This window comes from Mytilus trossulus, chromosome 4 (genome assembly GCF_036588685.1).
Source record: "Mytilus trossulus isolate FHL-02 chromosome 4, PNRI_Mtr1.1.1.hap1, whole genome shotgun sequence".
NCBI lineage: Eukaryota > Metazoa > Mollusca > Bivalvia > Mytilida > Mytilidae > Mytilus > Mytilus trossulus.
In genome coordinates, this window is record NC_086376.1 from 33,053,337 (window position 1) to 33,197,515 (window position 144,179).

A 144,179-nucleotide genomic window follows, 5' to 3' on the forward strand; every position below is an offset into this window, starting at 1 on the left:
AGATAAGTTGGTCACCAAAACTTGCCAATGCCGTTAGTAAATCCAAAAAGGCATTCTTCCTCTGGAAAAAAGCAGGATCTCCCCCTTCAAAAGATAACATCTATAGTATACACAGGCTTGATTCTAAACGGTTAGTAAGATCAATACAAAGACAACAAAGTGCTGACAAAAGAAATCAGCTACATGAAGAAATTATGAAAGCTTCCGATAGAGACAATGAACTATTCTTCAGGTTAATAAAAACCCAAAGATCATCTTCCTCCCAATTCACTCATACGCTGCAAACTCCAGATAAAGAAGCTTCTACGCCGGATGATATAAATGAACTCTTTAAAGAACATTTTGCAAATTTAGCTAAAACAAAAGACAATCCGTCCTTTGATAAAGAACATGACAACCTGGTCAAATTAGACGCAGAAACAATTGTAAAATTATGCGAAAATGATGACATAACTGTTCAACCGGTTACCTCTTCTGAAATTTCAAAACTTATTTCACAATTAAAAAAGCGGAAGTCTGGAGATGTAGACGGTCTTACTTCAGAACATCTTATATACGGAGGTATAGCTCTAATTGACTACCTGACAACCCTGATCAATAACATTTTCTATACAAAACATGTACCTGCTGCCATAAAAAAGGGACTCTTAACTCCAGTCCACAAAAAAGACAAGGATCCAACAATTCCATCGAATTATAGAGGAATAACTGTAATCTCTATCATATGCAAAGTTTTAGAACTCTGCTTAAGAGTTAGAATCGAAGGTACCTTAAATAAGCAACAAAATAGACTACAGAAAGGTTTCACAAAAGGCGCTTCCTCAATTAACATTGCTCTTTTGATCACCGAGGCAATAAATGAAGCAAAGGATAATAATGAAAAACTAATTTTAATTACTCTGGATGCAGAAAAAGCGTTTGATGTGGTAGATCACATACATCTTTTCTGGAAACTTTATCACCAAGGAATTACAGGCCCTACCTGGTTACTGATCAGAGAGTTGTATAATAATACATCAACCCAAGTAAAATCTCAAGGATGTATCTCGCAGGCCTTCACAAACGAACAAGGAGTAAAGCAGGGAGGTATTTTATCTGCCAACTTTTATAAATCATACAACAAGAATATCCTAGATACACTTGAAGCTACAAATATTGGATTTAAGATCGGAACCAATTACTTAGGTTGTCCAACTTGTGCAGACGATATTATGCTATGTGCAACTTCTGAACAGGATGCTTCAACTCAACTCCGTATAATTGAAAGCTGTACAAAGAATGATAGAGTAAAAATCAATAGTAAAAAGACGGAAATTTTACTGATCAACAAAAAGAGCAAAGAATTTAACCTTGAACTTTTCAACGAGAAAATCAGCGAAAAACAAACCATAAAACATCTGGGTATTGAAAGACAAGACCGAAATTCCCCAAATGTAGTCAACAGAATATCCACTGCTAGAGCTACCATGTATTCTCTCATGGGAGCAGGCTTACATGGAATAAATGGAGTAAATCCGTTGATTTCATATAAACTGTGGAGAACATTTGTCATACCAATAAAATTGAGAATGGAAATGGGGAATGTGTCAAAGAGACAACAACCCGACCAAAATAAAAAAACACAACAGCAGAAGGTCACCAACAGGTCTTCAATGTAGCGAGAAATTCCCGCACCCGAAGGCGTCCTTCAGCTGGCCCCTAAACAAATATATACTAGTTCAGTGATAATGAACGCCATACTAATTTCCAAATTGTACACAAGAAACTAAAATTTAAATAATACAAGACTAACAAAGGCCAGAGGCTCCTGACTTGGGACAGGCGCAAAAATGCGGCGGGGTTAAACATGTTTGTGAGATCTCAACCCTCCCCCTATACCTCTAACCAGTGTAGAAAAGTAAAAGCATAACAATACGCACATTAAAATTCAGTTCAAGAGAAGTCCGAGTCTGATGTCAGAAGATGTAACCAAAGAAAATAAACAAAATGACAATAATACATAAATAACAACAGACTACTAGCAGTTAACCGACATGCCAGCTCCAGACTTCAATTAAACTGACTGAAAGATTATGATTTCATCATACGATGATTTCATCACAAGAATGCTATATGGTTTTGAAATTTTGAATTTTAACAAGGCTGATATTTTGAAATTAGAGAATTTCCAGAAAAAGACATTTAAACATCTGCTTTCTCTGCCACAAAGAACTGCAGATGCTGCAATATATATTTTGCTTGGAGCAGAAGCCATTGAACAACTCATCCACAAGGCAATTATTTCTCTATTCCTTAGAATTTCAAAAGATACAAATTCCATTGAATACAAAATAGGAATCAGACAATTAGCAACAAAAGATGATAACTCTAACAGCTGGTATATCAAAGTGGATCATATTCTCAAGTCATATGGATTGCCCTCTGCGCATGAGATAGTCTTAAATCCAAACAAAAACTGGAAAAGATTGACCCACGATATGATAGACTCAACATGGAAAACAAAATGGTCTGAGATAGCTAAAACGAAATCATCATTAAATCATATGGAAATAAGCAAATGGAATTTCCGAAATCCTAATAAGTGTTGGAGCAGTGTCAGAGACAACAAGAGAGATGTTGCTAAAGGCATAATTAAATCCAGAATACTCACTGGAACGTATAAAACTCAAAGTATAAACAACCGCTTTGATTCAACAAAATCTCCACAGTGCAAACTTTGTACAGAAGAAACAGAAGACTATAAACATTTTCTTATGAGCTGCAAAAGCCTTAACTCAGTCAGGAAAATTCACCATATTAGACTCAAAAATTTGTTGATAGAAAATCAAATCAACTACAATAACATCATTAAATCTGATGACGATCTACTCCAATTGTTAATTGACAGTTCCACTAACCTTCGGATACCAAAAGCTCAATTAGGAGATATAGAAAGAATCTGCAAAGACTGGGTATTTGCATTACACACCAAGAGAGCTGAATTATTGTGAAATATACATAACAATTACACTCTGCATATTATGTAAGAGTTCTGGAATTCAGTGAAGGATAATGAACAATAGTACTCGACTCCCTACTGATGAACATCACATCATCTAAAATTTAGCTAGTATCGGTCATGAGAATGGGTATAAATATTGACTTATCGTCATGATTATTAATGACATATATGATTGTTCCATTCCAACCATATAAAATTCAATAAACAGAGAATTAAATCTGTTGCTAGACGATAATGTTAAATTTTAAATCTAATATGAGCCTCAACGTTATAAGTAAAAAAAAAAATTATAATACATGTTAAAATAAATCTACAACATGAATTAATGGTTTTTTAGATTTTATATAAACATATAATGAGGAACCTCGTTTGATAAACTTTTTTATCATCACTGCCATAGATGAACAACCATAAACATATTTTTATCTTTTAATAATTGGACTCCTATATTCTTATTAACTTTAGGTTTTATCCATTTTTTAAATTTTAAATCTAAATAGTGTTTTAATCTTGAGACAGTATGCTATGTACAGTGTAAATACAAGTTTTTTTACCTTTTATCCTTATTATTTGTTTTACTAAATCTAAGTACATATTAAAGCCTAACAATTTTATTTATTATTTATTTTATAAATAACTACGCATTTTAAAAAATTAACCTAAAACTAGGATATTTTTAATGCGGTGACCCTGCAAATAGGGTGGACTTCCGAAGAAGAAGAAGAAGATGCCCAATCGCACTATCACTTTCTATGTTTAGTTGGCCGAAATTTTGGTCAAAGCTTTAATTTGGCATTAAACTTAGAAAGATAATATTATAGGGAACATATGTACTTAGTTTCAAGTTGATATGACTTCAACTTCATCAAAAACTACCTCGACAGACAGACGAACGAACGGATGCACAGACCAGACAACATAATGGTCATAAAAATAATCATCTATTTGCATGATGTAGAAGTTATATAGTGGCTTCTCAAATTTAAAAAGTATGCAAATATAGTATTATCCATTTACTTCACATTTTGCTATTTAGTGGAATAATTCATGGTTCAATGACTTGGAAGCATATAATAGACAGGATTGTGGAATAATGATACTCAGAATGATAGAACAGGAAATGATGCCAAATTCACAAAGGGTATTTAGTGGTGTTTTAGATCTTTGTTTTGTGGTGTTTTGAGTAGTGCAGTAGGGTCTTTAATTTCCGTTTTTGTTTCTTCAAACCTTTTGGTAATTTCTATCTTTATCTGTATTTTATATAATAGTTAGTTGCAATCACATTTCACAAGGAAGTAAACAGTAAAATATTTTCTGTATGACAGTTCGTCTTTGCTGGTAACCTTAATCATGGTTTGTTTTTATTGTTAAGAAGTTTTGTCTTTTTTTCTACTAAGTTAGATCTCTCAGTAGTATAGATGTTGTTGCATTCAATTTTCAAAAAAGTATACTTTTACTATCCATAATTCATTTTGTAAAGACAAAAATAAAAACAAAACTTATTATATACTAGAACCATTTAATCACTGATTTAACAATGTCCTAAACCCGTCTAGGATATTCTGGACAAGGACACATCTCACTTTGTGGGCATTCTGGAACACATTCCCGTTGTGATAGAGATCGTTCTTGTATACATGAATATAAAGAGAAAATGAGTGATAATATTGCCAGTAATGCCACACAGAATAAGGCCACCGATGAGAGATCGTGCTCCTTAGTGTCGTCATCTTTTCTCTCTTTCCCACGTTGACTCTGATCACTTTTAGTTGGTAGCTCAATGCGGTATTTTTCTGAATCCGCCATCATCATGGGTTCATCTAAAATAATGACAGTATGAAGGTTGTAAAAGTTATTTACTTGATACATTGATGAAATAATTGCCAAAATCTAATTCTGCAAAACATAATAGGATGTTTGAAATATACCATTCGATAATCTAATTGAATTCAGCATTTTTAAATCTTGACAAAATAATGTAATAAGTTTCTGCCCAGTTTTTTTGTATCATCTCAAATATCTAAGTCTCAGTTTTTAATGGCATTCAGCAAATACCTCATCGCTATTTAGTCCATTCCAGGGAAAAAAAGTCATTTATACAACTCCCTGTTTAGGTCACCGGCCGAAAAATGGGGGTCATCAGTAGTGAGCTGAGGGAGAAAAAACTTTAGAAAGTGATCAAGAAACTTTGATATAGTATGATCCACTTTTTTCGAAATTAAAATTGAAGTAAAAAAATATTTTGTTTGAAGTATTTACGGTAGTTTAAAGTTTAAGTCTCATTAAAAAGTATCGATTCATGCGTGGGGAATTGTTTAAACAGGGTCCCATAATGAGATAGCCTGAACTGGATGAAAAAGTTTGTGTAAATTTAGAACTTATCCGGAATGGAATAAATAGCGATAAGGTGTAGTGGATTTATTTCTGTAAAAAAAATCTATCTACTCTTATTTTCTAAAGGAAGCAACACTAAAACATTTTTCATTTTTGACCTGATATATAAAAAAGAAGTATTTCTTCTAAAATTTACCTTGGTCTATCGATCTTTTACTTCTAAAACTAAGACTGCAACTGGACTGGAAAAGAAATATCAACTTCTTAACCATGTATTTCATGTATAAAACAGTATATAGAAACACCTGCTGAACTGCAACATTTTGATTCAAATGGAGTTGAAATGTAATCGGTGCAAACATCTTTACGATGAGTATATCTTACAACCCTGTTTATTGCTGTATATATCCTCTTGAACTTTAAAGATAAAATATATAAGATTTACAGGGGATTTTTTTTAACAATGTAATAAGAGAAAAAAAATGTGTATAGGAACAATCAAACGCGACAGCTTTTAAATGACTTATACGTCCAAAGGTCCCTGATGTACACATGTCCATATCGTCAATGTCGACACGATATCGAAAAACTGAAAATCAAAAATACTGAACTCGGAGGACAATATAAAACGGAAAGTTCCTAATAAAATGGCAAAATCAAATGACAAAACATCAAACGAATACACAACTGTCATATTCCCGACTTGGTACAGGCATTCTCAAATGTAGAAATGTTTAAATAGTCCGTTTTTATTAATGTTGTAATTTTTTGTCCAAATCATAGCTTGCGCCCTTTAATTAGAAAGTACGTATTTTTGGGAGATAAGTCGGATAAAAGTTAGTCACCCCATCACAGGTATTATTACATGTGGTACTCACCCCATCACAAGTATTATTACATGTGGTACACATCCAATCACAAGTATTATTACATGTGGTACTCACCTCACCACACATAGCCAGAAATTAGTAATGGTTTTGCTAATTAACATTCATAATATGTAAATGAGAATTGTACCACGTGATAGCAGTTTGAACTGGACTTGCTTGATAGGCTTGATATCATTAAAATCTTTAAAACACGGATATTATAAGTTGCCCGTCACAGAGTCCTCATTTACAATCAGTTTGATATTTCCGTAAAGTTGTCAGGCGGTCAAAATCAAAACAATGAACGCGAATTCAGTGAATTTTCGGTGCTTTCGTGAGTTTATTCTTCTTGAAATAGTGACATTTTAATTTTACGTGGGAACCTAGAGTTCAACGACTACACATACAAGTTTTGGACTTGCTTATTCTTTGGAAATTCAAGTTTCAAATTTCAACCCGGCAACCTATTTTTGTAAAGACCTTGTAAGCCAATTTTCAACACGAAGTTTGCAAATTTGACGTTTCAGCCATTTTAGCCTGTATTTTATACTGCAATGTTAAAGGCCTCTCGCTTCGAATTTTAAAATAGCTCAGGAACCTGTATTTTTGCAACAACAGTCATTATGTTTCGTTTAAATGGTGTATATTGTTGTGTACATTCATTTTCTGCCCCGGCAACCTGTCTATCACTTAAATTAAAATCAAAAAAGACATTTTTTTCAAAATTTCCTATCATTTTAATGTAATTTACGTGACCCGTATCCGATTATTATAGTATAATATTCAAATAAGCAAAGTGGCGTTGATTTCTGGATATGAGGTGTTATTACATGTGGCACTCGCCCCATCACAGGTATTATTACATGTGGTACTCACCCCATCACAATTTATTACATGTGGTACTCACCCCATCACAGGAATTATTACATGTGGTACACACCCCATCACAGGAATTATTACAAGTGGTACTCACCCCATCACAGGTATTATTACATGTGGTACTCACCCCATCACAGTTATTATTACATGTGGTACTCACCCCATCACAGTTATTATTACATGTGGTACACACCCCATCACAGTTATTATTACATGTGGTACTCACCCCATCACAGGTATTATTACATGTGGTACTCGCCCCATCACAGGTATTATTACATGTGGTACTCACCCCATCACAGGAATTATTACAAGTGGTACTCACCCCATCACAGGAATTATTACATGTGGTACTCACCCCATCACAGGAATTATTACATGTGGTACTCACCCCATAACCCCATCACAGTTATTACATGTGGTACTCACCCCACGACAGGTATTATTACATGTGGTACTCACCCCACGACAGGTATTATTACATGTGGTACTCACCCCATCACAGGTATTATTACATGTGGTACTCACCCCATCACAGGTATTATTACATGTGGTACTCACCCCATCACAGGTATTATTACATGTGGTACTCACCCCATCACAGGTATTATTACATGTGGTACTCACCCCATCACAGGTATTATTACATGTGGTAAATGAACAGCTGTATTTTACAGCAGTGTTGGCGGAGTCAGTTTCAATAAGCTTGAACACTTTGAAATATGGACTTTTAGCTGTTGTTCCAGAAACTGTAAAACCTGCTGATTTCTTAAATACAATGCCATCACCACACCTATAGAAAGAAATATTTCATGTATTTCTTATCATCATATAATAGTTTTCCGTCAATTCATCACGCCCCCCCCCCAAAAAAAAAAACCAAACAAAACAAACCCAACGGATTTCCGTACCATTGCTTCATAAAATTTTGAAAATGATAAATAAAGGCAAATGCTTGTTAAGAATTTTAAGTGTAATTTAAGATTTAAATCATCAAATGAATTGCATGCCCTGTCATGAAATTTGAGACTGTTTGAGAGGCATATGAGGGATATTCTCTAACATAAGCAGGGATAATCTTCCAATTACAAACTGGTTCATTAAAAATCACTTACCCTGCATTTAATATCTTGTATGATTTTGAACTATCGCTGTTTCTTGCATAACAGTCGTAAGGTGTTAATCCCTGTTCACTACCTACAAGTGGATTAAAAAGGGGTTTATATCCCAATTTCATTTTGCTGTTCACAACCTTCACGTATTAGTAATTTACAAAATCTATTAATAAGCAGAAAATGAAGAGCATGCACTTTTAAATGAACAATAATTAGTCCATAGTACACAGATGCTCCACTCACAATTTCAAGTTGATTGGTCTTTCAATTTCATAAAAAACACTCCTGACCAAAATATTAACTTTTAAAGCTCGACAGCGGACGGGCGAACAGACTAAAAAAAAACATAATATACCCGCCGCATTTTTGCGCCTGTCCCAAAACAGAAGCCTCTGGCCTTTGTTAATCGTATGATTTTTATTTTTAGTTTCTTTTCTATATTTGGGAGTTATAGTTTGCCGTCCAATTTCACTGAACTAATATATATTGTTTTAGGGGTCAGCTGAAGCACGCCTCCGAATGCCTTTTTTTCTCGTTGCATTGGAGACCCATTGGTGAATGCCTTCGGCTGTTATTTTCTCTTTGATCAGATTGATGTCTCCGACACATTCCCCATTCCCATTCTCAATTTTATAATGCACCTATGTGGGACATCAAAATGGATACAACCTAAAACTGAGACATAATTATGATGAATCAATCACTTTCCTTATTTGAAGTTTTCTACATTACCACCACTAATTGACAAATCCAAGTAAATTTCTCAACTTACCACCACTAATTGACAAATCCAAGTAAATTGCTCAACTTACCACCAGTAATTGACAAATCCAAGTAAATTGCTCAACTTAACACCAGTAATTGACAAATCCAAGTAAATTGCTCAACTTACCACCAGTAATTGACAAATCCAAGTAAATTGCTCAACTTACCACCAGTAATTGACAAATCCAAGTAAATTGCTGAACTTACCACCAGTAATTGACAAATCCAAGTAAATTGCTCAACTTACCACCAGTAATTGACAAATCCAAGTAAATTGCTCAACTTAACACCAGTAATTGACAAATCCAAGTAAATTGCTCAACTTACCACCAGTAATTGACAAATCCAAGTAAATTGCTCAACTTACCACCAGTAATTGACAAATCCAAGTAAATTGCTCAACTTACCACCAGTAATTGACAAATCCAAGTAAATTTTCTTTCCCATAGATACTTTAGTAGCATTTATGTCTTCTCCCAAAACATTCTTTAGTGTCAAGGTCGAACTACCAACATACTCAGCACCAAGTGTATGTACTAAGCCATCCGTTATCACAATTCGACTAGAAGAAAAAGTAAGGACAATGTACGATAAGACACGTTTTTGCCCCCCCCCCCCCTCCCTATTTTCTCATTTTTCAAATTGTGTTTTTGAAAGCGACTTTTTACTTTAAAATATTCCTAAATGCTTGAAGTTTGTTAGGATGAAATTTCGAAACCACTAATTTTAGCAACTGGGTGAAGTGAAAGGGGGTTAACTTTCGTTATTATTCAAATATTGTTATTATTCACTTTTAAGGTGTTTTGTACAACATTTTTTTTTAGTTTTTTAGTGCCTGCGCCAACGTGACCAAGGATTTTTTTCATTCCAATGTCATTAGCACTGTTTTAGCTGTCTCTGGGTCACGTAGGCATATCCTAAGTAATAAATTTTAAGAAACAATGACCAAAAATCGTTTTTTCTCCTTCTTTTGGCGTTTTAAGTGCCCTTTAACCCCCATCAGTTCACTCATTTTGTAAAATTAATGTTTTGAAGTTCAGCCAAACAAACTTCAAACCTAAATGAACATTTTAACGTGATAGCTTTCCACAACAGAATTTCAAAAATAAGAAAATAGGGGGGCTAAAAACGGACCTCATCGTACCTGGTCATTTCATCATATTGTACGATGGATGGACACTATGTAGTCAAACAGATATAAAACGACCGGTTTACATGGTATATTTATGTAACAGTGGATTGCTATACAATATGCAAAGTTTGGGGTGGAAAGTATTTCTAGATGTATTCTACGATATGAAAATTTATTTAAAATCCGTAAAGAAATTTAAGACAAACACTTATAAAACTGTTTGACGACGTTGTTAATTTCACGTGCACCCTTTGATTCTAGCGAATCATAGATTATCGTTGTTCATCTCGACGAGATCTATAATTGTCGTTCATCATCTCAAGATATTTTTTTCGCTAGAGCCAGTATGGCCAAAGCGGGAAAAGCAATGAGTTGAGATGACCAATGATAAGTGCTTTACCACTAGTTTACCAGTGATGAGGTTGTTATATTCATAAATGCGTACGCCTGTAATAGTTTTTATCGTTATTTTTCATGCGAAGATTTGTTTAAAACTTCAGTTTCCTGTATTGTCCTGCATTCAGTTGTGAAAAATTTCATTTCCATCCAAACCGGTCTTGAGCACAGACTATTCATTTCCAAAATCCCTTCCCCCTAGAAAATCAAATGGTTAATATCTTACTTGTCATCAATCTTTTTGTTTCCTAGAGTCCCTAAAGCATCTCCATTGGTAGTACATGTTATAGTGTAGGTTTCATAATCTTCCATCAATGTGGCGTTCCCGAATCCCCAGAATACTTCTATCTCAACGACATAAAGTTCAGATTCTTGAGCGGGATGCTGTAGAAATTATATATTCACCATTTACAACAAATGCATGTTAGCCAATTGGATTGTCAAATGTACCCGTTTTCTACGTTTAGCTTAGTTAAGGCTACGATGTTGAGCACGCCCATTTTCTACGTTAAGCTTAGTTACGGCTACGATGTTGAGCACGCCCGTTTTCTACGTTTAGCTTAATTGCGGCTACGATGTTGAGCATGCCCGTTTTCTACGTTTAGCTTAGTTATGGCTACAATGTTGAGCACGCCCGTTTTCTACGTTTAGCTTAGTTGCGGCTACGATGTTGAGCACGCCCGTTTTCTACGTTTAGCTTAGTTGCGGCTACGATGTTGAGCACGCCAGTTTTCTACGTTTAGCTTAGTTACTGCTACGATGTTGAGCACACCCGTTTTCTACGTTTAGGTTAATTGCGGCTACGATGTTGAGCACGCCTGTTTTCTACGTTTAGCTTAGTTATGGCTACAATGTTGAGCACGCCAGTTTTCTACGTTTAGCTTAGTTGCGGCTACGATGTTCAGCATGCCCGTTTTCTACGTTTAGCTTAGTTGCGGCTACGATGTTGAGCACGCCCGTTTTCTACGTTTAGCTTAGTTAAGGCTACGATGTTGAGCACGCCAGTTTTCTACGTTAAGCTTAGTTACTGCTACGATGTTGAGCACGCCCATTTTCTACGTTTAGCTTAGTTACGGCTACGATGTTGAGCACACCAGTTTTCTACGTTTAGCTTAGTTACGGCTAGGATGTTGAGCACGCCCGTTTTCTACGTTTAGCTTAGTTACGGCTACGATGTTGAGCACGCCCGTTTTCTACGTTTAGCTTAGTTGGGGCTACGATGTTGAGCACGCCCATTTTCTACGTTTATCTTAGTTACGGCTACGATGTTGAGCACGCCCATTTTCTACGTTTAGCTTAGTTACGGCTACGATGTTGAGCACGCCAGTTTTCTACGTTTAGCTTAGTTGCGGCTACGATGTTGAGCACGCCCGTTTTCTACGTTTAGCTTAGTTATGGCTACGATGTTGAGCACACCAGTTTTCTACGTTTAGCTTAGTTGCGGCTACGATGTAGAGCATGCCCGTTTTATATGTTTAGCTTAGTTACGGCTACGATGTTGAGCAAGCTATGTTGTTGAGCACGCTGTGTTTCTAAGTTTAGCTTAGTTAGGGCTATGATGATAAGCACACTGTTTCTACGTTTAGCTTAGTTGCGGCTACGATGTTGAGGTCACGCACATTTCATTCCAATGACCATCTCCGATAATTAATTTAACAATCGAAAATATTAATTCAATTGAAAAATTATGCAACCATATACTCGTATTACATATATATAAGTACGTCTGAGTCAGTGACAACTCTACAACAGATGTATCCATTGGATCGCCATCAATGATGGTGATACATGGCTGTGTACATAATGCATATACAACTCGTCTAAACATCAACCCAACAATGTTAGATCTGTAAATTTGCTTTCGCAAATTTTTGGCTCGTATTACATATATATATATATATATATTTTTATTAAATATCCATCATTTTGGTTGGCGGAAAAAAAGTCATGTATATGTGGTGTTTAAAAAAAAATACAAAAATACATGAAACATCAATAACTGCACGAGCTTTTAATGGCAACGTAAGAACAGTATTAAGGGTGTGTGAATTAAAAAAAGAAATTTGGGATGAGTTCAATATCTATGTAGCAGGCTAGTCTACAGTTACACGTTCAATAGTCAAAAGTTTACGTAGCACTACGTCGCTGCTACGATATTGAACTTGGCCCTGGTTAAAGCCACTATTTGGGCCTAAAATAAAATTTCATTTGTTTGGCATTGCCGCCCGACCCACTGAAAATCTTGCCGCCTGAATAATTTTATTAGTGTTTTAAAATTTGTATTTTTTTTATTTAAAAAATCGGAAAATTTCCGGAATTTTGATCATATCCGCGGAGTTGGTTTCCAGACTTTACTTATTTCAAATCATGATCTTTGAAGTGCTTGTTGTACACTGTAGTCAGAATAAGCTCTTGAATGACATAGATTAGAAACTAGAGGCTCTAAAGAGCCTGTGTCGCTCACCTTGGTCTATGTGAATATTAAACAAAGGAAACAGATTGAAAATTGACTACAAAGGTCAATAACTCCTACAGGGGTCAATTGACCATTTCGTTCATGTTGACTTATTTGTAGATCTTACTTTGCTGAAAATTATTGCTGTTTATAGTTTACCTATATCTATAATAATATTCAATATAATAACCAAAAACAGCAAAATGTCCTTAAAATTACAAATTCAGGGGCCGCAACCCAAAAACAGGTTGTCCAATTCATCTGAAAATTTCAGGGCAGATAGATCTTGACCTGATTAACAATTTTACTTCATGTCAGATTTTCTCTAAATTATTTGGTTTTTGAGTTATAAGCCAAAAACTGCATTTTACCCCTATTTTCTATTTTTAGCCGTGGCGGCCATCTTGGTTTGATGGCCAGGTCACCGGACACATTTTTTAAACAAGAAACCCCAAAGATGATTGTGGCCAAGTTTGGATCAATTTGGCACAGCAGTTTCAGAGAAGATTTTAGTAAAAGATATATAAAATTTACGAAAAATGGTTGAAAATTGACTTTAAAGGGCAATAACTCCTAAAGAGGTCAACTGACCATTTTGGTCATGTTGTCTTATTTGTAAATCTGACCTTGCTGAACATTATTGCTGTGTACAGTTTACCTATATCTATAATAATATTCAATATAATAACCAAAAACAGCAAAATTTCCTTAAAATTACCAATTCAGGGGCTGCAACCCAAAAACAGGTTGTCCAATTCATCTGAAAATTTCAGGGCAGATAGATCTTCACCTGATTAACAATTTTACCCAATGTCAGATTTGCTCTAAATGCTTAGGTTTTTGAGTTATAAGCCAAAAACTGCATTTTACCCCTATGTTCTATTTATAGCCATGGCGGTCATCTTGGTTAGTTGGCGGGGTCAACGGACACAATTTTTAAACTAGATACCCCAATGCTGATTGTGGCCAAGGCGTCCCAGAAAAAAAATTAAAATAGCCTTGCCAGAGGCAGACGTCATAATTATTTGGACTACCCCTAATGCTCCATTCAAGGGAGAGGAGTGTTTTATTAAAACATAAGATTTTCACCTAATCTTTACATGGAACATGGATTGATGTTCTGAAAGGCCTTGTAGAGAACTCAAATGTCGTCTTTGGTTAAGCAGACAGTGTCACTATAATTTGTTGGTGTCTGCTTTGCATCCTCACTTCATGGGATAGAAGCTTTTCACCAAGACATGACAGAACAAACATCTGTAGCTTTAACCCTTGAAGGATCTCTTGAATATGTGAAATCTATCATGTTTCTTGAACCAGATAACAAAGCATGTTGCCATGTAAATTCCAAAACAATGCATTCTTTGACCTATAAATTATTTACTTTTACAAATTGCGACTTGGATGGAGAGTTGTCTTGTTTGCACTCATACCACATCTTCTTATATCTTTTCAAAATGATGCCTTGGCTTGATGGCTGAAAGGTGTACCTGCATGCACAGTTGCCTGAAGATTCATAATTATAGGGGAAATAAAATATTTTTACTAATAGTATTAATTATTATATAGAATACTTAGTACTAAAAATATTTTATTTCCCATTTTTTCGCTATAATTATAATTAATACTACTAAAAGTATTCTATTTCCCATTTTTTTGCTCCAATTATGAAATCTTCAGGTGACTGTGCTGCATGAAAGCACCAAAGCTAAAAAACCAATACATGTATGGTCCACGATTTACAGGTTTATAGACAATAGTTTTGTACCTGTAGAGGTTAGCCTGGTACAAAACATACATATTTTAAAGACTAGCCTCTTGTGTGTATCACAAACTAAAAATCAAACCCCTCTTTTCTTAACATGAATAAGATAATTCTTAAAACAAAAAAGATATCTGACAGCAACATATTTATAAATATTGTCTGGCATTCATGTCTGTTCTTGTGCCAACCTTCTAAATTTGTAATATTTTTCTATCCTCAAAAGCTGATCAGGGGCTGCAGTGGCTTTGATTGTTTTCTAGTTCGACAAAATTTACATTTATCAATGCTAGTCTATCACCTCTAGGTATAAGTTTGCAACCACAAAATTAAGGTTAGATTGTTAAGACATTTATGATAAGGTTCCTCTGTGCACTACGCTTTCATCCACTAATAAACCGATTGTCATGAACTTGCCCATATGGTGTAGAAAGGTAATTTTAAATACCATCAAACAAGCAAACAATGAATCGAAGCTTACATCACTTATTTGTACAGGGAGCTGTAGTGGTCGAACTGATTAAAATATGACAAGTTTACCAAAGTGAAGGCATCTTCAAGATGTGACATTAAGCCTCTGTTCAATAGACAGTCCCACAATTAAGATTCAATTTTCATGTCTAACGATGTTATATGGTTAATAATTTCAGTTCCCTACCACAGATCTGTTTCTGCTGGGTACTTTGGTTTACACCTCCAAAAACACTGAACATCTGACATGAAATTACCCATATGTTGAAGAATGTGACATTAACCCCTATCAAAGAAACCATCAGTTTGTACACACAACTGCAAAATGGTGCACTGCTTTTGGCTGTGATCTAGAGTCAAAATGATTATGATTGCAATATATAGTTTTTAAATGTAATAAAAAAAAAAAAATCCCTACCTACCTACCCAACTGCTGATGGGGTTAGCAATGCCAAACAAACAATTTTTTAAGGGTGGCCTTGTGACAAGATTTTGCGAAGGAGTTTAATGTTTGCTATACCAGGGCCCGTATGCATAAAGCTACTTAAGTTAAGATTTTCCTTAGTAAACACTCAAGTTAAGGAAACACCGCCCTTTTTATCTAAGTGGTATGCATAAAAAATCTTAACTAAGTATTTCCTATGTAAAATCTTAGTTGCTTTAAGTCACGCCTACAAAACTTAAGTCAGTGGTTTGCATAAAACTCCTTATACTAAGGAAACGCCTTAGATAATACTTAAGTCTAAGGTACCTATAGAGCTACCTTAAATTTTCAAAAATAATTAAAAATCAGTCGAAAATATGCGTTTTTTGCAGAACATTGAAAGGTTATCTGCAATTTAAGTGATTTATAACTTTATCAGTAATAAAATACTAATTATTCGTTTATTTATTGCTAAATATTAACGATCATCGCGATTTCCTTCACATCACGTAAAACAATCAAGAGATAACAGTGGGTAAATATATTTTACTGTTTCCCAATCTCGTAATTGTGTATACTGAAAAGTACTCAGTTTTTACACTCGTGTAATTCATGGTATTCTATTTTTCTAATGCTTTCTCTGTACGTGAACGTTTTTTTTTAATTGTTAAACTACATCGGGCGGAATCAATTGTAACCATTAGTTAAAACCGAATTAGGGAATGAAGAGAGAACATGCAAAACCACATCTTGTCTATATGTATGTGGGTTTTGGTTTTTTTTTTGCTTTTTTTTTTGGGGGGGGGGGGGAATTTGGTTTTATTCTAAAGATTTTAGGCATACCCTAATTTTTTTCACTTACAGGGACAACATCGAGAAGTTTTAAGACGTATATCCAGAGGTGGATTTCTTTAATTAGGGGGGGGGGGGGGGGGGGGGGGGGGCATGGACCTCTTTTTTGTTGAACCAATTAGGTTGATTGTTTATGGAATCACTGTTATGCAGTCAGAGGTCCACACTGCTACACCCCATGGAATTCGACGTTGATATAAGGTATTATGATACCTTACTCGTATTAAATTATTTTTTTTCATATTTCCTTAATTCAGCGAGATATATTGCGGTTTCGAAAATATTGCTAAGTACGTTATGGTGTGGAGAATGTATATATACTTACTGTAATAATTTGATTTAGTATAGATTGTATGACTTTTGAAAAATGCTCTAGTTTGTAAATGGATTTCTAGAGGAGCAAAAATCTTCTCTCCCCAATTTTGTTGTACAAGAGAAGTGATAAATATGTTAATTGCACATCAAAATAGATTTTTTTTAAACCATAAGCAAATGTAAGCAAGGTGTCTGGAAACCGAGATGGCAGCGCATATATAATAAGCTGAACGATTAGTAAACATTTTATTGAAAAAAGTATTTTGTAAAAGTATTTGTTAGCACATGCTTACAATGGTACACCAAGTCTTGTGTTACGCCAGTGAAACCTTGATCATGTTTTGTTAGAGTTTAAAACATAGTGCTAGCTCCAGAAAATATTACACCAATGAAAGATAATTAAAGATTAACTAGATGAAAGTTTTGGAATACCGAAATATTTTTCTTCCAATGCTCATCCGTCAAAACATCAACCTTAAAAAAGCTTTGTGTTAGGCCCCAATTGTTGATCATTATACTATATTACGTTCTATTGAATTGTTTTACATATCAAATTATCAATATCAATTTAATCCCAGCTTTAAAATAAAAGCATGCATTAATCAATAAATTAAAATAATCATAAGAAACTTTAACACGGATGAGTACATGTGATGAGCTAGTTAAGTTATAGTTATTGACCAAGCAAGTCGGTATATTGGATTTAATCTGCACAGCTTGTGTGACCCTGATTAACCCGAACGACGTAGGAGTTTGGGTTAAAGGGTCACACGAGCGGAACATCAATGCCCCTATAGACGGATGGTCATGGGTAACATCAATGCCCCTACAGATGGATGGTCATGGGTAACATCAATGCCCCTACATACGGATGGTCATGGGTAACATCAATGCCCCTACAGACGGATGGTCATGGGTAACATCAATGCCCCTACAGACGGATGGTCATGGGTAACATCAATGCCCCTACAGACGGATGGTCATGGGTAACATCAATGCCCCTACAGACGGATGGTCATGGGTAACATCAATGCCCCTACAGACGGATGGTCATGGGTAACATCAATGCGCCTACAGACGGATGGTCATGGGTAACATCAATGCCCCTATAGACGGATGGTCATGGGTAACATCAATGCCCCTACAGATGGATGGTCATGGGTAACATCAATGCCCCTACAGACGGATGGTCATGGGTAACATCAATGCCCCTACAGATGGATGGTCATGGGTAACATCAATGCCCCTACAGACGGATGGTCATGGGTAACATCAATGCCCCTACAGACGGATGGTCATGGGTAACATCAATGCCCCTACAGACGGATGGTCATGGGTAACATCAATGCCCCTACAGACGGATGGTCATGGGTAACATCAATGCGCCTACAGACGGATGGTCATGGGTAACATCAATGCGCCTACAGACGGATGGTCATGGGTAACATCAATGCCCCTACAGACGGATGGTCATGGGTAACATCAATGCCCCTACAGACGGATGGTCATGGGTAACATCAATGCCCCTACAGACGGATGGTCATGGCTAACACCAATGCCCTTACAGACGGATGGTCACGGGTAACATCAATGCCCCTACAGACGGATGGTCACGGGTAACATCAATGCCCCTACAGACGGATGGTCATGGGTAACATCAATGCCCTTACAGACGGATGGTCATGGGTAACACCAATGCCCTTACAGACGGATGGTCATGGGTAACATCAATGCCCCTACAGACGGATGGTCATGGGTAACATCAATGCGCCTACAGACGGATGGTCATGGGTAACATCAATGCCCCTACAGACGGATGGTCATGGGTAACATCAATGCCCCTACAGACGGATGGTCATGGGTAACATCAATGCCCTTACAGACAGATGGTCACGGGTTACATCAATGCCCCTACAGACGGATGGTCATGGGTAACATTAATGCCTTTACAGACGGATGGTCATGGGTAACATCAATGCCCCTACAGACGGATGGTCATGGGTAACATCAATGCCCTTCAGACGGATGGTCATGGGCAACATCAATGCCCCTACAGAGGGATGGTCATGGGTATCAAACATGAATGCCCCTCCACTCAAATCCAAACAAAAAATAAAGAAAATGCACCCATATCTTACATTTGTCATATTTTATCTGCTTTTAAGTCTATAGAATATAATACTTTGTGTATCTGAAAACATGTTAAATGGCATTTATGTACAGTAATTTAATTGACCATCAAGCTGGACACTGGAAGAGTACATGTATATATATTTTATCAAACATGCCAGTATATGTTTATGGTCTAAATACTCATAAAGTCATGGACATTGATAGATATTCTAGTTTCTCATTTCAGTTATAATGTCAACAATGAAAATTGATATATATCACATTCTTCACAAGAAATCTCAAACTAATAAACTACTAGGGACAATATCTTAAATTCCTTTAAACATTTTGATTCTAGGCAGAGCAAGAGAGAAACTCGCTTTAGATAGTAGCATGCTAAACCATTGTAAGCTTTATAATCCGTTTTAATAATTGCATTGAGTCTCAAAACTAGTATCTACAGCACAATTATGAACTGTCGCGGATGGTGTAACAGAATATTCAATGAACTTACGAAAAAGAAGCAATCTGTACCAGGGGTTGCAGTGGAATCATCGTCATAGTACAGGTTTGTTGTTACTGCAGTATTCGAGTCATTAATCTCAGCCATCTTTACTGTGAATGGAACGCCATTATTATTGCATGTCAGTTTTGCGAATGCATGCAGATCAGACTTAACAGTAACGTTAGCTCCTGCACCATCTGATGAACCGTCTGCTCCAAGCTGTCCGCAGCTGTGGGTTACTAAAACAGAAAACCTCCATTAATTAATGTTTGGATCTACCTTATCAAAGCTAGTAGAATATTCTTACCATAGGGACTGGGTTAGCAGATTAAATTTTTGTAAATCAAATGTTTTTTTTATATTTTTTTTAGTAGTATTTCCTGTCTATTTGTATTACTTAACGTATTTGACAATGACATCGATATTTCTTTGTTTTCCGAATACTGAAAATATCAGTATACGGATATGGATAGTAAACTGCACATTGCTAGAAAACAAAGAAATATCGATGAATCTTATAAAAACTTTAACTGCAGACTGTATGTAATGTTAACTGGAAGAAAAACTAAGTCCATTTATAAGTAAAATACGGAAATAATGGAATTTTATTTTTACAAAATTTACTTCTGGATACTATCTAATGATCATAAATAAGCTTTTGTCCAAGTTTAGTACAAACCCAGGATAGTTTAAGAAAGTTATTAAAATTTCAAAAACTTAAAACACAGAGTGAATATTTGTGGACTCCACCATCGCCACCGACGGAATGAAGGATATGCACAACTACAAAAATGTACATATGTCCTTAATTTTCATCTAAAAAGGTTTCGTGAAATAATGTTGTGTGGTTTGAGAGGAGTTGCGATGACAAGAAACGGACGGACGGACGGGTCAAAAACATAAAATACCCTCCGCAACTTCGTTGCGTGGGGTATAATTAAATATGCTTCTTCATTCAGCTCTGATTTTCGCTTATGCCTATAATTTGGCTCCAATATTAAAGGCAACGCAACAGCAAAAAAATATACAGATTACTATTTCCGAAAACCCTACTCCGCATTTTTCACCTTTTATGGTAATGTAGTTTAGATTGACAGCTAAGTCAGTACAACATTGCCTGTGACAGTCAATTTCTTAAGTTTATACGCCGATTGTTGTAAAAGGATCCAATAATCTTAGCATCAAGTCACGCTTCGTTGGCATAAATGGTTGAGATATTATAATCCATTCTGCATCAGTAAACATATTAATTAGTAAGAGAGAAATAATAGAAGGGAATTGTAGCAAGTCTAGTTCGGATATGATACAAGTGTAAACTCTCGCTCGTGGAATACGCTATTTTAAAATAGGGATAAATCCTACTTTGTAAAGAATCATTCTGATTCAAACAAAAAGTTCTTTGAAACCGATATTATCAAGATGCTTGATTTCTTGATTGACAACATATTTGTTACGTTCGGAGGACGTGTTTTTCAACAGACTGTCGGCATCCCAATGGAAACAAACTGTGCCCCTCTACTTGCTGACTTGTTTCTTTATTATTATGAGGCTGACTTCATGCAGGAACTTCTTAGGAAGAAAGATAAGAAGTTAGCAATATCCTTTAACTCTACTTTCCGCTATATAGATGACGTTCTTTCACTAAACAATTCAAAATTTGGTGACTATGTGGAACGCATCTATCCCATCGAATTGGAGATAAAGGATACTACAGATACCGTGAGTTAAGTCGGCTTCATATCTTGACTTAAATCTAGAAATTGACAATGAGGGTCGGTTGAAGACAAAACTTTACGACAAAAGAGATGATTTCAGCTTTCCAATTGTGAACTTTCCATTGCTAAGTAGCAACATTCCAGCAGCACCTGCATACGGGGTATATATCTCCCAATTGATACGATATTCCCGTGCTTGCATTTCCTATCATGATTTTCTTGATAGAGGGTTACTGCTCACAAGGAAGCTATTAAACCAAGAGTTCCAAATGGTGAAGTTGAAATCATCCCTTCGTAAATTTTACGGACGCCATCACGAGTTGGTTGACCGTTATGGAATAACCGTTTCAGAAATGATATCGGATATGTTCCTTACGTCTTAACTACAATCCCCTTCTCTTTCATGAATTTGACCTACAGAATTACTACAGACTATTTACTGGATTTGTAATAACATAAGCAACACGACGGGTGCCGCATGTGGAGCAGGATCTGATTACCCTGCTTACCCTTCCGGAGCACCCGAGATCACCCCTAGTTTTTGGTGGGGTTCGTGTTGTTTATTCTTTAGTTTTCTATGTTGTGTCATGTGTACTATTGTTTTTCTGTTTGTCTTTTTCATTTTTAGCCATGGCGTTGTCAGTTTGTTTTAGATTTATGAGTTTGACTGTCCCTTTGGTATCTTTCGTTCCTCTTTTAAATAGATTTGAACTGAATGGAAAAAGGGAGACAAACACAAATTTACAACGACCAAGTTAAATAATGTGTATTACGTATACTACGTCAAAATATATATTTTTTGTTTAATTTACAAGTTAAATGGTCAACGGGAGAAAAAAATGAACATTTTTGAAATGTTAAGGTACGTTACGTATTATGTACGTGAAAAACCTAAAATTCTCGTGAAACTTACCTTCTATAACAAGTATCCGGGTTAACGTTGTCACGATATACTAGACCTTCTATAAGAAGTATCCGGGTAAACGTTCTCACGATATAACAGTTCTATTGAAACTTACCTTTTATAACAAGTATCGGGGTAAACCAGTTCTATTGAAACTTGCGTAAACGTTGTCACGATAAACCAGGGTTGAGTTCAATATCGTATCAGCTACATATAGTTGCTATCAATATCTATGTAGCAGCTAGTCTATACCTACACGTTCAATAGTCAAAATCTACACAACTACGATATTGAACGCGACCCAGTTCTATTGAAACTTACCTTCTAACAAGTATCCGGGTGGAACAGCATAACAGTACACCTAAAATATAGAAAATATATAAACTATGAATCTATTTGTTTGCTCTTCACTCGTTTATATCTATGAAACGGGAGCATTTAAAAATTCTACAATTCGAACACCGAAATAATGCATTTAAATGAATACTATAGTTTTATTTTGACACGTACATGTACATATTGTAAAAGCAAATTACTCCCCCCTCCCCCGCCTCTTTTCCTGTCGTATGTATGTACATCAAGACCGTCTGTGTCGTATGTACAACCAGAGGAGTAGCCTCTATTACTAGTAATAGCTTGTACAAATCATTATGTACTTGACCACTCCAGGTGTTAACATGACATTTGAATCAATTCATGCACCTCTGGTTCATTTATTGCTTGCTGTTGATACTTAATATTCGTTGGAAAATATTTTTTAAAGTAAATTCAGAATGGGAGCAAGTTGAATAATAATTTCTCAAAAGTAGTCTACCAGAAAATGATGACTAGGAACATACATTTTGTTTTAGTCGATATCGGATATGTTAAAGACCTTGAACGTACCGATCTTGCTGAGCGTTTCTTGCTTTTTGTACCCGGGATGTAGCTTATCATTAAATGATCCATTTTGGTTGAATTTGTGGATGATTTGGGTTATTGTAGAGATTACAACTTGGGGAAATTCATGACATTAGCCAAGCTTTAAATGACAAAAGCGTGAAAATGGTGCGTATGTTGAAAAGCGGTGAACTCGGTTTACGGCCATGCTATAAAATTTTCCCGGCTGCTCAGGTTTACCCGATGATTCGAGTTAATTTTGTGGTGTAAATACGGCCATATTTCCGAAAATGTTATGGTGAACCACAATTCAATTGCGCAGGACCATGACCTAGGGACAAGGCCTCGAAGTAGTAATTAAACTCAGATCTGTACTGAGAGTAATGCAACTTTAGAACAATTATCATTGATCTATAACAAGTTGTTCCTATCAAACTAATTTATGCAGAAAAGTGAATTTTGAAAATTGCAAAATAATTCAGTTCCTGAATCATGTCGACACTCACTTACCGCAAACAGGCAAAAGATTACTACAGCAAAAGAATGCATAATGTTCTGAAAAAAAAGAAATTCAAAAACAGTGCTATTGGTTTGAGTTAGTTTGTATACACTTGCATAATATATTGTTCAACTAAATTGAACTATGTTTATTTTTAAAAATGGGAAAGTTAAACAGGTACCGGTATACAGCATATTCTGGAGGGGTATTTGAGATAAAAATACCAGTTGAGATAATTCAGGATTTCCTGTGTGAGGCATTTTCTACTCAAGATTAGTTATTTTAAGCTAATAGCAGGCACTGTTTTATAATTGAAAAAAAATTAATAGAAATGGTGCTAGTAATGAAATTTAAAGTCTAGTATTTTTTTGGCGTGTACTGAATTTTATTAGAAATGGCTATTTTACTTGCACCGGCATTATAGTGAATTTTTTTTGCCGGTTCTTTGTAAAGAAAGAAATTAAATAATTGGCAGTGGCTATTTTGAAGGCTCTGTCTGATTGAAATATCTTACTTCAAGCCGACACAATAGCCTATTTCTATAGAATAGGTCTGTAGGTGGCTATTTTACCAGCACCAGCACTATACTAGTGAAATTGTTATCAGGGGCGGATTTAGGCGGGGGCGTGGCGGGCGTGCGCCCCCCCTCTAAAATTTGCAAAGCATGGGTTGACTTTAACATATTTAAGTACCAGAAGAGACCATTCCATCTTTTTTAACATTCAAAGTATATAAAACAGTCAGTTTAACAGAATCAACATCATTACTAATCAACTGTAATCAACTGACCTACGCTTTATTAAAGTTCTATAAATTATTTCCAAGGAAGTTGTCACACGCGTAGCTGCATTCGATGACAAATATAATGGGTTTTAGCAGTTAAAGTAAATACAAAAATACAAATGTTACATTGTTACATGTTTATAATCAAGTTCTTTGATAATCGTAGTTCCAAAACATCCCTTACTCACTTTCACAATTTCCTTATGACACGATCAAGAAAACAGTCGGCAGGTGAGATTCTTTCATAATATCCGTAATGAAAGATAGAATTACTGTTTCAAGCGAAAGGTTAGTTTATTAATTTGTATCTCTTTGTTTATATTTGTTTCTCACTTGCAAACCTAAATATTTAGCCGAATTCTGTACCGTATTACATGCTTGGCGTCCCAAGAAAATAAAGATGTCTGCGTAAATGCATTTCATTCTGATTTTAGTTGCTATGTGGAGAACACAGTAAAGTCTGGCACAAGCTACGAAATTCAAAAGAGTTTAAAAAAACCCAGATATATGAAAGGACAATTTAAAATTAAAAATCGCTGGTAGAATAAGAAATTTTCGTTTGCAAAATATATAGGTCAGGTGAACAATTGTGAACTGTCTCGTCTCACTTTGCGTCCGTATATCTGTAGATTGTTGTCAGGGGTGGATTAAGGCGGTTTCAGCTTGAAACTTTAATTTCTTGATCATTTTACTGCACAATAGTTCGAGATATCTACATTTCACTCCTTTGAAAGAATATTTTAATAATTTTACCTAAAAAAAACTCCAAAAATGTTTCGCGTCGCTCCGATCGGCGAACATAAAACTATGCGCCCCCCCCCCCTAACTGAAAATCCTGGATCCGCCCCTGGTTATTTTGCTGGCATTATGTAAGCGGACGCATTATTCAAAAACTATTTTGTTTACATCTTCATATAATTGAATATTATTTCAAAAGCAAGTTCTATTAAAACATTTTTGATTTTTGAAGTTAAATGTATGTGATCGACTTTGTTATAATTTTGAAAACTACTTTACTAGAATGAACACGGTCAACTTAAAAGCACCAAATAATTAATGATATACTGGTAGCTTTTTATCCATGGCAAGAGCTACTATTACTATATATTACGACTATGACGGCAAACTTAAGCCACTGCAAAAAATATACCGCATAATCAAAAAGTAAGGCGGATACCTTGGATTAGCCATGTGCCATTTTATAAATCAATATTGTTCATTTCAACTTCTATCAGCATGATTATGAAAGCATATATGACAAAATAACTTTGTTTCGTTAACATAAAAACAGTCAAATTAAAGTCGTTTTGCCATGCAATTACCTTAGGCGTATACAAGTTCTTTAGTCTTTACCCAATTTTAAAGATAACGTCTTTTGATGCCATTTCAAGACGATAGGAAAGCTAAAAAAATTGAATCATACGGGGGGTGGGGGCAAACTAAATTAATCTTCGTTTATTTTCCACAAAGTGCTCGTTTTCTATTAAATGCAACGAAACAGTAAATAATAATGCTTTTCATCAAATTTCCCCTTGGTATATGTACAAAGCGGCATATCTCTATTATCCATCATATCAGTAGTTTTGATACATTTGAAGTTTGAAAAGTTCGTACAAAAATGGCTACAGAAGGGGGGTCATAAACCTTAACAAATAAAGGAATAATTTATTTTACATGAATTTATTTTTATCTTTATGTCCTACCTGTGACTTGTCCTGTGTCCAAAATCCGTTTGGCTGAAATTGTCAGAAACTATAAGTATTAAATACCCTGTTGTAACTGCACGTGTTTATTTGGCGGGAACCGATTTGTTTTTAATTGCCCGAAATTATTCACAATCGAGATCACCTGAAGTTTCAGTTGAATGAATCAGATCTGTCAATATTAAATTTTGGGATAAATGAATCAGATCTGTCAATATAACATTTTGGGATAAATGAATCAGATCTGTCAATATTACATTTTGGGGGTGTCTTCAACCTATGCCAACATTTGATAAAAATATATTCAACCTCAATCTAATTGAAATTAAATCTCTCACTCGCTATTTTTTTTATTCTTGGTCGCTGCGTGGGAGCGCAGCGACCAAGAATAAAAAAAATAGCGAGTGAGAGATTTAATTTCAATTAGATTGATTCAACCTATGCCTACAAACAAAATACAATAGGTGTTGTTATACCAATTATTAATTAATAAAAGGTAAATTACAGTCAGTATAGTTAAGCATTAGATATTACTATTTAAAAATTCAGAAACAAAAATAAAGTATTTGCAAAATTGATATATTAGAAAATTCCAAGAAAAAGAAAAAACTGATTTTTTTTTAAATGGAGTTGAAAAAGATACTAAATTATTATAAAAAATATAGACTAAATTTCTAAAAATAAACACATAAATATAACAATACTTGAAAAAAAGAGACAAAAAGCTATTTCATTTGTGATTTTTTTTAAATTTTTGTTCATTATTTTGTTGTATTTAATATGAATAGATATAGGAAGATGTGGTGTGAGTGCCAATGAGACAACTCTCCATCCAAATAACAATTTAAAAAGTAAACAATTATAGGTTAAAGTACGGCCTTCAACACGGAGCCTTGGCTCTCACCGAACATCAAGCTATAAAGGGCCCCAAAATTACTAGTGTAAAACCATTCAAACGGGAAAACCAACGGTCTAATCTATATAAACAAAACGAGAAACGAGAAACACGTATATAGTACATAAACAAACGACAACTACTGTACATCAGATTCCTGACTTAGGACAGGTGAAGCATACTTGAACAAGCAACACAATATACAAATATAACATACTTCAACAGAAACCTTTTTTCAAATCAAATTAATTTTGCAATATAAAATTTAAAATAAATATGAAAAATGATTTTTGGCTCACTTTTAGCTGGGACTACTAAATGTGTTATAGTAGTTTTTTAGATTTGACTTTAAACATATTTCATTCATTAGGATAAGAAAAGGATTGAGTGTTATGGTAGTCTCAGCTTATAGGCAGTAACTTTCCAGTGGGACAGTGCACAATATTTTTTTTATTTTGTTTTAGTTTTGAAAATGCAAGTACTCCGTGTTTGTTTTCATTCATTAAGCCCTGAATTATCGCCTATACAAGACATTACACAATTTCGAACACTACCTTAATGTACTTGACGATAAAGATGTGATAACAATGTCGCGGTTTAGGACCATGAACCATAAACTGCCGATTGAAAATGGCAGATGGCAAAACATTCCCCGTGAACAGAGAAAGTGTCCATTATGCAGAGCTGCTATAGGTGATGAATACCACTATGTAATGGAATGCAGCAGTATCCTGACAAATAGAACACTACTAATTGACAATAAATACCTAACGAACTGTAATGTTATAAAACTTAATGCTATTATGAACCAAAAACAGAAATCTAAACTCCAAAAATTGTGCAAATTTATCAGAATTATATATGACAAACTGGATTCTCTCTGATGTTAACCTGTCGACTACACTGATCATACCGTTGTAAAAAAAAACCCATAATATTATTTAATGCTTCCTCAACAAATGTACTTATATCTAATGTAATGTAAACTAATGTGTTTTTCTGTATACCTTTGTCCAACTTAGGTGATACCAGAATAAAATGATATATATATATAATTAATATTGAGTTGTGAAATTTATGGTTAAAATGTGTGTCTCTAATTTGGAACTCCATCATCCGAATTGATAATTTTAAAAATAATAATAAGATGATTTGCAAAATTTATATAAAGAATAAGTATAATTTATATTTAACAAACTCGTGTAGGCATTACTTTACCAACTTTAAAAGATGTCCAAATTTAGGACAACTTTGTGAAACCCACATAGGACAAGACTAGTATGATGTTAAACCATCCTAAGACATGTATTACTCCTTTTAAAAGTGTTGTATGCCATTGAACTTAAAGAAATCTATTTTACATAAAATTCAATATTTTGATCATATATATTTATATTATTGATAATAATTAATGACACTGATGGATACTACTTTTATATGACTAGTTGATTTTTCCTTTTATAAAAATTATAAAATCCTTTTCCTCCAATTATTTCATTATATAAATCTTGAACTAATTCTTTTATGAAATAGAGATCCTCAGCAATCACAATTATCTACATTTTTACTAGTACTTGTAAAAGAAATTGTATATTAAGTATACTTCAACGCCAGGTTTAAACTGGTTGTAGATTGATTAGACCCCAATTAATTTATGTTTTTATAACACTTAATCTGTAACAAATTATTCAACCTATGCCAACATATTTTTACACAATTTTATATCTAAATATCCAAATGTTGGCATAGGTTGAATGAACCCATTTTGGGATAAATGAATCCGATCTGTCAATATTACATTTTGGGATAAAATTACCAGTTAACTGGTTATATAAGCTTTTAAACATAGACTTTGATTTGAAAATTTGTCAAGTTTTCCATCTTTTGAATAAAACTACTAATCAATCTTTTTTTTTTGGAATAGGGAACGGAACCATATCACGAGTCACATGGAATTGCCCTGATAATTTTTTATGTAAATACAACTTGAACCAGACACTTGCTATCTTTCTGGTTTTCTTATACAACACAAAAAATGTTCAACAGCAGAAGTAGTACTTCAACCAGAGTTCATTTTTTTAAAAAACTTTAATGGTCCGGAAGAACACACATCTAAATTATATATCGATGGAAAGAGGAAAACGTATACAACAAGAAAAGTTGGGTCGTAAAAATTCCAGAGTGGTCACAATTTTGTGAAATCGAGGTCAAAGGTCAGACCTAAAAATATCAATATTTCAACCACAGGGATAAAAAGGAAAAATATTCTGATATTTATTCAATAGAATGCTACAAAAACGATTCCATTATAAGCATATGTTATAAACAATGTTGAAACGACAACTTTGACTACTTATGAAGAGCTGCCATTACAAAATAGCGTTGATTTGGAACCTTATGATTTTTTTTCCATTTAAGACATAGCAAAAGAAGAAGTGGCCTGGACCTTTTCACATCCATAAACTTTCATATTGTGTATAGTGTTTCACTATGGTATAATATTACAGAATTATTTTCTAAACTATAAAACACCAGTTTATCAAATTATTTTAATATTTTTTCTATCTTTGAAAAAAACAAAATTCAAGCGCTGAAACAGTGTTTTTAATTTTGCATCGTAAAGTTTGTGTATTTTGTGAAAATTAGTATCTAGTTATAGATAAATACACATTGTGTATTTGCAAAGCCTGGACAGAGCAGTTATAACACAAAATATACTATAGTCACCCGAGGCGAATGCGAGGTATAAAACAATGAGCGTTAAACAAATTCAGTTAAGTGCATTCAACATTTTTTAGTGGGATAATCCTGGTAAAAAAGTTAACTCAATATTTTTTTAAGGGAAGGATGAAAAATTATACAATGCAATGCCAATTTTCTAATGTTGTAATTCAAAATCAGTCATGATCCTTATATAACTTTTAAAAGCGACACACAATATCTCAAGTATTCATTAAATAAGGACATGAATCAATCTCTTAGTCATCATATGCGGATTCAGTACGCGTATTAGCATTACAAGATACTTCCCTTTTTTTTTTATAAGAACAAGTTCGGCACAGGACAGAGTTTGTTCAAAGCAAACACAGTTTTTGAGTACAAATGCTATCTGGAGCGTAATTACCGTCATGATTCGGTCAAACTCGTCATATACAATTTAACTTTTGCATAGGAAACACATAAGCAATGTGAGTACAAAGTTTCGTTCAATGTTCGTGACACATATTCCCATATGCATACGCATGATATATCTGCACTGCCAATCCCAAATGTAAAGGGGCGAATGTTGCTACAGAAACGATTGATTTTGTAATAGCCATACATTTACGAATTTTTGGTTATCTTTCGGGACAGTATACGGTTCAGAAGCGCCTTTGTGTTATTTTTTCATCAATTAACTAACATGAACTTTCGAGCCAAGGCTCCGTGTTGAAGACCGGACCGTGATCTATAATGGTTTACTTTTATAAATTGGCACTCATACCACATCTTCCTATATTTATTTAGAAGCTACGCGGGCATCATTTCCATAGAAATACCAAAACGAGGACATAGCGCATAAGAACACTGGTGGCAGGGTAAAGTAATTGTTCTTCTTTTAATGTATTCTTGATTTTTTCAGACACACCTTGGTGTAATTCTGAAAATGGAATCCCTTATATTGAATTCAGAGCTAGTCTCTATATTTCATATCCCTTGGCCCCCTGTGTCTGAATTGTAAGGTGTCACAATATTTAGTAAGTTCTGGAGTTTGGCAGTTTGGTAAGCATCAGAGACAATCTTGGGTAAAAGAGATCGGTATATGTAGAGTATGTGTAACATGAGAAAGGCTTTTTCTTATGGGAGAACAAATCACATCACTAACAATCGTTATTAATGAACTGACAGCAAGTTCAAATTCTAACTTTTCATTAACTATTTTACTTAATTGCACAGGTGTTGACTTCAATAAGTACTTGGTTATGCATGGATAAATGATTACTCACATTAATAAGCACAACTTTAAAGACTGTCAACACGTTTAGAGGACTTAGTTTTGTGTAGTTTTCTGTTTTTTGTAAAAGTTTTTCTTTTACACAAAAACCCTGTTTTCATATCCAAACTACAAGGAAGAAACTGAGCGCGAGATCGTATAAAAGTGTCATGTTGTGAGGATACATGTCGATCAGTTTGATCACATATATGGATTTCTGTTGTTTCTAATTTAAAGTTCCGCATGGGTGACTGGGGAAACGAAATATGGTCACTTGGTCTTCTCCCGACCGGCAGTAAAAAGACCTTGCAACAACTCTTTTAGGGCTCGAAAGGTGGTCTGTTGCAATGGAAAATTTCTGTCCCAATCCTATATACCATCATTTTCCAGTGGCAGTCTAAATTTTCCAGACTGGCCATCATCCCAAATGGCCTCTATTATGACAAAACCTACCTATTGTTTTTATTGTAACTTGTTCTCGTCCTGAACATGCATGAAATATTTGCCACTGGACGTAAGCAACCAACAATCAATCAATCAATCTAATGTAAGGACGCACCAAATGTGCCTCCTGGTGGAAGTCTCATAACATCACTGATGATTCGCCAAAGGAAAGCAGAATATCAGAAGAGAAGTTGGTTTTAGCATCACCTTGTCACACACCAAATCTCTGCGAAACTTATAGTACTTTTCCCCCGACCACTTGCATGCATATTAATTGCTCTGAGGTTAAACATTAACATACAATGTATTTTCACACAATGTCAACTATAGTCATTATCCGGAAAAACCTCTTATCCGAAGGATTTGGTTAACTTTTATAAAAAGTCAAAATTTTATTAACAAAAATATAACTTATTTACAGAAAATACACGAAAGAACTACTATATATATTCAAATCACACAAAAATGAATTAACTTCTCCTACAAAATCTACATAATCACATCGAAACTATCAATTGATTGTGAAGGAAAAGATAAATGCTGGAGTTGATTGACGGATAGGAAATTTCCGTAATTAAAAAAGGTACAAATGATGTTTTTATTTTTGAGTTTTTGACCAAATGGTTTGGTATTTGCCCAACAAAATTTGCTTGCAGTATTTCAATAATATTTTTTGTCCTCTCAAATGTCAAATACTGTTTTTGAATCATACGTTTCCTCGTTTACAAAGAAAAACGCGTTAGATTTCTATCTAAAAAACAGGCAACTTTAAGTTTGAGAGTTTTACTTGGAGATGGTATTATATTTATGTCTTCATAATTCCGATGATCCTTGATCATATGTGCATAGAAAATATTTACGAAAATACATGGAAATTTAACCAAAAAATATATTTTTGGATTTTAAGCCAATTACCAAAAACCGTAAATTGAGCGGTAGTACCCCCATTTCAAGAGATAAAATACAAAAATGTGACCATAGAAACTTTTTACGACCCGACGGAAATTAAAATATAGATACTATTATATCATTTCTCGTTTGAATTGTTTTACATTTGTCATTTCGGGGCTTTTATAGCTGACTATGCGGTATGGGCTTTTTTCATTGTTGAAGGCCGTTCGGTCATACATCGATTAAGCGAAAACAATTCCGCGTAACATATTTAACTTAAAACGAGATAAGCACATCAACTAAAAGAGGAAACCAACGCAAACGAGAAAACTATAATGGCTTAATTTATGCACAAACTAATGAACGAAAAACAAATAATATATATGGCAACAAACGACAACAACTAAATAATAATTATTATTAAAGAAGAAAGTTATTATTCTTATTTGGTAAAAGCCTGATTGACATTATGTTTATGTTTAGAGGAGACAACATGAATAGGAATATAAGACCTATTCAAACAACTTTTCTGCAAATACATGTGAAAAATTTTGGTCTGAAATAGGGATGGTCGGAGATAAGCATTATTTTTCTGACTTTCTGATATTTTTAGAACTGTCTCATGATACTTCATCTTCTTAACTGTATATTATATATCCAGAAAATGATAAGTGAGGTGACAAAATCCCGCAGCCTTTAAACCTTGGTTTGCTACTGATGCAGTACTTTATTAATTAATTATAATAATTTCAATTTGTATGCATGTATTTTGGGGGTCATAAATAAAGGGTTTTAGAAATGTTGAAGAGGAAGGTTTGAAATTTTTCATATCGTTTTGGATGGGGTCTTGCATTTATTTTTTTAAGAATGGAATTTATATTTCCAGGAACATATTATATATGTACCGATTATCAGGTTATCTGCATGTTGATATCGTAAAATATCAGCTGCGAGACATGATATGAAGCTTTTTGTCGAGTGAGCGTAGCGAACGAGATCAAAAAGCCTTCATATAATGCCAAGCAGCTGATATTTTACAATATCAATATGCAGATAATCGGATAATCGTTTTATCGGGCTATATTTGCGTGTTTCGGAAGTGTTTTCTTTGTTTCGCCAGCACACAAAAGATGACTTGATAAGTTCGGGTCAAAGTTATTAACGTCGGTTCAAACATTATGACGTCGCTGATAAGTCCGGGTCAAAGTTATTAAGGCCGGGTCAACGTATTGGACGTCACAAAGACATGATACGGAATAATATTAAGAGCTGAACAGAGTGATATAGACAGAGGGACGACCGATAATATTAGATATATAATATTCCCAGATATTTCCTACAGGTCCATGCAATGAATAGAAATTTGATTTTGAAGCCTATAAATGGTAATATTACTTCCCTTGACAATAAACTGTTTTAAAATTAACAAGTTTGCATCACTTTTTATCAAAATAATTGATACAAATGATGTTTTACATTTCAAATTGAAAATGTGTAGTTACTTGTTTTAATTTGCTAAACAAGTCCCTGTGAAAAAAATCCTTCTGTCACGTACAAAATTAACGTTCTTTACGAACATTTTGGTGCGTTGTTATATTTGAAATATAAATTGGAGTTTATCTATATTTTAGTAGATTTTATGTGAGAACTTTCTGATTATTGATAACTTTTGTAATTTTCGTGACTTTACATAGGGTTGAAAGAAAAGTCCGAAGAGGTCCATAGAAAAAAAATATGGCAACGAACAAACGGTGCCACCAGGAAGATCTTTCACCAACTATGGAAAGTTAGCAAGAAATGCGAGAATGTAATGACATGTTGAATTGGTGGAAAATTTTGCAGATAAGATGAAGAAAGGGAGCGAAAAATCGGGTGAAACAAAACCAGATGTTGATAAAGCTAAACGTGTTTACAGGTGCACCTCAAATAAAAAATAAATAGACTGCGTTGAAAATTAAACATAGTTGCAAGTACATATTATCAGGGACGTATATAGATTCCAATCCTTCTATTTTAAGTCCTTGATATTATACATATAGTTCCCGGGTTTTTGTCAAATTTCAGATTCCGTCATTTAAGTGGTAACAAGAAGATTTTTCAAACATAGTTGTTTCCTATAAAAAAAAAAAAAAATTAAAAAAAAAGACAGTAAGCCAAATAATTTTTCAATCCTTGTTTTGAGGATCAATTGATTGTTTTTAAGTACTGTTTCATTAAATATTACAACTTGATTGGATTGAGTCTTCAATCGAATACATTGTGTAATATTTTCAAACTACGAACAAAGTTCCTCTCTCTACTGTTGTATCTTCAATCTTCAATCTTTGTCGTGATGACAGAGTAATCTCTCTTGTAAATTATCCTCTCTTGTAAAATAATTATCACAAATGTAGTTTCTCCTTTGTACTTATATATTGTAGGTGGCGCTTTAAAAATATTATAGAATTATTGTATGAAGTGAAATAAATTTAAAAAAATGGTTTATTAGGTTATTGAAATGGCATGAAAAATTATTAAAAATATAAAAAATTTAAAGAAATTTGTATCAAATTATCCACTAAAACGGTTTTTTTCCTCTATGTACTCCGCTAATAATTGATTGATATTTTCTGCATTTGGCAAATTGATTGTTAATAAATTGTCTAGATCTGTTGGAATTTGTCCTGTTATGAAGTATATTTGATGAAATAATTTGTCTCTGGCATCTGAATACAGGTCACATTCAAAAAGGTAGTGTTGTACATTTTCTTTTTGTTTGCAGTGATCACAGGTTTCCGAGTTGATGTGCTGGTTTATTATAAATTGGTATGCATTTAATTTAGAATAACCTGTTCGTAAAGTGTTGATTATGTTGTACATTTTTTTTGACGGGAAGTCTTTTTTAACTTTATCTTTAACTTCAGGATGAAATCTGAAATAATGACGTCCAGTATCACTATTTTCCCATCTGCGTTGCCATTTTTTTGTAACAGAATTTCTAGCTGCTTTTTTTACATCTTGTTTTGTAAACACTATGTCATCAACTGCTAGTGTTTCTGCTTCTTTAGCAGCTTCTTTTGCCAGGGAGTCTGCCTTGTCATTTCCTTTTATGTTGGCATGTCCTGGTGTCCAGTTTAAGTTTATTAAAAATCCATTTTTATTTTCCCTTTGATTTCGTTAATGGTTTGATGATAGCTGTCACTTTTCCAATTGAGAGTTAAGATACCTAATGCTGTCTGACTGTCCGAAAATAAAGTTAAAGTATTAATTTGCTCTTTTGAAAAAGATTCTATATAATCCAGAACCATTTTTATTGCTATAAGTTCAGCTAACAAGATTGATCCTTTGTTAGAGACAGGTCTTTTTAATTTTTCTTCTTTATCATTAATGTAAATTATAGCTCATGCACCGTAGGGGCCTGGATTTCCTAAACATGACCCATCTGTAAAAGCAACTGCTGTGTTTGGTGTTTGAGATTGGAGTTGTTCCGAGATGATTTGTTTTCCTTCCTCTATTTGGGCTGTTGTTCTAGATTTTGAGCTGCCAATGTTACGCCAGTAGTCAGGGGCTCTAATGACTGATACTAGACCTTGTATTCATACTGCGGTTCTATCTTGTCTATATTAACCAATTCTGTATCTTTCATATCTTCAGTTTGTTGGTACATTTTTCCTAGTGGTGATATAAATTTTTCTGGATTTTTCTCCTCTTTCCAAATTTCAAATTTTCTTTTAATTGGGACATTATTACTATAAGAATTAATTTTTCCTAATTCTCTGATGGCCATTTCCTCTCTTCTTAAATCTATTGGTAATGTTCCACTTAGTACTTCTAATGCTTCAAGGGATGATTGAGATAGTAGATCTAAACACAATGCTAGCCCTTTTCTTTGTATTTCATTTAATTTGTCCAGATGACTTGAAGTGCTGGATTGCCAAATACTACTAGCATAATTAAAAATTGAACATACTAAGCTGTCATATATTTGAATGAGTGTCTTTGTTGGTATTAATGCAATTCCCTTGATTTCTCTTATAATTTCAAATTAAAAACTGTTGTACAATGTATATAAAAACCAGAATTGGTTTTATTTTGTCTGTAAAAAGGAAAAGAATTCCTGCAATATAATTGTGTATGGAAATGGGGAATGTGTCAAAGAGACAACAGCTGAAGGTCACCATTGGGTCTTCAATGCAGTGAGAAACTCCCACACCAGGAGGTGTCCTTCAACTGGCCTATAAACAATTATGTATACTAGTTCAGTGATAATGAAGGTCATACTTAACTCTGAATTATGTATGTTCCGGACCATATGAGTATTTGGACCATACGCGTATGGTCATGACCATATGGGTATATACTCATATGGTCCGACCATACGTGTATGGTCGGGGTAATTAACAGGAACATGTATGTGCTTTACTCTTCATATACATGTAACCCTTCTAGATGTCACGTCATTAAAAAGACACTACCAAAAGTCATTTTATCATAGATCTATTAAAAATTAATAATAACAAGATTAACAAAATAAGCAGTTTCACACAGTAAATTTCATCACTATAGTCAAAACTATAGTAAACACATTTTTTGTCATTACCGATAATAAATTATGTTAATATTACGAGTGAATGGCAAAATGTCGACCTGGGAAGATAACTTCCAAAATATTTTAATGAACTGTTACACAAGAAGTCAACTGTTTTACTATAACCTGACGTAAAAGTCGACAGGATAAAGAGTCTTATAATTTGCTCACTTTTGAAACTTAATATAATAAGCATTAGAAGTGCAATATTCAGAATTTTTATACTTATACATGTTTTGTTTAAAATAAAATGAATGACGTCAACGGCAAGGACACTAGTTTATTATTTTAAGTTGTCTGGTGATATGATGTATTTCAGTCATGTTACGATATTGGAGATCTAGAGGTTTTTAAAATCACCGTAGACACATCGGAATGACCCAGGCCCCAAGAAAAGCTATGGTACATGTACCGTGTGGAAGTTAATGTCACCCTACGCATACATGCAAGAATACAACTTAGCCATGGAAACTAACTTTAGCATCGATATTTAATGTTATCTGAATTGTAAATAATACAATTGCATGTAATAATCATTGTTTTTTTATAAAGTTTTCTAATGCATATTATTGGAAAAAATACCTGTATGGTCCAAATACTCATATCGTCCGTCCAGTTCATAACCAAACAAGTATATACTCATATGGTCATGACCATACGCGTATGGTCCAGATACTGATATGGTCCGGAACATACACAAGAAACTAGAATTAAAAATCATACAAGACGTACAGAGGCTCCTGATTTGGAAAGGGCACAAAATGGGTCAGGGTTAAACATGTTTAATGCAAGCATGTTAAAGGATGCAAGAACAAATCAATAATTTCTTATTCTATATTTTTTATAGAGCAGCACTTGAGGCCATCAGAAGATTAGATGAAATTTCGAAACAAAAGAAAGCATACAGAGAAGTGTTCCACCAAGATGCTGTAGGACTCCGCAATAAGTATGAAAAATGAAACACTTGATGCTGTAATACTTTGTATCATAGAGTGTTTGTATCGGACACAAATTAAGGCTTAGAAAACAAAACATCTGCTTGCAATGATACTTGTCATGGAACTCTGACAAGATAATGTCACAACAACAGTGACGTCTTTTGCAGTCATCAACACTTTGTTATTAAGCTACAGAAAAATAATGCTCATCTCCGACCATCCCTATCTCAGACCTGAATTTTTCACATGTATTTGCAGAAAAGTTGTCTGAATAGGTCTTATATTCCTATTCATGTTGTCTCCTCCAAATATAAACAAAATATCAATCAGACTATTACCAAATAAGAATAATAACTTTCTTCTCTTATAAAATGTTTGGTAATGCTCATTTGGTATTGGTTTTGAGTATATCCTGGTTCTGTAATTTATCTATATCTCAGTTAAATGAATGGAAATAAAAATACCTATCAACTTAGTACCCTAGTACTTTTTAGTTTGGAGGCAGGAAACAAATATTTTTATATGTAATCATTTTTTATTGCAAAGTTGTACTAAAGACAAATAAGACGAGTCAGTTTTGAGAAATGTTATGCTCTTTTTTTGAAAATTATAATACCACATCCAAAACCAGATCTTTAAGATAGCACAACATCAAGCAATGTAGCTTCACATTACCATGGTAATTAAAGCTCTCAAAGAACTCCATGTTAAATTGATCATTGTTCCTTTGTATATTGAAATGCATTTCTTTGTAGACTTAAAGAATACTGTGAAAGACTTATGTTTTATAACCCATCTGATTATGGGAGAAAGGCAGAGGAAGTTTTATGGAGGAAAGTCTTCTATGAAATTATACAACTGATGAAACATAACAAAAAAGTATGTATACAAAATGTCAAATTTTACTCTGATAATTCTCTTGTTTGGCATATATTACTATCCTTTTTCAGCATCAGTTCTGTACAAATGCCATTCTTTGCCAAATAAAGAAAAACACACCACATGTTTTGTTAGATTTTAAACTAAATAATTTGAAGTTTTACACCTGCAAACAAAATCTGAAGAAACTATGGTCTTTAATATTTATGATCTGAGAAGTACATGTATAGTGATGCAGCTAATCTTTGGTTGCATGAGACCAAGGAGGATGAATTTTAGAGGGTCCTTCATTTAATTTCTTTGTGTCGGATCCATTGATCTGGATATATATTTACTGTTTGGGGCTGTCAAAACGGAAAGTCTTTTGGTCCTGGTTACCAGGGATTCCAAATCAATAATGTACATTTGTAGTTGAAAGGCATTGAACACTAAAAGTTTGAATGACACATTTATTGCAGTAAAAGGTAAAGATGCTGGTGTAAACAGATTTCAATTATCTCTGTGTTCATCCAATAATCATAAGTCATGTGATCATAATTATTTCTCAGCATTTTTCATTAAACATAGCTATGAATGAAAACAAAAGTAAATTTACAGGGATATTGCATTTCTTCAGTAACTTTCTGATATCTGGTGGATAATGATCAGAATCCGTCCATTGAACGCATGGTTCATGGACGAGAAAAAAACCTTTCAGACAAGAAAATCATAATCCAAACCCTCCCCTTGGAGTTAATTGGTTGTTCCCTTATAACACAATCTTTTCCAATACTAGAACACACCCGTGATATCGCGGGTCCGTGACTGAATTAAAGTATATAACTATGCGCAAGACTTATTTTTGTATTAGTATTGTCATCTGATAAAGTCATGCCGATTATAAGATAGTTATCACAATTTTCTCTACTTTCAAATCTTTCTGTTTGAAACCGTCTAACTGGAACTTATCAATTATTGGTAATATTAATTATTTGGAAAACAAAAGGTCCTGGGATGGAGTATTTTTTTAATCAACAGCATTGTCCTATATTAGTTATAAATAAAGTTGAATTCTTTGATTCGCTGTTTTACGTCATGCCCGCTAACAAATTGAAAACTGTACCTATACGCCTTATTCTTAGTATTCGTATTGTTATCTTATAAAGCCTTACTGATTAAAATACTACAATGGGTAAAAATTTGACAATTTAGTAGTGTCAACCCTGTGATTATGACCCGTGCATATAGCATATCCTGAATACACCGTTTGGTGGTGCGCCTGTCATTTGCAGAACATACAGATAAGGTAATAGGTAACAGATGAATATACTATTGGTATCGGTCTCGGACTCAACGGGAACTTCTTAATTATTGGCAATATTAATTACGTGGAAAACAAAAGGGCCTGGAGTGGTGTAATTTTTAATCTACACCTTTGTACTATATTAGTAATATATAAAGTTGAATTCTTTGATTCGTCGTTTTTACCTGATGACGGCTGACAAATTGGACCTCGTAATTTTAGTATTATAGATATATTTCAGCACATCAGAATGGGTAGTTCATTAGAGGTTCTTTTTGACTTATAACACAATCTTTTCCTATATATACATTGTATTTCAGCACATCAGAATGGGTAGCTCATTAGAAGTTCTTTTTGGCTTATAACACAATCTTTTCCTATAGATAGATAGATATTTTTATTTTTAAAGTACAACTTGGTACATATACATGAAATACAATATATGTATAACAATTTTTAACATTAGCAGTCAATTAACATGTATATTTATACCAACCAGCCTTTAGAGGCTTATGATGCACTGTCATTTATATATTTCAGCACATCAGAATGGGTAGTTCTTTAGAAGCAGCATTCCGCACACATCTGTCCTCAGCAACAGGATACTACTACCATCTGTTATTTAGATTGCAACAAGAATTTGGTCTCAAATTTAATGGTATATTAGATTTTAATCTTGTACCAGAACAGAAAACAGGTTTGTCAACTCACATGTAGAATAATGTTAAAGTAGTGATTTTTGTGACATTTGTTTTTTTTTTATTGGAAATAACAACAAATTCAAGTAAACGAACTACCTTTCCTTAAAAGAAATGCATTATGATAACAGATTTTAAATAGATTTTGAACTGTGAACATTCAACCATGAAAAACAAATTCACACAGATTAACCTAACTTACAAGAATTGGATTCCATAAAAAAGATGTTTGTCATACAAGAAAAACCATATTTATACCAAAAAAAGGACCTTGTCCTTTGTGATTCTAATTTATCACAAAAGATGTCATCCCATGAATGAAAGACCTTCCATATATTTCTATATGGATCGATATTCTACTCAAGGGGGTGTTTAATGGCCTTGACCATTAATTAGGGTCTCTCATGGTCAGTAATAGAGAATAATATTCAAAAGTTTAGTGAAAATAGACTCTAAACTAAACTCCAATATATATAAATGAACTCAAATTAAAATACATACAAATGAACTCAAATTAAAATACATACAAATGAACTCAAATTAAAATACATACAAATGAACTCAAATTAAAATACATACAAATGAACTCAAATTAAAAAAAACATAACAAGACTATCAAAGACCAAATATATTATCATTGACAGTCTGTATAGATCACTTTAATTTAAAATTGAGAATCTCTTTATTCTTTTGAGGAATTAAATTATGTAAAATTTCATAATGATTATTCTTATAAATTTGGTTTGTTTCAGTAATGAGAAAAATGGGACTTTCAAACAGTGTAAAAAAGCGTGACTTTGGTCCAGCAGTTCAAGCTTGGGCTATTATGGCTTGTCATAGGTGCCTGGTCTGTCTTGGTGATATTGGTAAGTTTTTAGGTAAAGATTGCTTGATATCTTAATGTTCCAAGGCTGATCACTACCTTTTTTAATACACAAAATATAGTACATTGATCATAAAGTTCTATACATCTTATCCATGAACTCTGTTAACTCTTGTTACAATTACTGCACAATTTTTGGCATTATATGTGTTGTTGGGTAAAAATTGCATGAAATCACAATCAAAACCCTATGGTCCTGACTTGATATCTAAATCTTCCAAGTTTTATCATACCTTTAAGATACACAAAATATAGTCCACTGATTATAACATTCTATAGATCCTATCCATGCACATATCAATATTATATATGCTCAGATTTTCAAGGCTAAAATGATGTTACACTTGTCAAGAAAATTACATAACCTTTGCAAGGTGCAGGAATCTAACATCTGTTCTAAATTTAGAATGATGTTATTGTTAAAATCATCTTTGAAAAATTTGTCCCACTGATAAATTGAGGCAATCTTTACCGTTCATTGCTTACAAGCACTTTGATTACTGAAATATGACAGGTGAAGATTAAGCATAGAACCTATTTTTATAGAATTTGCTGTCAATGAATGTGGACAAAGTATTTTTAACCTTTTAATTAGACCTGCACTGTTATCAGGTCCTAAGCAATGATGTTTCTGATAGGGGTTATTAGTGATGATTAAAGTCAGACTTACTCAAACTTGATCATGTTAAAAGTATTTCCGTTTTAAAGGGATGTATTTATTTAACCCTCACCCTAAAATACCTTGGAAATTAAAGGATGTGGTTATATACATGTATAACTAATCAAAAACAGTGGACTTGGCCTTTCTTTAATTCCTTCTTCTCTTTTTGTCCCCTGTGCAGAGGACATAGAGATACCAAACGACTGTCCATCTGTTATGTCTTGTTAGGGCTCTCACATGAACAATTCTTGCCTTATTTATATCATATCAGCAATATTTTGGAAGAGTGTGATAATCAGTGCTGATCAATTATTAATCCTCTACCAAAGGAAGATGAAGGGGAATTAAGGTTTGACCTCCGTTTGTCTATCTGTCTGTCCATCTGTCAGTCCAGCAAATCAGTTTTTCAGACTTTTTTCCTACTTGATTGGAGATATTTGTTTTATTGTTTTATCATGACAACTTACAGGTCAAGTCCAATTTTCAAGATTTTAGCTTTTTTCTTTGTTCAGTAAGAGCCCTTTCCATGGAATTAATTTTTTTATGAAATACTTAGTTAGTAGATTTCTGTTCAAAGGGAAATAACTCTTTTTTTTTTTTAAAGACCAAATGACATTTTGGATTTTTTTCCTTTTCTTTGGTAAATTCTTTGAAGAAATTAGTGGTAGGTTTGTTTGTTATTCTTGAAGATATTGATTTAATAATTAGTATATAGTTTTATCATGTCAAGTTACAGGTCAAGTTGGTATTTTGTTCTGGTCTGATGGTATTGTGGAGAGTTGTGGTCTTTGCACATAAAAAAATCACTTCTTTGTCACGCTTGAAGATTTTGACTTGATATTTTTATGTACTTTACACCATGACCAGTTAGAACTACATTCCGTTACAATGATTTTTTAACCAGTAGGGGATTTTGTATTGCCATGTAATACTCACAGAATGCTTGTTATGCCCCACATACGATAGCAGAGGGGCATAATGTTTTCTGGTCTGTGCGTCCGTTCGTCTGTCTGTTCATCCGTCCGTCTGTCCCGCTTCAGGTTAAATTTTTTGGTCAAGGTAGTTTTTGATGAAGCTGAAGTCTAATCAACTTGAAACTTAGTACATATGTTCCTTATGATATGATCTTTCTAATTTTAAAGACAAATTAAACTTTTTACCCCAATTTCACGGTCCACTGCACATAGAAAATGAAAGTGTGAGTTTCAGGTTAAAGTTTTTGGTCAAGGAAGTTTTTGATGAAGTTGAAGTCCAATCAACTTGAAACTTAGTACAAAATGGCTTATTATATTTTTTACCCATTTTCACGGTCCATTGAACATGGAAAATGATAATGCGAGTGGGGCATCCGTGTACTTTGGACACATTCTTGTTTTAAAAAGAGTTATACACCTTGGAAACATTCATTATATGGGAAATTGCACAATAAGCCCTCACATGTGACTTTTATGAAATTTATTTCATAGGTTTATATTAGAAATGTCTTGAATGAGTTAGAAAATCAGTGAAGATCAATTATTTTAAAAAGAGTTTTGCTCCTTAGAAATAATAAATATCTTGAAAATTGTTTATTACATTTGTTGCAATGAATTACATTAGATTTCCCAGTAAAATAAAAACCAATAATTTCACATGTGAAATAAACGTGCTTATTTCAGTCCTCTGACGTCATACATCAATAGGCATTGTCATGACGTCAGAGCAAAACAAGTTGAGAATGCTGAGAAAAAGATATAGTTCCTTACATTTCCTACTTTTATTTCAGAAAAAAGCCATTTGCCAATGCAATAAAAGAATAACTAATCGAAGAATTCAAATATCAAGAAATATTCAACTCATGCCCAAACAAAACTGATAATTACGTCATGCGCTATGCGCAATCCTGGCTTTATGTTGTTCGGTCACTTGTTGAATATTTTTCTCTACCGGTATTTGAATTCTTCGATTAGTTATTATATAATTGCTAGTGCTCTCATGTGTATAACTTTTGCAAGAATTTTATGAAACGTACATTATACGGTTTAAATTAGTAATAACTTGGACTATTTTAAGAATAAAACTAGTTTGATAATTATCTACCTACTTTATGTTTTTCAGCACGATACCAACAGGATTTTGATAAAGGATTTAGTAAATCGTCAGCAGAAAGATTTTACTACCAGGCTATAGCCCTATGTCCAGAAAATGGTATGTAATCAAAAAAAATTTTTTTGCCCCACCTACGATAGAAGAGGGGCATTATGTTTTCTGGTCTGTTGGTTCTGTCTCACTTCAGGTTAAAGTTTTTGGTCAAGGTAGTTTTTGATGAAGTTGTAGTCCAATCAACTTGAAACTTAGAACACTTGTTCCCTGTGATATGTTCTTTCTAATTTTAATGCCAATTTTTTATTGGATCGATACAGAAAATATGCTTTATATCAGAATGAGAATTATTATTTGAATAGATATCAGAAGATTTAGTATAAGTGTCAATGAGACAACTCTCCATCCAAGTGACTATTTGTAAAAAGAATGTTCACATTTGTTAAATCACCTAAAAGGATTGGTCTCACCCAGGGCTTCCAAAATTTTTCTGAGCCAGCCGGATATTTTTTATCTGATCCGGATTTTAATCCCTAAGACTAAGTTACAAAAAGAAATTATGGTAATCAGACAGATGGCCATCCCAATGATTGACATTAGATTAAAAATGATATGAAACTTTACTTTGATATGAATATGATGTTCTGACATAAACTGTTGAAATTGGCATTGCAGCATTCAAAGTGTGCACATGAGCGTGCTCATATCTGCATTAGACTCTTCATTTGTGCAAAATGACGTTGTCTTGAACTTTATTTTCGTTTTTAAAGTCACATTTTTCAAAACCAAATGTTGACTTGGCAATGGTAAAACATGGACCATAAACGGATACTTAAAATCCATGTTTGTTTAGATAGCACGACTGAGCAAAGAAGCTCTTTCCACGTTATTTCTTCAACAAAAAACTTGAAATGAACGTTAGATACAGGTATCAATGATAGTTTTAGCATTTTTGAAGAAATGTAGGATGCATAACTAAATTTCCCACCTGTGCACATGCACACACATGTTCTTGTTCATACAACATAGTTCTGACGATTTTTCATTTAAAACCTTTTTAAATGTTTCATCAAATCATGTTTATAAATTTATTTATTATAATTTTATCTTTTGGACTAAATCAATGAGTTACAAAAAGCTGAAATGTACCAAAATAATTGTGAATGGACCGATTAATTCATACGATGTCCTGTACTGAAAATAGTTTACCTGTCACCTGAACAGGTAGTTTGCAGCTGTCCAACAACTAATTAGCCTTGATTAAAATTAGAAAGTATTGAAGTAGGGGTTGTTTTGATAGTAATTAATCATCATGTCACTTTTATGACCGGAAATGTATGGCTGTTAAAGGCAAAAGGTTGGGTCAAAAAGATTGTGAATTTATATGTTAAAATGACCGAAAAAGCCTTTGAAACTAAAAAGTAAATGACCGTTTCATGCTTTGGCCAGCCGGACTTTTACCGGACATTATACAATTGACCGGAATATATGACTGTTTTGGAAGCCTTGGTCTCATCCATGAAGTGAAGTTGCTTAATTGAAGAAATCATACTTAAAAAATGGTGTATAATTATTTTGTCCAGTTAAAATAAAAAATAAGATTAAAATCATAAGATACTTTTATGATGTGATCCATTTTTAACAGTTTGTGTTTATGATGCAATACATTTTGAACATTTTCTGTCATAGGAACACCTCATAACCAGTTAGGAACACTCAGTGGATCAAGATATTACAATGTGGAAGCATCTTATTACTATATACGATGGTAAATATTACAGTACATGTATTGGATGGTTAATTTATACTCAGCTTACATTTATATCAGTTGATATTTGAAATGGACATCAATTTAAACTACTACAAACTTTTGAAAAGAACTTCTATCTTTAAATACAACTGATTTCTTTTCATTAGCATGATTGTATTGAAAATATCAGATACATTTACTGTTGTATTTTCTTGAACTATTTTACATTTTGTTTTCTTGAATTTGGACTTTTTATAGCGTATTATAAAGCAATTTTTTTAATTTCCCATTTATGATAGTAGAGGGGCATTATGTCTTCTGGTCTGTGGGTCGGTTTGTTCATCCCGCTTCAATTTAAAGTCCATATTACAATCTGAGTTTAGCAGTTTGAAATGTCATTAAGTTGAGATGATGAGATGTTTATAAATGTATGTTTACTTTTCCACATTTTTGTTTTAGTTTGGTGTGTGAAAAACCATTTGAAGGAGCTGATGGAAACTTACAGAGATTATTTGAGAAAAATAATAAGCGATTAGTAGAATTACAACCCAATTTATCACTTCCACCTGAAGTTCAAAGGTAGTCCTTAATTAATTAAAGTCTTGTGTTTTCTGATTTCTGACATCATCATAACAGTCTGCAGTCCTATTCAGAAACTTCCTATGTAATTTTTTGGCAAAATTTGAATCAACATCAATATTTTAATCAACTGTTACTGGATTAATAGTTCCATCAAACATTGTAAAAATGACTTATGGTAAATTATCTATACCAGCAGTCCTACTTGTAGAAAACTGGATTATCAGGAAAGACATATGTGCTTTCATGTTTAAAATCTGGAGATTGAATATATTCCACAGAAAGAAGAAAATGTACTTCTTTTGTCCTTGTTCTGTTGTAAAATACATAATTCACTATTAAAACAGGGCTTCCAAAAAATATTTGAGCCAGCCAGACATTTTAATTCTGATCCCAATTTTAATCCCTAAAGACTAAGTCACAAAAGGCAATCATGGAAATCACTTGCAATTGGCCATCCGAACGGCCATCCCAATGATTGACATTAGATTAAAATAAAAACTATATTAAACTTAACTTTGATATTAATTTGATGTTCTGATGTAAACTGTTAAATTGGCAGCACAACAGCGTGCTCATATCTCCAGAGGACTCTTTATTTAAGCAAAATGATGTTGTAAAAAAATTTTACTTTCGTTTTTAAACCACATTTCCTAAACCGGATGTTGACTTCACAATGATAGAACTTAGACCAGAAACGGTTACGTAAAATCGGTGTACGTTTTCAAAGCAAGACTGAGTGAAGAAACTCTTATCACATTATTTCTTCAACAATATACTTGAAACAAACGTTTGATACAGGTATCAATGATAATTTTAGCGTTTTTTAAGAAATGTAGGATGCATAAATTTCCCACCTGCAAACATGGGCACACATGTTCTAGTTCGTACAATGTAGATCTGACGATTTTTCATCTAAAACCTTTTTAATTTTTTCATCAAATCATGTTAAGAAAGGTATTTCTTATAATTTTAGTCTTTTGGGCTAAATTAATTAATAGATTAATAGATACAAACCCCTGAAATGTAAGAAAATAACTTTGAATAGACCAATCACTGATCAATTTGTACAATGTCCGTTAATGAAAATAGTGTACCTGTCACCTGAACAGGTAGATTTCAGCTGTCCAACAACTAATTAGCCTTGATTAAAGTTAAAAAGTATTGAAGTAGGGGTTGCTTTGATAGTAATTAATCATCATGTCACTCTTATGACCGGAAATGTATGGCTGTTAAAGGCAAAAGGTTGGGTAAAGAAGATCGCAAATTATGTTAAAATGACAGACTTTTAAGAAAGCCTTGAAATCTAAAAAGTATATGACTGTTTCATGCTTTGCAAAGCCGGTCTTTTACCGGACATTATACAAATGTCCAGAATATATGACAGTTTTGGAAGCCTTGTATTATAGATCTCTGATTATGTCTTTCTGTCCGTTAATTTTTCACACTCTAGTTTGCAAATTTTATGAAACTCATTAATAATATGTGTGCCAATAACTTATATAAGAACTTATAAATCTTCTGGATTTATATCTTTAATAGTTTATACCTTTGATATTTGAAACTACTTTTATTTTCCTGATTACAGAGTACATGACACTAAGATGTTTCTAATCCAGTTTCTACAGCTGATTGGTGCATTTCATGCCACTGGCAAAGAGTAAGTTTATTATTACTTTGAAATAGTGTTGGTGTGTATTTTCTTGTATTTCATTTATATATAGGTAGATGCCAAACACAAATAAATGGTCAAATCTACGCGAGGGAATGTTACCAGATTTTATCTAAATATTAAAAAAATAAGAAATAAACCCCTGACTTTTCCATTTCACTATTTACTCTCTTGTATATTTAAGAACTAAACCAGCTATACATATGAGCTGGGTTGGAAAGAAATCAGCCTTATGTAAATAACAGGCTATAAATTTAACTTGGAATTATTTTTAATTATGGAATTTGCTTGATTTCTTGTTATTGAAATTTTTTAATAAATTCCATGTTTATTCTGTACTGAAATGATCTGTGCTGAGCACAACACTTTCTATTACAAAGAAAATAGTATATTTTCAATAGAATGTAATGTGCCGCGCACAACACTATCTAACCAAAACACATTGTATGGAAAGTGTTATTAACCGCTCAAAAGATTATAATACCAAATAAACATGGAATTTATTAAAAATTTTAAACACAAGAAATTATGCAAATTCCATAATTAAAAACAATTCCATGTTCAAATAATAGCCTGTTAAATATAGATTCTTACATTAATACTGGTGGATTATTGGATTTATCAAATCGAGATAGTTAAATTATCAATTTTAAAGTCCGAGCCTTGGCGAGGACTATAAAATTTATAATTTAACTATCAAGATAAGTTAAATCAAATAATCCAAGAGTAACTATGTAAGAATCTGTTTCTCTAATGATTAAACAATGAATTTTTCTTTTTTTGTTTAATAAAAATCATCTTCAAGTGCATATTTTGATTCATCCAGTTAGCTGAAGAGGTTATGACCCTTAAAATCATCCAATGATCCTTTGAGATCACTGGCAATGACAGGTTGATTAAATTTATTATAAAATGGGAACGGAAAGGGATAAATTTCCATAGAATTAGAGAAATGAATATCTGCCATAATCAGTACATCTGTTAACTTATTTCTGGTTGAATAAATCTCATTGCAATGTCTACAACATTTAGTAAATTGATATTATATAAGAACCCTATTAAACAGATCAAAATTCATCTTTTATATTGTAGGTTGCATTCCTATAAATATTGACAATGCAATTTCCCATAGGAACTCCTTTTACGGCTAAAACTGTACCATTTTTACTATGAAGTTTTGAATAAAATCTTATTCTAGAATTGAAAGTTCATATTCACTACAATTTTTTTCTAAGGTCAAAATATAGGGCTGTGCAGCATATTTTCAACGTTTATATGCCCTGAACTTCTCACAGTTTAAACTTACACTAATTCTCTTAACTACCCCTGCCTTGAATAAAAGGTTACCACAGATTTCAATATAAACAAATTGCACATGTATATTTACTGGTAACATTCTCAAGTCATGTCTCTATGAGATTGAACACAGAGATCATAACTGGGAGTCTGGGAACCAAAATTAATTTTCTATTAATATTCTAAATCTCCCTCAAAGAGGTGTGGTTAGAGAAACAGCTGTATTTACAAAGTGCAACCTGTATTTGAATGTTTAAAAGCAATCAATGTCTTATACATGTATATACATAATCTTGCATAAGGTGGATTTTTATCTGATGCAGCTCATTGAGAATAGCAGAAGTATAGTTTCCTGAAATCTATGTATGTTTATATTTTAGAATGAAACCAGCTGATTTACAAGAAAAGTGCCAGTGTACGCTACAGAAGTTTAATCTATGTATGTTTTATGAGGTGAATACAGAAGATGACAAGAGGGAGGAGAATACATACTTCCTGGATGATGACATTGTATTTAAAATAGTTATTATTTGTATGTCTACCGTATATCTCCTTCAGCTAAAAGGTTTGTTACTGAGAACTATATCAACTTTAAAACTGTAGAATTTAACTTGAATAAAAGAAGTTGCCCATTTAAACAAATCGCTTTGACTTTAACTTTTGATTGGATAAAATTTTTATATACAAAAAAACATCCTTTAGACTAATTTATATGGTTCTTTGGTTTTGAGTCTTCAACATGAACTAAGTTTTAGTAATATTTCAGCTATATATGTTTTTAACTTGAACATCGAAGTAGTGTTTGAAAAAATTAAAGAAAATAAATAGTTCAAGATATAAAATTATTTTTTTGTTTTATTTGGTTTAAATAATAAATGATTTCATTTTTCTTTCGACTAGGATCAGGACAGACGACTGCAGCCACAGCTTTCCTTTTAGCCTTATTTTCACACATCCTGAACCATGTGGTGATCAGACTCCAGGCATCATTATATGACAAGGAAAACCCAAATAAAATACTCGGTCACATAGAAGAGCAGGAAGGTACTGATTTTTTTGTTTTAACGGCTGCCTTATATATAGATATAAGAAGATGTGGTATGATTGCCAATGACACAACTCTCCTTCAAAGTCACAATTTGTAAAAGTAAACCATTATAGGTTAAAGTACAGTCTTCAACAAGGATCCTACACTCACATTGCCCCAAAACAAAAACTATTTTAGTTATAAACAAGAGGTAGATGTTTTATGCAGTACTAAAAGTTGATGAGTCTTATTAGAATGGTATGAGTTCAAATAAAAAATTACTTCAAAAATTCTTAGATGCCAACCATTACAATTTTGGGATCAAAACTATGCTTTTACAATCAAAGTCGAATAGTGACGGACTCCGAGTTATTGCCATTCAATTTTTTAAAACACAGATTTTTATCATTACTTTTCCTGCCTGGTCGGGTATTTAAAAAACACCAATTTAATGAGTCAAGTTTCTCGTGAGTTATGGACCTATCGTTTGCTAATTTACTGACTTCCGAAGAGGCAAACTTGCATTTTATGAAGTAGCTTTCCCCTATCTCTTCTTCTTCTTAACAAAACCAAAATGTACGAGTCCAGAATTCAACAATTAATGAATGGAATACATACTACAGATAAAATGTTTAACGAAACATGTTAGTGCATATCACTTTGCAACTCGTCAGTATTTTGTTTTGGTAAATGCACGTTTTTGAATGATTACTGAAAACTTTTCAAAATTACGGAAAATTTAATAGATTGTTACTGATTATGTCAAAAGGGGGTTGGCATCTATGAAAATGTTTACCCATTCAATGCCATGTGTGTATGAAATCCTCTTCAGTTAATTGATTGCAATGTAAACAAAATTATTTATCAAAAATTATGTATTTAATCATGACATTTTGTCAATGCACATATTTGTTAAATGCCTTATACCTAATTTCAAAACCATAATGAGGCTTTTAACATTGTGCAAGAATAAGAGAACATAAAAGATATCATGTCAAGAAAAAATGATTTAAATGTATAATTGTCAGATCATACACTCAAGATGAAGTCTCTTTCTATAGCCTTCAAAAGAGGCAAACAGTCAATGTAGTACAAAAGAGGGGGTATCATAAATGTGTGACAAAAAAATCTATACAAGGCCTCTGTGCAGCACAAGAGATAAACTTTGAATTTAAAAAAAAAGGATATCATAGATTAGCTTGTCACAAAATATCTAAACTTAACAAAATCAAATACCAAATAATAACACTGGTAGTGTTGTTAGATTTTTTCCTCAAAGCAGTGAGGTTAACATTTGACAGTGAAAAAAGCATTTGTATATTCAATCTCTGGTGCAGAGATCACATATGGACCATAATTTGGTATTCGGCCTTTGGTTTCTTTTTGTATCCTTTTTTATAAGTTCTAAAATTTTAACTTTTATTTTGTGGGTTGTGTTGGTGTTAGAATAGTATGAATGGAACAATTGAGTTTTTCGAGAAAAAATTAATACATTTTGATTCACCATTTATGTGACATGAAACCAAACAGGAAACCAATCTTTATTTTCTTTATTTTGCACAATATAATTCAAAAGGCATAAATAAACACCATTAATAGTGTTACTTGCTTCATGTTAATATTTAAAATCTATTTTCAATGTTATATTAAAGTTTTTTTTAAAACCTGACAGGAAACCATAAGAAACCAAAAGCATTTTTTTAGTTTTATTTTATTGCAAAATCTGCTTAAAATAATCTGAACAGTATACTTTTTCTTAAAATCCATCTTAAATGTAACAGTATTATAAAACTCCTAAATATGTGCTTATTTTGAAAACAATTAGTACAATTTATTCAGAATTTTCCATATTTTCTCCATTGATACAGGATACCATAATCATTGTATCTTGATGTTTAAGCAAAAAAAAAGTATTTATATTCGGTTTTGATATTCCAGTTATATACAATTTATTCCAAATCATTGGCAATGTAACATTCTTTAAATCCAGTAAAGAAAAAAACTTTTAACTTGGAATTAAAATCTTTAAAATAGGCACAATGTGATACTTGTGACCTGTACACCATCTACATGGTTTCCACATTTTAACCTACTTTAGTGGGCTAAAATCAATAAAGTACTTCCTTTCAAGTCATGCATGGTAAAAGTTTACTTCTCCTTTGACAAGTTTATTGCGTTTCTGATAAGTTTCTGATAAGTGTTTGCAGAACATGAATAAAAAATATTAATTAAAAACTGTGACAGGATTCCAACTTTGTACATTCTAAGTGTAACGGTATATTAACATGTATTTGTTATTAAATTATATTTATTCACCTAAAATATCCAGTAATATTTACTGCTGAAGTTAAATCAATCCAACGAGCATTGGTACAATGATAAGAGACGTAATTTCGATTGATTTTTCCAAGGAATCTTCACGTCATTATCGGGAAACGAAGTGTGTTCTAACGTCTGTCAAATATGAAATCGATTTTGTCAAGTCATTGGGCATTTATTTTCACACAGGATCGTATGTAACATTATGCACATAGGAAAAATAACAGACCACCGGCGCAATCTCTTTGACAATTGTATTTTCCTCTTTTAAACAAGACGAAACAAGTCTACATATTATGTTTGCTAACATCCCGTTGGAAAAAAAAACAATGTTTAGACCTAGTATTTCGTACATCTGGCCGTAATGGCGTTATCACATGTTAGTCACGTGTTTCACGTATGACCGGAAATGGTAAGAACTTAAGGACAAAAACAATTTTAATAAATAACTGGACTTCTGTTTCGTGTGAAATGTAACGCATAACGACAACGTAATTTTCTTACTTAATTATTACGAAGATCAAAACAAGAATGTAAATCATCTCGGATTTACCTGTTTGAACATCTCGCGAGAGTTCATATTTGCATATTGTTTATAAGAATTCTATTACAACAAAGCAGATTACATCATCTAAAAATTGCGTTATGGTATCGGACACAAAAATCACGCAACTGTTCTTACATCTGCTACATAAATACTTATAGTTCTCGGCATTTTCTTCTCACTATTCTTATTGGTCGATGTTCTTTGTTATTTGAAAGCAAAAGTTACGAATTTGCCGGTGACGATTATCTATAAATCAGTCAGCGTTATGCTCTTCGGAAGCAATAAGTAACGCGAGAAACGACACAAAAATACGGTTGTAGAATCTTTGAAATTCGTATATTTTCATTTTTTTTCTAGGGAAGAGTAGCATACACTTGTATGTTGATAAAAATAATGGCATCTTTAGATGTAGTTGCAACTTTTCTTACAGTAATTCACATTTTATCACTTTTCTATAGTTATAGGAAACGGAGCCCAATAGCAAATTATGGTCCATATCCGTTCCGTTCAATACTTTGTAACACTACACTCAATATGAAGTGCAGTATTGCAAAGCATTTATGGAACAGGTATGAACTCTGCGCCAGAGATTGTTGTATATTAGAAATGATTTGTGATTATTCTGGGATATAGGATGAGTATATTAATTATGAAAGTTTCCTATTTAATTTATGAGTGGAAAGTCTTATCTTTTATTTAATACTTGATCTTTTATTTCATACCTGATCTTTTTCTTTAAGATGATGATATGTCTGATGATAACCTTTGTAATGGTTTGACCTCTGACCCTGAACCAGATCAACATATTAACAAAAATGAAGAAAACAAAGTAGAATTAAGTCAACAAGACACAGAGGACAATAAAGGTCTCTCAGAAAAGGTTTGTTTCTGATTAAACTTTATTATTTGTATTTGGATAGATGAATGCCTAACCTTCAATGGCAAACATACCATGAAGTGTAATACCACCAAATCCTAATATGTCACATCTGGTTGCATACAAAAAAAGGATTGAAAAAAATTTGCTTGAATTGAAATTAATACTACATTTATTGCAGTAAAAACCAATCAGGCATAAACATATCTTGGGTGTTCATATAGAATATTTGGGAAATTTGAGGTTACATAGTTATTTGAGCTTGTACACAAGATAAAAAGAGGTGAACATTTGATTGGTTGACCTCCAGTGATGGTTATTTTCTTATATACAATGAAATATTAATAGTTATGTGAAATTTTGTCTACGGTACAGGACAGGATAAATCTTTTCTCATGCCAAGTATTTCTTTATTTGAAACAAAGATAAATTCTACCTAATTTTTATTGAAATAGTGTTATAACTTCAAAATATTGAAAACCATAAAATATATGATAATGAGATATACTCTGCTTTAAACTAGACTGACATATTGAACCAAACTTTTTAGTGTGCCTAACCTCACTAAACAGTTCCATAAAAGTGGGGCAAAAGATACCAGAGGGACATGTCACCCCAGTACGTGCCCACATTATTCTGACTCCTGGCCAACCAGTCTCTGCTTTTACTCCTGAATGCCACATGCTTGGCAGATTATTCCAACCAATTTGAAAGTCTTAAATGACCTGGCCTGGGTTAAAACCAACATCATGCTTTACTCCATACAAGGCTGTTACCATTTTTGATTTGGATAAAAGAATGTTGATTTATATGTTAACAATGCATAACAATCAGTTTAGGTTGACATATTCATACTAATTTTACCAGCATTTTAACAGAGCAAATTATTGTTTTATACATTCTTTGAAATATATTTTCAGAAATCTCGTCAGTCCAGACCAAAAAGTTATAAAAGACGACGTAGACGTGCTAGAACTGATAGTAGTGACAGTTCTGATCTATCTGACATGTCTGATCTCAGTGAAGGTATAGGATAAACAATGTACAAATAGACATATATCTTTTGATAAGTCATGACAATTTTGAATAGATTTTACTAGTGATTGATTGTTAGGTTTATTTACACCACTTTCAGCACAATTAACTATTTTGTTGCTACAAGTTTTAATTGACTTGAGAGAATCACAAACCTTTGTCAGGAAAACAGAATTTTAGTCAACTAAGATTGGAGTCCAACACATCTATCAGAAGTAGAGTGTAATCTCGCAACCTCAGTGCTGATTTGAAACGATAGATGAACAACTTAGAACACTCTGCCTAACAGTCCCCTAGTTTATCTGTCACAATATAACACAACAAATAAAAAAGGTCAAACCTAGGTCATACATTTAAAATAGTTTTTAATATACTGTGGATTTATTATTTTTCTTTGGATACCAACTTCCATTGATTTTCGTGGATACAGGTGAACCACAATATTAAATGTTCAACCAATAGCAAATTTCCTATAGGCTTGTATGCAGACTTTAGCAAAACCAAAAAATTGAATAACTACTAACGATTAAGTTTGGCTTTATCCACAAAATTGGTACCGAAGAAAATAAATGAATTCACAGTAAGAACTTACTACTAAAAGGATTTAAAAATATTTTATTTTCACCTAGTCACTATATTTTCTGTGCTTATAATAATTGAATATGGACAAATCATTGTTCACTGAAATGATTGATCTTAGGTTTTTGTTGTTTATATTTCAGGAGGTGATGACTTACCTGAAGATTTCATGTCAGAAGAATCTGAAGAGGAAGAAGAATTTGTTGGATTTTTCACCAACGATTCAGACTCCGACATATCTGATCACCTCATGGACAGCCAAGAACTAGAACCTGGCATTTCTAACGAAGGGAAAATCTTGGTTAAAAATAAACTACAGACTATTGAGGAAAGAAGTAATGCCAGCGATAGCTCACAGAATACTGACAGCAAATCTCCTCGACCTTCATCTAAAACTGATGCTAGCTCTAAGGTCAACCCATGGCTAAAATCAGTAGACCGTGATAATCTTGCTCATTTTTCTTCAGAATTGTTTTCATCTTCGATGAGTTTTCTTGGACAGAATTTTAAATTTTCTTCACTAGCTGATTCCTCATTTGAGAAAGACATAGAGGAATATGAAACATGCAAAGATGTGATACAAGGCAGAAAACAAGTATCTGTACCTCCTGGTTTGTATATACATAATTATACATAGTTGATAGATCTGAAGGTCTGAATACCACCATTTCTGTAAATCCCTACTTTCTGTCTTGATAAAGTTAAAGTTAAATAATTATATATAGTTGATAGATCTGAAGGTCTGAATACCACCATTTCTGTAAATCCCTACTTTCTGTCTTGATAAAGTTAAAGTTAAATAATTATATATAGTTGATAGATCTGAAGGTCTGAATACCACCATTTCTGTAAATCCCTACTTTCTGTCTTGATAAAGTTAAAGTTAAATAATTATATATAGTTGATAGATCTGAAGGTCTGAATACCACCATTTCTGTAAATCCCTACTTTCTGTCTTGATAAAGTTAAAGTTAAATAATTATACAGTACATTCCAGTTATTTGCATAGCCTATTTGTCAGACGAAATTATGCAATAAAGCGGAGTATGCTTATATCCGAAATGACAAATTACGGAGTCAAATAACATCGATAGTGCAGATCAGCAAAGAAGAAAGATGTACGTCCATAGTCCACTTACAACATAATGAATGCTTATTTATTCTAATAAAAGTTATTTGTCTACTGTCATACATTTTATTTCATTGTGTATTCTTTCAATAAAGTTTATAAACACATTTTGTTTTAGTTTATTTATGTACCGACTTTTCCTTTACCACCTGAGATACAAAAATAAATTTGTTCTAAAAATAGATTTGTTTCTATGACCCGGATGTACAAATTAAATTGTTACGCTTTGTTTAAAATAAACTGTTTAACAATACTACACAGTTTATAATCATTGTAAACAATAATTGTGCAATGAACTGCCTTTGATATGCAGTATTTACCAATTACACAGTGATGTTACACTGTTACTTTAACACCGATAGTTTCGTTTATGCAAAGCAGTTAACAGGTGATGGGGCCATGCACGGGTTATTTGCTGGACACGAGTGTTGAAAGTGAGAAAATATAATAATCAGAAGTTAATTTTCTTTTAGAAAAATATTAAAAAGGAAAGATTGATGTATAAAATTCCTCAACCATAATAAATGCCCTGTAATATTTAACATAAATGTAGATCACCCAAGCTGAATTACGAAATTACACATTGGATAATGATCGATAATTAGCAGGCGTTAATGTTTTAAAAATTCACCCAAAATATAATCTATAAACAATGTTTGAAATCCAATCAATAATTAACATCTTTTGAGATAGAAGATCATAGAATGGTTGTGTTTTTACAACAATCAGCTGATTGACATTTTTATGACCTCGAGGCTTAAAATAGAATATGGGAAACTTTACCTGTGTACACATCGAGGTTTTCTATAATCATATAAACACGAAAGATACAAGAGTAAATGTGAAATAATAATGAAAATTATGATGCATTCAAGAAAAATATACTTACCAAATTGCCGTTTCCGGTCAAAAATCTCGTCAGTTTTAACTGAGCATATCTAGCTGGCGATTATTTTCTATGCAATAAACCGAAATGCCACTTGTAAGGCTATGCATATAACCGGACAATTTAACATTAGGTGAATGGGAAATGGTTTTGTGCAGGAGAAAAGTATGCAATTAACCGAATTATGCTATTAAGCGGTATGCAATTAAGTGGAATCGACTGTATATAGTTGATAGATCTGAAGGTCTGAATACCACCATTTCTGTAAATCCCTACTTTCTGTCTTGATGAAAACTAAAGTTGAATAACAATGACAAAAAATATATCCAAGATCATCTGAATATTACCAGGGCTTCAACCATTTGTAGGTATCAATTATAGTATAAAAAATATGATTATTTTTTTTGTTTAAATGGTTTATGTACTATGAACCAAGGCATAGAAACAATTACAGAGTTATCTCCCATTAATTACAGAACATTTTAGCTGCATCAGGTCAACAATTTTTCATGTTCATTATTTAAACTCAAGATTTTATTCTTTACATAAGTTTACTTTAAAGTTCAATACAGTTATCGAGACAGCAGTGTTCTCCCCCGACATTTTATTTCGCATCCGTGTTAACAGGGGAACTTGAAATACCATCTTGTTTCTAAAAAGTATAGCATCAAATCCATAACATTATCTATAAAAAAAAATAATTCAGATTTCACCTCATTCAAGAAAAATAGGATCACATTACAGGCCCGAAGCCAGGAATTTCCAAGAGGGGGTTCGTTTGACTCACAAACTCGACTTTAACAGTCACAATTCGAACAGAACATTGACTTTAACAGTGCTTATTTGTTTTCAAGGGGGGGTTTGTCCGAACCCCCTGAACCCCCCGAACCCCCCCTGGCTACGGGTACGCATTACCATGATTCTAAAATGCCATTTGGGAGAACACTGGACAGTCCTTGTAGAGAGACACTATGTTCTTCAAATAATGTGTCAGATTTATTGTTTTAGGATTTGCCTCTACATCTGAAGCCCACCATGTAGCAGAGATAACCAGCAAGATGGCTAACTTTGTGATAGAAACAGACACTGAAGCTAGTATTATGCCTACAGATGCAGGTTTGTGTTTTGATATACTCCTACTTTCTTGTACTTCAGCTATCTGTGTATCAATTGGTCAATCTGTTTGATTTACTATCTGCCAGTTCGTACCATTCTATAGAATGTTTGTCACATTTCCCTTTTTTCTCAAGGATTAGGAATCAATCTTTCTGAAATTTGAAAAAGAGCTTCATGTTCAATTTATAGCTTGCTATTAAGTGAATACATCTTTTAAAAAGCTGCTTGTAGTAGAAAAAGGAGAAAATAAAAAAATCAAGGTTTCTTTAGAAATATTTGTGCATATTGCTATGAGTGAAACATTGCTTCCATAGTACTGTAACTTCACAATTTATTGCCATGTTTTTACTCATGTGAATCCAGGCATCTGTATCAGTTTCACAATAACGAAAACTCTCATTCATTATTTCAGTAGTGATTTTCCTTTCTCAAATTTTAGCCATGGCTTTAATTTGATCTCACATTTTTACCTATAATCAATGATTCACATTAAAAATGCATGTTTAAGAACTGAATTTACAGTATTCAACAATGTTGATCAGACAATCATAATGTAAATTATGGTAGCGATTGGTCTGTCTCATTTCTGGACTAACTCACAGGGATACTTTGTCAACTGTTGTAGGTAGAGTAATTTGTCATTACAGTAAAGAAAAGTGTAATAAAGATATTATTTTCAAGAAAAAGAGACATTTGTCTGTTTTACATGTCCAAAGTTTATATTACAGAACAGTCTGCTACAGAGACGGAGGAACAGAGCAGTGAAACAGAGTCTGTAGAAAGGTAAGTTTCTAACAATGTCTTGTTAAAATATATGGAACAAGAGTAGTGGAATTAATTAAGAGGTAATGCATACTTTGCATATGCACCTTATTGCTATTTGGAAATCTGTCCTGCTCGACCCAAGAATGTGTCTCGCTTGAACTTTTGACATCAAACAACAACAATTTTTCTAATGTGGCGTCAGATATTTTTTTATTATGATGTGGAAATTTTACAGGAACTTTTGCTATTTACAGTTATGGCAGACAAATAGCGATAAGGTGTGTTCAAACTGATAGACTGGTTGCTTAACGTGACGGTACCCAAATTGCACCTATTTTGACAGTTTTTCAACTACGTTTTTTAATGATCAAGACGTATATTTCCATTTTGTGTTTATTTTGTAGCCATATCCTTCTTTATTATACAGGTACATCAATTTGATTTTCAATACATATGGAATCATAGAAAAATTGGTCTGAACTAACCTCTTAACCATCAATGATTCTGTAATGAAGAGTACCCAAATTGCATCCATGCTTAAATTTGCATCGTCAAAAGTCGAATACCAAAGCTTTTTGTCTATTTTTTTCAAATATTTTGAACAATTGGATATTTGTCCATGCTTACTCTTCTTTTTTTAAGAAATGGATACTTGAAACATATTGTATTTGCTAATTTTAAAAAGATGACATTTTGATGACGTCGCAGGGCGACGTTTCTATATATTTTGCTTTTTCACAAACATTTCATCTGTTGATAAATACTGTAAACCTTGTGTGTATATTTAAATATATTTACCTATGTTGAAAGACATGCATACTATCGGATAATAAAAACACAACTTGGTTAGTCTCTAGGAAATTTTGTAAGATTTCCACTGCTATTTTTGTCGAGCCTGCAACTTTTGTTGCAGAAAGCTCGACATAGGGATAGTGATCCGGCGGCGGCTACGGCAGCGGCGGTGTTAGCTCACTTCTTAAAAGCTTTATATTTTAGAAGGTAGAAGACCTGGATGCTTCATACTTTGTATATAGATGCCTCATGTTACGAACTTTCTGTCAGTCACATGTCCAATGTCCTTGACCTCATTTTCATGGTTCAGTGACTACTTGAAAAAAAAGTTCAGAATTTTTGTAATGTTAAATTCTCTCTTATTATAAGTAATTGGATAACTATATTTGGTATGTGCTTACCTTGCAAGGTCCTCATGTCTGTCAGACAGTTTCACTTGACCTCAACCTCATTTCATGGATCAGTGAACAATTTTAAGTTTTCGTGGTCAAGTCCATATCTCAGATACTACAAGCAATAGGTCTAGTATATTCGGTGTATGGAAGGACTGTAAGGTGTACAAGTCCAACTGGCAGATGTCATCTGACCTTGACCTCATTTTCATGGTTCAGTGGTTATAGTTAAGTTTTTGTGTTTTGGTCTGTTTTTCTTATACTATATGCAATAGGTCTACTATAATTGGTGTATGGAATGATTGTAAGGTGTACATGTCTAGCTGACAGGTGTCATCTGACCTTGACCTCATTTTCATGGTTCAGTGGTTATAGTTAAGATTTGTGTTTTGGTCTGTTTTTCTTATACTATATGCAATAGGTCTACTATAATTGGTGTATGGAATGATTGTAAGGTGTACATGTCTAGCTGACAGGTGTCATTTGACCTAGACCTCATTTTTATGGTTCAGTGGTCAAAGTTCAGTTTTTTAGTTTTGGTCTATTTTTCTAATACTTTATGCATTAGGTCAACTATATTTTGTGTATGGACATATTTTATGATCTTTATGTCGGTTATGCTGGGTTTATTTGACTTTGGCCTCATTTTCACGGTCCATTGCTAAGTTTTAAGTGTTTGTGTGTTTTGGTCTGATTTTCTTTATTTACTAGTATAAGCAATAAGTCAACTATATTTGTTGTATTGAGGAATTGATAGCTGTTCATGTCTGCCTGGCATGATTCATCTGACCTTGACCTCATTTTCATGGTTGATTGATCAATGTTTCCTTTTCTTGGTTAATGTTGAGTTTATGTGACAGTTGTAATAAAGCTTTATATTAAGGTCTATCAAGATAGTATCAAGGATTATTAAAGAAGGCGAGACATTTCAGTGTGTGCACTCTTGTTGCTAAATAGGTGCAATTTGGGTACTGGTTGCAATTTGGGTACCGTTACATTAAATGCATATGTCAAAGATGTGAGTCCCTTATCAGTGCTTATATATCAAGGCTTCTTTTAAGTCCTTATTAATCCTATTCAACCTCCAGCAAACAAATTTTTGGGGGTAAAAAAAAAATCACTTGAGGTCATATCTCAAAAGATAAATTCTATAGTGTATTTTGGCATTTAAATTATACTTTCATGCAAGAGATATTTTACTTTTTATTTGTTGTTCTGATACCAAAGGTTTAACATGATGTATTCTATAAAAAAATAAAATCTTTCAGGTCTGAAGATGAACACCGTCAGTTACAGTACACTCTAGATATTATACAGCAGGAAGGACTGTTACCTGTTGTCAAGGTGATGAGTGATTGGATGAGATGTAATACTGGTGTCATCTCTACTTGTGCTCAGGTAAGCCACAGCCATCTTTGTATTTTTATTACCTTATGTATGGAATGGAATAGTATACTGCTTTGACTTGTTAGCCTGCAAGTCTCTTCCTTTGTCTGTCCATCCACTTGTCTGTTTATTAATTCATAATATATTACTCAGCTTCTATATAAAGAACGATTGATTATTTGGTTTAGACTCTTTATTATGTTGAGTTATATACTACAGCTGTGCTATTTGAGCAGTCAAATTGCATTGACTGTATATTTATATGTGATATACAATCATTGACCGTATATCACCTTGTTTATGACGACGCAATGGGTTTCCTTAAAGTTTTATTTATGATGTCAATAAAACATACAGGTTCGCGGAAATTTAACGTTGTCCACTCCAAATAATAAAATCAATGGTTTTTAGCCTAAATAGTTCATTTAGAACAGTTAATAAGAGTTGCACAGCCTCGCTTTCCACCTGTTTCTAAGCCTTGTACAAATAACATTGATATATTGAGACAATGTATGGTTATTCTATATGTATCATGTAAGCAAGTCTTAGGTAGCAATAAACAGTTAGGAAAAAATACTAAAATTTGCCCTTATGAATTTTACCATTCCCTTTTCATTGCTTGCTTGCAATATCAAGCTTACTGTTTGTGTCATATATGGGCATATGTATGTAATCAGAATCTTCCATAGATTGTATTTCCAGTATATAAAATGGTAAAATATAATTTCTGTTTGGTGTATCCATGGCAACAATCTGCATTTATTTGTTATAAAATATTGCATAAAGGGGGGGGGGGGGGGGAAAGATGTCACATATTTCCCCAAAATTTGGCTAAAAGTAGAATTTCAATCGCTTGAAGTAATACCTTTTCTGAAACTGTGTACATATATCATTCAGCAAATCCAATGAAAATCATATGTCTTTCACCTCATTTTTTTGTAAAATTGCGTCAAAAACTTCGTGTAGAAAAAGAGTGTTTGTAAACAGTGCATTAATTTCTGGACCGATGGCCAGTCTAGCTATCAAAATACGGACTGTCAAACAGAAAACAGCCCATAAAACATTTAAAAAAATAATCTTGATGCTCTTATAAACCATCTTTGAAGGCTAATTTAGCACTCATCTGTCTAAAAATGAATTTTATTACACAATAACTTTCCTATTTGAAAAATCCACAGGGGCCATAATGCGAAACTAAACTCCTAACTGTGTATTGCTACCTTAGATCACCTGGGCGGTCCTGGTCCTACCTTGCTTTACAATACTGATGAATTATTTTTTTTCATCTGTTTCTAATAAAGAGTGTCGTAAGAAAATTTTGTGGGATATTCATACTTGATTTTATACAAACTATACCTGACTGTTATAGATATGTTAGAAAGAAATGAAGTTCGAGATTAACAATTATATTAGATGCCTAATAGGATAGGAGTTTTTTTTATATTAAAAGTTGTTTACATCCACAGTCCTGAATTATAAAGATTCTTGAAATGTTTTGACCTCTATATTTACATGTTACATCATGCAGGTGCCATATACTAAAAAATGACTGCCTCACTTATCAAATTTGAAAGTTTTAGGCCCTGGTTTTAAATAGAAAGTCATTAAATCATAAAAGAATTTTTTTTACACTGGCTACTGAAAATGTACAATGCAATCATTTGATAAAATGTCAACCCAATATATAAGGAGTTACTTCTCTTTAGCTACTAGAAACATTGATTTACTAACATTGACTAGATATGATAGCCTGATGAACTAACAGTATAACAGCAGCAATTTTGACCCTAGTGATATTAAAGAAAAATATCAGGTTATTTCTGCATTGTTAATTTTCATGAGAAACAGGGCACTTGATACTCTTAGGAGAAAAACATCACCAGGAGTGGTATCAGGTGATAGGAATTCTAAGTATTAAAATTTCGTTTTAATGCTCCATCTAGGGGCATTATGTTTTTCAGTCTGCGTCTATTCATTTGTCCATTCATTTGTTTGTCCGTCGGTCCTGCTTCAGGTTAAAGTTTTTGGTTTTAAGTTTTTTGTTTCTTTAGTTTTTGATTAGGTTGAAATCAAATCAACTTGAAACTTAGTAAACATGTTCCCTATGATATGATCAAAATCTGCTTTTATCATTTCTGATAAGTACACAAATATGCTAAAATGAACAATTATTTTCCTTACTTTAGAATTCAAATATGGGAGAAAAATGGATATTGTTGATAAATCCAACATCTGAGGCTGTGGGCATTTACTGAGGACTGCAGACAATTAGTGTAGATGGTTGTCTTCTTGTATTCATATTGAATAAAATGTTGTTTTGTAGTAAATTGACTTGAAAATTACAAATAATTTAAACAATGTATGGATATCAAAATGTAAAATAGCACAAAACTAGTAAAAATCTCAGAAGTTGGTTTATATACATGAATTTTATGCAAAAATTATATTTGTTCATAAAATCATTTGATTTTGGCAGTTATAATCACAGGTAATCAATCATAGGTATAATTATGGAAGTAATATTTAAAAGGAATAACAACGACTAATTAGCATGTATTTATAGCATGCTGAGCTCTGTACTTAAGTCATACGATTTCATCCAATTATAGTCTCAGCGGTAAGACCCCTTTGGTTACTATCTGCGTTACCGCGGTTGTAAAAGGCATCTGGAATTTCTTATCAGTCACGTGGTTTTATCGAGTCCGGTAATTATAGCGCACCTGTGGGAAATCCCTAGTTTATTAATAACAAGGTAGCGCTGTATCACATAGAATATCTACCTTTAGAAAGAAATCAAATGGTGAAAAAAACTTGAAAAACGGACGAGAATTGTTCAAACTACAGCAGTTTAACATAGAAAATTGTATTTAATATAGCATATTTTTGCTTTTTACCGTTTGTTTTAAACAGTTCTAAAAGTATTTTCCGGTTAAAAGCGGATCCCGAGTTGAACAGTTAAATACCGATGAATCGATCAGGTTTCACATGATGTTTAACAAAATAATGTAGGCAAATGTAGGCATAGATTTTTTTAACTGTTGAAATGTGCAAAGTTTATCGAGATTGAATGAAATAATATTTACTTTCAAGTATTCTAAATTTATGTATTTGTCATAAATGTCATTGATTACATTATTGAAACTGGACAACTAAAACGGGGATAATATTTTAGTAAATATATATTTAAAGAAGAGATTTAGATTTTTCGTATTTAATAAAGGGTGTCCAAACGTATTTTTTGTACAGTCATCTTCTTAACTTTATACGGAAATGGTTTTTTAATTGTCTGTAAATTTTAAAATTGAAATGACACAACTTTGTTCTCCAATTTCGTATGTGATAGCTGTCGGTTTTAACTATTAAGTTCAAAGTAACCAAAAATAGGGAAAAATTGGACTAAAATAAAAATTGAACGAATGACTCTTTTCGGCAGCGTACATCAACGGAATGTAACGAATGGACTATTTGGGTTACTTCGCATGTATATTCGACAAAAACTTGTCTGTTCGTAGTTCTCCGTGAAGACGAAAATGACCGATAAGTGTCAGTGATTTGATCGATCACATGCGGAGAATAAACTTCCATGCCAGATATTGAACCAATTAACGAGTTATTGAAAGATGGGCGGTAACGCAGATGAAACCTTTGAAGTGACGCTGATGTTATTCCTTTCAATATTACTTCCATGGTATAATATACATCTGAAATTAAAAAGTGATATTATTTAATTTTGTATTTATTGATCAAGCTTTGAAATCTTATCAAATACTTAGTCACAGGCTTAAAGTAAATTTATAGCTATTCTTCCTGTCTTCCTGTGTGAATTATCATAACTAAATTTTTTAAACTGTTACTCAGGAAGTTTCTCGGAAGATCATTAATGAATTTTTCTTAAAGGAAATGAGGATGGGTTTCTTTTAAAAAATATATTTATTCAAATTTCAACATTCATGAGTTTTTTCTTGTATTTATATACCCTTGGATGAAGTTTTCATGGCATGATGTAGTGTAAAAACATTAATAGGATCAAACATCATTTGAAATTAGAAGTAGTTATTATTTCATAATTATCAGCTTCTAAGTGCTGTGATCAGCGTGACAAAAAGGAAGAGACAAATCGACCATAATCTTAATTTCTTTATTGATCAAAAAAACATGTTAAAATTTTCAGGAACTGAATTGATGTCTTTTATTGATAAAAACTTCAAATAAAAAATCTATATGAACAATAGTTATCTAGTCATGCTGAGGAAAAAGTTGTTATTTCTTTGTACAAATGTATTTGTATATTGACGACAGCTGCTCTAGTAGAAAAACCAAGGAAGTTCACATTTTCATTGTTTTTTTCTGTGTAAATTTAGAGCATCATATTGGAAAGAAGATAATTAAAAGAAATATTTTTTTTTCTTGTGCAATCTTGATTTCATGATCACATAAAACCACTAGATTTATTTTCCCAAAAGACATAAATATTCCATAGGTTTGATTTGTTTAATCTTAAAAAAAGAATATAAACTTTCTCAAATCTACATAAAAGTGAAATAAAAATGTCTTAATGCTATAACAGTGATCCTCAGAATGAAGTAATCATAATCCTTCAATTTATTTTCTTACAATATCATCAGCAGTTATGCTTTAATAGCATGACCCCCATTTGATTTATTGAGTATTCAGAAAGAATTATTATTATGTTGGGTATTCAGAAAGAATTATTATTTATGTTGTGTTTTTTTTAATGCAAAAAATGCTGTACATGAGGAAAGCTGCAATGATCAATACTTGCAGATTAATTTTTGTTCATGATATTTTACTAAAAAATCTGCAAATGCATTAATTAGTGTAGCATGCTTGTTTAAAGATTCATAATGACTAATTCACGCATTAATTTAGAATTTGCAGTAAATTAATTGTCATATAATCTTCAAAATGAGACCATCAGCAGTATTTGTCAGGTACAATATTTCCAGAACGCTGTAAAACATGGTCACTGGCTTACAATTAAATGTTCTAATGTAGCATCCAATGACAAACTAGACGCCTCCAGGTGCAGGAATTTCTCGCTACATTGAAAACCTGTTGGTGACCTTCTGCTGTTGTTTTTTATTTGGTCGGGTTGTTGTCTCTTTGACACATTCCCCATTTCCATTCTCAATTTTAGGATAGAGTAGTAACAGCACAACATAATATCAAACTGTCAAAATAAATTACTGAGGGCTAAACTCAACACATAGGTACTAAACAAAAGAACAACTAACAGAAAGACAATGTAAACAAAGTACTCCTTAGAAAGCCCGCAGTTTAATCGTAAAGCTATCGCAAATCTCAATTTCAGAATAAAGATAAACCATGTTTTTGAAGACAAAAATAACATTCAGTACACCTCCAATAAATTTAGTGTAACAATGAAATAGGTAGTCTGAGAAATACATGGCTTAGCTTGTGCAATCCAAAATATAAGTAACAACATTCCGTAGGACCATAACTGTTCAAAATCTGTAAAAGATGTATGTTAACTATGTATCAAACTACAAAAATGTACTGAAAATATGAAGGAATGTTAGTTCTGATGAAGACAAACCTCATGCTACAATTTTAGATTGATAACATTTATTTCAATCAGTTAATAGTATTGATTGGTATACCTAAGTTTGTTATTTTTATTTTACTGTTGGATCTACTTCGGTTTTGTTTACTTTTTTTCCTCTCTACTCTGTCCCCATTCTCATGGTCCATATTTCTCAGCACTTTGGCTATTCTGTCCCCATTCTCATGGTCCATATGTCTCATCACTTTGGCAAATTTGCCCCCATTCTCATGGTCAATACGTCTCATCACTTTGGCCATTTTGCCCCCATTTTCATGGTCCATAGTTTTCATCCTAGAACAGTTTGACAAAGAGATTCCTGGCTGTCAGTATGTATTGATCTGACAAACAATGCACACCACTCTCTCAGTATAATGATGTTTAACAATTCTTATCATTCATTGATAGCTGTGTTATATAATGTTAATATTTGAAATATTTGTATTTGAATCATGTACAGCTATTGTTTTGTAATTTACATATTGATTTAATCTGTCAACATAGCGTTATCTAGTCTATTATGTGACATGTTGCAGATAGTGTCTTACAGATAATCTGTATTGGCAAAATAATATAAAGAAAAATAACAACTGACAGTTTCTTACAGATAATCTTTATTGGAAAAATGATATAAAGAATAATAAAAACATAATATAAAAGAACATTGATGTCTTATTAAAAATTTGTCAGTCAGTAGGTGAAGATCCTTAATTTTAGTTTAAGTCAATAGACATAAGAAGATGTGGTATGAGTGAAAACGAGACAACTCTCCATCCAAGTCACAATTTTAAAAGTAAATATGTATAGGTCAAAGTAGAGTCTTGGCTCACATCGAAAAGTAAGCTATAAAGGGCCCCAAAAATGACTAGTGTAAAACCAATCACATGGGATAACCAATGGTCTTATCTTAATAAAAAAATGAGAAACATTTATGAACCAAGAAATGACAGCTGCTGAACATCATGTATGTTTAGAGAATTTAGAAAATTGGATTGAAGCTTGAAATTGATCTCAAAATAAAAAAATGTTTGAAATGAATTCGGATTTGACGAAGTGTTTAAATTTTCCTTCCCTGTCCAGTTGTTTCATGAAAACATATTAAAACTTGATTACATTAAACAAATATAAAACTTGTCAATATTTGTATTAACTGCCCAATTTTCCAAATTAAACAACCAAATAATGTAAGTTAATGTATACTATAAAAAAATGAAATGAAGACGGAATATTTGCTTGCAATGAAAGTCGAAAAATTTTAACATATTATATTTTTATTATTGACTTGATACAATCCTTACAAATGCCTGTATCCTCAGTTTCTATATGTAAACATTTTAAACAATTCTGTTACAGTTTTAATCTTTTACTATTGTAGAGTTCCCAGTCATTGTGGCACAGATTGTCAATTTTACTGAATATTTTACCAAAGGAAAACCTCTTGGTTGACAACGGTAAGTGTTATGGTAGAATGATCTTTTTGGAGGGGAGAATAAACATCCCAAAAAGAGGAGTAATTTGTAAAACATTTGTATTTATAAAGTTCAATCCTCAAGGTGTAATACCACCAAATCATGGTACGTCACAATCGGTTGCATACGAAAGTAGGTCTAAAAAAATATTCCCTTGAATTTGACCGTTGTAGGTAATTAATCCTACATTTTATTGCAGTAAAACTATTTCTGTGTCATAAACATATGTCTTGGGTATTTCAAAACACCATTATTTTTTATTTGTGATTTCTATAGAAAATTGTGTAATCTTGAGGTTACATGGTGACTAAACCCTGTACACAGATAGAATAAGGGGAGAAATTTGATTGGTTAACTTCCAATGATGTTTTTTTTTTCTTATATGCAATGAAATGTTATGTGAAACTTTTTCTATAGAACTGGACAGGATAAAACTTTACTCATGCCAAGTATTTCTTTATTTGAAACAAAGATAAATTCTGCAAAATTTTTTGAAAAGTGCAAATTTAACAAAGACTAATAGGAGAAAATCAATGGTGGTATTACACCTCAAAGGATTGTTGATTGATGATTTGTAAAACCTATATACAAAAGATTCTCACTTTATTTTGAGTTCCAATTCATATATCATGTATAAGTCACCTGCAGCTTGAAACTTTGTAAGTACACGTTCAATTTTATAATTCATATTAAAATAATTGAAGTAAAGGATACAAATATAATTTTTGTTTGATTTATAATTTTAGATAATTGTTGGATTGATGATTTAAAAGAAGTTCTCAAAGTGGTACAAGAATGTGACTGGAAACAGGTGATACCTTTGATGGAGGATGTCAGTTTGTGTCAGTTCTCTCCCCTGGCAGAGGTTCATAACAACATCGAATTCTCTGTCAAAAGGAGAGGACAGCTCAATGAAGTTCAGGAGGTATGATAACCAATCAGATTTACGTGTTTCAAGTTCATCAAAAGTCAAAATGTTTCTACACTAAAAGATATAATTTTCGTGGGATGTACGGTAGTCAATTGTAAAGTATTAATATCATATCTCAAATTAGTACAACACAGTTCTGAAACATTCCATTGTCCAAACTTAAAATTATGCTAGATCATTCCATGCATTATATATACCACTGAGAAAACTACTTACAGAAAACAACTTAAAAAATATATGACTTTGAAAATCTTATATGGCACTGAGGTGCATAAAAGTAGTAAAAGAGGGTAGTTACTTTGGTGATAGTTTTAAAAGCAACACAGAAATAAAATGATCAAATTTCTGGTTTTCCTTGTTTATATATTATTAATAAATAGCTATTCCTTACATGAGTTGATATTTTATGACATTGATATACAGAGAACCTGATAATTATTACTATCATGGAGTAGTCATATACTTATTACAGGTTATAATACCAAGGTTTTTTTAATCTAAAAAAATGTGTTAGGGGTCATCCATAATTGTCAACCATTTTCCAAAGTGTATAAAACGTACACTTGGGGGGGAGGGGGTTAAAAAATCAACATTTCGACCGTAATTTTTTTTTTATCATTATATAAAACAGTCAGATTAGTTTCAGGTTTTTTTTCAATGCAAATTTCTATATTAATATAAACTAAACTATGGTAGACAGGATATTTTTTTAATTAAAAATGATTGCCTCTTGTCTTCAAATCTGAAAATGGTTGATGTACACTTTTTGAGGGAGGTCGATGGTCTGAAAAAGTGTATGCTTTGTTCACTTTGGAAAATGGTTGACAATTATGGATGACCCCTTAATCAATGTAAAGGTAATGTAAATTTGTAAAATTTAGGATATTTGGAAATATTTGTTAGAGTGGCTTCCCTTTGTCCAATAGATGAAGAAAGACAAATAAACCAAACATTTTACAGAGCTGAATATCTTTTTAAGAAAATCTATGTATTTCTTTAATTTAATCACTAACAATATACAGAGTCACTTATATCTTTCTTGACCAGTTAATTTCAGGTATTAAGTTAGATGAAAAGGTTATAAGTTTAAAAAGTTTGTAAAATATTAGGAAATACAAATACTATAGTGTTATTAACTTGCTGTGTCTGTATTTGCGCTGGTATAGATTCAAGGTTTGCTGTATTGGCCTTGAGACCCGTAGGGAATAGGGCCAATACAGCTGACCAAGAATCTATACCAGTGCCAATACAGAAATAGACAGTTCATAACACTTTTATTTAATGATAACAAGAAAATCAAAAACCGTAATCAATACAGGGCCAATACGGCTTTTTTCCCACCTTTTTTGTTTGTGGTGGCCCTGTTTTTTGTATTGGCCCTGTTTAAAGAGCCATATTAAATCTTGATTTATATTGACAGTGAAATGTTTTCAGTATTGCACATGCTGATTTATCCGTATAAGGGCTTATTTGCTTATATAAATTTATTCTGAACCATGCTTAATGTACAATTCTCCTTTATTGGGGAAGTAACAAAGTGAGCGTCAATAACATGTTCAATATTTTTTTTAACATTTTAGACTTTTCTGAGGATTGGTTGTATCAGACAATTTGGTTATTTTCTGTCTGAGTTGGACACAATACAGTTTACTTATGAAGAAGCTCAGGGTGTATTTGTGGGACCATCACAGACCAATCATAGCTCTGGAAACGAAAAAGTGGTCATGCAGAGAGTGGTAAGAATTGAGTAAAAATGTGCATTAATTACATGTATAATGATGATGGCAGTTTTTAACAACCTTGACTGTCTATACAGCCCTCACATCGTCTAAATTACATGTTAATGTCCTAACTGCCTTTTATCAGATTTACTGTTCTGGAGGTGTTCAGATATATGTTGATGTGTACTAGTAAGGTGGGCTTATAACTTTTGCCTGCTGTGCAATACAATAGATGAAAAAGTAGATTGGTTGCCTGCTGAGTAATGTTGTAAATAAGCTGTAGACTGGTTGCCTGCTGGGTTATATTGTAGATAAGCTGAAGACTGGTGTGCTGGACTAAAAAATCCATTTTTTTTTTTTACATCATGGTACAAGTACGAATGAACCTTGTTATAAAAGTATTTTGAAAATAAAGTGTGACCTTTCCACTAACAATAACATGTTAAACTGTGGAAGTTGCAGTTGTTTTTTAAAATTTAAATGCTATCTATGAGATACTAAGTAACACCTCTTTATATGGACGTGTTATTAACATTTGAACCTTTTTAATAATTACACAAATGTCAAGATCAACTCACAGTTGTTGTTTGAAGTGGAAAAACTCATTCTCACCTCCATTTTAATTAGTCAGATTTAAAGTACAGCTTATTGTTGAAAAACAACAAATAACCTTTTTATACTGATCCTTAAAACTAGTTATTTGAATGTTATTATTGGTCCATTGATTACTTGATGTTGATCAGATTTCTTATGACATAGTAAAAGTGGAAAAGACATTTCCTCCAATTGCGAAAACAATTTTGAATTATCTGTAATTCAAATGTTATAAGCAGAAATTAAATTTCTATAATAAAATCTTCAATTGTGCATTTTTATTGCAAGTTCTGAAAAAAAATCAGCATCATGTGTACAGTTGTAATGGATATGAAGTGTTTGAATGATCAAGGCTATCAAATGCTCACAGATTAAAGGTAAAGGTCACATCAGAAATCTGTACACCAAAATTTTGATTACCAGATGATATTTTTTTTAAGCCATATATTCAAACTACATCAAATTTAGCTTAAAAATGTCCCTCATAAACAACCAAATGCCTATTGACACAGTGCCTTTATATTTGACTGAAATTTGAGAAAAAAATATCATTCCATCCAATACCTTTTTACAATCAGGTGGATGACAGCTTTTGGTGAAAAATACCCCAGTTGATTTTAAGGGAACTTGGTCATAGATCAAGGTCAAAGCAAGAAATAATAGACAGAAATTTGGGCAATTCTTAGTTTTCCATCATTTGACATAAATTATAAACTTCTTTCACAGCATTTGTCGAAAGAGAAAACAACACCTGACACATACAAAAGCTTTCTTCTAATACAAAACTCAACTTTGCTTATGGGGATCTTTTAAAAGGTGTGTATGCACCCATATGGGTTAATAATAATGTGTAAATAGTGAACTACAAGGATATTTTTTGAAAATGAAAAGAGCTCAACAGATGAATATAGAGTCATTTAAAAAACTAATTAGAATTTCTGCATATACACGTATAAACATTTTCAAGTGTTTTGTATGATTGGTTTGCTATTTTGAAAATTAAATGAGAAGATTGTTTAAAACAAACTTTTAAAAGTCTGTGCAACTATCAATAAATATGGCTTTAAAATTTCCAAAAATTGAGTAGCATTAAGTTTATTTTCCAACAGTTCTAGATAAGAAGAAAACAAGGGTTTGTTGTTAATGTTGAATCAGTTTATATTGTCAAACTGTATGCAAAAACTGTGAACTACCAAGAAACCAAACAATCAAACATAATGACTTGTTTGACCTTGAACTTCTAAAAGAAGGAAGTTTTTGCTGTAACACAATGATAGAAAAAAAATAATAAATGCATTTTTGAAGAGACATATGGTGTCCCAGAAGAGTGAAGCTTTTTCAAACAATGATAACAAACTTTAAATTTATATTTGAAGAGACATATAATTAAAAGAATTAATTTAAACATTTTTCGAAATTGACCATGGAGATTTGTAATTTTGCTGATGTGCAAAAGATTAAGTTGTGATATCTTTTCTGCAAAAGTTCCAATGTATTTGGTAAGATTTGGAACTCTACATTATTAAAAAGAGATCTGTTTGTAGGGTTGGTAGAAGTTATTATTTATCATTGGATCACCTACATCTATCTCTAATTTCAATTGCATTTATCCAAATATTTTAAAGAGAGACCAGTAATCAATTAATTGGTATCAATAAACCAGTCTGTCTGTCTGCTTTTAAAAATATCTGATCCACAACGAAAAACAAATTATCATTAAATATAAAATTGTTAATCAAATATTATTAAATGAAGACAGCTAGTTAAATATCAAACAGCATTGTTAAAAATCCAAATAATATAAATCCATGGATGATATAGCTCTGACAATTGTACATATTGATTAGTTACAGCTTTTAATTTATTGGTTTTTCACACAAATTATTAAAAAACTAACATATGCAATCTAAAACAAATTGGTTTTTGTGGTTTAAATATATCCACTTTACTTTGATGCACAGATAATTGGAAAACTATGCAAATGAGGTTTGCCATTTTATGAAACCACCATCAGTTTCTGAAACTGAAACTTTGGTCTTGATCTTTTGTCTCCCTCCCCTCAAATTCTTTCTGCCTATTGGGTTAAACAGCAAGGAATATCGACGTCACCATTTTCTATATTTGCATACCCCCTTGATATTAAGTCACTTTATCATAAGTCATTTACAATACATTTTTGTACTTGTATTTAATATTTACTGTCTTTTTGAATAGTGGAATGCTGCTCAGTAAGATTTTGATAACTACGACCTACATTTCAAGGTTCAGTGACTTTCTTTAAAAATTATGTTTAGATTTGTTGCTGTCAGAGGGTTTTATCATCATATTATCCAATATTGTCATACTGTATAGTACAACAGACAAACTATAAAGATGAAATATAACATATTCATATAAGTCTTCACAATATGTCTCATGATAACTCAATAGTTTCCTGGTAAAATAAGTGTTCCCTGCTTGATATTGGGTATGTCTTGTTGCAGCATGTTTTGACTAATATTTGATTTAATTGATAAACATGGCAAACAATGAATTATTGAACCAACGAAGACCTTGTCAAACAGATGCCATTTATTTATTTGTCCATTTGTAGTTAGGACATTAGGCTATAGGAACCAACAAAAAGCACTTTAAAAATGCATTATTTAAATTTTTGTAAATATGTGTTATTTTCTTTTACTTCCTCAAAATATCCAATCAATGAACAAGTTATTTGTTTTGTTTAGAGATTATTTAGGTTTCATTTAGAGATTATCTACAATTAAGCAAACTAATGAGGACTTTACACAGTGATGCAGATCTTATTTACATTTAGTTTGCATGTGACTACTTTACTTTGTCCTGTACTCTGAAGTCCGAGGCCGAAGAAATCGTGACAAACACTTGGATTTGATGTATACCTTACAGTCATACCCTGTTATTGACACAGCGATAGTCTCAAGTAATTTATCAATAGACAATATTGACTGAAGATATCTTTATAACACATTTCTGGTCAAGTAGTTATTGATAATCGGCAAATCTATTTTTGTGTTCGAGTGTCACATGAGTATCGTAATATAAATATTGAAACAAGCCATACTCATTAAACACTTAATGTCAGGTGCCTTTAAAACTAGTTTTTTACGATGACAATAAGATTTGTTGGAAATTACATATATTTTAGTTTCCATATCCGTATGCTATTTTTTTGCAGGGTAAAACCTGTACGATTTGAAGTGTATTTGTTTCTGTATGATAGCGGACACTTGATTAGCTGGAAATGAGATACTTGAAAAATTCAAATGGATTTAATGATGTGAAATATTCTTTTTCATATATTCTAAGCATTTCTTAGTAATTATAAATCTTTCAAAACTGACAATCCATGAGTATAATTGGAAAAAAATGATATTTTGAAAATTGTGCATTCAAATCCAATTTCAATGTTAAAATACATTTAAAATTTTATATGAACTCATTAAACTACAAAAGTCTATAAATTTAAGTTTTAATTGTTATTATTGATTTTGAAATATCTGCCACTGAAACCAGGAATAGCATCCCCGATCTAGGCAGTAATCCTGTTTCCATGTGTACTGACGTGGACCCAGGAATTTATGTTTGAATGGATTAGGAATCAGGAGTTAGAGTACCATATTTTGACATTGTATTTTGAACTATTTATTACAATATTTTTCTTTTTTGGGGTGGGGGGGGGGGGGGGGGGGGTAGCAGGGGTGTGTGCTTAATCAGCTGTCTACATCAGCACATATTCTCTTTTAAAACTGAAACCATGATAAAAAAAAAAAAAAAGTCCAAAAAATGAGGGAATTGCATTCACTTTAAATGGAGCCACAGACTGGCAGAGAGCCACATTGACTGTTCACAGGTTGAACAATATTCTATTTCACCTTCATCAGTTCAATTCTTCAATACTGAATGATAATTTTAAAAATGGTGACCTGTGTTCTTCATTAAAAATATAGAGCAATAGAGTGAACCTGTTTACCCAGTAACTCCTTTTAATGAGATACTTCACACAATCAAATATAGTGTGTTGTAACTTGTATTTGCATGTTTGAACAGAAATTGTTTGATTCTAAGAACACTTTATATAAACAGTACATTTAAATAGGGATTAAAATAAGAGGAAGTGACAACGGAACTTTACATACTTAATAATCAATACATGTGTTTAAGATAGATAAAAAAGATCTCTCATCTTCCTTCCTTTTTACAGGAAATAATAAAAGTGTTTGTCACTGTATGACGTTGTGAAAATAGTTATCTTTAGATGAAAATTATGTGAACGGGATTAAGGTTGAGTGGGATCAGAAATACCATTTGTTTTTAAGGAGTTTAAGTGAACAGCATCCCTAAATGTTCTTCCTGTATCGATGTTATCTATAGACCAACTTACATACTTCTAGGTCTTAGATGACACTAGCTAGCTTTCTGGTAAAGGTCTCTATGACATAAAGCATACTGTTTAGTTTTATTTAAGATGCTTGGTATTTGCAGTCAGAATACTAGTATTTGGATAAGATATAGTTGTAAGATTGGAAGCCCTCCAAGGCTTTAGCAGGATTTAAAACTTGTTTTTTCAAATGATGAAGATTTTTCATTTCAAGGTCAAAGGTCAGGGTCATTTAATAATGAATAAAAGGAAATGATTGCACATAGAGCTTGAGTTGACAATCAAGTTTATCAAACCCAGTAAAATGTTTGATTGTTGAATGATTGACTTCAATTTCAAGTATGTTATCTATTTTAGAACATAATATTTGGTAAGTGGTCATTGTATTCAAATTAACATTCAAAACATTGGCAGTATCATTTCCCATGGTTGTGGCTTGTCCTTTCATTTTTGAAATGCCTTTTTGTCTTGCCCTGACCAAGCTACAAGAGAGACATAGGTACGCTGATTCCTGCATGGACAGAAGTGGTGTCAACAATGTTTTAGTTTGTGATTAGATCAGTTTATTAGGAACCACTAGTGATAGGTTTATGATACTTGGTATGCAGTTGTATTAGCATTGGCACATCTCATTTCCAAAGAGATTGTTGGCCCTGTACCTTCAGTTATGGTTAATTGAAGGGCATAGTATTACCAATGTTGTCTTTATTCTGAACTGAAGGCTGTATTTTTAGCTCACTGGCTCATCACTTTGCGTCCGGCGTCCGGCTTTCATCGTCGTCCGGCGTCCGTAGTCGTCCTGCATTGTCAACTTTTACAAAAATCTTCTCCTCTGAAACAACTGGGCCAAATTAAACCAAACTTGGCCACAATCATCATTGGGGTATATTGTTTAAAAATGTGTCTGGTGACATGGCCAACCAACCAAGATGGCCACCATGGCTAAAAATAGAACAAAGGGGTAAAATGCAGTTTTTGTCTTATAACTCAAAAACCAAGGCATTTAGAGCAAATCTGACTAAGTAAATTTGTTTATCAGGTCAAGATCTATAAGCCCTGAAATTTTCAGATGAATCGAACAACCCGTTGTGGGTTGCTGTCCCTGAGTTAGTAATTTTAAGGAAATTTTTAGGTGTTATTGCCCTTTATAGTAAATTTTTAACCATTTTTTGTAAATCTTAGTTATCTTTTACAAAAATCTTCTCCTCTGAAACTACTGGGCCAAGTTCATTATAGATAGAGATACTTGTAAGCAGCAAGAATGTTCATTAAAGTAAGATGAACAAACACATCACCATCACCAAAACACAATTTTGTCATGAATCCATCTGTGTCCTTTGTTTAATATTCACATAGACCAAGGTGAGCGACACAGGCTCTTTAGAGCCTCTAGTTTGTTTTACTGTTTTTTAATTTGTTCTTAGCTCCCACTATTTTTTCTTTTCATTCAAAACACTTTTTTTTATCAGTTTTGAACTTGACTAACATAAAGGTATGCAATACAGAATTCTAATGCAATTTGGATGTAACAATTTTTTTCATTGGCTAAAAGTTGCCGTCAAATCCACAGTTGACCAGGCGTAACTAAGGAGGGACCCGCCATTTTGAATTGATGAATCAACAAATGTTCGATTACTACTATATAATCGAAAATAAAACAACACCTACCTCAAATTCGCCGTTTTAATGTAATTTTATCCGAATTTGAAGCATACAGGTAACATAATGTCCTCCAGTTTGTAAGTTTTCATTTGTATGACGTCATGTTTAGCCATGACATCTTTGTGCCAAAATCATTCAGGAAGTTTCGAGGATTTTTTTTTTATTTGACAAACTTAGAATTTTTTTCAAGTTTTATCGTAATTTTTCTTTTTGAAATGCATTAGAATCAGAATAACAGTACTGTAGTTGAAGAGTTGCCACCGTCAATTTTGATTTGACGGTCGCAAATCTCCATTTTACTGTCTCCGCTACGCGTCGCCAGTAAAACTGCATTTGCGACCGTCAAATCTACAATTGACGGTGGCAACTCTTCAACTACAGTACTGTTATTCCTTAATTAGTGGCTGTTGTGTGGAATCCTCAAAAGTACACAAGAACTGCTATGTTGTGTGGATTGTTCTGGAGTACACAACTTCTGCTATGTTGTGTGGATTGTTCTGGAGTACACAACTTCTGCTATGTTGTGTGGATTGTTCTGGAGTACACAACTTTGTGGATTCTTCTGGAGTACACAACTTCTGCTATGTTGTGTGGATTCTTCTGGAGTACACAACTTCTGCTATGTTGTATGGATTTTTCTGGAGTACACAACTTCTGCTATGTTGTGTGGATTCTTCTGGAGTACATAACTTCTGCTATGTTGTGTGGATTCTTCTGGAGTACACAACTTCTGCTATGTTGTCTAGATTCTTCTGGAGTACACAACTTCTGCTTTGTTGTGTGGATTCTTCTGAAGTACACAACTTCTGATATGTTGTGTGGATTCTTCTGGTGTACATAACTTCTGCTATGTTGTGTGGATTCTTCTGGAGTACACAACTTCTGCTATGTTGTGTGGATTCCTCTGGAGTACACAACTTCTGCTATGTTGTGTGGATTCTTCTGGAGTACACAACTTCTGCTATGTTGTGTGGATTCTTCTGGAGTACACAACTTCTGCTATGTTGTGTGGATTCTTTTGAAGTACACAACTTCTGCATGTTGTGTAGATTCTTTTGATGTACATTACTTCTGCTATGTTGTGTGGATTCTTCTGGAGTACACAACTTCTGCTATGTTGTGTGGATTGTTCTGGAGTACACAACTTCTGCTATGTTGTGTGGATTGTTCTGGAGTACACAACTTTGTGGATTCTTCTAGAGTTCACAACTTCTGCTATGTTGTGTGGATTCTTCTGGAGTACACAACTTCTGCTATGTTGTGTGGATTCTTCTTGAGTACATAACTTCTGCTATGTTGTGTGGATTTTTCTGGAGTACACAACTTCTGCTATGTTGTCTAGATTCTTCTGGAGTACACAACTTCTGCTATGTTGTGTGGATTCTTCTGGAGTACACAACTTCTGATATGTTGTGTGGATTCTTCTGGAGTACACAACTTCTGCTATGTTGTCTAAATTCTTCTGGAGTACACAACTTCTGCTATGTTGTGTGGATTCTTCTGGAGTACACAACTTCTGCTATGTTGTGTGGATTCTTCTGGAGTACACAACTTCTGCTATGTTGTGTGGATTCTTCTGGAGTACACAACTTCTGCTATGTTGTGTGGATTCTTCTGGAGTACACAACTTCTGTTATGTTGTGTGGATTCTTTTGATGTACACAACTTCTGCATGTTGTGTAGATTCTTTTGATGTACATAACTTCTGCTATGTTGTGTGGATTCTTCTGGAGTACACAACTTCTGCTATGTTGTGTGGATTCTTCTGGAGTACACAACTTCTGCTATGTTGTGTGGATTCTTCTGGAGTACACAACTTCTGCTATGTTGTGTGGATTCTTCTGGAGTACACAACTTCTGCTATGTTGTGTGGATTCTTTTGATGTACACAACTTCTGCATGTTGTGTAGATTCTTTTGATGTACATAACTTCTGCTATGTTGTGTGGATTCTTCTGGAGTACACAACTTCTGCTATGTTGTGTGGATTCTTCTGGAGTACATAACTTCTGCTATGTTGTGTGGATTCTTCTGAAGTACACAACTTCTGCTATGTTGTGTGGATTCTTCTGGAGTACACAACTTCTGCTATGTTGTGTGGATTCTTCTGGAGTTCACAACTTCTGCTATGTTGTGTGGATTGTTCTGGAGTACACAACTTCTGCTATGTTGTGTGGATTCTTCTGGAGTACACAACTTCTGCTATGTTGTGTGGATTCTTCTGGAGTACACAACTTCTGCTATGTTGTGTGGATTGTTCTGGAGTACACAACTTCTGCTATGTTGTGTGGATTGTTCTTGAGTACACAACTTCTGCTATGTTGTGTGGATTCTTCTAGAGTACACAACTTCTGCTATGTTGTATGGATTCTTCTGAAGTACACAACTTCTGCTATGTTGTGTGGATTCTTCTGAAGTACACAACTTCTGATATGTTGTGTGGATTCTTCTGGAGTACACAACTTCTGCTATGTTGTGTGGATACTTCTGGAGTACACAACTTCTGCTATGTTGTGTGGATTCTTCTGGAGTACACAACTTCTGCTATGTTGTGTGGATTCTTCTGGAGTCCACAAATCTGCTATGTTGTGTGGATTCTTCTGGAGTACACAACTTCTGCTATGTTGTGTGGATTCTTCTGAAGTACACAACTTCTGCTATGTTGTGTGGATTCCTGTGAAACTTCTTTAATTTTATTGTCACATGATTTTATGAATCCACACAAGTCTAACTGTAGCCTAATTGTCAAGTGGATTCCTCACTATCTCTTGTGTAATCTGGTTATCCTTAACAATTTTTGATCATATTGAAGAAATACAAATTTCATTTGGAAACAAAGAGGATGAATTATTATCAAGTCTCTTGGTATTTGGTCATTTTCCCTGATAAAGGAAATAATTTATAATAGCATATTTCAAGAGAATTGTTAAGAGCAATTTGTTTTTAACCATGTTTCCTCAAATAGACAGAACTTTAAATTTCCTGAAAATTAGATTGTGCAAGGAAAAAAAAAAAAAATCCAAGATAATTGAGTTCTTGTAGAAGTAGACATAATTATAGACTAAAGTTTCCATTAACGTGAACGACTCGCACTGTTAATTTGGTTTCCTATTTAATTGCAATTGAATATTACCGAAGACAATGAATGGTTACGAAACCCACTTGTATAATCTTCTAAATGTTAAATTCTTGTCAAAATATTGGATTGTTCCTAAATCTGTTTGCATATTGATAACTAAAGAATTTCAAGATCTTATCGATTTATGTCTTAATAAAAATCTTCCTGCAAATATTTACTTAAGAGACAAACATATCACACAATATTCCTATACTGTTGGAGTGTTTAAATTATCAAGTGGTATTACTGAAGCTTCAAGAGCACTAGCCTTAGTTTCAACGTAATCTTTTATATTCAATTCATAATTTATATTTGTACGAAGGGAATTCGTCAATATTTTGATCGATATCTCAACTCTTCAGGGAGATATTTTGGTTCTCAAGATGACATCTTTTAGTTCAAACAACTGTACTAATATTGATATACAGTATAGCTATGGAGGTTGTAGAGATAAAGCACAGATAGTCGGATTTTCTCTCAATACGCCATCGTCAATTTGTAAGCTATTTTCTTTTCTCTAGTAAACACTCATCGGCAGTGCTAAGCAGATTTACTATGTACTGGAATGTAACGGAACCTAGGCTATTTACACAAGACATAAGAGTCTTAGCCATCAAATCATGGCAGGCTTTTACACGGAGTAAATCATTTTTGTCATGCTAGCAGCCAAGTTATTTTCAATTGTACCATACAAACACAAATGAAAAATGAATCAAAGCAGGGGACCAAACTCTTCAGACCTTCGTAGCAATATGATCCGTACGCTAATCTCTCAAGTTTTACATTATTCAAGGCTATTTACTCAACAAATTTTATCTATTTATGTTATGGTTAACTATGTTGACTAAGACATTAAGTCAACATTTGGTCTTTTGTTCACTTAAATACTCCATATATGGAACACTTTGTCTGAAGAATGTGTGGGTCAACACTAGTGCCCAATGTAGACCATAAATTACTGCAATTTGATAAACCCCCGCTAGATTGAAGATTGACGGGAGAAGAGTGAAGAGATCGCTTGTCAATAGATTTAATCAAAGTGGCTCCTGTTTTGAAGTGTACAGATTCAGAAAATGAAACTTGAATCTCCAAGGATTTACAACAATAACAGTAATATTAGGAAATTGTCGTGGGGGATCATGATACCATTTCTATCAGAATACAACTAATAGTATTGGCAACATGCCTTGGGGGAAATTTCTCCTATAATATAGTTGATAATATTGGCCAAATGTCTTGGGAAATTTTATTCCCATTTTTTTGCAGGCTGATGTTTAGTGAGATATCAGTTGTGGTTTATTGTTTCCGTATTTGGTGTCTTGTTTCATTCATTTGTGCTACTTTTGGTTAATTGGTTGTAGTTTTGCATGTCTGAACTAATTTAACTTTTGTTTTCATATAAGTTTTCATCTGCTTGAAGAATATTTTATTTATAATCAAGTTTTAATTTGCAATCACATCAGAGGATTTTTGAGGAATTGCATACTGTATTACAATGACATCAGATGAAACGAGAGAATGTAATCAAATTTTTAAGAGTCATTTTTGTTTTACTTCGTAAAACATTGTTTGAACATGTGACATATATACTATAGTCTTATATAAGAGGTTTTAACTTACTCAACAAAAACAATATGATCTTTAAGTAGCTTACACGACATAGCAATCAAGTTTCATGATTAAAAAAGTTCAGACTTTAGATTAGCATGTTGCCTTCTCTTTTCATTTTAAGCTGCTTATATTTATCAAATTTTTTTCTAACACAAAAAACCATAGAATAGAGATGTATCGAAAAAAGATACATTTGAATTGAACTTTGCCTATCTAATCCTCTTACTTGTACATAATTATCTAACGAGAAATGACAAGAGTGATATACAGTGGGGAGCAGCTGGCATATCATTGATTAGTAGTAGAAAGGAAGTCAGGATCAGGGAAGAATCATACCAAGTGTTGTCCAACGGTCGATACTCAAACATCAGACTAGATTAAAAAATGTTGATTTGACAACGATGACAATTTAAGTATTGATTTTTGGTCTTTATTTGTCAAATGTGTAATGTGGTATGCATTAATCATTAACTGATTTGTTGAAGCCGTTGATGGCGTGTGGTATCACAATCTAACAAAGGAAGCCGTCCACGGCATGCAACATCACACACTTGCATAAGAAACTGCCTATTATAAGTTTTAAGTAAGGCTGCAGATAAGTTTGGAGTCTGTCTAAGGATTAAAATATCTCGAGCTTTTCTTTTTGCACTTGGTGTTAATTTTACTTCTACAAGATTGACACAATTCCTTATATTTTACAATATTGAAGACTTAAAGATTTAGGGAGATGTTATGAATAAGTTTTGTCTATTACAAAATTGTACTTATACATAATTCTGTGTTTTCATCCATATTTATAATCCTTAGTACTATATTTAAACAAGTCATCAAACAGATTATTTGTCAAAATCAATGAATTATTTTGTCTTTTTAATCCAATAGATGTGGTTCAAAAAGGTGGCTGTAAAATTTTATATGTTTTTAAAAAAGATATGATCATGAGATGATAAAACATCACAAAGATGAGATTGAAGCTATGAAAAAAGAAACTCAAGCATACTGAGAAACTTTTATCTTAATCAGTCTCCTGTTTGAGAAATTTAAGCTCATACCTCTTTTTCTCACAGATTTTGAACATTTTATAAGTCAGGTTGACGCTACATTAAAAATCTAGCACAAATATGTGGTAGTTGCAGTACCGATGGTAAACCTATTAATAATTGAAAGTTCACCATATTTCTGGTTCTATTGGATAGTCCTTGAAATTTATTTCAGATTCCCAAATGAGTTATCTACCCTGAAAGCATTTTACAGTAGGAGTTGTCATGACATTATTAGCGATGTGTTGTTTAGACTTTGATACCTTGGGTTATATGATAATATCACCATGTGGTTAGTGTCTCATGTGTAAATCTTGCTCTATTAGTCCTTGTAGAACAGCTAATTTCTCTTTATTGTCTATCATGATATATACAGAAATACCTACTGATGTAGGTGGGTAGAAAAAACAGTCTGGGGAATTGTTTTGTTACTAGATATGGTTTATGACACAACTGTGATTTGTGTGTGTCTTTTTGTCATAGGTTATAACATTAGGTTCTACTTAGTAATGCAAGGATGGATATTTTCAGAAAATTGATTTGAAATAATTCTTATTTATTGAACATATAGGACTTTTATGTAGAATATGAATTGAATGAGATATTATAGTCTGTATAATATGTGTGCTATGGATTTCTCATACTTTATCAGTCCTTTGTGCTATGGAGAGTAATAAATTACAAGTGACGTTTTTAAAATTCTCAAGAGAACTTCCCTGTGTTCCGATATGGCACCTCAGATTTTCGTGTTATTTTGTGAAATTCTGCATTTTAATCAATGTTTGCTTTGCAAGTCATTCTTGTCTTTAATAAGGTTATTTTACCATAAATCTATATTTTCTCAAAGCCAATATAATACAGAACCAATATTTATTTTTAATATGACAACCTTTAAATTTAGATCAATAAAAAGTGAAGTGATACAATAGACACATTGTAATTTAAATGATTTGAGTCATTTTCCTTCCTTGGAGGTTTGTTTTGTTTAATAATGGCTGTCCTTGTATACACAGAACAGTTATCAACACAAAATACAGACTAAACCTCCAATATTTACTTGGTCAATATTTATTCTAGGTTGAAGTTGACACAACATATTCAATATTCTCCAGTTTATACTTATCTCTTCAAAAATTGAACTTTGATAAGAGTTGAATTATCAAGGTATGTTTGCTCAAACTTCATTGGTTACATGTGAATGTAAGCCACACCCACTAAAAGGTGGAGTCTAATAATTAGTTAATGAAGTTATTTGTCCTAATTAAATTACCTGTAATTAGATGTCAGATGATAATACAATTTACAGAGGGCGTTATATTTATGAACTTACTACTGATTAGTGTCTTATAATCAGCCATATGTTTACATTTGATTGATAATTTAGAAGATATAATATTTGCCAACAGATCAGTACCTACAAGTTTTTGTTTACTTTTGATGATATTTTTATTCTATGTGGAGTTATGTCTCAAAATACATGCCAAGAGGTTGATTTTCTCTTTAGGAAATTCCTAACATACCCAGCAAATATAGAATTGTACAAAAAAAACTTATTGCTTTTCTAAGACTGAGATAGGTACATAGTTTAACTGTTTTCTGATTTTGCTTTATTTACTTTTCTAAGATCATCCATGTAATACTATATCTAAAATCAATTACACCTTTTAACTAAGGGCCCCAATGATGATATAAAGATCATCTTAAGCATCAGAGAAAACACAGAGTACATTATTTTATCAGTTGAGAAGATTTATCCCTTCACATTTCTGAGATTCAGTGGTATTCCTATTTTATTTTTGTTATTTTGGTCAGATAATATAGGGGAAGATCAAAAGGTGATTATAAACAACTGACTTAAAGGTATTTTTCTTTAGAAACACTCAGGTAATGTATTTATGTATACTGGACATCAAACACAAAGCATTTGATTCAATGACATAATGTTTCTCACATTCAAACCAAATTTTTATTTGAGGAGATCGTTACAAGCTAATATAAAGAATAAAGGCTATTATTATTAACTGTAAAAGATGTGTTAAAACCTGTCTCTTTATGGTTATTTCTTTTTCCAATATAGGCTCTTTTTTCATGCCGTGTTGTGTATTTCTGACGAAGCACTTAACCAAATAAACCTGACAACTGAAATACACTTGTTTAATGATCAGAAATTACAAGGTTGACGGTTGTCAGGGAAAATCCATGCAAGGTCGTACCAAGATTAATCTTTTATGCAGAGTAAATGCCTTAGATCAGTCTTCAGATTTAAAAAATATGTTAAAAAGTTCACCTGCTGGGTAGTTATTTAATAAGAGTTTAACAATTCTTCCTATTGGCATCAATATTATTTATCATAGTGCTAGAACTTCCTGATAATTTATTTATAAAAACGTTTAAAAACATTTAATCAAAAAATTATTGGAAATAATAACAGCTTGCAAGATTGATTGAAAATATGCATTCCAAGGTGTCAAAAGATTATGTACATTTATCTGTATCAAATACAGCGGAGGTCTGAACATTTTTTATTGCATCTACTAACCCAAATAATTAAGTTCCTCCCTGTATTTGATCTCTCCTACTACTAATGCACCAATTATAGATCAACGGAATATAACAACTGAATTATTGGAGTTATGCATCCACAGGTATTGTCCAGGGTTTTGGTATCAAATGAGAGGTCCAACAATGAGTTATACATGATGATGAGTTAAACAGCAAGTTCGTTAACCATCTAGTGGAGTTTTCCACTCTCTCTTATTATGCTCCACCTTCAATAGTAGAGGGGCATTTTGTTTTCCGGTCTGTATGTCTGTTGGATTGTTCGTCTGTCCATTTGTCCAGCGGTTCTGTTTCAGGTTTGGGATTAATTCTAAGATAATTCACTGTGAAGTTGTGGTCATATCAACTTTAAATGGGTGAAATGTTCATTATGATGTGAACTTTTAAAAAAAATTGTTCCAATTTAGGGTTGCAGTTTACCAAATAATGTTTGGTGTTATGTACATAGTTGATGTACAGGTTTAAGGAAGTTTACCAATACCCTGAAATTTTTGGTCACATCTACATGAAACTTGGTATGCATGTTCATTATGGTGTGAACCTTTAAAATTATATGCCAGATTTTGGTTTTAGCCTAGATATTGCAGTTCATTGACATGACAAATCAATTTTGTCATGTTTCAGCTGACATTATTGATTGAGTTACAGCACCTTTAATCAAATAATTTTATGCAAGTAAGACCTGTCCTCAACTTACATTCTTCAGGTGGATGCATTCATGTCATACTGACACATATCTTGTCATGTAATTATGAAGCAAAGAATGCTCTTCAAACACTCAAATTCTCTCAAACTTTTTATAAATGCATGGTATCTTAGTTACTTAAGCATTTTGTATGGTGTCAAATGTGATTATGATTTCCTCAAATGTTATAAATAATCAGTTTTGATCCAGATTGAATATGTTAAGACTGTTAAGGTAAAAAAAACAAAAAAACACCTTAAAAGACCAGTATAATAGCAGTAATGAGTTTTAAAGGACCAAGAAATAACTGTCTTTAACTGCAAAAATTCTGTCCAAAAAACCCTTAGCAATGTTGAGTCAAGACTTTCAATTCATGAACTGAACCTTATAATTTTCTGCCAGAGTGGGCGGGGGTTGAAAAGTCCTTTTAAACTTTAAGCTATTACTACTTTTAGATTTGTATATTTGTTGATCAACATTCAGAAGGAGTTTGCCCCCCCCCCCCCTCATTTCCTGTGATTTACAAAAGGGTCAAAGAAGAAGGGGGTACCCAAGAACCCTTTCCTGGATCTGTGAATGAGTACAGGCCAGTACCCTGTTTTTTAATAAATAAAAAATGCTATTAGGTAACATACGTCAGGACTCTCTTTAATAAAAAAAAAAAAAAAGGTAACAATGGCCAGTCCTGTAGACATTTTGACCTCAGTTTTAATCCCTGCTTTGTGACTTTTATTGTACAGTATAGTGTTAAGTATTAGACTGAAATGACCTTATCAATTTACCTGACGATATGTTGACACAGGTGATTGTGTTAAGGTAAGTAAATATAGCACAGGTAAACAATATTCACTTACTTATCTCCCTTTAAACCACTGTATTGATCAGAACAAATCTATTGTGTCAATATTTTAAAGTTTTGTTGTTTTATGGTCTTTGGTATGATATTTTATTGGCAGATAAACTTATGTGTACGAATTTGTCAATTTGTATGTGTAGATTATAGATATAAAGTCAACAGATCGTTTAAACATATTTTATTTTTTTATATTGAACATATTTTTTTGGTAAACCACAATGCAATGGGTTTAAGAAATAAAATCTAGTTATAGCATGTTCTGCCACCAAATGTAATGTGTTCCTGACTTTTTGTTAATGTCATCACTGATACAAGCCCCATTAATATTATCTTCTCCGATTTCTTTGTTAATATGGTCATCATGATATAGCCATGTGTGCTCATGTAGCATAAAGAACTCCGATCCATCGATCAATATCCATTACAATAGATTTAATTTGCTGGTCTGGCTAGTACTTAAAAAACCAAATGCTGCTAAAGAAATATGTCTCAACTCTTATGATTTATAGTGTATGTATGTAAAAATCTTTTACTTTCTACAACATTAATTTTAGCAGGGGTAGGTGATAATATTTGGAATGCTTTCAAACTTATACAAAGTGTTTGATAATTAATTACTTTGATGAAATGAATTACCCAGTAATTACTTTGTAATTTCTGATGCATTTAACATGAAAAGTACACAGTCTAATTATATGCATTTAATATCAGTCTGTCACAATCTATTAGATCAAATTACCTTGATAAGAATGCAATTTTACATCAAATAGTTACCGTTAGAGATAAAATCTTTCTTATTATAGTAATTAGCTCCCTTTAGTTGGCCTACTGGTACTATGGAGATGTGAAACATACCCATTTACAGCAGTTATGTCCCCTGGTAAGACTTTTGTCTCATGTTATACCATGTGACAGGTCATTTGTCAAGTTTTTTCTCTATCCCTCTGTTCCACTTATTGAACCTCATTCTGATGTCGAACCTGATTATTATAAATGTTATGAAATAAAATATTGAGTATGGGAAATGAAGGTATTCCACATGATTGATCATAAGGTTAATAATCATTTCTACAGATTGAGGACAATCTTGTTTATCATGTTGATGTCTTTATTATCTCAATTCTCCCGTTTTTTTTTCTGGTATCTAGTAGCTATTAATGTAACCAATATCATGAATATATTTGCCAACAAATCATGAAGACAGGTAAACAGAAGATGATCTTAAAACCAGGAAACTTGGAGGATATTTTTATGGAGTAATAAGTTATTAATAATTGTAATATGATCAGGTTGGTGACTCAATCAGTTTTTTGAGAGAATACTTTGTAGTACCTGTATTTATAATACGAAGTTAAATGTCTGTAGTTGCGAAAGAGGATAGAATAAGCTCCGCCTTCACAACTCCTCCTTTTAAAAATAAAAGTTTATTCTTCATGTAGATAATCATATTCTTATCATGACAGTTAATGAAATAGAATATAATCAGTTGTGAAATTGAGGGTGCTCTTTATAAATTTTAATGTCCATAGCAATCTTTGGAAAACAGGTTATCAGGTTTATTTAGCAATAGATTAAATAAAAATTTCTGACATATTTGTGGTATAACTTGAGGGTCATATTTACATAAGGGGATAGAAATGTAATATTTTACTGCCAAATTCTAATGAAATTACCACTGACTGCTGTTGTCCCATTAGTTGAGTGTTGAGGTAAACAATGAGGAGTTTAACGACCTTGACTGGCTATACCAGCCCTAGCATGGTCAGCCCAGATTGCACCTTTTTCTTGATTTGTTTATCTTGATTATAACATAGGAAAGGGCAGAGCACTATGGAGTTTAGAAATGATTATTAGTCCCCTACCGACTAAGCTGAGGGGACTTTAGGTTGCACTCTGTCCGTCTGTCTGTCTCTTCGTCAGTTGGGCAAATCAGTTTCTCACACTTTTTTCTTCATTCTTGAAGATATGGATTATTGAAATGGCCCTTTATGGTTATTTGGATTAAGGACTTTCAAATGTCTGGTTCTTTGTTTCTTTAATTTCCATGACAACCATGTATGATAAACATGAAGGAATTCTTTGATTTTTTTTTACATACCTGTATAAAGTGCTTTATTCTTACAGCTGTGTTTTGTGTTCCTGGAATACCGTTTTCATATCTTATGCTCTCTGCCAAGAGATTGTAGGTATAGGTATGAACTAGTAGGTTTTGTCTGTTATCTGACTAAGGCCACAATACCTTTTATAACATATATGAGGTTCCCTTGACCGATAAAACCAATACATTTTGATTCAAATAAGGATATTATGTTCCACTTACACCTTTCGTATAGATTTTCTTGTAGATTGACAAAGTGTTGAATATGCTGAATAAGAATGTGGCCTCATGCTGAATCAGTGCTGAGTTTGTCTTATAGCATTTGTGACAATTAAATAAAAGGAAAATCCATGTACAATGAAGCAGGTTAATTGTTTGAACTTTTTCTTCCAGGTGATAACCCTTTTATATAATTTTGAACATAAATGGGAAGTAGATCTCTTTACATACACTTGTTCACAATGATGTAGAGTGTTTAAACAGAACCTATGGCCAAATCAAGTGGGGGTACAGGGTTTCAAACCCCATAAACTTTCTCTTTGGATATTTTTAAATCCATATACAGAAGAAAACAGGCTGCCCTTTTTCCATTGGAATCACCTTATAACTTTTAGATATGACCCTTAAAAAATAATAATACACAAATCTTATCACTATCTTGAATTAGTCGGTTCATCTTTGTATGTAATTCTGATGTAATATAGCACAGTATCTTGAATGCATTATACAGCTTTACATATAAATCTTAGCAAGTTGTAAATATAAAACATTTTACTTTTTTATCATATAATCAAATTGATTAAAAGCATATTTGGAGAATTTGTGATTTGTGAATATGATACTTGAGGATTGTTGGCATAGTTTATTTGCTCCTGGTGGTCTACATGTAGTAATGCAAAAGATATAAACACTCAGCAGCTGGTAAAATTGTGTAGAATTATTTTCTATCTTTGTTCAGATTAGAACTGAAACTAATATCCATGAAGTGTATGTAGACATTTATCATTTTTCAATAAAGCCAGAATTTGATAAGAAACAGACACTGCTAATATACTCATTTGAACTTTTATACTGTACACAGCTTTTCTCATTGTAGCCTGTACTCATGTTATTGGCTGAAAGGCATAGGCAAATCACAGCTAACTACTGTGTTCTTTGTTTTCATTGGTTAATAGTAAAGTTCTAGTCTCCTCCTACCAAGTTCTGAAGGTGACACCCATTTCCCACCTCAGTTAACCAATGAAATGTTAGAAGATTTTATCTGATTAAAGATTTTTCTAACAGTGTTTGTATTACAAGATGTATCTGCCAGATGATATGAAATATCAGACAGCCATCCATGTGTGACCTGTGGCTTTTTATTTAGGCAGGAGAATTACTTGAGCTTTTTTTGTTTGTTTGTTGTATAGGGATTTTAACACCCCAAGGCAACCCAACCATCTTATCTGTTATCCAGGTCGCTGCATTCTTTATCTATTGAAAAATGTTTTTAAGATTTTCATTGCTGTTTTAAAGCTATTACCAAGGATATTTAAGTTAATTGGTTTGTGTACTGACTGCATTTGATGTTTAGTTTTGGGGCATTAGCATAAATTATGTACAGGCATACAACAAATAAAAACACACAATAGCAGTATATTAAAGCCTGGCATGGTAATGGTTTATATATTGTTTAAGGGCTAAAAAGGTCAGATCATTGGTGAGAAAAGTACATTTTAATGTGTATAGAGAATACAGTGTTGAATGTGCAATGGAGGCATACTAAATAGAAATTGGCCAAAATGGTCTGTTTTGTCCAAGTAACAGTAATGTGTCTGTATGTCAGGTTTATCTATTTTAATGGCCACTACTTTTTTATTGTTTTTTTATAGTGATGGAAGAACAGGGGTTGTTTTAGCTCACTGTCTGAAGAATCACTTTATAACATTGATCCCGATCAATAAAAGTTTTCTCTGTAGTATTGTCTCATCTATCCTGTCACTCTTGTCTATAGACTCCACCCACTCGGAGTTTCTGATTAGGACACAGTGTCAATTGAACCTCCCCAAGGAGTGATACTATATTCTTATGTAATCAAAATCCCAACTGAGCCCCCAGGGAGCCACATCTGTTATATTATCAGTTAAGGGAGAAGTAATTAGTTTCCCTTGACTGAGGTCCCTATTGGGGCAGTATTTTTCCAAGATAATTTATTGAGATAATCACTTGATTGCTTTCTGTAAATAATTGTTTGCCTTCCATTTATTTTTCTGACAGGAATAGTTATTTGTTTATCCTATGGGAATTTACACTGTAGTAACTAGCATCATTTTACTCCCTAGAGAGAGACCTCATGCTGATTGAAATATAAAACCTCTGTAATTTTAATAAGAAATATTGAGATTTTGTTTTATCTTAGATTTCAGTGTACTTATCACACAAAATTTCAATCTGTTTTATTATCCTGAAATATTCTGCTTTAATGTACCCTGTGTAAATGCAGACTAACCAGATTATTTCTTTATGCCTTTAATGTTTCTGGCCAAGTTAGCTAGCAGTATCTTGATTTGTCTGGATGTATAAATTTTCTATAATTCTTAACTAATATTTACTTTTCCTAACTGGTTGATTATTTTGTTGTAATCATTGTGTGATTTGTTTGATGTCAGTTCTTTATAGGTCAAAATTCCATCATGAGGTCAAATTGTCTTGCTTTCCTCTGAATTGATATTGTAACATTATGTAAAATTATTGTGCCTGAAGTCCTCACCTATAACCCTATTACAAACTATTTTTTCTTCTGAGTTCAATATTTTTGCGATTTTACATTTTTGCCAACAATTGTAAAACATCATAAGATAAACAAAATTTAACAGTTCATAAAATATCCACATTTATGGTGTTGTATTCACAAGGAAGAGACAACTGAAATATGAGGCATTCTAAGTCAGATATATTCCCTAACAATGGCACATCAAAAGTGACTATTTTAGATACTTTTTAAATTATAAAACATGGAATGTGCAATGTGACAACTTTTCCTAACTATACTATATATTGTGTGACTAGCGAAGATAGTGATGACAGTTGCATTGGTCAAAGTTTCATTGTTTCCCCCGCCAAAATATCTAATCTCTCTCTCATCAGGGAGAATCACTCTTCAGTTGCTAATCAATGAAGGTTATTGGTCAGATAATTAATAAATCATTTGTCATCATTCATCCAGGGTCAGTAATTAGACGTCTGTCAGCGCCCTTTGGGTGTCCCTGTGGGTGCCCCTGGAGGTCATTAAGAGAATTTTGGCAGGTTGTTTGGTAATTAGATGGGTGTTTAATGAGTGATGATAGAGATAAGCAATGTATCTGAACCAGTTGAGAAATAATGAAGATAAGTAGGATCTTAAAACCGACCCACCATTATTTATTTGGACTTGTCATCATGTGATACATAAATATTTGTCATGTGATAATAAATACAAGTAAAAATATAATCAGACTATGAAGAAATGAATTATTTCACCACATTATATCCCTGCAGGACTGAAATGATATCTGTTGAAATATTCATAGCTGACCTCATGGGGACAGACATGTGCTACATAATCCTGTCTGGCTAAGTGTCATCTACAATGAGCTAAAAATAAACTTATAATTTGACATAATTATAAGTCAATACTCTTTCCCCTATTACAATTAAAGCTGATTTTGAACTCAATTTGGTGAAGCTAATTTCTAATGCCAGGCATTTCTATTCAATATACAGTTCATTAGCTAGTTTGTTATTCGACATTGATGTTTTCTTTATGTTAACTTCAGAACACAATTTTAACCATGGCAGAGACTGTTTAGATCAAAAGGATGTACAAAAAAAATGTATAGCAATTTCCACCTTATATCTTTTTTGACTAAGCATATTTAATGATTTGGTTGTTCTACCACTGATCTTTGATGATTAAACCCATTACCCAATTTCTTTATTTTTTTAAGAGTTACTTGTGTAGCAGTCATGGCAGTCACTTAGCTAGCTTCCACTTTGTTATTAGGTATTGACTTAAACTTTTAATAGGACCAAACCACTGCAACTTTTAATAGGACCAAACCACTTAAACTTTTAATGGGACCAAACCACTGAAACTTTTAATAGGACCAAACCACTGAAACTTTTAATGGGACCAAACCACTGAAACTTTTAATAGGACCAAACCACTAAACACATCTATGGACCAAAACCTCATTTTCGTCAAAATTCATTCTGTAATGCCACCAAGCTTACTTTTTATTCCCAGAGATCCCATATAGTATACAAATAGAGTTAAACTTTTTGCACCACATGACACTACTAGATATATTTATAAGAGATTGACAAGCATACCATGGATTGTGAGATATATATTTATATGATATAGTGAGGACATTGATGACTCAGCTGTTTACAGGAAAGTACACTTATAACAGAAGTACCTATCACTCTGATTGGCAGTCACTCATACCAGCTACTGATATACAAAAGTACTTTCTTTTAATTAATGTACTGGGAATGATAAACAAAGTATGTCTCCTTACATTGTACAGACAAGGTATAGTTATAAAGTTAACCATGTGGAATTCGTATACATTGCCTCAGCCAACAGAGAAGTAGCAAGGTGTCAAAAACATTAGCAAAAACTATCTGATCCAAAATGGAATGTTATTAACAGATCAGACTATATCAGTTTAATAGGCTTAGAATGTAATCAGTAGTGAGGTAGATTTTTACAATTAGCTTTTGTTTGCTGGCATTCTGTGAATATTGGAATAGCAAACTGTAACAAGTCTGTTCTGTTTACCATTTACACATAAGTGAGGATTTGTAAGGGGAAGTGTTTTGTATTCCTTTTTTTTTCTCCAATAACATCTTATATGATATTTTGTTCTTCTGATTTTTTCTGTCTTTGATTCTCCAGAGGTGGGTTCCTCTTTTTCCGTTGTCCTCTTTTCTACTAGATAGGATACTGGATACAAGTTTTCTGAAATTTTTCACAGATAATTTAGTTAGCCATATCTGCATATGCAACAAAATACCTTGATTTTGAAATGAGAGGGCTGAAAAAAATCATCCACAGATGTTTTTTTTCAAAGCTGGAAAGGAACATGTTTGCATGTGTCCTATATATCTTTTGAAATGGAATGATATTGGGAAAACAATATGTATTTTGGCTCTATTTACTAATGTATGAATAACTAACAAAAAAACATGTAAAGCACACAAGAGTTGTTTTACCTGACTAGTTTTGTTTGAACCCCAGGCGGTAATTAATTAGAATGATATGGTTTGTTACACATTTCTGGCAAGATCTTCACAAATCTGTATTATCTGATTGTGTATCAGGAGTGATTATAATACCAAACAGCTGATTGGAAGATTGATAAAACAATATAACAGACCTGATGATTGGTCAGATAATAATTGATGGGAGATAAATTAATGAGCTATGAATGTACCACAAGGGATTTCAAAACTCTACTGGGAGAAGTTATGAATACGAAATTAATATTAGATATTTTTTATATTAGCTTTTGATGTTCAAAGTTGATTTATTTCAATGTAAAAATTCCATTAAAGTTATAGAGTTGTAAAGAATAAATTTGGATCTACACTGATGTCTGATAACACATTTTATGATACCACTAAGTATTTATCTTAATAATTCAGCACCCTCTATCTACTATTGTTTGTCTTTCATTAATGAAGTGATTTAATGAGTATAGACATTGAATTATTCAGGCTACTATGTATCCATCAAGGGCTGCAATTTTATGATCTCAGTGCAAAGGAGTCATGTCCACTAAACCTATCTTGTTGGTTTGCTGCCTCATTGACATATATCCACATCTCCTTTTATTTAGGTTACCTCCTGACCTTTTATTTATAGTACTACCAGAGAAGCACTAACATTTGGCTTTTTTTGCTTAAAATTAAGAAGTATTATACAGTCTGTTACTTATCATGGCAGTTTCATGTGTTTGTTTAACATGTAAATTTTGAGATTTCGGTATATGAAGAAACACTAATCAGTGTAATATTCAGAGATATGACTTTTGATTTTTCCTGACCACCAAGAAGTTTTAAAGGATCTTGATGATGTACTACATACAAACATTTTATTACTGAGTGATGTTTAACATACAAATTATTTGCTTTATGACAAAAATCAAACCACATAATTCTTAAGTAAACAATTAGTAAACATGAAAATTTAATCAGAAAAAACACAGCTTTACATGTGAAGTACAATAGTTAGTACAGAGTGTCCAGGTGAAGGACGTGTACAACAATTTATTCAGAGTTTACAGACATGAAAAAAGAATATGTCCAACAATCTTTACACAGCTTGACCTGGGTGTCACCATGTCCTCCGCATGTTTAAGACCAGACATGGATCTGAATAAGCAAATGTACAAGTAGGGTGACAAGTAATATCGCAACCCTCCTTACCAAATCATGTGTGGTTTTTTTATAACCTTGTTTAAGTTTGCAATTCTGTTAATATAGACTAATAAACAGTATGCAATCACTGGCGGATCCAGAAATTTTCATAAGTGGAGGCCCACTGACTGCCTAAGAGGGGCCAGCTCCAGTCACGCTTCAGTGATTCCCTATATAAGCAACCAATTTTTTTTCCCAAAAAGGGGGGACCAGGCCCCTGCCCCCCTAAATCCGCCTCTGGCAATGTCCATTTTCCTGTACAAGAACTCCATTTACAGCTGCCAACAAATATTTATGATACCCCCCACCCCCACCCCCTCCAAATCAATCTGATTGTGGGGAAAATTTGATTGATTATTTAGGGAATTAATGTCGCATAACTGGAGCAGGCCCCTCTAAGGCAGTCAGTGCCCCCCCCCCCCCCCCCCCTTTATGAAATTTTTTAGATCCACCACTGTTTACTTGTGTATAAAGATCACTTTAGTATGTGATTCATCTTTGAGTATTTCATGTATGCCCACTGCAGGAGTCAGAATTTTTATGCAGTACATGTTTGAGTTATTTTTAAATGTAATTTGAAAATTAAACAGATACCATCCATTTTTCTGACAGTTTGGATCATGACTTTTAATATTACACCAAACAGATATATTTTGCAGATGGCCTGCTTATCAAATTGTGTGTACTGTGTTGTCTCCCCTTATCTTTGTCTGATTACAGGGGAGATAACTTTCAAAATTGAAACATAAACTGTCAGTAATGAAATTTTTTGATAATTTTTATGAACTCATCATAGAAGTGGTTTTTGTAATAATTGCTTATAAAAAGGCAGCTGGGTTTTGTGGTAAAATGATGGGTTGTTTATAGGTTTGTGAGCTGTATGCCATGTGTGATTCACATCAAAATATTTTAAACTTTATGATATGAAGTTAAATTGATTTCTAAACTGCTTTGGGTTTACAGATCCTAGATAAAGGGAATAGAAGATCCTACATGATAAATTCCACATAGAAATGGAATTAAATAGATATCAAGGGTGTTGCCATAATCATAAATCACAGAATGCATAGCATTGCTGGGTAAAAAAAAACACCAAGAATTGCAGTAAACGCTGTATTAATTAAACAAATAGAAGAAGCCAAGGGGCGGGATTTTTAAATGTCACTAACTTCACCATACTGTAGATAGATGGGTAGGGGGAGTCAGAAAACACAATAAATATAAATTGGTGTGAACGTCTATTTACTTAATTCAAAAATAAAACAAAGTGCTTGAATTATTTGGTATGCATATCAGTTATTTAATTAGGCCAAGTAGATAGTCTTATTTGGAACAACAATATACTCTAAGGGTATAACTTTCATCCTGAAAAAAGAAAGGCTATAAAGTTTTTTTTCCAGAGGGAATGTTCCACTAATTGTATATAAACAGTTCAAACAGATCAATAACAAAAAATGGTTATTTACTTTTATTTAATGATAGAACATTGTGGTAAATGTGTGAGATATTAGTGTAAACATCGTAGTTCTGTATGACTGGAGGGCACCAAAACAACTCAAGAGGAAAATAAGTAAATCTTTGTTGTATTATTACAGTCTAATAGGTGTAGAGACCTTGATAGGTCTGACTGTTAATATAATGTAAGGACATGTAAAAGTACAAAGAACTTCACCAGGAGACATATGTAATTATTCATAATTAAGGAGGTATATTGTGTCAAGTTAATCAGTGTATTCATCAAGATTGTAACCTTAAAATAACTTAATATAGCTTTGTTGATAGGTAAATGGTGTTATTGTCCAGATTTGTAATAAAAAAATCAGTGAATGGTCAAAAATAGAATAAGTATATGTATACTATGAATATGCCTTTGTTTAGTTAATGGGGGTCACTTTTTCTGTTGGTTTTAATTTTACTACAAATTATGCAGCATTCAAATCGTTCAAGTACAATCAAAATACTGAAGTACTGAACATTGGATGACCACAAGTTGTTGTGAATCGTCAAAAGCATAGTTTCAGAAAAAAATCACACATCTCTTTACCTGAAACTCAGGTTAATGTACAGAGATATAATTTTTTTCCGAGACAAGTTCCTGCGTGGATAATGAATAAATGACAGGAAATTCAACTTCACTGTAATAACTATATACAAATATTTGTTGTTGTTATATATTATATTAAATTGACAGTTACATGTATATATAGTTTCCATCCATTTGTATATCATTCTATTCTACTATTCTAATAATAGTGCAATGCAAGTGTACAGCAGACACTTTTTTGTAAAACTTCAAATTTTTCTAAAAGATTGGATATGAGTAGTCATTCATATTTTCCTGCTAAAACAATTACAGAGTAACTGGTCCTTGCAGGTATTGTTACAAAAACTTTCTTTGAGATTTTCTTCCTTATGCTTAAACACAACTTTTCGGTACGTGTGCATTGATATTATCAATGATCTTTTTTATTATATATATATACATATATTAGTAAATGAATACTGATAAAAACATTTTTGTTTTCAACATTATAGGATTAAACATATTTTTTCTAGAGGTTATACTATTAAAATGTTTAAACTGGGGCGATTAACCCACAAACTGAATAAAAGTCACAAACTTTACATTAAAGTCCTACAGAATTTTATTCAGTTTAATAGTGAGTTAATCGCCCCGGTTTACACATCAAAAACCTCTAGAAAAAATGTGTTTAATCCTTATAATTCTTGCGCCAAATATTCACGATTTTAGGTTTAGATTTGTTTTGTTAAAAGGCTACTATAATCATCATCACATGCACAACTGACAGGTCGTAACTAAGGAGTTGGCCACCTTATTGACTTTCTTAAATCCATAAATGTTCGAAAATTGCAACGGAATCTAAAATAAAATAGCACCTTCCTCCAAAACTTCATTTCATTCGTATGACGTCATGATTTGCCATGAAGAAAATTCGCCAAATCATTCATAAAAGGTGGCCTTCGGATGTTATCTGCTCTATGGTCGGGTTGTTGTCGCTTTGACATATTCACCATTTCCTTTCTCAATTTTATTAATTTTTATTTTTATTCATTTTTCGAAGCTTTAGTGCAATTGTTTTAATTTCTTTTTTGTTATACATGTATATGCATTAGAATAGAAACAACTGTTATGCATTTGTTTTTTTAATCTTAATTTGATGAACATCCCAGTTTTCCTGCAAGAATGTGCATCGCCCATAAATTGATTATGACAGCAGTTTCTGAAACATGGTTTATCAAAGTGTAAACCAAGAGAAAATATCTAATTGACCAATCCAATTCAAGTATTTATAGATATGCAAATCATATCAGAATTATAAATAAATAATATGAAAATGTTTAGTAGTTAGATTATATTAAAATATAACTACAAAACATTTTCATATTATTTATTTATGTAAACAAAAATGTTTTTATCAGTACTCATTGTAGAGATGTATACATATCAAACGATAAGGAATGTTATTTTGCACTCGTTTATGTGCCTGTATTTATCATGTTTATAGATCGGTTAAAAACTCAAAACTAATTTACATAATGGAAATCTAGGCGATAACAATACATCGAATGACCTCAAGGTCATCCTGATGTAAAAAATACTAAGTGATTTAAAGTAATGCACTAGAATTTATCATAACTAGGACATTATATTTCCTCAATTCATTACTAAGGAGGAAACAGTATGTGAAAAAATATGTTAGAATTGTGATACATTGAAATCATTAGTTCCTGTAGAAATGACTTTTACACCTTAAATGCAGGTTCAGCTGCTAGATACTACTTTTGTTTCACTAATTCAGAAACTATGTCCTTGTTATTTTGGTTTTCCACTAATTATTTTCCAGGCTCACACTTTCACTATTATGTAAATAAATATTAGTTAACTTTGCACATGTGGAGCACTTTAAAATGGTTTAATTAAATCAGGGAAACTCATGTTCCAGAATAACAGGATGTTAAATGCTTCATAGGTGATTGTTAAATCGTCAATTTTCGCCAAATGTTTTCACTTAATTATTATAAGTAAATTTCTTTGATAATTCAATGGTTGAATCCATTATCTTAATTGACTAATATATACTCCATCTTCTTAGATCAAAGACAGCCATACATAAATATTATATGCATCATTTAAAACAACTGTTTAGTTTGATGGCAGTCCAAGTACCCTCTCTCAATTTACACAAAGTTTTCCTAGTTAGATTGTGCAATAATTGAATAAATTTCTGGATAATTTAATGATTTACATATAGATAAATTAAGTTACTACTAATTATAATATATGTATCATGAAAGTATAGATAAATAAAGAATTTACATTAACAAAGATTTAGAGCTGTTAGTTTTTATTCCCAAACCACACTTTAATTAGATTTTCGTAGTTCTTTGTTAATACATTTTTGTGTGCTAAATTAACTGTTGAAATTTCAAAAAGTTCATGCTATTACACAATAAAGACTTTGATATTATTGATTGATTGTAAGTTGATGTTTAACACCACCTTCATATAACATAAAACATATCTCAAATTTTAATTTCACTACAATGAGAATACCATGTTTTTCCTTATATGAACTTTGTCCTCTTCACGCTCAAAATCAATAAATTTTATGATGATTTTCTGAAATAAGGGAAGATTAAGAAAGATTGTACTAAAAAAACTGGAGCAAAAGATATCCTTGTTTATACAGATCTCATACGGTGTGAGGAAACATTGAACGTCTTGTAAGTACTTGAGAGTTGAGATCAGTGCTATAAGTAGAGTATTTACGACTGAGAATTAGTACCATCCATATACATTGTATTTAAAGTATGTAAGCACATGTTATATATGACTGCCATTTAGAATACTTCTAAATTGAAGGCTGTTTGAATGTTGAACAAACATTATGATCGTTCACAGATGCAAATTCCAACAATTATACTTGGCAAAATGCTGTGCAATTAGGTACTCAATTGTTTCAGCATGCATTAACTTTCATAATCATCTTGAAACCAGAATGTAAGGAAGTAACAAATGGTTGTACTTTGTTTATGTTAGAAACACATTTAATTTCGACATTGAGAATGATGCACCACAGACAAATGATACTCTTCTGAGTTATAACAGGCATTATAGAAAACAAGGGATAAACATTTAACCTGGAACCAAATCTTACAATCTCTAATAAAGATTTAAAAATAAAAATAGCCATGCAAACTTATCTTATTACTGTACCAATGATGTAAAAAGGTTCTGTTACATGTATTAGGAACCATGATGGACACAGGTATTTGCAAATAGATTTTAAGATCCTCCAGAAGATTTGTTGCTAATTGTTTTTATGTAACAGCTATGATTGCAAAACATTATTATGAATCAATTTTCCATCATCAGTTGTTATTGCACCACAGTACCTTTATTTTTCATTAGGTTATATTATAAAGTCCTGCTCCTTTGCTGCATTCTAATCAGCAAAACAAAATCAAAACAAAAGACCTTTTTTTCAAAACTGGTATAGAATATCTTTTCATTGTAACTTAGTAAGTAACTTGAGTCAGTTTTATTACTATCTCATTTCGATCTAAAAACAAAATATTGAGAAATAATTATCAAAGACAAAGCTATCCAACAAATTACAAAAGACAAGTATTTAAACAACTATTGGTCACCCTAGTCTTCATATATTTATAGCCCACTACATGAAATGTGGGCTACTGTATGACAAAATATGATATATTTCTGAAGAGAAAAGCAAAGATCCCATTTATGCCCAAAAGAAATGTGACAGACACTAACCAATGACAAACCAACTAACAGGCTCCTGGTATAGGCCATTCCATGAACGAATCTGTTATTTAAAGTATACCTTTATTGTGCCATAAAACCAATGCCTTGAGTGCAAGAGTTTATCTGTATGAATGTGCTATTATTATTCTATGTTTACTATTTGATTGATTTGCTGCAATCAACAATTTGACAATTTGATTCTTTGCCCTCCCAAGATGTGTGCAGAGGATTTAGAAACCAGAGAGGGAAGAATGAGCACTAAGTGTTACTTATAATGTATATTTAGCACAGAAGGTGATAGTTTTGTTATGTTGCAAACGTTACAATGTTGGATTTTTTATGTTGTTTTTTGTATGTACCAAGCTCATTGCTTTGTATTGGATGTGATCATTGAACAGTTTCGTTCGTTTTTTTTGTAACACTAAAAACCTATGAACATAACACAGTACTGCTAGTGTGTATCCCCAGTACACCTGAGACCTTTTATATAAACTCCCACAAGTGTACATTTTAAACAATAAGGCTGCAGTTCAGAGCAGTCATGTTGTTTATAGAAACATATTGTTTTTCGTAAATTTAACCAAGAAATATCTATATACTCAACTTCCACAAATGAAACATATTAATGAATGCCAAAGTAGAGGTTTTCATTCTTCTCTTCCATGTCTAAGAGCTTCTTGTGATGTCCTTTAGATTTTTTATCTATTAATTGAAGATTTACTTCCACTTAATTAAAAATCTTTCCATTTAAAAAAGTGTAATACCTGTCTTCGATGTAGAATTATTTCATCTAATTGATTTGCAGGGATCCTTATGAAAATATAAGTTTAACATTAAGATAATGATAGTTTTGTTTGATGTCGGTCTTTAAATATTTCCTCCTAAGTGTTTTATGTACTTGAAATTTGAAGTCAATTCAGACCTCATTGAAATAATTCCTGTTGTTAAGTAATACTAAATTGGATGAGGCGGGCACAATTTTCACATCAAGTACTCGACAATACTTGTATTTTGCACCCAAATATAGTAGGCGACTAGTTCCGCTCTGTGATATTCCATGGTGATAAGGAGTATTTTCACAGAAATCTGATTTTACTGTATACATGTTATTTCTAGATAAATTAAGTTAAGTTAAATACATTTAGGTAATTGAGGAAACTGAATTTGTCGATATTTAAAAACTACATAACAGGATTTGAAAGAAATAGTTTCATGGATTTCTGTTTTTATACATTTGATAATAAGGTTTAATTATACATGTAGTACGTAGTGTGGTTTACTTTATTTTTCATGGATACCAATTTTTGTGGGTCAATAGAAACTTTTTATTTTCATGGATTTGGCAAAGTCTGAATACAAGCCTTTGGAAAATATATTCTTTGTTGAACATTTAAATTTGTGGTGGAATTTACCCACAAAGTTGATGAAAATTGGAACCCCAGAATATAATGAATCCACAGTACTTTATGTATATGCTGGGTGTGTCAGATTCCAATCTTAATAAACAAGAATTGCCCTTTTTTAAACCATTGGTCATCAGCTGGTCATTGGTATCCCCAGTAACTCCAGCTCCTTCCACCAATAAAAGCTGTTTGTGACATGTTTAGCAAAGAACTGTCAAATGTTCCTGGTTCAAACTCATCCTCGGGAGAAAATTTCAGGGACTTGATTTTTGGCTAATCCCTTGACACCATTTGTGAGTATGGTCTTGAGAAACAATGATAGTCTGTCAGAAGGGGATGATAAATGGCTGACCCATGTTAAGACAAAGCAATATCTCTTGCACGTTAAAAACACCTTTGCAGATTTAAAAAAAGAGCAGGCTAATGCTGCTACAAGGCAGCACTTGCACATGCAAAGTGGATAGGAGTTCATTTAAGTTGTAAAGACTTGTTTCCCAATTCACTATGAATAAATAAGTTTAAACTAAGAACTAACAGTTAATAGTATAACACCCATCACCAACCATACCTATAAATTTTTCGCCCGACCCCACACCCAGCACTAACATGATCACATTAATTGGCAGTTGTTAAGACTGTGACTAAGGATAAAACCAGAAAATTCATTAAAAAATAATTATAAAGATAATGATGCATATAGGTCAAGTTGCATAAAGATATTAATCTTGCTGACAAAACGATTAGCCTTGTGTTATTTCATTAAATTAAAAAACAGAGAAAGCTGAAGATTTTTGGTTGGTGAAGATCTAGTACAATACTAATATACTTAACAGGCAACCAGTACAAAACTGATACATTTAACAGAAAACCAGTACAAAACTAATATACTTAACAGGAAACCAGAATGTATCAATATAGTATCAATGGTCGATTACCCAAGTGAAGCAGCTGATCAGATGAAAATGTCGATTTAATGTAGTAGAACTATAAATATCCTGTAAGGTTTTTCGATAGTGTTGATCGCCAATGTTTTTACTAGTGTCATTCTTCCTGTGACTATTAATGAGAGCATACTGACGTACTTTACAAAACTCTTTGTACCAATTAACAATGACATCAGTTGTTATCTAAGAAGATATTTAATTATAGTTTGTCATTAAATATAAAAAGATTTCTATGGTGTGACTTATCAAATATTGAAACACTTGGTTAATACAATTACTCTGGGAATGGATAAAAAATCTAGAATGATACAATAATTAGAAAACAAACATATTCCACAACATCAGAAAGGTTGTTTTCGCCTTACATAAGACTAAATTGCATTTATTCAAGTAGAATAATGTAACTAGGTGTTCTACTGTGGTGTCAGCATAGAAACTACTTTTACACCATGTGACAGAAACCTGTGTAGAGTCTTTTTCAGCATGTAAAGTTGTGCAAATTTTATATTTATATTTTATCACATTGATACCCTCATTTTCCAGTGGCAGTCCAAGTTTCATCAGATGGCCTCTTTGACAAAATCTACCTATTGTATTTATAGTTAACTTGTTCTCATTCTGAACATGCATGAAATATTTGCCACTGGATGTTAAGCAACCAACAATTAGATAACCACATTGATTTCTCCCCAACAGTTATACAAGACTTTTCAATGTTTTGATCAGATTGTAACAAATATAAAAAAGAAGATGTGGTATGATTGCCAATGAGACAACTGTCCACAAGAGACCAAAATGACACAGAAATTAACAAATAAATGTCATTGTACAACCTTCTACAATGAGAAACTATCTGTTGTTTCTTCAAGACCACTCAACAGAAACTGATTATTCGAACACAGGCTTTTCTATTGAAATAAATCTTTTTTGCAATACTTATTTTAACATTTTAAAATGTTGACAAATATACAATGCCTACCATGTTAAAATTGTAAGCAAAGAGCAAGACATGATAGAATTATTTGGATTCTTATAGGGAAATTAAGAAGTTTTGTGCCTGAAAGATATTATGATGCCACTATATTTTGTCATTTCAGGCTGTGGCAGAGAGTAGGAGAAACCAGCTAATGAAAGACATGGCACAGTTAAGACTACAGGTATGATATAAAATAAGATGTGGTTTGATTGCCAATGAGACAACTCTCTACCAAAGACCAAATGGTATAGAGGTAACTAACTATAGGTCATTATGCAGCCTTCAACAATGAGCAAAACTCTTATCATAATCAGCTATGAAAGGCCTACAAATGACAAATTTAAAACAATTAAAACAAGAAAACTGCAAGAATTGACAAAGCTCAGAAATATATGTGCATATTTGAAAGGTTTTGTCCTATTAAAATACCAATTGCTTAAAATTTTTACCCAATTGCAGTTTGAATTCACCTCTACAAATTGATTATCTGGCGAAGCATCATTGGTTGAGTGGAAGATTGTTCTTATGAAGCTAGTGCATAGTAAAGAAAATTGTTCTTACTATCCAATGCCAGTAATTTAATGTTTGTCTTAAAATTGGAAAAAAATCAACTCTAGTTAAAGGAACACTTGTTTAAAGATATTTTGACTTGTTAATGAACAGGTCTAGCATATACTATTTTATAGGTAATTGTTTAATGCATGTTCAAGACATGATAGAAGTCACAACCTCATAACAAGATCCTGTAATAAAATTGAGATTCGAAACCACCCAAGGCCACTTATTAGTCTTCAACACAACAAAAAAATCATGTACCTAGACTGTGAGGTGGGCTACAACTGACACCTAAACTGTAATGTATGCCTATTCAGTAAAATTGTTTGCTTTGTTTCAGGCTGAGGTAACACAGTTAGAGGGATCATTAGACAACAGTGACCAAGGACATTTCCCTCCCTACTTGATACCTGACACTACCTCACTGTGTGACTCTCTACAACTTGTTAAACAACTGACTCAGACTAATAAAGGAATAGTTATAATACCATTAGCTGGTGAGTGTACCTGTAGTACCTGTTATCAGTAAATAATATGATAAATTGATATGCTCTCAGAGGTAGCATTAATGGTTGAAGAACACTTTTGTCATTTCACAAATGCTACAAGACCTTTATCAGCATGGCAGATGATCAAACCATTTCTATATAATCTTGAATCTTTTCAGGATTTTGTTTTATAAATTATCATAAAGAAGCATATGATTTCCTGTCAAATTTGAATTAATATATCTGGTTAACAAAAAATGATTTTAAATAAAACACAAGCCTGCATCAATAATATTGGGGAGCGCATCAGGTAGCACCTGCTTCATACTATTTAAGTTTCCTACCATTAAGCATTTGACAATTGTGAGATTGTTTAATCAATTGAAGCTTTTTCCACTGTTTTTGATATGCTAATTTCACTAATGTTGAGTATACGTTAAACAAAAATGGTTCTTGATAGGCTTAAAGTATAGACAGAAACCAATAATACAATAAAACAAAATATTGTTGTTATACATCCAATGTTAAGTTTAAAATTCCTCTCCTTAGACCATACACGTGTTAATAATCAGACAAAGATTAAAACTAATAGAGCTGACTTTCTTCTTCTTCTTCAGTTATTGATACTTTAGATTATATGAAGAAAGAGTCTGTTAGAGCAAGAGAGGCCATTAGATGGCTGGAAACAGAATTCAGAAAGGGAAACAGGTAAGTAATGGTCATATTCTGGTCAAATATTCATATGATATATTTTAGTTTTAAGGTCAAGATAAAGTAACTGAAGGTATCCTAAATGATGTTAATATGATTTTAAAATACAGGTAAACAAAAGTGGAAATAGAGGTTCCCTTTGCCTGATTTCAGAGCCGATCAACCAAAAAAATGTTTTTATGCCCCACCTAAGATAGTAGAGGGGTAGCATTATGTTTTCTGGTCTGTGGGTTCGTTGGTCTGTCTGTTCATCTGTTCGTTTGTTCGTCTGTCCAGTTTCAGGTTAAAGTTTTTGGTCTAGGTATTTTTTGATGAAGCTGAAGTCCAATCAACCTGAAATTTAGTACACATGTTCCTTATGATATGATCTTTCTAATTTTAATGTCAAATTAGAGTTCTTACCCCAATTTCACAGTCCACTGAACAAAGAAAATGATAGTGTGAGTGGAGCATTCATGTACTGGGGACACAATCTTGTTACACTTGTTACATGTACTGCATAAAAGAGCATACAGTTACTGCTATCAATTCTGGATTTGATGGTCATAATTGATTGGTTGATTGTTGGTTGCTTAACGTCCAGTGTGGTCATAATTAACTGGCTTCTCTTTATTTCCTATCAATACATTCTTTGACATTTCATGTTCTACTATAAGTAAGATGAGTTATGTGCTATGCTAGTACTTTTCAATTTGTATTCAAATAAATGTCAAGTCAACACAATTGTACATACATCCTACAAAGCCAAATATATGCCCTCTCAGCTTGGGTTTAACTGCCAGATGGGAGATATTAAAGTGAACATTTTCTATACCATGTCAACCCTTTGGGTCTGCACCTCTTAACCTGAAACATATTAAAAGTATGAAAATATTTTGTTTTCTTACATATGTTATTAAAATAACATCTTGTAAAGAAAAACATATTTAATATTAATGTTAAATATTGTTTTATTTGATTAAGATTTATTGATTAAAAAATTTAAAATTTGAAAAGGTTTAAGACTAACAGATCTAAAAGGGTTACTCATGATTCTGACTATATACATAGTTTTATGCAGATTTTAGTGAGAGAAATTAAAAAAGATACCATCAGAAAAATATTTTTTAAACCAACATTTAGTCAAAAGAACAGAATGACATGAAGTATTTGAGTGAATATTTTTAAACTAGTGACGAATAGTCTAGTTGTTGGGTTTTTTCCACACTTCCAAAGAAATTGTTTTTAAAATAATGTGAAATGAATTTATTATCTTCCACAGATACATCAGAGCACAGAAAAGTAACGAAAAACTTCAGGAAAATACACCAAAAAATCTAAAGAAGAAAAACCAGGAAATGTGGTAAGAATATGTAAGGGTTAGAAAGAAAATATCATACCCATAGCCAGGGGGGTTCAGGGGGTTCTGATGACCCCCCCCCCCCCCCCTTGAAAATAAATAAGCACTGTTAAAGTCAATGTTCTGTTCAAATTGTGACTGTTAAAGTCGAGTTTGTGAGTCCAATGAACCCCCCTTTGGAAATTTCTGGCTAGGGGCCTGAATATCACAGACTTTTACAAAACAATAAAAAAAAAATGGCAGCCAAAACATGTGGATGAGCTCTTTAATAAAATACGATCTCATGTGGTGTTTGTATATTTGGTACATTATAAAAATGTTGATTCCACAATTCAGTTAAGGTTATTTTAGCATGACCTTTATGATGTGATAAGTGACAAGCAGATGTTTAAATATATTTGCTGCCTTTAATTGAAAAATGAAAATGCAGAAGGGCAAGAACTGTGTGAAAAATTAATTATCATATATCTGTTACAAAAAAAACCAGTTAAATTGCTCTTTTCCTTCTTCAGCCCACAAAAAAATGATTATTTCTGCCCATTGCAAAAAAGCTTGTTATTTTGCACTATTCTCAAAGACATCAGATTTTTTTTTAACAAAAATAATTGACCAAGAAAATGCTTGTTTAGTCCAATTCAAGCAAAATGAAACAGCGGTATTTTTTAAACAAATAAGGATCACTAATAGTAAAGTGAAAAAACTGACAATGGCATTATCATAATTTGTCACTTCAAAATAAAGGTAATTCATATAAACATGTGAGTATCTTACCAAAGACTCATTTAAATGTTTCAAATCTTTAACCCTTTCCTCCATTATGACGCTTTTTTATGCCACCCCCTTTACTCCATAATGACGCCTGTGTAGTACCTCAGTTGAAATACAAAATGTCTGCATCAAAAAGTTTGTATCCAATATGAAAAGAATATTTATGAGAAAATCTGACTTGAATTTCATTGATGAAATATTCATTTTCACAATGCATTAATACTTAATTTAAACCTGATTTTTTTTTTATTGAAAAAAATCCTTATGCAAATCAAGTATGTGTAGAAAAAAAATCCATGGAGGAAAGGGGTAAATCATAGGCTTGGTATGGTTCCTCAATTTAAACGACCCCTAAACTTTTGGCTTAGGCTAGTAGAGGGGTTTTAGGATAAAATCTAGGCCTTTATTGAAAAGAACATGTTACCATCTATAAATGTTACTGAAAACACCATCTTATAACTAGATCAAAATAATAACACCATCTTATAAGTAGATCAAAATAATAAATGTTACTGAAAACACCATCTTATAACTAGATCAAAATAATAAATGTTACTGAAAACACCATCTTATAACTAGATCAAAACAATAAATGTTACTGAAAACACCATCTTATAAGTAGATCAAAACAATAAATGTTACTGAAAACACCATCTTATAACTAGATCAAAACAATAAATGTTACTGAAAACACCATCTTATAACTAGATCAAAATAATAAATGTTACTGAAAACACCATCTTATAAGTAGATCAAAATAATAAATGTTACTGAAAACACCATCTTATAACTAGATCAAAATAATAAATGTTACTGAAAACACCATCTTATAACTAGATCAAAATAATAAATGTTACTGAAAACACCATCTTATAAGTAGATCAAAATAATAAATGTTACTGAAAACACCATCTTATAACTAGATCAAAATAATAACACCATCTTATAAGTATATCAAAATAATAAATGTTACTGAAAACACCATCTTATAACTAGATCAAAATAATAAATGTTACTGAAAACACCATCTTATAAGTAGATCAAAATAATAAATGTTACTGAAAACACCATCTTATAAGTAGATCAAAATAATAAATGTTACTGAAAACACCATCTTATAAGTAGATCAAAATAATAAATGTTACTGAAAACACCATCTTATAACTAGATCAAAATAATAAATGTTACTGAAAACACCATCTTATAAGTAGATCAAAATAATAAATGTTACTGAAAACACCATCTTATAACTAGATCAAAATAATAACACCATCTTATAAGTATATCAAAATAATAAATGTTACTGAAAACACCATCTTATAACTAGATCAAAATAATCAATGTTACTGAAAACACCATCTTATAACTAGATCAAAATAATAAATGTTACTGAAAACACCATCTTATAAGTAGATCAAAATAATAAATGTTACTGAAAACACCATCTTATAACTAGATCAAAATAATAACACCATCTTATAAGTAGATCAAAATAATAAATGTTACTGAAAACACCATCTTATAACTAGATCAAAATAATAAATGTTACTGAAAACACCATCTTATAAGTAGATCAAAATAATAAATGTTACTGAAAACACCATCTTATAACTAGATCAAAATAATAACACCATCTTATAAGTAGATCAAAATAATAAATGTTACTGAAAACACCATCTTATAAGTAGATCAAAATAATAAATGTTACTGAAAACACCATCTTATAAGTAGATCAAAATAATAAATGTTACTGAAAACACCATCTTATAAGTAGATCAAAATAATAAATGTTACTGAAAACACCATCTTATAACTAGATCAAAATAATAAATGTTACTGAAAACGCCATTTTAAAAATAGATCAAAATAATAAATGTTCTGAAAACACCATCTTATAAGTAGATCAAAATAATAAATGTTACTGAAAACACCATCTTATAACTAGATCAAAATAATAAATGTTACTGAAAACGCCATTTTAAAAATAGATCAAAATAATAAATGTTCTGAAAACACCATCTTATAACTAGATCAAAATAAAAATAATACCAGTTACAGCTGTTAATTGAAATTTTTTCTTTGTCAAAATGCCAATTTATGGCTTCCAAATTTTAATATAATGTATCCTTCGCTGTACATCCATATATGTATATAATATTTGTTAATAGTCTGTGTTTGTGTAGCAATATTTATTTAACATGTGTAACATGTTCTACAAACAAACAATAAAGATAGATCACTATTAAACAGCTTTTTCATGTGTTAACCTGAGAACAAGTTTTAATTCCTGTTAAGCTCACTTGGCCCTAAGTGTCTAAAAGATTGTTATCAGAAGCCAGGAAAACATAGCACCATATTTTATGATATGCAGATTTTTCTCTGAGATTAATTTTTTAATTTTATTTGCAGGTCACATGACCTATATTTCATGATTAGACTTTGAAGTTTCCTAGTGTCTTAACTTATACATATTTTAAATATTAAAAAGGCGATTAGCAGCCTTACTCGTTTAAAGTAGGCCACTTGACCTTTATTGTACTCCACAATAAATTTGATAGTTTTAATTTGAAAGTTGAATGCAACAAGGAGCGTGGAGCAGAGTCGGCTAAAAATAACTTCACTTTTAAGTTATAATTTAAATTTTTTGACTAAGAGGTAGGTTAAGTTCAGAAACTAGACACCAAGTGACCTACAGTCATATAAATAAGTATAAGGATTCAACATGGGTAGTATAGCTGCTTCTCAGAAATAAATCAGTCACTTTGACCTATAAATTACATCTGATTGACTAAAACTTCTGAGTTCAGGCTTCTAGGAGCCTCCAGTTATACATGAAATTAATGTTCTCTAAATAGTTTATCAGTTATAAAATGTGTTGTAACAATTTAGCTATTTTAGATGTAATTATTTCCCTGACACACAATGACTGTGCTGTTATAATAAGGTCGATCCTGCTTTTATCATAAATCTATTCAACTTGAAATATGCTGCATTTACCATCTGAATAAGAATTTATATTAGAAATCATGTTGAAGACTTAAAACTTATTTATGTTTTTATTCGTGCAGTATTTATACTTCATATAGAAGGGTTGCTTTTGTAGGTTGCTAATTTTAGCATATTTTTGTGGTTAAAGATATGCTAATTCAATTTATTAAATGAAAATTTCTTATATTTTATGCAGAACCCTGTAGGTGTATTTAGAATTTGACAAACCTCAGAAACAATTTAGATTTTGGCAAACACACATTATAAACCTTAGAAACAATTTAGATTCAGTTTTACTGATTAAATTTCTCTTTGGTGAATGATAATAAAAATTGATATTCAACGGTTGACATTTTACTATCCATCCCAAGCCCAGGCTTCAGGCTAGTTGATAAAAATATTTGACCTTTTGGAATTATTATAGTTTTATAAAGCAAAATGATATGAACAATATTAACAAATAGACTAATTTGATATTTAACTTTCATGGTATTTAAAATGTTGTCATAACTAAATACATTGTTGAGAATGAATATTTCCTGTTTTGTATGATTAAAGATTCTGTTTGTCAATTATCCCCAAAAAAGAAAAGATGAAAAGAGATGTGTTTGAGGTCCTATATATGTGGCCTAGAAATAGAATTATTACAAAATAATAAGTTTTTTGTAAAAAATAATTGTCAGGTATGTGCAGTGTTTAGACTGCAATGTCATTCAAATTTAAAAATAATTAAAGTGATTTTATGGTCGAATGATTGCAAATATTTATTTTTTTCAAAAAAAAAATGGAAAATTTCATATTTTAACACCTATGTGTTGGAAATCTAGAGCATTTAAAAGTATGATTTAAATATTTATATTAAAGAGGTATTTTCATTAAATCAGACATATGGTAAAAGCCCTTGATATTTGCAGGTCAAGGAAATTTTCGAAAATTGACCAAAATTTATGTATATCCACAAAAACACATAGAAGTGGTTTTCTATGATGTTGTATTTCCTCAACGTTAATTAGACATAAATGGAAAGATCAAAATAGTTCAAATAATAGAGAATTATTGGGTGTTGAAATATAAAGAATCAATGATAGTGTGGTGCTAGAATATATTGAATAGACAGGGGCGGATCCAGCCATTTAAAAAGGGGGGGGGGGTCCAACCAAGAGTAAAGGGGGAGGTTCCAACTATATGATCCCTTTCAAATGCATTGATTGTCAAAAAAAAGGGGGGGTCAAACCCAAGGCCCCACCTGGATCCACCAATGATAAATAAAAATGAGGTGACAAAAAATAAACTAAGAAATGAAGGATACCCATCCTGAACACTGGGTATGTCTGACCTTTGTTTATTTTTAGTTTATTAAAGTTCAAAGAAGATTTTTTTCTGTTTTAAGGTATTTAAAGTGGCTAAGAAGCATTTTTTTTTAAATTCTTGCAGGAATATAGATCAATAATATGGATAAAATTATGTACCAGGTGGAGTCCCTGGCTTCTAGGGGCCTCCATTTTTGAAAAGTTAATAAAGATGGTTCATGGATATTTTTTTTGTTTTACAGGTGTTTATATGAGATATTTAGTTGTGCCCGATATTTAGCTGGACAAGGTGACATAGCTAGTGGCAACATGGTGGCTGTGATGACTAAACAGGATTTGAAAGCCACTTCTTTGCCTGATATTGTCAAACAGCTGATCAATAAATGTTCCAAGGAAGGTAAGTCTCAATTCTGATTTGTTTGACCACTGGTGTGCTTAAATGTATTAAATTGATTGTTGAAGATATATCATTAAAGCATTTGATCAGGTTGGCATATTTTACAATGTTGCCTGTAAATGAAAGAAACCATTTTGAGTAGCTATGGAAATAATTAAGTTGATTTGAACATTCCACACAGTCAATTTTGATTGGGTCTTTTTGCTTCAGTCTTTAATAAAGGTATAACTAAAATTTCCTTTAACCAGTTTTCAGCTTTAAAATTGAAGATATTTTTTTACAACACAATGTTTGACATAATGTATTACAGTTCCTGAAATGATTAGTCTTCCGATCATTAAAAACTGTAATTATTTGCTGATGAACAAATAAATCCCCCTAGATGAGAACTATAAGTCATTAAATACCAGGCTGTTTGTTATCATTATAATGTTACTTGCCGTCCTCATATCAAAAGTGATAATTAAACAGGTAAAACTTGTCAATAGATTTACACTAGAAATATTGATTTACTTATTATGATATTCTAATGCCCAATTTATGATATAGATATCTTCATTACTGAGATAGTTAGTCTAGCAAATGTGTTGTCGCTTTTAGGTTTTGTACTATTTGAATAAAAAGGAAATAATTGGAATGCAATGACATTGTCATGTTTTTGTTTGTATATTGAGGCCAAATGAACTTGGATAAATTCATTTAGGCATTTAAATGGCCTAACTTTCTTCATGAGTAATAATAACATACAATATTGAAATTTCTGCAGACATTTCCTTTCCCTCTTTATCATAGTTCTTTGTTCTGAATGAGGTATCAAAATAGATTCCTTACCACAATACCCCATTAATTATGATATTTATCCCCTGTAGATCAATGCCAGGGTTACTGAGTTTAATATAAATTGAAAGTGGACAAATATTATGGTTAATGGATTTGATTTTGATTTTTTGTATTTAAATGCCCCTTTAAAGCATTTTATGGGCAACTTTGTGCAGCCTCTATTTTTTGGTGGAGAAAGCAGTAGTTCCCTGGAAAAACCATCGACCTTGGATAGGAAAACTGATAAACCTATTCAAATAAGATTGGAGTATTTGAAAGCCCCAGCCTTTAGGACCCCATAACTGGATTCTTTCTGGATTTTTAATTCTCTATACTTGTTGTAGTCTTAGATGATAGAAAGTGTTTATCATTTTCGCAATTTGTGTAGAGAAATAGCCAGCCTTTTTATTTTATAATTCTTTTTTTTAAACACATTAAAATAACTGTTTGAATTGCTTAAAATCATTTTCAGCTAAACAGCTTTACCCCCACCATAGATGTAATACATCCATTCCCTCACCAACAAGACTTTGCCTTAGGCCCTTAGTGACCCAAAATGATCCATGAATCCTCCCTTTTAAAATAATTGTCCTACATTATTTTGACAAATATTTATGAGTAAGAACTATTTAAATGAAAACCATTAAGTGTTTCACTTGCTCAAATCATTTTCAAATTATAAAACATATTTGATATTTTCAGGTATTGGAATTGAAAACATTTCTAACTTTGCCAATAAATGGAAAGAAGTCTTAAAGAACAAAGGCTGAATATAAATAAAAGCTGAAAGACAAGAATCATAGCAGTACAGCCTAAAACCAACAAACCAACTGTAGACCAATACCAACCACAAGAAAGTATAAACAACAACTAGAAAAAAGCAGCAAATTTGTTAATCGATAGAAATGTAAAATAAGATCAAATCAAAATTAGATGAAAAAGATGGACTGAAAGGAGATCTTGATGGTACATGAAATTTGTATGTGTGACAAAAGATGAAACATCTGTCATTTTATTGTGTGCCTTGCTTTTATCTATTCACACAAACATTAATGATAAAGTCATTCTTTTCAATCTTTGCTTGTTAAAAGATAGCTAATTAACAGGCTACATTCTCATTCTAGAGAGAAATTGTGAAGTTTTTACTACCAAATGAAGCTGTTAATAGCCTTAGCAACAATTCTCAGTTATCTTAAAGTAATTAATGTCAATTTGAATCAAAATCAGAAATGTGAACTCTAAATGCTTCCTCCTTCTATAGATGTTTCCTTGTAGAGATCTATCTCCTTCGTTCTCTTTATAGTGTATTGAAAATTGATTTTGTAAAGAAATAACTACCCAAAATTGAAAATGGAAGGAAAAACTGCAGCAAGTAGGAAGTGTAGTAGTTATATTTTTATTTTGCCAAAAAATTATTTTGATGTTCATTTTTATTAAAAAAAATTAAAATATTCCAACATTTAATCTGTAACAATATGCAATACATTCTCCCTTATCCAGCTTTTCACTCACATGCTATATAGATAGTAATGACACTTGTGGTTAGATTTATCAAAATTTTAATTGATAAATACACATTTTACAACAATTGACCTTTTCGTGGGGGTAAAAAGGGGGGAGGGTGTTCTGAATGATAATTGAAGAAGAAAAAATAGGATCCAAAATTTCAAATATATAAAGGTCAGAAAAAGAAAAAAAAAGGTCTGGATGTTTTTTTTTATCTTTATTTAATGCTCTAGTGACAGAATCACTTCTGTGGTATTGTTGTCAATGTTGTTTCCTTGAACTGGTTTGATGAAATTTAACCAAACTTCTAAATATTGTTATATAAGATATAGCGTGTTCATCTGCTGTTTCAAATTTTGATGGCATCAATATACTCTGTAGAAATGTGGTTTTAATCTGAAAGAAAGCTAAACAAATATTTGCACTGATGAGATATAATTCAGTTTTTTTTATTTTAAAGAAGATTTTTATTTTGATTTATTAGTATGATTATAAAATGGGACAAATATTCAAAAAAGTTTTTCCCTTATGAAATTAAAAATCAGGTATTTGGATGCAAGTTTTGTAACAAAAATGTGTTATTATACATAATTATATGAATTTATAACCATTTAAATATATATATATACACAACAGAGTTTATTTATTTTCAATTTATATTTGTTTCAATAATAAAAAAAAATATACATTTTAATCTAGCATTTTCACATTTATCTATACATTTTGCAGCTAAATGTCAACATTAACAACAACATATTCTATAAATTCTCGATTTTTGTGAGCATTTATTATTACAACTATTATGTGTTACAAATGTATAAAAAATACAAATATAAAAAGGTTTTCCCTTATGAAATTAAAAACCAGGTATTTGGATGTAACAAAAAAATGTTTTTATACTTAATTATATGCACATTTAGGACCAATAAAATACATATTAAACTGACTATTTATTTTCAAGTTCTTTTTGTTTTTATTAGAACTAGCTATTAACAACTAGCATTTTCACATTTTTATATACAGATCAGTGCTTAATATCAAAATGAATGGCAAAAATATGGAATAGTTAGGATTGTTTGTGTGCATTCAAAACTGTTGTTGCTGAAAAATTGAAAAAAGGAGGAGTATTTAAGATTGAGGTGTTAAACACTATTATTCACCTTAAATAATTTTGGTTGGAGAATCATACATATCCACCTTAAGGTATGGCTCAGCATAAATAAACTCATGGATACCAGGATTAAAATTTTGTATTTGTGCCTGAAGCAAGTTTCATCTACAAAAGACTCAAATCAAAAAATGTATAAAAAGCCAAAAATGTATGAAGTGGAAAAGCATGGAGGACTATAAATTCCTAAAAATTTTGCCAAATACAGCTAAGGTAATCTATTCCTGAGGTAGAAAAGCCTAAAGTAATTAAAAAATTCAAAGTTTGGTAAATTGTTAATTTATAATTATGACCATATCAATGATAATTAATTTCAACATAGAACTATCAGGTAATAACTGGAGTAGGTTACTGCTTGTCAATACCCGACACTATTTGCTCCTAGTCGGTGAGAGTAGCAAAAAATAAACCTTGTATAAAGTAAAAGAAGGAATTGTCCAGTTTTTGTCGAGCCTGCAACTTTTGTTGCACAAATCTTGACAAATCTTGACATAGGGATAGTGATCCGGCAGCGTTAGCTAACTTCTTAAAAACTTTATATTTTAGAAGGTAGAAGACCTGAATGCTTCATACTTTGTATATAGATGCCTCATGTTACGAACTTTCCATCAGTCACATGTCCAATGTCCTTGACCTCAGTTTCATGGTTCAGTGAACACTTGAAAAAAAAGTTAATATTTTTTGTAATGCTATATTCTCTCTTATAACTAATTTGATAACTATATTTGGTATGTGCGTACCTTGCAAGGTCCTCATGCCATCACTTGACCTCCACCTCATTTCAGTGGATCAGTGAGCAAGGTTAATTTTTGGTGGTTAAGTCCATATCTCAGATACTATAAGCAATAGGGCTAGTATATTCGGTGTATGGAAGGGCTGTAAAAGGTGTACATGTCCAACTGGCAGATGTCATCTGACCTTGACCTCATTTTCATGGTTCAGTGGTTATAGTTAGATTTTTGAGTTTTGGTCTGTTTTTCTCATATTTTATGCAATAAATCTTCTATATTTGTTGTATGGAATGATTGTAAGGTGTACATGGTTAGCAGGCAGATGTCATCTGACCTTGACCTCATTTTCATGGTTCAGTGGTCAAAGTTAAGTTTTTGAGTTTTGGTCTTTTTATCTAATACTATATGCCATAGGTCAACTTTATTTGGTGTATGGAAATATTTTATGATCAATATGTCAGTCGCGCAGGTTTTATTTGACCTCGACCTCATTTTCATGGTTCATTGCTCAGTGTTAAGTTTTTGTGTTTTGGTCTATTTTTGTCGAGCCTTCGACTTTATTTGAAAAAGCGAGACTAAGCGATCCTACATTCCGTCGTCGGTGTCGTCGTCGGCGGCGTCCACAAATATTCACTCGGTGGTTAAAGTTTTTGAAATTTTAATAACTTTCTTAACCTATACTGGATTTCCACCAAACTTGGACAGAAGCTTGTTTATGATCAAAAGATAGTATCCAGAATTAAATTTTGTAAAAATAAAATTCCATTTTTCCGTATTTTACTTATATAAATGGACTTAGTTTTTTCTGCGGGGAAACATTACATTCACTCTGTGGTTAAAGTTTTTTGAATTTTAATAACTTTCTTAAACTATCCTTGGTTAGTACCAAGTTTGGACAGAAGCTTGATTATGTTCATAAGATAGTATCCAGAAGTAAATTTTGAAAAAAAAATAACTCCATTTTTTCTGTATTTTATTTTCAAATGGACTTAGATTTTCTTCCAATTAACATTACATACAGTCTGCATTTATAAGATTCATTAACTATCCTAGATTTTTACCTTACTTGGACAGAAGCTTCTTACAATCATAACAAAGTATTAAGAGGAATATTTTTATTGATTTTTATTTTCATTTTTGTTGAGCCTGCGATTTATAGCAAAAGTAGGCGAGACACTGGGTTCCGCAGAACCCTTACAAATTTTTCTTAAACTATAAGTAATAGGTCAATCATATTTGTTGTATGGAAGCATTGTCAGTTGTACAAGTCTGCCTGGCATGGTTCATCTGACCTTGACCTCATTTTCATGGTTCATTGGTCTTTGTTTAGCTATCTTGGTTAATGTTAAGTTTATATGACAGTCTTTAATAAAGCTTTATACTTAGGACTATCAACATAATATCAATGATTAGTAAAGAAGGCGAGACATTTCAGCATGTGCACTCTTGTGGAATAAAATCTCAAGGAGCTGTGTAATAAAACATGGTTGATATTGCCCATATACATCTTTATGAACACACTTTTGATAACCTGGTCCTTTTGTGTCAATGAAGCTAGTAAACAGTTATCAGTTTGATGAAAGTAATGCAGATTAAAAAATAGATAAAAAAAAACATTTTGAAATTGAAAGGAAAATTAAGTTATCTTTTTGTAAGGAAAATAATATTTTTGTTTCCTTTGTCATGGTGACATGGATTTTAAACCATGTCTTTTTGACTGTGGCAAGTAGTTCTTGTGTTCAATTCTGAATCTAGTATCATATGATTATAACCAGTTCATAAAACTGCATTAGTTTATTTTTGTACTTTAAAGTATAGTAACAGAATTGATAAAAATGATGGTTGATCCAATTCATAGACAGTTCAGGGATATGTAGGTAAAGTTCTGTCTTATTTAGACTTTGAAAGGTCAAGTGTCATTAAAAGCATATATCTTTATCATTGTTGAGCATAAAATATTTTCTATCACTCTGATCATGAAAATATCTGGATATAACTTACCACAAGTCAAGAATATGACAGGTGTTATCCATTCATTTGATGTTTTTAGGCTTTTGATTTTGCCATTTGATTAGGCCCTTTCCGTTTTGAATTTCCCTCAGAGTTCAGTATTTTTGTGATTTTTTTTCCCATATACTCTGATAATAGAAGACAATTCAAAGATTTAACCAAAAACCAACCCCTCTGAAGAGCAGTGTTGACTTGAAGTCCTTCTGAAAGGTAATTAGCTTATGCTCCTCCACCACTGTAAACATTGTATACCTAATAAATCAGCAGTAATATAATTACCTAACATACTATAATAAATATGTTGATGTAAAAACTCTTTTTTGTAAATCACATAAACTTATTGCTAATCACAATGGTTTTACACTTGGGGCCCTTTATAGCTTGTTGTTCGGTGTAAGCCAAGGCTCAGTGTTTTCATATACCTACCTAGAAATACCGCAATCATTTGCACCAAATATTTCCTTGCAACTTTTTATGTTATATTTTACCTGGCTCTTTCACCTGTAGGTTTTATCTTAATAATATGTAAAGAGCTAGTGTTTGATGATTTAATCTATTGTGTATGAAAGATATATCTTCATTGCTTTTAAACAAATATTTTCATATTACCTAAAATGGTCTACTGGCATGCGTATTATTACTCGTGAAGTCCACAAGAACTGAACCTTCCGTTTTTAATTTCCTAATTGTCCTCAACAATTTGTATTGAAATTTAATTTAGTCTTGTGAGTAGAACTAAGACAAATGGGTTAACAGTGAACAACATCCCCAAAAAAGAGCTAGACATCTATTTAAAAAAAAGAGAAACACCTTCTAAATACCGAACACGTTGTGAATGACAATCATCTTTGACTTAATACAATACTAGCATATCAAACTGAAATCCTAAAGACAGAGGCAACTATTAACAGTGAATAAACATCTTTGACTGTTCCTTTCTATGGTCATTGTGTTGTCATTCATTCTTGAAATTATGGTTATCTAGTGTACCATTGGTATCTTCTCCCTTTTTTGTCAAACAATAGATGACCTTAGACATAATATAAAAAAAAACACCGTCCATAAAGGGAAACTAGAAAAGCTCTAAAGTCTGTAACATGACAGAAGACAAAAAGTTAGCTGTAAAAGAATATTACCAGATTACCAATCTTATATTGCTGTATAATGAAAATTTACAGTTACTGAAAAGCAAACTTAACGTGAAATGATTTCTTATTTGAATCTTAAGTTGGTTAACATATATTCAGTAACTCGGAAGTTTTGTGTGTGTTTTGATTTGCATTAGAAAACCAACTGTACGACTGTCTATTATAGTTACCAAAGGTACCACGATTATGATTTAATACCCCAGACGCGCGTTTCGTCTACCTAAATAATGCACAGTTTTCTGCATGCTTTTGATGATTTAAATGAAAATATACACTACTGCACTAAGGTTTAGTACATTGTACAATTATACTTATATATATATTTACCCAGTCAAGTAACAATTAATATCATTAAATGTAAAATTGACAAAAGGGGGAATGGCAGTACAAATAAAAACCATATTAATGCAAGAGCGTTAAAATTATCCCTAAATAACACTTTGGTGAAAATTATAATTATATTGACATATCAAAAAGTGTTAGATTTATTTTGGTTTTGTTTGGGTGCCTTGATCAAATCTTACAAATAACGATCTTATTGCAGGTAAATAAATTATTTGCTTGATTACACTCTGAAAACTAAGCAATCAAATACAATTCCAATATCACATTTACAGCTCATGTTCTTCATCCAAATTATATTCAAATACAATTTACGCATTGCAATTGCTTTTTTCTATTTTTAGTTTAAAACATATTTATATAAGAAACTTTTAAGGGATCTTTGTAATATATCTATAAATTTATTAATAGTAATATGTTTTCAACCTTGTGATTAATATAGATCTGGTATCAACAGTTTCCAGGAACGAAGTAAGATGTTTTTGTCAGATTTCTTGAGAGTATAAATAAAGGATTTATTACAGGTCTACGTTATTTGGTATTTTTCGATGTAAATATTTGATATGATGTCAAAAATATACTATGTTTTCATGTTGGTCATTTAGAATTTCATATTTGTATAGTTCATAATGGTATAATGTAGGAAATAAATTTTCTTAGAAGTCCTACAGCTGATATAGTACTTTATTTTGCTTTAAGTAAGTGTTCTTTGGTATGTTGTATTGTGTCACGTGTTTTCATTGGCTATGATACCGTTTTAAGAGATTTCATTTAAATATATATATTTTTAACGCTCTTTATTTTGCAAGAGGTTATCAAACGTATGTGGAGGATAAAGAACTACAAAACTTAGTTCCAAATTTTGATAATCCAAACACAAGTAATGTTAAGAAAATTTTCAGTGACTTATATATTTGAGTGAAGTTAATCCTCCAAGACTATGGTGTTGACCATTTCATATCATTACTTTGGGCGATTTAGAGCTTGACCGTAGTATACGCAATAATTTTTGGATAAAGACTGCATGTTAGTACTGATAGCCTCATTTTTGGGAACAAGATATTTTGGAAAGAATGGACAGCCGTAGTCTGTACTTCTATGTTGATATGAATTATCATTGATATGGTCATAATTATAAATTCACTGTTTAGAAATGTTAAGGGTTTATGCCATGAGAATAGATTTTCTAATCTATATATGGCATGACCTTTCAGAATTTCAGGTACTCGATGCGCTATGATTTCATACTTTATTTGGCCATCAAAACTTTGTTTATTCTATCTACACTGATGAGCATTTTGTAGACAAAACACGCATCTATCGTAAAATATTAGTCTCAGATGAATTTATTTTATGACCTAATCCACTGGCCGATAGTTTTAAAGTTCTCACAATAATCGTTATTATATTTGCTTTATATTGATAAGTGCAAATGACATATTCGATCTTTACAAACTTATTAATTTTTTTTCAAGTATCTTTTTACTTCTCATTAAGTGCTAAAACATATAAAACTCAATGTTATGTAAATATGATCGGATATGTGTATGTCATTTGTATATTTATTCACGTGCCGATTTAGAAATATAAATAAACTATGATGAGTTTATTTGTAAATTCTGTAAATTTTCATAATGTGTTCTTCAAAATGTGATTTCAAAATGTTCTTTGAATTGTTTCCAACTTTTTTTGTCAATATAATTGAATTTTGTGTGACTTTCATACAAGTGAGAGGTTTAGCTAGCTATAAAACCAGTTTCAATATACCATTTTCTACACAAGAACATGCATGCCTGTACCAAGTCAGGAATATGACAGTTGGTATGCAATCGTTTGATGTTTTGAGCTTTTGAATTTGCCAGTTGATTACGGGTGTTTGAAATATCCTCGGAGTTAAGTATTTTTGTTATTTAACTTTTTAGTGTTTTTGCCAGTGACTAGGATTACAGATTTCTATCCAGACAATTCTTGTTCGATTCCTGTCACTAGAGCCTTTATTTCAGTTATATCAGTCACATCTCAGTTTATACAGCTGTACGTGTCTGAAATTACTGGTAACTGTGGGAGGGGTTTTCATTTGAAGCTTCTCCATCAACGAATCAAGTCAATACATTATCCATGTAGTTTGTTTCCTTGTACGTGGAAGCTTCTGTTCCACGCTGGTTTGTGTATGCGATTGTGGGTCCAAAGACGTTCGAGGCCCATATATCCGAGATGTACAAAAAAGATTTTCCAAGATTCCTGAAGTTATCTTCTACTCTGTCATCGACTCATTCTACCAGTTTGCTTCAAAGTGTTTAGTGACTGATTACCGTGGCCCATAAAATATCCGTTTTTTAAAACATCGACAAGTGTAAAAAAAAAAGTCGAAGATATCGTGCTTTTGACTTGTAGCGCGAGATGCGTATTTCGTCTTCATAATATTCATCAGTGGAGCTCGAACCAAAAAAAGAGTTTAAAGGCCGTATCAAACATAAAGTTGAAGAACCTTGCAATCCAAAGATATAGAAAAGTAGTGCCAAATACAAGTGATGGTGTTAATGTTGCTCAGTCTTTAGTTTTCAATGTTGTTGGGTTAATTGTGTACTATAATGTCTGTGTGTTGGTCTTTTTCTTTTAAGCCGTAGCGTTGTTTACATTTATGAGTTTGAATGTCCGTCTGTTATCTTTTGCCTTTAATTGTCAAAATGAAATTAACAACCGTCCGACTAAGATGATTGGGTTAATAAAATGTATACTAGTATGTCGTATAACAATCCCTTTCGTCAAGTATCTGATTATCCTTTTAAATAAAGGCAAGCAGTAAAATATCAAAAGTACTGAACTCCGAGGGAAATTCAAAACAGAAAGTTCCTAATCAAATGACAAAATCAAAAGACAAAACACATCAAACGAATGGATAACAACTGTCATATTCCTGACTTGGTACATGTTCTTTCTTATGTAGAACATGGTGGATTGAAGCTGGCTAGCTAGTTTAATCTCGCACTTGTATGACAGTGAGAGGCAACAGAAGATTTTCTAATCCTAGAAATCGACCAAGAAGATACAAATAAATGAATAAAGAGAACAGTAGTATACCACTGTCCAAAAGTCAATCATACACCTATCAAGAAGATACAAATAGATAAGAAAAGGCAACAGTAGTCATAAATCGGTTAATAATGAAATAATAGGGAAATAATAGGGATCTCGAATCCTCTCAAAAATTCCCCAAAATATGAGTACAAAAACAAGTATCCAAATAGGGGTGCACAATTAATACCCATTGAAGCATCGATGTTCAGCATTTTGATGATTGCTACAGATATGTGTATCTACAATTCCAATTTAAGTAGGAAAGGTCCGTTTAATGAAAGTACGGATATGTCATAGATACCAAAAACCGTCGATTTAAAATCTTTTGTTTGCATTACATTGTGCAAATAAACTCATCATAGATACCAGGACTAAATTGTGTATCCAATTTATCCTCACGAATGTATGACAAAATAGCCTGAGTGTTGTAATAATATTTGTCATACGTATAGATTAGAATAGAATATTTTATATAGACTATACAGTCTGTCTGTTATGTCCGAGAAAAATGCCAAACGATATACATTTTTCACAAAAAAATTAGCACAATGGTAACATTATAAATTCATATATATGTCGTAAGTTTGAGAATTCTAATACTTATCCTATAAAACAAAGTAGTATGAGCCTAAGAAAATTTCTTGAGAACCAGTAAATATCCATACTACTGTTGAAACTTGTATATATAAGTACGTTTTAACCAGTGGCATCTCTGCAACAGATTTATCCATCGGATCACCAGCAGTGATGGTGATACATGGCTGTGTACATTCTGTGTATACAACTCGTCTAAACATCATATATCATGATATGCATCTGACCATAAGTGTTGTTATTTTCATTTTATCCCTACTGTTTGATGCTCAGGGGTCCCAGGAGCAAAATGGTGATTGTCATTTTTGAATGCCTATTCGACATCATTTAAAGTAGGGGCTATAATAATTGTCTAAATTTTTACTTTTCGGAATACTTAAGATTTTGTAACCGAAGAATAGATAACAATAGCTGTATTAATCAAAACCATGCGGACTTGTAGGTCCTCAATGTTCTCCACATTCGCACTTTATTTGGTCCTTTTTACTGTTTTGATTCGAGTGTCACTGGTGAGTCTTTTGTAGAAGAAACGCGCGTGCGGCGTACAAAAAAATAGGAATGCAGGTATATATGATGAGCTTATCTGTGTTACTTGTAAGTTTTTAATTGAATTAACCAGATTAGCAAAACGATTCTGCTGTCAGGTCAGCCTTAAAGTTCTTTTGCTAAAACTGAAGGTTTCCTTTCGAACAAAATTTTAATTTGGGAGAGGTGTTTACCATCTACCTCAATATGATTAAAATGATAAAATAATCATCTCCAGATGTCGGTCGAATATGTTCTCAAAAACAATGAGTTCGTCAGGAAACGAAAAAGGTTCTTCTTTTCCAGATAGCAGTTGATGAAAGAAGTTTATTGAAAATATTAGGAAAAACGAGGTGCATACAATCATCGAATAAACTTTGATTCAAAATGTTTATCGGCACATGCATTTATTCGTCTGAAAGGTTTTTTCAGTATCCAAGGAGATTTTATTATTCTTTCATACTCGCAAAAAGTTTGGGACGTGTCTGAAAAGATAATTTTAAGACTATTGAAAAATCACCAATATCCTTGTATTTTTTCGCCTTAAACAAGGATTTACTACCACCTTCAATCAATGATTCTCTCCTTCACTGATCATTCTATAAAATAGTTTTTAGTTGAAAGGAAATAATTTAAAATTCTGGTACAGATGTTTCACACCTAATGATCGTAGCACTTTCAAACTTAAACGTGTCGCCATAAATTGATGGCTTCTATTATAATGAACAAATTGAGTTTCATAAAGCGCTCCATCGACCTGGAAAGTCACTCATTGACACTAACTTCAATGGATTAGCAGGCCAGACTTCGCTTTCTTAGCATGACTTGTTTCTATATTAAGGGTAATTATAATACATGTCAACGCCTGTTTTAGACATAACAAATCCACTGAAGCGATATACGAAGACGCCTTTTCTCGATTCCACAATGGAAAGTATCCGATACAGACTTGATCTCAACCTGATTGGATGCATATTTTGTCCAATTGTATTCTACAATGCTACTAAAAATCATCAATCCCCAAATGGTTATAATCAGAAATTGGGGCGTGTTGCTTTTGAATAATTTTGTCGAACAATAGTTACTCAGCAGTGAAAAACCCATATTCACTGTATAAGCTGACAGTTGCTTTAAATGTGCCCTTGTGATTTTGAGAGCTTTATACAATGAATGTGGAATTTGATATTTTTAATGATCTCAAAGCCTCTTTTGTGCTTAAACGCGGATATGAATTTAAATTAGTGTAAATTTGAGTCGATAATTTTATGTTTACGTATGGTTGTCATTGTGCTGCCTGGAGATTACAACCGTGAGTGCCATTCTCATGGAAATAAGTAGGCGAATCGTTTTTAAAACTAAATATTCAAAAATGCTTTAAAAATATTTGTATACTGTTCAAATTCATACAACATTAAGTACAATATATAAAATGCACTCATACACTTTCCACAATCTCTCTCACTCTCTCTTTCCCGTGCATGCACGGCAATAAATCAGGGATTTGATTTGCAAATACTGTTTTAAAAGAAAACATTTACCCTTGTAATTTCTCAGCAAATGATTGTGATCAAAGAAAAAGCGTCCGGAAGTGACATTTCAAACCTCTTTTAACTGCTAAGAACTGATGTGTCTTGTCTGCAATTAAATGTATATTGATTTTTTTTTATCAGTTATAAAAAAAATGCAGTAGTCATTGGACGAAGGTGATGTATGAAATGAAAATCGAACACTCGAACACTCGCATTTGTATATCAAGTAAAATCACAAAAATACTGAACACCGAGGAAAATTAAAACGGAAAGTCCATTATCAAATGACAAAATCAAAAGCTCAAAACACATCAAACGAATGGACTACAATCGTCATATTCCTGACTTGCTACAGGCGTTTCTCAAGTTAAAATGGTGGAGTAAACCTGGTTTCATATTTAGCTAGCTATTCCTCTCACGTGTATGACAGTCGCAAAAAACAGGCTTATAAAAACAAAAAAGTCCAAAAACTAATCTGGCTAATGCGATCTACACCTGCATAGTGGTAGAAACCTAAGTGTTACTATTTCATCCGAAACATCGTTATTTCTAGAACACCAATTACTATGCTTTTGATACCCTGAATTCTTAATCATCGTCTCTTTGATTATTCATGTGTTAAACCTGTAGGTCAGACATCACTAGCTCGGCTTTTCCCTTTGGAACTATAAGTTCAGAGCAAAGGTTTGGTGTACATTTGTTTATTGTCTGGTTGCTCTGTTAGCCGTGTTGATATTGAGATTCAAGAATATTTCCTAACTCAACTTATTCAAACATATGTTACTTCTGTAATATGTTTTGCTTAAACTGATTGATAGAATATTCTTCTGTAAGTTCCTTTGTTATATTGTATTTACATACATCGATTGATCCTAAATTTAACCTGTAATGGTTTATTAATCTAGATTTTAAGTCCTTGAGTAGGTTGCTTTCAAATAAGCTTAGAACGAGCATGTTTGCTTTTTTCTCGTCTCTATATTATATATTCGTCTATATTGGTTTATATATCTCTATAAAAGGAAGTGATTTGTATGAAAGTCACATGACTTCGTATTAACGCGCTTATTTTATTCAATGAAGTCATTCTGATCCTTTTGTGGAAAGCAATTGTTTTGTCAGAACATGAGCGGAAATTGTCGAGAAAGAAGAGAATCCTATTATATGCAGACATGAAAATCAAATTATAACCTTGCATTTGCCGCTAATTCAAAATTCAGTGTTTGGCAGCCGACAGGGAAAATCGATGAGGCAATTCCAAAGGATGAAGTACAATTCACAGTTCAAATTTGTAGCTGAAGTGTGTTTCTTCTATTGCATGAATCGATTTTAGCAGATGTAATATATTTCTAGCACTTAAGGGCTTTCCAACATGAAAGATTTACGGCAATATTGAATTAGATGTTGATGGCGGGTTATCCAATCCTCTTATGACCATTTTCACCTCCAGCGTTGGAGAGTGAAAGTGGATTGTTATGTTGACTTTTGAATCATCAATGGCCCTCGACAAGATAATTACCGGAAGACTAAATACTTCAATTGAAAATTGGATGTCGGGTGAATACAATGAGACTAAACTTAAAGATTTGCTATTATTGCACTGACGTTGATGGTGTGCTTGAAATCTGTAAGGTCACCGGTAATAGCAGGAATATATGATAGTTTTCGATCTGTTTTTCAACTATTCTTTATATTGATTTAGCAACGCTTGTCATTGCAATAAACATGCATACCGGTATAAAACGTATAAAAGTTTAAGAGTTACTTAAAACAGTTGGACGAAACTGGCGATGGTAGCTTGTTGACCAAGGATTCAAAAATATGAAAGGATTAAACACGCCCAAATAGATAATAAATTAATTTTGTACAAAGAAACTAACTTGTCATTCATTTTTTCTTAGACGCCAGTAGGGAAAAGGTATAAACCAATAAGAACGATCGAATTATTTCATTTTGTGGTGCGAGAAAAACCATCCAGGCAAAGCACAGGTGTTTGAACAAATTTGCTCCAGGTAACAATTGGTTTACCTTAAAGATTTTATTGGGGTTATTTGATCCGACTTAATGGGACGTCATGGGTACTTAAATACAACTTATTAATTGCAAAGATGGATTCACACAGCTCTTAAAAAGATAACAGAGTCTGCGTAGTACCTCATGCGTAACCACCCGAATCCAAATAGATTTAAATTACTTCTAGTTGACGGTAGAAAATTATATGCTATGATAAGTATTTTAAATTATATAAAAGCACCGCGTATTTCTGGCGTGTCCAAACGTTTCATGTCATAGTAGAAGGCTTTAATTGACAACTATTATAATTTCCCTAGTTTCTAGTCACATTTGAATGACGGTATAGATTGGCTAAAGCATACACAATGTTGGTTATCTTCTCAACCATCAGACTGATATATTTCTCAGTATATTTCATTTAACAATTCTTTTGCACAACTTGTCAACTACGGTTTTATTAGTGATCATATCGATGACAAAATACATTCTAGTTTGATTGACTTTAGTTATATATTTTCTTCAATATCATTACGAGTTTTCTTTACGCAAGTCCATGCACGGACATTTTCTTGCTTTAGATTTAATAGGACATGTAATACTTTCTTAATTGTATTGTTTATTGTGTAAGTGTCAGATTGCAGTGCAATCTACGAAGAAATTGAATGTACGACTTTATTTAAGTTGGCATTAAAATTGAGCGCCAGTGAAATTCATCCGGCGTCAGACTTGTACCCAGTGGTATGACATTGGACTGAACATGCCTTTTGTTGTACACTGTGAAGTTAATTGGTCTGAACGCTATCTGATTGTTAGATAAATTGGTGTCGAAGGTATGGCGATTGATTAGCTGAGAGATTATTCTCTGTTATATTAGATGGTATCCTTAATTGACAATGAAATGAGAGATTTGCATTACTTCTCATAAAACTCTTGGCAATAAATTAATTTTCCTTTTCTATTGCTTAGAGACTTGTAGACGAACTCTAGAGTTGAACTCTCATCGATTTCTATAATTACACACAGTCATATAAGGACCAGGTTTCTGTAACTGGGCTAAATATATTAATTGTGTTCACGTTTATACACATGAAATGTACTTTCTCTTAATGCAGACTTCCATTTGTTTTCTTTAAATGTTTGAATTATACTCAAGATGATTATTACCACTGGATTGGATGCAGTGCTTGTTGACTGCGAGTTCCTTGTGGTACTATTAACCCTGTGATTATCTCATCACTGGCATGATTTAAATCGAATGTATAGGTCTATGTATCAAATTTTCAGTTACATATAATAATCTTCTTTTTTTTTAACCTTTTAGCACTTATAGGATTGCAGCTCTTTTAATAGTTGGTTAATTCGGCTTCCTCAGCATATGGTCGCAACATGGTTTAACTAAAAACATGTATCATATGCACTGAAAACAATCACACATTTATGATAACCATCAAATAAATATGTTTGTCGATGGATACTTCTGATTGTAGTCAAAGCTCTCTGCAAGCAAGACAATAAAACTTCTGTCTTTAGGTGGATTGCCCATCAGTGCAGACGCTTAAGTTTATGAACGTAGCCAGCAACATAAGGGTGGAGCAATGGATTTTCTGATTGGTCTTTCGTAAAGCTAGTTTCGTACAGATTGAGAAAATATCTATCAATCAAGCTGGGTGATTACTGTGGCGTGCTTTAAACATTTTCCCATATCTTTGATTTTCTCCTTCTCTTGATTATATCAAATATGAGTCAGATCGGACATTAAAGAAGAATCAACGAAGCCAGAAAATGTCTTTTGTATGATGACAACTGTGATTTTTATCAAGCTGATCATATAATGATGACGGATAAGTCATCAGTGTAACACAGACAACAGTTAGCTGTCGTACCTATCATTAAAGTTTCACAAACCTGTGTTTTCGTATTGAATAATTTACAATTCACTTTGATTAGTTTCTTGATTTGAGAAGATATAATTTCACTGAGAAATTGAGTATGTTGAAGCGATTGTTGTAAATCAAAATGGAGAACCGGTAGCATACAGTTTTTATAAACAAAACTTAATTCTGTTTGCTAAAACTTTCTTTGATGAAAGTAGGTCCTGATTAACCGACGGACTGTTGTTATTCGTATTATATGAACAAAACGTTGTATGAAGCTACAACGATGATAATATTTGTGTCAAATGACAGTGACAAAAAGATATGTTAATTTATGTTTATTATCTTCTTTAATCACTTAAGGGAAATGAAGGATGGTATAAGAAAGAGTTTGCAGTAATAAAACTAAATGTTCTACATTTTGTATCAATTATATTCACGCCGAATATATTTTTTGATTCGTTCATTCCAAAATCGAAGGAACCCCTTATTTTAATAAGAATTGCCACGAATGTTAAATATGCTACACCTGTAGTCTACTGGGGTATAGTTCCCATTGGTGGGCTGAAACCCACTATCCGTCCGAGTATACTGCTTTGGGCTCCTGATGATATGGGCTGATTTCTATCGATTGAATTAATGGAAATGGGCTCACAAAGACATCAATAACTCAATAACAAAAAGAAACAATAATAGTCTAGTATGGGAATAAGATTAAGAATATGAGTTTTATTAATCTAATCAAGAACCCATAAAGGGCATCGTTTAAAACAATATTTTGCACAATGTGATTGGAAAAAAGCAAAAAAAGAACCTAATACTATAATGTTATGGACAAGATCAGAGCCTCACACAACATGTTTTTACATAAGTATGCATGCAAGGAAAAGAAAATACGTAGTTTGAACACCATGAACAACACACATGTATAAATATGTACAGAAATGCAGGTGCTGGACGATGATTTACATAGTTATCAAAAGTACCAGGATTATAATTTAGTACGTACGCCAGACGCGCGACTCGTCTACATAAGACTTATCAATGACGTTTTTATCAAAATATTTATTAAGCCAAACAAGTAAATTGTTGAAGAGCATTAAGGATACAAAATTCCAAAAAGTTGTAATAAATACGGCTAAGGTAATCATCTATGTCTGGGATAAGGAAATCCTTAGTTTTTCGAAAAAACAAAGTTTTGTAAACAGGAAATTTGTAAAAATGACCCCATTATTGTAATTCATTTCAACACCGAAGTGTTGACTATTGGGCTGGTGATACCCTCGGGGACGAAACGTCCACCAGCAGTGGCATCAACCCAGTGGTGTAAATAGTTATGAAAAGTACCAGGATTATAATTTATTACGCCAGACGCGAGTTTCGTCTACATAAGACTAATCAGTGACGCTCATATCTAAATATTTATTTAGCCAAACAAGTAAATTGATGAAGAACATTGAGGATCCAAAGTTCCAAAAAGTTGTACCATAAATACGGCTAAGGTAATCTATGCCTGGGATAAGAAAATCCTTAGTTTTTCAAAACATTCAAAGTTTTGCATAAACAGGAAATTTGTAAAAAGAAGTTTAATGACCACAATATTGATATCCATGTCAACATCGAAGTGTTGATATAGAATGATTAAATTTTTTGAATTGAATATTTGAAACATTTGACATTTTTTCTAGTTGTTTGATGTTTTCATTGTAGATAATTGAAAATACTGTTAAGTGCAAAAAAAAAAAACAAAAAAAAAACAAGTTGGTTTAGGTTTAAATAAAATGTGTGTTGATATTTTGTAAGGATTGATAAAAGATTTGAACAAAAAATTAAACCAGCCTAGATTTACTGCCATATAGGACAATGTTTTCACATTAAAAATCATATACTTACCTGAAACCTAATATCTGAGGTTTATGTTAAACAAATTATTTTAATGTCACATGAACTTTTCACTCAGTCTTTTCCATATCAAACCGATTACATCCCTCAACCAAGCAGCGCCCAGAGATGAGTAACGGACCAAAATGGAAAAGGTTGCATTAGATTTTATTTATCACAGCATGACGTTTTCATCGACTTTGGTCCATACATTGTCTTTTCTCCAAAGAAACTGGGCTCTATTACTATAAGTCGACCATGTTCTATTGAAATTTAATAGTATAGCAGTTTTCATGACGACTTGTTTTACCTTGTTTGTTCGTTGATCAACTCTGCTGTCAGATTTCTACTTCAGCGTCAAAACTTTACAACCGCTGTCTTTGTTTATAAAAAAAGTATAAATATCCCGATTTAGTTTCCACTGACATTACGCCGTAAATCCTGGAAAGTTTACTCAGAATCGCAGATGTTTTTGCTTGTCATTTGAGGTAAAACAAATAAAATAAAAAAGGAGTCTACAAATCATTTGGTATATTGTTGATTTCATTAAGGATGTCAGTATTTGTTCTTTTCTCTGGGTTGAGTTAGCTTTTTCCTACTTATTTTCACAGTTTTTGCTCCTAAGAACTATAAGAGTCAGTGATTTATCATTCGGTTTCACGCGGCGAAAAAAATCTAAACAAGTTAGGATTATCAATTTATTTTATTATAATAATCGATGATATCAAACTGTTACTCATATGTTTTGATTGATTCAAATATATAAGAACAATACAGTGGTGCTAGACAAAAAAATGAAAATAAAATGAATTTACTAACAAACAATATAAAATAACGAAAACCTACGTAAATATTATGGTACTATAGTAGTTCATAAAAATAGTTGAAAATATTGTACACTTTCCCATGGGTGCCAATTGTTCTCTTTCTTGACGACTTGTGCCTTTGTTCATATGAGACCGACTTCGAATATGAGCGTCTCATTGAGAATGAAAAGAAGCTAGCTTTCACGTGCCGCTTTAAAAAAGATGGTGACTACGTTGAATGCATGCATGATCTATTCCTTCGAAATTGTAATGAATGTTGTATCAGATAAAATGACATATTCCTCATATATTGATAAAGAGACTGGTAATGAAGGTATGATGAAAACTTAACTACACAGCTCAAGAAATGATTTCAGCTTCTTATAGGGAATGAAATGAAGATATAGCATTCACGTTCCGCTATATATAAAGATGGTGTCTTCTCAATAAATAACTCAAAGTTGGTGACTATTTTGACGCATCTATCCTATCAAACTTGTAATAAATGATATCAGATACAATGACATGTGACTCAAATAGCAACATTCAAGCAGTTTGTCCCACCATTATGAGTTCGATGCTCTTCAACTTCGTACTTTATTTGGCCTTTTTTTTGTTATTTTTTTTTAAAACTTTTTTGGGGATCGAGCTTTTGAATATTAACGCGCGTCTTGTGTTAATACAGAATTTAATCCTAATATCTATGATGAGGTTATTTGAACATTCCTTTGGTCCATGTCTTCGGCTTCTCTTTTAAAATCTTTAATAGGGTGAATCCGCCATTGCGATTTGACATTTCCTACAGGTCTAATTTGATTTCTAGTCTTGCCATAAAACCTCATTCAATCCACCATTTTTTCCTTAAAACGTCCGTTACCAAGTCAGGCATATGGCAGTTGTTATCTAATAGTTCTTTTTAAATGAATGTTGGTGTTTGTTTTTGTTGCACGTCAGTGTTCCTGTTGATCTTTTGTTTTCGTCTCATAATTGATGTGTTTCCCATGGTTTTAATTTGTAGCCAGGAATTGTTTTGTCTCAATCCTCTAAATCGGTTTATGAATTTTGAACACCGGTATACTATTGTTGCCTTTATTGTTCCCTACGTATTTGTTTTGTTCCGAATATTTTGTTCAATCTGTTATATATAAGCCCTCTGAATGAATAAATGTGACTCCGTGATAGTTTCTAAAGAGAAAAACAAACAAATAACAGATAGAAATTAAAGATAGGTCCTGGAATACAGTAACTAATAACAACCACTGGATTATGTACAGCTCCTGACTTGGGGCAAGAACGTATATATAAAATTTAGTCCATATGATGAGTTTATTAATCGAGTGATGGAAGGGGCTAATTTTGTCTTTGATATATCGATTCTCTTTGATTTTTTGCACTCTTGTCTTGTTCTAAGAATTGGATTTATAACATGTCATACTGTATATAAGGTTCAGAATCACTTGCCAGAATAACAAATATATACAGACAACAGTAATATTCCGGTGTTCCAAATTCATAAATCGATTGAGAGAAAACGAATCAAGTTGACAAAATAAATCCAAAGGAAACACATCAACTATAACAGGAAAACAAAGGTACAACAGTTACATATAGAGACCAACTTAGACATGATGGAGTCCATAAATCTTTCGGAGTTAAGCACTTTGAACACTTGATTCAATTGCTTGCTTGTAAGGATAGCTCACGATATAAGAAATTAACACAACCAAGCTCTGGAATATTGTTTAACAACTGGTAGAAGTATACTAAACATGCAGGAGCTGCTTGAATGTTGCTACATAGAAACGGAAAGTTTTCAAAGGAAAATTGGAATCGCATTTAGACCTTTAGAAGTAAAGTTTAGTATAAGCCGGTCATTATGGTCAATTTTAGATGCTAGTCAAGATATATGCTGCAAATTTTATGATATCCTTTATCCGGTCTTTTTAATAGATAAATTCAAAATTGTCACCTTCGATTTAGCAGTGAAAGGGTGTTCTTTTATTTGAAAAGTCACTACGTTATTCGTCAATTAATTTTTATACGCTTATATAGAAATAAAGGATGAAGACGGAAAGCAGATGGACACAGTTACATAGAAAATATGTAAGAGAAAATAAAAGCAGAATATGACTACAGAATAACACCCATGCATGCTTGTAAATATGTAGACTTTAATGTTCTAATTCAAACCAGCTGACTTGTGAATGGTGAAGGTTGTGCTTTCTAAATAAGAACTTGATCTGTGTTTAATTGAAATAAGCATTGTGTACCGTAATTTACTAAAGGTTTTAGACCATTTGGTTACAGTAATGTGAAGTTAGAATACGGAAACAGCGAATTTAGAAAAGTTTCCATTTATAAAGGGACAATGAATGTGACGGCACCGACTTTCGAATTAAAAGACAACAGTGATCGAACTGTGACCATCGGCATCGTATAGGCTCAAAACGAATTGCACTGAAATGGTGGTGATGGAAGTTTTTAACGACCTTGATTGGCTATGTAGCCGTTGCATGGTCGGTTTGGCCCTGAAAACCGGAACTATATGGTCTGTTTATATATACGGTTCTACGGATCATACCATTATTGCAGAAGCCTTTTTCAAATATCATCTTAGAATTTCCCTTCGAAAATCCAATTTATCTTGTCCTAGGGAGGGATAAATCTTACTTTGTAAAGGATCACTTTGATTCAAACAAAATATTCTCTGAAACTGACATTATCAAGATGCTTGATTTCTTAATTGACAACATATTTGTTACGTTCGGAGGACGTGTTTTTCAATAGACTGTCGGTTTTCCAATGGGAACAAATTGTACCCAACTTCTTGCCGATTTGTTTCCTTGTTTTTATGAGGCTGACTTAATACACGAACTTCTTAGGAAGAAAGATAAGAAGTAAGCTATATCCGTTAACTCTACTTTCCGCTATATAGATGATGTTCTTTCACACAATAATTCAAAAATTTGGTGACTATATGTTAAACGCATCTATCCCATCGAACTAGAGATAAAGGATACAACAGATACAGTTAAGTCGGCCTCATATCTTGACTTACATCTAGACATTGACAATGAGGGTCGGTAGTTGAAAACAATACATTACGACAAAAATGATGATTTCAGCTTTCCAATTGTGACCTTTCCATTTCTAAGTAGCAACATTCCAACAGCACCTGCATACAGTGTATATATCTCCCAATTGATACGATATTTCCGTGCTTGTATTTCCTATCATGATTTTCTTGAGAGGGCCTCTGCTCACAAGGAAGCTATTAACCCAAGAGTTCCAAATGGTGAAGTTGAAATAGAGCACTGCATAAATTTTACGGACGCCATCACGTGTTGGTTGACCGTTATGGAATAACATACCGTTTCACAAACAATATTGGATATGTTCCTTACGTCGTAACTACAATCCCATTCCCTTTCATGAATGTGACCTACCGAATAAGATTATTTACCGGATTTGTAATCACATAAGTAACACGACGGGTGCTACATGTGGAGCAGGATCTGCTTACCCTTCCGGAGCACCTGATATCAACCCTAGTTTTTGGTGGGGTTTGTGTCGTTTATTCTTTAGTTTTCTATGTTTTGTCATGTGTACTATTGTTTGTCTGTTTGTCTTTTTCATTCAGTTTAGCAATGGCTTTGTCGGTTTATTTTCGATTTATGAGTTTGACTGTCCCTCTGATAGCTTTCGTCCCTCTTTTACATTTGATTTTATCTTAAATTTTTACGCCAAATACCCTGTTCTGTTCTTTGTTTTATCTATAAGTATAACCAAACCGTAAAATGTAAAATCACAAAAATACTGAATTCCGAGGAAAATTCAAAATGAAATGTCCCTAATCAAATGGCAAAATCAAGAGATAAAACACATCAAACGAATGGACGACAACTGTCATATTCCTGACTTGGTACAGGTATTTTCTTACTTAGAAAATGGTGGATTGAATCTGGTTTTATAGTGCTAAACCTCTCACTTCTACGACAGTCTCATCAAATACCAAATAAAATAAGGTTGCTAACAAACTGTTACTATTGTAACCTGTTCAAACTAAAATAAAATGAACATCACAATACTAAAGGGTCAAATATCAAACATAAATCGAAGAAAAACAAAACATCGTGAACAAAAAAAAAAGCACAAACAAACAAAATTTAACAAACTTCCATTACTCTAAAGAGTAAAGATTGACTAAAACGAACCCCGACACAAACCCCTGGATGAACTCATCATTCTACCCTGGCATAAACCCCTGGATGAACTCATCATTCTACCCCGACACAAACCCCTGGATGAACTCATCATTCTACCCCGACACAAACCCCTGGATGAACTCATCATTCTACCCTGGCACAAACCCCTGGATGAACTCATCATTCTACCCCGGCACATATCCCTGGATGAACTCATCATTCTACCCGGCATAAACCCCTGGATGAACTCATCATTCTACCCCGACACATATCCCTGGATGAACTCATCATTCTACCCCGGCATAAACCCCTGGATGAACTCATCATTCTACCCTGGCACATATCCCTGGATGAACTCATCATTCTACCCCGGCATAAACCCCTGGATGAACTCATCATTCTACCCCGACACAAACCCCTGGATGAACTCATCATTCTACCCCGGCACAAACCCCTGGATGAACTTATCATTCTACCCCGGTACAAACCCCTGGATGAACTCATCATTCTACCCCGACACATATCCCTGGATGAACTCATCATTCTACCCCGGCATAAACCCGTGGATGAACTCATCATTCTACCATGGCATAAACCCCTGGATGAACTCATCATTCTACCCCGGCACAAACCTCTGGATGAACTCATCATTCTACCCCGACACATATCCCTGGATGAACTCATCATTCTACCCCGGCATAAACCCCTGGATGAACTCATCATTCTACCCTGGCACAAACCCCTGGATGAACTCATCATTCTACCCCGACACAAACCCCTGGATGAACTCATCATTCTACCCCGGCACATATCCCTGGATGAACTCATCATTCTACCCCGGCACAAACCCCTGGATGAACTCATCATTCTACCCTGGCACAAACCCCTGGATGCACTCGTCATTCTACCCCGGCATAAACCCCTGGATGAACTCATCATTCTACCCCGACACATATCCCTGGATGAACTCATCATTCTACCCCGGCATAAACCCCTGGATGAACTCATCATTCTACCCCGACACATATCCCTGGATGAACTCATCATTCTACCCGGCATAAACCCCTGGGTGAACTCATCATTCTACTCCGGCACAAACCCCTGGATGAACTCATCATTCTACCCCGACACATATCCCTGGATGAACTCATCATTCTACCCGGCATAAACCCCTGGGTGAACTTATCATTCTACCCCGGTACAAACCCCTGGATGAACTCATCATTCTACCCCGACACATATCCCTGGATGAACTCATCATTCTACCCCGGCATAAACCCCTGGATGAACTCATCATTCTACCCTGGCACAAACCCCTGGATGAACTCATCATTCTACCCCGGCACAAACCCCTGGATGAACTCATCATTCTACCCCGGCACATATCCCTGAATGAACTCATCATTCTACCCGGCATAAACCCCTGGGTGAACTTATCATTCTACCCCGGTACAAACCCCTGGATGAACTCATCATTCTACCCCGACACATATCCCTGGATGAACTCATCATTCTACCCCGGCATAAACCCCTGGATGAACTCATCATTCTACCCTGGCACAAACCCCTGGATGAACTCATCATTCTACCCCGGCACAAACCCCTGGATGAACTCATCATTCTACCCTGGCACAAACCCCTGGATGAACTCATCATTCTACCCCGACACAAACCCCTGGATGAACTCATCATTCTACCCCGGCATAAAACCCTGGATGAACTCATCATTCTTCCCCGACACATATCCCTGGATGAACTCATCATTCTACCCCGGTACAAACCCCTGGATGAACTCATCATTCTACCCCCGGCACAAATCCCTGGATGAATTCATCATTCTACCAAAAGTCAGGAGTACATCTGCATGTTCGACTAAAGAATTGGCCATTAGATTGACAAAAAGTATGTCCGCAGTGAAAGAGGGTCTTCAGAAATACCGTGAAACTGTTAACTCGCGTAGTGGTATTAACCACATGAGGATTATAAAATAATCTAAAGAACTTCTTAAATCTCGATCTTTTTCTAAATAAGTTCTGTCAAAACCCCTAAATGCCGCCACTCCGCATGTGAATTTGAAAAATTGACTAAAAGAAATAATCAACAATGCTTTTCAACATAAACGTGGTAGCATATACGCTATAAATTACTAAATGTGATACCTAACGGTATAGATTGTGTTTATTTATTGAACAAAAAGGTAAAACATGCTACACAGAGCAACAAGTGACCAGTATGCTTGAGTTTCTTTTTCCCAACATATTTGTTGGATTTGGAGGTAGACTTTTTCAACAAATTGTCGGCATTCCTATGGGAACAAACTGTGCTCCTCTCCTTGTCGATCTCTGTTTATTTTTATATCATTGGATTTCTTTCGGACACTTTCAGTCACAAGAATATCATATAAGCCATGCCATTTAATTTCACATTCGGATATATTGATGATGTTCCTTCCATTAAAAATCCAAACTTTTCTGATTGGGTTCCATTAATATATCCCACAGAACTAGAAATTAAAGAATAAACAGAAACGGCTTCATACGTCTCATTTTTAAACTTTTACCTTGAATTTGACATACACTGTCATCTCAGTACCAGACTCTATATGACAAACGAGACGATTTTAACTTTGAAATTATTAATTTCCCCCATCTATATGTAGTTTACAATATACATCTAAGTTGCAATATACCAACTGCACCTGCATATGAGATATACGTATCCCAATTCATTTGGTACACAAGAGCCTCCAGTTACTACTCAGACTATGTAAAACATCACCAGTGTCTGAATAGAATGTTGGCGAACCAGGGATGTGTCAAAGAATGTCGGGTCCCTTTTGCACCGGAAGGTATACCAAGACCGTCTTAATTGTTAATAAATGTTCAATAGCAACTTCACAAATAATACACGAGTTTTAATATAGAAATTTTCATTATAAGAAATAATCGTTTTTACTGAAGGCAAGCAAAAAATAAAAAACCCTTCTGACAAAGAATGTTGTCCAAATAGTGGTCTTTGCGTGTAGCTTGCATGGTATCCTGGTTCCCTGCTCCACAGTGCTGATACGAAGGTGAGGTTTGGCAAGAACGCTAAGCTACTATCTGTAATTCCGAGTTCATTCCATTCGGCAACTGTTTCTAAATAAGTAATTTGGTTTTCGTTAAGGTATATAATCGGTATGCAGCTAGAGATAATACCTAAGATTTCTGCTTACATGGGAGATCCTTATTATCAAACACAGAAAACATGATGTAAGCTGCATACACATTTACAGATTCACTATATCTTATAAATTGTATTTTTTAAGCATCCATCTTTTAACATAGACATAGGAAGGTGTGGTGTGAGTGCCAATGAGACAACTCTCCATCCAAATGACAATTTAAAAAAAATTAAACCATTATCGGTCAATGTACGGTCTTCAACACGGAGCCTTGGCTCACACCGAACAACGAGCTATAAAGGGCCCCAAAATAACTAGTGTAAAACCATTCAAACGGGAAAATCAACGGTCTAATCTATATAAAAAAACGAGAAACGAGAAACACGTATAAATTACATAAACAAACGACAACTACTGTACATCAGATTCCTGACATGTCTGTTCTTTTTATATTAACACCAAAACGAGGGTGGTCGTTGGTTTCTTCTTGTTATTCAGTCCTGTGTTCTTGTTATAATTTGAATTTTCTACAAACAAACACATGAGAGGATACATTGTAATTGTTGTTTTATCAAAAGAGAGAGTTTGCACACAGGGGAATTCCGTTGTTTCCTATACGTGACATTGCTCTTAACTTCTAAACTGTTCAACTGAACCCAGGTAATACTAGTATATGGTAGTCAGACTTCTCAGTCAGACTTACATGTTGTGCAATGCATGTTTAAAATGTTCACAATCTTCAGATCACATCATGATTTTGTTCACATGAAATAGTATCTACCCTGCTAGCCTACTATAATTTATTCTTCCTGAAAAATAGTTTTATCCTTCAAGATGCCTAGTAAAACCAAAAGGAGGTTGGTCCATTCCAATTTTACTGATAAATCCATCAGATAAATCAAAAAGTTATTTTGTAAAAAGCATTGGAATATCTTCCTATATAAATCATTGACCATATTTTGGTCGATTTCTGTCAATCGGGAAAGTGTTACTCGTCTGCGTTTGATTTATGTGATATATTTCTATTTGGCAAAACTTTTTTGGGAACTTTGGTCTACAATGCTCTTCAAATTCGTACTTTTTTTGGCCTTTTTAACTTCTTTGTATTCGAGCGTCACTGATGAGTCTTTTGTAGATGAATCGCGCGTCTGGTGTAAATACCAAATTTAATACTGGTATCTATGATGAGTTTATTGTTTACACAATCCACAACAAATTGAATGTTTATCCTTTGCATACATATTTTTTTATCATTGTTAATTTTGTATCTTTCATCAATCGAGACATGTTGGGTAGTGCCAGAGACGTACAATACACAGTGGCGGATGCAGGAATTTTCGAAAAAGGGGGGGGGGGGGGGTGCTAGCCCAGGGCAAAGGGGGGTGCAAAACATATGTCCCGATTCAAATGCATTGATCGGCCAAAATAAGGGGGGTGCGCACCCCCGGAACCCCCCCCCCCCCCCCCCCTCTGGATCCGCCACTGCAATACATTTGTCTCTGGAAGAACTAAGTTTATAAGCATATTTTTAATATTAAATTTTTCAGGTTCCGTCAATGAAGGTTAGGATATTGAAAAGTGAAAAAGTGAAAATATACAAATTCACCCTGCGTTAATAATTTACATAATTTATTCACACATATTGTTAGTTTTTTTTTTAATAATAACTTTCTTCAGATAACAAACAAATACAAATACTAAGATAATAAATATAAGAAATATCGCTAAACTGAATTAATATTAATCGTCACGTGGTAAGAAACGCCCACTGCTGAAAGTATTTTTTATCGTTTCTTTTTCTTGCGGTGTTTTCAAATGATTCCTTAGTCGAATTATATTTATTAGTATATTTGACAATTGAACTTTGTTTAGTTTTAACTATTGAGGTGATATGTTCTTGAAATATTCAGTTAGGATTTTATCAATTTGAAGCACGTGGGTTTACTTATTTGATTGACAATATAATTTCTGTTAGGATAATTAATTATTCACATTCACTCATTACATATGCACACTTGAGGCGGGATAGATTTTAAAATGAGCATCGATTGGATAGTTAAAGTGTGAAAACTTTAATAATCCATTAAGCACGTGGGTAGTTAGACAAGACATTTACCTCAGTTCAACCAATCACAATCATCCT

At 32.7% G+C, this 144,179-nt stretch overlaps 3 protein-coding genes across 4 annotated transcripts in view; 2 read left to right on the forward strand and 1 right to left on the reverse strand.

The window, feature by feature from the left end:
- Window positions 1–4,504: 4,504 nt before the first annotated feature.
- LOC134715148 (vitelline envelope sperm lysin receptor-like) lies at window positions 4,505–25,988 on the reverse strand. Of its 2 annotated transcripts, XM_063577101.1 has the most exons (10): window positions 25,868–25,988; window positions 23,393–23,437; window positions 22,325–22,364; window positions 19,394–19,623; window positions 10,718–10,875; window positions 9,371–9,525; window positions 8,199–8,280; window positions 7,711–7,876; window positions 5,532–5,577; window positions 4,505–4,821 (listed from the first exon to the last, which is right to left on the reverse strand). In XM_063577101.1, the coding sequence occupies exons 2-10, from the start codon at window positions 23,429–23,431 to the stop codon at window positions 4,544–4,546; spliced, it is 1,194 nt and encodes a 397-aa protein (XP_063433171.1). In that variant the 5' UTR covers window positions 23,432–23,437; window positions 25,868–25,988; the 3' UTR covers window positions 4,505–4,543. The 2 variants fall into 2 exon arrangements, with proteins under 2 accessions (XP_063433171.1, XP_063433172.1); XM_063577102.1 differs by lacking the exon at window positions 23,393–23,437 and having other exon boundaries at window positions 25,868–25,957.
- A 7,771-nt stretch (window positions 25,989–33,759) lies between these two features.
- LOC134715149 (nonsense-mediated mRNA decay factor SMG5-like) lies at window positions 33,760–116,396 on the forward strand. Its single transcript, XM_063577103.1, has 26 exons — window positions 33,760–33,985; window positions 37,485–37,583; window positions 38,331–38,454; window positions 40,277–40,433; window positions 41,187–41,300; window positions 44,076–44,165; window positions 45,750–45,828; window positions 46,270–46,389; window positions 47,978–48,049; window positions 49,738–49,922; window positions 50,258–50,401; window positions 53,991–54,130; window positions 55,048–55,153; window positions 55,885–56,352; window positions 58,765–58,872; window positions 59,601–59,655; window positions 62,090–62,219; window positions 69,167–69,242; window positions 70,007–70,185; window positions 71,772–71,927; window positions 106,213–106,272; window positions 106,987–107,143; window positions 107,752–107,842; window positions 109,107–109,187; window positions 114,493–114,647; window positions 116,169–116,396. Exons 1-26 carry the CDS (start codon window positions 33,918–33,920, stop codon window positions 116,234–116,236), a joined length of 3,282 nt encoding a protein of 1,093 aa, XP_063433173.1. The 5' UTR covers window positions 33,760–33,917; the 3' UTR covers window positions 116,237–116,396.
- Window positions 116,397–144,178: 27,782 nt separating this feature from the next.
- Window position 144,179, forward strand: part of LOC134715150 (transducin-like enhancer protein 4) — a 22,093-nt gene continuing 22,092 nt past the window's right edge. Inside the window, exon 1 of the mRNA XM_063577104.1 lies at window position 144,179. This exon is cut by the window's right edge and continues 402 nt beyond it. The gene's annotated coding sequence lies outside the window, so the exon portion shown is untranslated.

Excerpts from the sequence above, each read along its gene's own strand:
- LOC134715148 (XM_063577101.1), bottom strand. The coding sequence starts at position 23,431 with ATGCATTCTTTTGCTGTAGTAATCTTTTGCCTGTTTGCG. Across the intron at positions 10,876-19,393 it reads GTACAGATTGCTTCTTTTTC|CATCCCGCTCAAGAATCTGA; the intron begins GTAAGTTCATTG and ends TAATTTCTACAG. Across the intron at positions 4,822-5,531 it reads TAAAAGATCGATAGACCAAG|ATGAACCCATGATGATGGCG; the intron begins GTAAATTTTAGA and ends TCATTATTTTAG.
- LOC134715149 (XM_063577103.1), top strand. The coding sequence starts at position 33,918 with ATGAAGAAAGGGAGCGAAAAATCGGGTGAAACAAAACCAGATGTTGAT. Across the intron at positions 40,434-41,186 it reads TGTACCAGAACAGAAAACAG|TAATGAGAAAAATGGGACTT; the intron begins GTTTGTCAACTC and ends GGTTTGTTTCAG. Across the intron at positions 44,166-45,749 it reads AGCCCTATGTCCAGAAAATG|GAACACCTCATAACCAGTTA; the intron begins GTATGTAATCAA and ends TTTCTGTCATAG.